The sequence below is a fragment of the Cladophialophora immunda genome (genome assembly GCF_000835495.1).
Source record: "Cladophialophora immunda strain CBS 83496 unplaced genomic scaffold supercont1.1, whole genome shotgun sequence".
In the NCBI taxonomy this organism is placed as follows: Eukaryota; Fungi; Ascomycota; class Eurotiomycetes; order Chaetothyriales; family Herpotrichiellaceae; genus Cladophialophora; species Cladophialophora immunda.
The window spans coordinates 5143792-5265687 of NW_015622541.1; the positions used below are offsets into that span (position 1 = coordinate 5143792).

The 121896-nt window shown below is 52.9% G+C and overlaps 38 protein-coding genes across 40 annotated transcripts in view; 18 read left to right on the top strand and 20 right to left on the bottom strand.

Annotated features, from left to right (window-relative positions):
- Positions 1-915, top strand: part of PV07_01499 (uncharacterized protein) — a gene marked incomplete at both ends in the record, with an annotated part of 1791 nt that extends 876 nt beyond the window's left edge. The window contains 2 exons of the mRNA XM_016388029.1: positions 1-626; positions 687-915. The exon at positions 1-626 is cut by the window's left edge and continues 780 nt beyond it. Of these exons, the coding sequence (XP_016254957.1) occupies positions 1-626; positions 687-915 (855 nt within the window). The remainder of the gene's footprint in view (positions 627-686) is intronic.
- Positions 916-11893: 10978 nt separating this feature from the next.
- Positions 11894-14846, bottom strand: PV07_01500 (uncharacterized protein; the record flags this gene model as incomplete). Its single annotated transcript, XM_016388030.1, has 2 exons — positions 11894-14266; positions 14316-14846. 2 exons carry the CDS (start codon positions 14844-14846, stop codon positions 11894-11896), a joined length of 2904 nt encoding a protein of 967 aa, XP_016254958.1.
- A 307-nt stretch (positions 14847-15153) lies between these two features.
- PV07_01501 (uncharacterized protein) lies at positions 15154-16994 on the top strand (the record flags this gene model as incomplete). The annotated part of the gene is made up of 8 exons (XM_016388031.1): positions 15154-15325; positions 15404-15450; positions 15497-15531; positions 15583-15806; positions 15861-16138; positions 16197-16502; positions 16552-16750; positions 16819-16994. 8 exons carry the CDS (start codon positions 15154-15156, stop codon positions 16992-16994), a joined length of 1437 nt encoding a protein of 478 aa, XP_016254959.1.
- Positions 16995-17027: 33 nt separating this feature from the next.
- Positions 17028-20051, bottom strand: PV07_01502 (uncharacterized protein; the record flags this gene model as incomplete). The annotated part of the gene is made up of 3 exons (XM_016388032.1): positions 17028-18761; positions 18815-19428; positions 19484-20051. The coding sequence occupies 3 exons, from the start codon at positions 20049-20051 to the stop codon at positions 17028-17030; spliced, it is 2916 nt and encodes a 971-aa protein (XP_016254960.1).
- Positions 20052-20837: 786 nt separating this feature from the next.
- On the bottom strand, positions 20838-22242 carry PV07_01503 (uncharacterized protein). Its single transcript, XM_016388033.1, has 2 exons — positions 22175-22242; positions 20838-22107 (listed from the first exon to the last, which is right to left on the bottom strand). Exon 2 carries the CDS (start codon positions 22100-22102, stop codon positions 20861-20863), a length of 1242 nt encoding a protein of 413 aa, XP_016254961.1. The 5' UTR covers positions 22103-22107; positions 22175-22242; the 3' UTR covers positions 20838-20860.
- A 590-nt stretch (positions 22243-22832) lies between these two features.
- PV07_01504 (uncharacterized protein) lies at positions 22833-24636 on the bottom strand (the record flags this gene model as incomplete). The annotated part of the gene is made up of 4 exons (XM_016388034.1): positions 22833-23142; positions 23202-23616; positions 23680-24322; positions 24412-24636. 4 exons carry the CDS (start codon positions 24634-24636, stop codon positions 22833-22835), a joined length of 1593 nt encoding a protein of 530 aa, XP_016254962.1.
- Positions 24637-28673: 4037 nt separating this feature from the next.
- PV07_01505 (uncharacterized protein) lies at positions 28674-29553 on the top strand (the record flags this gene model as incomplete). The annotated part of the gene is made up of 2 exons (XM_016388035.1): positions 28674-28879; positions 28972-29553. The coding sequence occupies exons 1-2, from the start codon at positions 28682-28684 to the stop codon at positions 29551-29553; spliced, it is 780 nt and encodes a 259-aa protein (XP_016254963.1). The 5' UTR covers positions 28674-28681.
- Positions 29554-37690: 8137 nt separating this feature from the next.
- On the bottom strand, positions 37691-39271 carry PV07_01506 (uncharacterized protein; the record flags this gene model as incomplete). Its single annotated transcript, XM_016388036.1, has 3 exons — positions 37691-38053; positions 38116-38868; positions 38918-39271. The coding sequence occupies 3 exons, from the start codon at positions 39269-39271 to the stop codon at positions 37691-37693; spliced, it is 1470 nt and encodes a 489-aa protein (XP_016254964.1).
- Positions 39272-39714: 443 nt separating this feature from the next.
- On the bottom strand, positions 39715-41798 carry PV07_01507 (uncharacterized protein; the record flags this gene model as incomplete). The annotated part of the gene is made up of 3 exons (XM_016388037.1): positions 39715-40783; positions 40832-41719; positions 41793-41798. 3 exons carry the CDS (start codon positions 41796-41798, stop codon positions 39842-39844), a joined length of 1836 nt encoding a protein of 611 aa, XP_016254965.1. The 3' UTR covers positions 39715-39841.
- A 543-nt stretch (positions 41799-42341) lies between these two features.
- PV07_01508 (uncharacterized protein) lies at positions 42342-43561 on the top strand. Its single transcript, XM_016388038.1, has 2 exons — positions 42342-42786; positions 42855-43561. The coding sequence occupies exons 1-2, from the start codon at positions 42391-42393 to the stop codon at positions 43512-43514; spliced, it is 1056 nt and encodes a 351-aa protein (XP_016254966.1). The 5' UTR covers positions 42342-42390; the 3' UTR covers positions 43515-43561.
- A 2370-nt stretch (positions 43562-45931) lies between these two features.
- On the top strand, positions 45932-47232 carry PV07_01509 (uncharacterized protein; the record flags this gene model as incomplete). Its single annotated transcript, XM_016388039.1, has 5 exons — positions 45932-46010; positions 46073-46122; positions 46187-46294; positions 46353-46462; positions 46557-47232. 5 exons carry the CDS (start codon positions 45932-45934, stop codon positions 47230-47232), a joined length of 1023 nt encoding a protein of 340 aa, XP_016254967.1.
- A 5254-nt stretch (positions 47233-52486) lies between these two features.
- Positions 52487-53591, top strand: PV07_01510 (uncharacterized protein). The gene is made up of 4 exons (XM_016388040.1): positions 52487-52544; positions 52606-52789; positions 52884-53136; positions 53216-53591. The coding sequence occupies exons 1-4, from the start codon at positions 52542-52544 to the stop codon at positions 53316-53318; spliced, it is 543 nt and encodes a 180-aa protein (XP_016254968.1). The 5' UTR covers positions 52487-52541; the 3' UTR covers positions 53319-53591.
- Positions 53582-58740, bottom strand: PV07_01511 (uncharacterized protein; the record flags this gene model as incomplete). The annotated part of the gene is made up of 2 exons (XM_016388041.1): positions 57427-58740; positions 53582-57375 (listed from the first exon to the last, which is right to left on the bottom strand). Exons 1-2 carry the CDS (start codon positions 58514-58516, stop codon positions 53582-53584), a joined length of 4884 nt encoding a protein of 1627 aa, XP_016254969.1. The 5' UTR covers positions 58517-58740.
- A 441-nt stretch (positions 58741-59181) lies between these two features.
- PV07_01512 (L-arabinitol 4-dehydrogenase) lies at positions 59182-60803 on the top strand. Its single transcript, XM_016388042.1, has one exon. The coding sequence runs from the start codon at positions 59421-59423 to the stop codon at positions 60591-60593; it is 1173 nt and encodes a 390-aa protein (XP_016254970.1). The 5' UTR covers positions 59182-59420; the 3' UTR covers positions 60594-60803.
- Positions 60726-62118, bottom strand: PV07_01513 (uncharacterized protein). Its single transcript, XM_016388043.1, has one exon. The coding sequence runs from the start codon at positions 62039-62041 to the stop codon at positions 60857-60859; it is 1185 nt and encodes a 394-aa protein (XP_016254971.1). The 5' UTR covers positions 62042-62118; the 3' UTR covers positions 60726-60856.
- Positions 62119-62408: 290 nt separating this feature from the next.
- PV07_01514 (uncharacterized protein) lies at positions 62409-63941 on the bottom strand. The gene has a single exon (XM_016388044.1). The coding sequence runs from the start codon at positions 63888-63890 to the stop codon at positions 62580-62582; it is 1311 nt and encodes a 436-aa protein (XP_016254972.1). The 5' UTR covers positions 63891-63941; the 3' UTR covers positions 62409-62579.
- A 26-nt stretch (positions 63942-63967) lies between these two features.
- On the bottom strand, positions 63968-66785 carry PV07_01515 (uncharacterized protein). The gene is made up of 2 exons (XM_016388045.1): positions 65077-66785; positions 63968-65028 (listed from the first exon to the last, which is right to left on the bottom strand). The coding sequence occupies exons 1-2, from the start codon at positions 66601-66603 to the stop codon at positions 64228-64230; spliced, it is 2328 nt and encodes a 775-aa protein (XP_016254973.1). The 5' UTR covers positions 66604-66785; the 3' UTR covers positions 63968-64227.
- A 216-nt stretch (positions 66786-67001) lies between these two features.
- PV07_01516 (uncharacterized protein) lies at positions 67002-69408 on the bottom strand. The gene is made up of 3 exons (XM_016388046.1): positions 68135-69408; positions 67976-68084; positions 67002-67922 (listed from the first exon to the last, which is right to left on the bottom strand). The coding sequence occupies exons 1-3, from the start codon at positions 69070-69072 to the stop codon at positions 67131-67133; spliced, it is 1839 nt and encodes a 612-aa protein (XP_016254974.1). The 5' UTR covers positions 69073-69408; the 3' UTR covers positions 67002-67130.
- Positions 69409-69651: 243 nt separating this feature from the next.
- PV07_01517 (uncharacterized protein) lies at positions 69652-70161 on the top strand (the record flags this gene model as incomplete). Its single annotated transcript, XM_016388047.1, has 3 exons — positions 69652-69756; positions 69814-70068; positions 70117-70161. 3 exons carry the CDS (start codon positions 69652-69654, stop codon positions 70159-70161), a joined length of 405 nt encoding a protein of 134 aa, XP_016254975.1.
- Positions 70162-71172: 1011 nt separating this feature from the next.
- Positions 71173-72768, top strand: PV07_01518 (uncharacterized protein; the record flags this gene model as incomplete). Its single annotated transcript, XM_016388048.1, has 1 exon — positions 71173-72768. One exon carries the CDS (start codon positions 71173-71175, stop codon positions 72766-72768), a length of 1596 nt encoding a protein of 531 aa, XP_016254976.1.
- A 789-nt stretch (positions 72769-73557) lies between these two features.
- Positions 73558-74781, bottom strand: PV07_01519 (uncharacterized protein). The gene has a single exon (XM_016388049.1). The coding sequence runs from the start codon at positions 74553-74555 to the stop codon at positions 73830-73832; it is 726 nt and encodes a 241-aa protein (XP_016254977.1). The 5' UTR covers positions 74556-74781; the 3' UTR covers positions 73558-73829.
- Positions 74782-74935: 154 nt separating this feature from the next.
- On the top strand, positions 74936-76067 carry PV07_01520 (ubiquinone biosynthesis protein coq4, mitochondrial). Its single transcript, XM_016388050.1, has one exon. It carries the CDS (start codon positions 75022-75024, stop codon positions 75979-75981), a length of 960 nt encoding a protein of 319 aa, XP_016254978.1. The 5' UTR covers positions 74936-75021; the 3' UTR covers positions 75982-76067.
- On the bottom strand, positions 75524-76629 carry PV07_01521. Of its 2 annotated transcripts, XM_016388051.1 has the most exons (3): positions 76549-76629; positions 76411-76496; positions 75524-76348 (listed from the first exon to the last, which is right to left on the bottom strand). In XM_016388051.1, the coding sequence occupies exons 1-3, from the start codon at positions 76570-76572 to the stop codon at positions 76045-76047; spliced, it is 414 nt and encodes a 137-aa protein (XP_016254979.1). In that variant the 5' UTR covers positions 76573-76629; the 3' UTR covers positions 75524-76044. The 2 variants fall into 2 exon arrangements, with proteins under 2 accessions (XP_016254979.1, XP_016254980.1); XM_016388052.1 differs by having other exon boundaries at positions 75524-76496.
- Positions 76630-76791: 162 nt separating this feature from the next.
- Positions 76792-79812, top strand: PV07_01522 (uncharacterized protein). Its single transcript, XM_016388053.1, has one exon. It carries the CDS (start codon positions 77102-77104, stop codon positions 79229-79231), a length of 2130 nt encoding a protein of 709 aa, XP_016254981.1. The 5' UTR covers positions 76792-77101; the 3' UTR covers positions 79232-79812.
- A 452-nt stretch (positions 79813-80264) lies between these two features.
- Positions 80265-81133, top strand: PV07_01523 (uncharacterized protein). Its single transcript, XM_016388054.1, has one exon. The coding sequence runs from the start codon at positions 80323-80325 to the stop codon at positions 81085-81087; it is 765 nt and encodes a 254-aa protein (XP_016254982.1). The 5' UTR covers positions 80265-80322; the 3' UTR covers positions 81088-81133.
- A 386-nt stretch (positions 81134-81519) lies between these two features.
- On the top strand, positions 81520-82815 carry PV07_01524 (uncharacterized protein; the record flags this gene model as incomplete). The annotated part of the gene is made up of 1 exon (XM_016388055.1): positions 81520-82815. One exon carries the CDS (start codon positions 81520-81522, stop codon positions 82813-82815), a length of 1296 nt encoding a protein of 431 aa, XP_016254983.1.
- A 2032-nt stretch (positions 82816-84847) lies between these two features.
- PV07_01525 (uncharacterized protein) lies at positions 84848-85603 on the bottom strand (the record flags this gene model as incomplete). The annotated part of the gene is made up of 1 exon (XM_016388056.1): positions 84848-85603. One exon carries the CDS (start codon positions 85601-85603, stop codon positions 84848-84850), a length of 756 nt encoding a protein of 251 aa, XP_016254984.1.
- Positions 85604-85999: 396 nt separating this feature from the next.
- On the bottom strand, positions 86000-88316 carry PV07_01526 (uncharacterized protein; the record flags this gene model as incomplete). The annotated part of the gene is made up of 4 exons (XM_016388057.1): positions 86000-86172; positions 86229-86532; positions 86609-87286; positions 87552-88316. The coding sequence occupies 4 exons, from the start codon at positions 88314-88316 to the stop codon at positions 86000-86002; spliced, it is 1920 nt and encodes a 639-aa protein (XP_016254985.1).
- A 273-nt stretch (positions 88317-88589) lies between these two features.
- Positions 88590-93561, bottom strand: PV07_01527 (the record flags this gene model as incomplete). Of its 2 annotated transcripts, XM_016388058.1 has the most annotated exons (6): positions 92853-93561; positions 92742-92781; positions 92300-92681; positions 92080-92249; positions 89429-92020; positions 88590-89345 (listed from the first exon to the last, which is right to left on the bottom strand). In XM_016388058.1, exons 1-6 carry the CDS (start codon positions 93251-93253, stop codon positions 88590-88592), a joined length of 4341 nt encoding a protein of 1446 aa, XP_016254986.1. In that variant the 5' UTR covers positions 93254-93561. The 2 variants fall into 2 exon arrangements, with proteins under 2 accessions (XP_016254986.1, XP_016254987.1); XM_016388059.1 differs by lacking the exon at positions 92853-93561 and having other exon boundaries at positions 92742-92818.
- Positions 93562-94287: 726 nt separating this feature from the next.
- On the bottom strand, positions 94288-94692 carry PV07_01528 (uncharacterized protein; the record flags this gene model as incomplete). Its single annotated transcript, XM_016388060.1, has 1 exon — positions 94288-94692. One exon carries the CDS (start codon positions 94690-94692, stop codon positions 94288-94290), a length of 405 nt encoding a protein of 134 aa, XP_016254988.1.
- Positions 94693-97037: 2345 nt separating this feature from the next.
- Positions 97038-97466, top strand: PV07_01529 (uncharacterized protein; the record flags this gene model as incomplete). The annotated part of the gene is made up of 2 exons (XM_016388061.1): positions 97038-97120; positions 97169-97466. 2 exons carry the CDS (start codon positions 97038-97040, stop codon positions 97464-97466), a joined length of 381 nt encoding a protein of 126 aa, XP_016254989.1.
- Positions 97467-99030: 1564 nt separating this feature from the next.
- On the bottom strand, positions 99031-99552 carry PV07_01530 (uncharacterized protein; the record flags this gene model as incomplete). Its single annotated transcript, XM_016388062.1, has 1 exon — positions 99031-99552. One exon carries the CDS (start codon positions 99550-99552, stop codon positions 99031-99033), a length of 522 nt encoding a protein of 173 aa, XP_016254990.1.
- A 1739-nt stretch (positions 99553-101291) lies between these two features.
- On the bottom strand, positions 101292-102531 carry PV07_01531 (uncharacterized protein). Its single transcript, XM_016388063.1, has one exon. It carries the CDS (start codon positions 102216-102218, stop codon positions 101403-101405), a length of 816 nt encoding a protein of 271 aa, XP_016254991.1. The 5' UTR covers positions 102219-102531; the 3' UTR covers positions 101292-101402.
- A 295-nt stretch (positions 102532-102826) lies between these two features.
- Positions 102827-104461, top strand: PV07_01532 (uncharacterized protein; the record flags this gene model as incomplete). Its single annotated transcript, XM_016388064.1, has 1 exon — positions 102827-104461. The coding sequence occupies one exon, from the start codon at positions 102827-102829 to the stop codon at positions 104459-104461; it is 1635 nt and encodes a 544-aa protein (XP_016254992.1).
- A 332-nt stretch (positions 104462-104793) lies between these two features.
- On the top strand, positions 104794-106098 carry PV07_01533 (uncharacterized protein; the record flags this gene model as incomplete). The annotated part of the gene is made up of 3 exons (XM_016388065.1): positions 104794-105135; positions 105216-105701; positions 105766-106098. The coding sequence occupies 3 exons, from the start codon at positions 104794-104796 to the stop codon at positions 106096-106098; spliced, it is 1161 nt and encodes a 386-aa protein (XP_016254993.1).
- A 408-nt stretch (positions 106099-106506) lies between these two features.
- Positions 106507-107352, bottom strand: PV07_01534 (uncharacterized protein; the record flags this gene model as incomplete). The annotated part of the gene is made up of 1 exon (XM_016388066.1): positions 106507-107352. One exon carries the CDS (start codon positions 107350-107352, stop codon positions 106507-106509), a length of 846 nt encoding a protein of 281 aa, XP_016254994.1.
- A 990-nt stretch (positions 107353-108342) lies between these two features.
- Positions 108343-109176, top strand: PV07_01535 (uncharacterized protein; the record flags this gene model as incomplete). The annotated part of the gene is made up of 1 exon (XM_016388067.1): positions 108343-109176. The coding sequence occupies one exon, from the start codon at positions 108343-108345 to the stop codon at positions 109174-109176; it is 834 nt and encodes a 277-aa protein (XP_016254995.1).
- A 4441-nt stretch (positions 109177-113617) lies between these two features.
- On the top strand, positions 113618-115440 carry PV07_01536 (uncharacterized protein; the record flags this gene model as incomplete). The annotated part of the gene is made up of 3 exons (XM_016388068.1): positions 113618-113831; positions 113961-115115; positions 115193-115440. The coding sequence occupies 3 exons, from the start codon at positions 113618-113620 to the stop codon at positions 115438-115440; spliced, it is 1617 nt and encodes a 538-aa protein (XP_016254996.1).
- Between the last annotated feature and the right edge of the window lie 6456 nt (positions 115441-121896).

The following is a 121896-nucleotide window of genomic DNA, read 5'->3' on the forward strand; positions in this document are numbered from 1 at the left end:
TTGGAACGGGACCGAGTCTTTTGGATAGCATACATCCTTGACAGAGATATTAGCTTGCGCACAGGTCAGCCGCCTGTACAACGCGAGGCCGATATCGACCTGGAGTGGCCATCAGCCGAGCCCGAAGACGGAGCTGGAACGGTGACCAACGCCGATGGTACTTTTCCATTTAACTTTCTTCGATGCCGCGTACGGCTTGCTCGGATCCAAGGTGAAGTATACGACTTCATCGTTGCAACTCGTGCTGGGACGATGGACAACTACCAGCGAGACGAGAACATAGCTCGTCTAAACCGTATGCTGGATGACTGGATCTCTAGTATTCCGCCGCCGTTCCGACCCAGCTCCGTGGTACATACCGGACAGCCAAAGCTGTGCAGAAGCTTTGCCGTTCTCTACTCCACTCATCTCGCCTGTCGGACCCAGGTTTACCGCGCTGATGCCATGGCGTTGCCCTGGATGCAGAGCCTGCGGACTTTTGGCAGAACAGTTACGCAACAGGGACACACTGTTCCAGTACCTCTGCCAACGCCATCGTTGCAGGATTGGGAGAAACTTGTGGACGAGACCCGTGGGTTCATGGATCTGTTTTGGGGTGTAGAAAGGAGAGACCAGGCATTTATCTGGTCAGCGAACTGCTTGTATCATTGATGCTTGGATGGCGGCTGACCTTCTCCGTTCTTTAGGATGACCGCCTGCACATATATCTCTGGGTCTGTCTGTTTGACAGCCAACATCATGTTTGAACCATGCCACGCGAGCGTGGAATACGACCTGGCACTGGTAAATTTATCCATTGCGCTCTTGGAGGATCTGATACAACAAACAGAACACCAGCCTCTGAAAGATCTACGAGATGCATGTGAAGAGCTCCTGCGTTATGCTTGTGCATTATCGCCTATGGTTGACGTTTAGGATGGCACCTTTCGTCCCCTTTTGTGACCAAGACGTCTAGCCGTGCGGCAAGCTCTTGCAAGAAGCCGAACTCATCGCTGGACTATTTTTTCAATGCTCGATGTAATTTCCATGATATTGTTGTTGTCAATCTGCCCTGGAGTAATGGCACGAGGCAGGGCAATAGTCCAATGGAAGTGTTTGTTGGAGGCCACGAGTCCACGACGAATAATTTGTCCTTCCTAGTTAGACATTCTGGTCTCTCCCATAGCAGAACCACTAGGGTGGAAAGCTATATGCAAAGCAAAATGCAGCCCAACCCACCCTCACGGCGATTCGCTATCTCAAGCTCTATCAGCGTATCGGGCAACGACGAGGTCCGAATTACATGTCGACGCCATTCAACGATACCCTCAGCAGCGACGATGTCTGGATCTCTTCCGCCCGCGCCTTGAGTTCCTCCACATCCCAATTCGCCCAGACGAACTTGTTCCTCAGAAATGCAGCCTCGTCCGACGCAATCCACACGAGAAAATGTGCCGGCAACTCGACTGTAAAGGTGTGTTAGTATCTGACGCAACGCATCCATCGATGTAATGGCACAAAATTGGAAGAGCATAGATTTACCTGTGTCTGGCCCCACGGGGATGTTCGGGTTAATCTCCGTGCTCACGATGCCTGGGTGGATGCTCACGACGTGAATGTTCGGGTTCTCGGATGCGTAATACTCGATCATCTTCAGCGCCGCCGCTTTGGCAGCCGCGTAGCTCCACACGCCCGGCACTTCTGGGAGGGGAGCCCAGTGGCTGATGGCGCTGCCTATGTTGAGGAGCTTCGCGCTGGGGGCCGCCAGAGGGGTAAACACCTGCAGGGCATTGAACGAGCCGATGAGGTTGATCTCGAAGGACCGCCGAACCTCTGACTCGGGGTAGTCGACGACCGCAGCCTCCTTAGGGAGCATACCGGCGTTGTTCAGGAAGATGTCGATCTGGCCGCCGATTTGGGCAACGATGGCACCCAGAGCGGCCGCGATGGACGTGCGGTCGGTGACGTCGCCCATCTGCAAGACCACATGGGTCGAAGGGTTGGCTTCCCTGATGGCCACCCCAGCCGTCTGGAGGCGGTCGACTCTCCGCCCTATGATGGAGATCGATTTGGCGCCGGCTTGGGCAAAGGCAATCGCGGCAGCCTTCCCGATACCCGTCCCTCCGCCCGTGATGACGACGTTCTTCCCAGCTGCTGAAATCTCTGGCCTCGTGGGCAGGATGGCCGGGTATGGTCTATTGTGCCATGTTTCGGTGAACGAGACGAAACTTTTCATAGGAGGGGACGCCATGGTGAGTGTTAGATGCGCGGCGGGAAAGGGACGAGAGTGTTCTGTCTGGAAGATGGTAACTCCCACCGTCCATCCGGGCTGTTAGCTCGTTATATGTGCCTGTTGAAAGTTTGTAGTCGCGAATCTATACTGATTTCTAAGCTGTTCCTTGCTCGTGCTTCCGCGGAAGGGAATTAAGGTTGGTGACGACGCAATAAGGGAGTGGCATTAAACTGGCTGCCCTCCGCGGAATGTTACGACCTAGGTCGAAGAGGATCGTTCAAAGAGGTATATCCCAATGCCGTGTGCTAGGAAAGAGAGAAATCAGCGTGCATTGTAGATAGTAGATACTAAGGGTCGTTGGTCTATACCGTGGCTCGCTTCGAGCTCACCAGGAAATCAAACCAAGCACATCTCCTGCGTTTCCGCAGTTCCGTGCGTCTACCAAAACCTTTCGTTCATTTGGCCGTCAATATAACAATAGTCGATGAGGGTGTACTCGCCCGGGCCTTCGAGGGATTCCCGGATAACAAAGGGGATGTCGATGCCTTAGAAGGAGCAGATCTGGTCTTTGATCTCCGCCTCGTGGGGCACACGGCCAATCTTACCCCCATTGGTTCTGCAAAACCCCCCGTAAATAGGTAGTAGATACAGCACGAGGCTGCGGTAGGGTCTACATCGTGGATGTCTCAAGCTTTCAGCCGCAGAGCGCTTCAACAGCCTGTCCGGCTTTGAATCCAAGCGCAGGCGGTCGCATTGGCAAGTCAAGTGTGACCTAATCCATAATTAGTTAGTGTAGATAGGTTAATAACCTATATGTCCGCATGTCGATTCACTCAGACATAGTCTGAGACTTTTGACGTGTACCCAGCTTCTCTTCAAGTATTTATGATGGTTGTTGAGTTGACCGGCTTTCTGGACTTCCCCCTCTTAAGGCGCCGGTCTTTCGCGGTCAGACGAATCAGCGGCTCATCCAACGGGCCTTCCGGCGTACTCAGTAGCCCGGTGGGGCGCCGTCCCACCGCGGACGGCTCCGCAGATATCACACTACTGAGTACTGCCAGCAAGGATTGACCGAAAATTAGCTGGCGCCGTCTTCAAGGGCGACGGAGTTGTGTGTGCTATGACCTCTTTCTCCAAGGCTGTCCGAATAATTATTGAGCGGACGGCACTCTAGAGAGGGGAGGAACTTCCTGGGTCGTAGCGCAAGTGCTCATCAAGCTTCTACTGGTAATCTCTCGAATGGGCGAGACCAAAGAATTGATACCTTTGATTTGGGTCGACGTAGTGTCGACATACAGTATATCGACACCCATCTCTCAATGCCACATTTGAAACACCCCAAAACACCAATTCACCTATTACAGACCAAAGCGTATTTCGTATTCAAAGTCCTGCGGGCGAGACGGTTAAAGCCAACGGGAGGTCCTTTCCATCACAGGGCCAAGCGGATGTCGTCTAAATCTACTACGTACAGGGTAGGGTCAGGGAAGGGGTTTGCTGAGATTCCCGTCGCCGCCTCCATTGAGTCCTATCCTCAAACCGGTAGCCGGGTAAGCACTATTGACTCCTCGAGCAGAAGGGGCCACTGATGTCGTCGTGCATGGACATTGAATGACAGTGTCCGTTGCGCTTTTTTCATGGATGCTGTTTGAACGCCGTTGTACACAATCCATGTATTGCCAAGGCGCGACATGGACCCTCATCAAAGGATGGCGGCGACTGGCCGTGGTTATATTGCTCTGGATTGCAATCCGTTCCATCACCATAAATACCCCGTCACGGGTGTCCCTGCCAGTGGAAGCAGTGCCCAAAACCATCTGCAAAATAATATTCCCTCTATCTCGGGCAGGCATTTTGCTTCCACCTCCTGAGGAGAAGAGCCATCACGAATGGACAATTTTCGAGAAACGTTTGTCGGTCTCCTGATCCGCCTGGCCACGGGAGGCAGGCTGCTCAAATACGAAGACGAGGTCAACCCCGAGAAGTACCGCCGCGCCATCACCAGTCAGCTCAGTCTCACAGAGTCCTTGCAGACATGGACTACCACTCGCAACGCCAACGTATTGGATATTGAGGGACCACGACCCAGCCCTCCTTCTCTCACGAACCGTCCAAATTCATCTGCAGACGCCCCGGCCCAGCAGGGAGGCAACACTCGCAAACTCTCAGACGCCTCGGCCCAGATGGGCCCTGATTCTGACCTCACCAAACTCGAGACCCAGGCGGACAACAACGACAACATCGTCACTTGGTTGGACGAACAAGACCCGGCCAACCCTCAGAATTGGTCCTTTTTCAAAAAGTGTTCCGTCAGTGCGCAGGTGTGCTTCCTCACCTTCACCATCTACATTGGTTCGGCCATTTATACACCGGGTATATTTGACCTTCAACGTCAGTTTGGTATCGCAGAGGTGCCTGCGGTGCTGGGCCTGACAGTTTTTGTCCTGGGGTATGGCATGGGACCTATGTTTCTCGCTCCCTTCACCGAAGCCCCTCCAATTGGGAGGTCGCCAGTCTATATCACATCGGTGCTTTGCTTCATCTTCCTCAATTTTGGCGTCGTGTATGCCAAAAATCTCGGCATGCTCCTAGCATTTCGATTCTTGACGGGCTTCGTTGGATCTCCTGTGTTGGCAACCGGCGGGGCCACCATGGCAGATATTTGGTCTGAGAAGAAGAGAATGTATCCTATTGGTAAGCATACTGACCCGCGGACTCTGGGGGTCCGGTGTAAGCACTTCACGAGGCTGAACAGTGTAGGTATCTGGGGTATTTTCGCAGTCTGCGGTCCCTGTCTGGGCCCCCTGGTCGGAGGCTTTGCAGCGGAATTCAAGGGCTGGAAGTGGCCGATCTGGGAGTTGATCTGGCTCAACGCCTTCTGCTTTGTGTTGCTCGCATTCTGTCTACCGGAGACCAACTCGGCAACCATCCTGTACCACCGCGCCCACCGCCTACGCAAGACCCTCGATGACCCAACACTCCGCACTGAGGCCGAGATAGAAGTGGCCAAAATGAGCAAAGTCACCCTCGCAAAGGCCGCCCTCTGGCTCCCCTTCAAGTTGACCTTCCGCGAGCCCATCCTCCTCTTGACCGACGTCTACATCGGCCTCGTTTATGCGGTGCTGTACTGCTGGTTCGAAGCCTTCCCCGGCGCATTCCTTGGTGTGTACCACATGAGCCTCGGAATCTCCGGTCTCACATACCTGGGTCTTCTCATCGGTTCCTTCGTCTGCATGGCTGGTTACTTTGTCTTCTTGTATGTTGTGCAGGAGAAACAGTATGATGCAGGTACTCTCACGCCTGAAGATCGCCTCCCACCCGCTATTGTCGGCTCCATTCTCCTACCCATCTGTCTGTTCTGGTTTGGATGGACCGTCCGGGAAAGCATACACTGGATCGTACCGATTATCGGATCCAGTTTCTTCTCACTCGGTGGCCTCTTGTTGTTCAATGCAATTCTGAACTACCAAGGAGATTCGTATCCAAAGTACGTTTTGTTTCCGGCCTTATTTTCTTCTCTGCGACAGACGGAAGAAAGAAAAGCTAATTCATCTCTTAGGTACATTGGATCTGTTTTCGCTGGCAACGACCTCGCCCGCTCCTCTATGGGTGCCGCATTCCCCGTCTTTGCAGGTGCCATGTTTACCAATCTCGGTCTGGACTGGGGATGTTCTCTCCTTGGGTTTCTTAGCATTGCCTTCATTCCCATTCCGATTGTGCTCTATGTTTATGGACGCAAAATTCGTAAGTCATACCCCATGAGAAGTCTCATGTCCATTTCCAAACCGATTTTCGCGGCTAACCACGTCCCAAGGCATGTCATCCAAATTTGCCCGACACGATATTTAGAGCCCATCTCTCGGCTCGAGGCCTCCACAACCTGATCATTAAAGAGAAAGAGAAAGAGAAAGAGAAGGAAAAGAGAGAAGAAGTGTCACGACCCAGGGGCGTGGCTGTAGGGCACGGGGCAGTACGGTAGGCACAAGGGATACTTGCTTCTGTTTGAGGTCGGGCCTGGTATGTATCGGAACGATGGGGTGAAAACTTGGTAATACTTAGAACGTAGTGCTCAGTATTATTTACTACGAAGGACTCCTAACAGTCCTTGGTTTAATGATCGACTCTATATAGCTGTCTACCTTTCCCAGCGCTCTGCTGTGCTCTGTTCTCCTTGGCGAGGGCACTGCAGAGCACTCTGCAACTGTGCGCTGATGCTCTGTGGAGGCTATGGAAGGTTATAGAGAGGAGTGCGAACGCGAGGCAGTGCAGGAGAGACTTGGGATATAGGACAGTCTATCCTGTAATAGGGAGTACGAGGGAAGAGACCGGCTGGTGAAGGCATGTTACGAGGAAACACTAGTCGGTCAAGAGTATATACTTTGTCGGCCGAAAGGTCCCAGTAGCTAAAGTTGTAACGGATCAAAGCCCTCTATTCTTTTGAATTGCGCCAGCCGTTGCTAGTTTATTATGCGACATGAGAGAAACGATTATGCTGTTGAATGGTACCAAATGAAGTAAAACCCACAGGACGAGGGCATCCCACCAAAGGCACCCAATTATAAAACAAGGAAAGTATGTCACCCTCGCCAACCCTTTCTTTATGTCCGGCGCGGATCCATTTACTGCTGGAGTCCTTCAGTGCCACTGTTGCGTCGTTGTGGACGGCGCCAACCTGAGCGCTATGGCTGTAAGTATGGTGTTTCGTTGAGGATCGGGGGCATTTAATCGATGTCCAACACCACGAGGAACTTGAACCTGACGTGCTTCTGAAGCCAGCGTCCGCAAGGTTAGTCCTTTGATCGTCGGGATCTCCCTGGCAAACACCAGGGATGTCCTGTGGAAGACGCGTAACGTCGGTCCCGTAAAGAGGGCACGTGTCGTGGCTTCGAGAGACGTACACAACATTCCTCTCTGCTATCGTGTCCCATTGCTCTAAATCAAACCTAACTGAATATGCCGCCTGTAAGTGGTTGCGTAGTTCAGCCTCAGTCATGCTGGTAGTCATGATCGCCGGTTTCGCAGAACCAGGTGGCTGGTCGGTGTATCTCCTCAATCCAGTCCAGCGTGTGTTGGCTGTTCATGTGATGCCGCCAGTCTCTCAGTGATACGAAGTACTGCAGGTTGGAGCTACACTCCTCTGAGATGCAAACATAGGGCTCTAGATCACGCTTGAAGTGATCTCTTGACACCCTCTGTCAGTAACGATCTCCCGGCAATCTTTTTGGGGCTTTGAAAACGGAATTGAACCTACTTCCAAGCCTGTTTCCAGCCATCGTCTTCGCCGGAGGTAGACTCCTGCAGGAATATCGCCCGTCCTAGATGAGCTGACCATCTTTCGACGGATTTCCAAACCTGCGCAAACACCGAAGGGTTTGGATTGTCTCGAACTGGAAACTCTGGGCTGGATGGTGAGCTTGAGCGCCGTGTTCCTCGTCAACATGTCCTGGTCCGTTCAATGATCGCAGTCGGGTCGAATCGAACATCCTCCAACGGTCGATTCTGCCTCTGCCTCAAGTCCTGGATCCTCTCCTCGTCACGGCTATCCTGCGCATCCTCTCGCGGGGCTGAAGAAAGCGCCCGCCGAATCAACACCGCCAGTTTAAGCAGCTCTTCCGCCTCCTCGAGCAGACCGCAGGTCTCTGCGGCCGTGGCGAGCGCGTAGATTATTTCCACAAGCATCTCCCGAGCCTTGTTGATTCGCAGGAACAAGTCAAAGAAGTCTCCGATATAGGGCTTAGCTGCTTCGGTTCGTGCAAGCTGTAGGTATCCCAGCGCAAGGAGCGCCGTAGCTTCGAGACCTTCGATACTTTCCATCTCAGACAATTGAATCCTCGTCTGGACTTCCTTCTCCAGCAGAGGAACCGCTCGCAGCCAATCGTTCAGGCGGAAGCAAGACCTTGCCGCCTTATATAGCGCAGTCAAAATGGCTTCACTCGGTTTGGACGAGACTGTCTCGCGCAGCCGACCTTCCTCGATACTAAGATCAGCAACTTCCTTCCATTTCTTGCGCGTATACAAGGTATCGCTCAGATTAGCCATCGCCATTAACGTTCGGCGATCGCTGAAACCGAACCGATGTTGGAAATCTGTCGCGACTTCTTGCTGCAGAGGCGCGGCGTCTTCCCACCGTCCTTGGTATTGATACGCGATTGCCAAGTTGGCCTTGGTGCTGACGACCTTCACATCTCCGGGCTCCAACAACTTCGACATGCCCGCAATCACCTGCTCCAGCAAAGTTGCCGCGGTGTCGGCATCCCCTGTCCGAGCAAGCGCTCCAGCGTAATTGCTCTGCGCCACCAAGACCTCGGTCGTTTCCTTCTCCGACAGTTCGGGAGGATCTGCTCGCTTGAGAGCGTCAACTAACTCTTTGAACCGGTCTCTGGCTTTGGTCCAATTGCCGAGATCGACGTAAAGCGGTCCTATGCGTTTTATGAAGTTAATCGTGTCGGGATGCTCTGGACCGAGAGACTCCTTCCGCTCAGCTATCACACTCTCCATGAGAACCACTGCCTTTTGCGTCTCACCTTTCCCGGAGTAGGCCAGAGCCAAGATGCCTCTAGCTCGGAGGGTAACTCGATGCGCCTGCCCCAGGTAATGTTGACCCTCTTGCACGGTTTTCTCGGCCCGTTCGATGGCTATATCGTGTCGCTCGGACTCCAAGGCGATAAACGCCAAATCACATAAAGCTGCCAGTCTCAGGGCGTGATCGTGCTCTGATTCGGGGTTATAGCTTTCGAAAGACTGTCTGGCCATGCTCTCTGCCTCGTCAAATTTCTTCATTTCCGCATATGTTCGTGCCAGCTTTGACTTCAGGATGCCGGCGTCTTGATCCGGTCCGTGCTCACGGGCAAGCACTGAGAGCTGCTGGAGATAGATCTCGGAAGCTTCTGTGAGATCATCGGCTCTTTGTAACAGATCCGCCAGCTGCGCCCACATGCGCCTCGTTGAGAAGTGCTCCGGACCGAACGCTTTCTCCCTGGACGTTGCCATGGCTCGGTACTCTGCGATTGCGGGTTCCAAGATTCCCAGCACCTCGTAATCATCTGCGAGTTGACTTTGATACCCAAGATTGATGATCTGACGTATGGCAGAGGTTGGGGCCGCCATGTGCCTCATGTCACTTATGACCGCGTCGAACTCCATTCGTTCCTTGCCGCTACGGGAGAGCCACTCATCCGACGTACCGGTGTGTGCCCGTACACCAAAGCCGAAGGAGTAACACAAAGCCAGCTGGAACGCCGCGTTGTTCTGGCAGGTCGGGCACTCCTGGGTTTGAGCCATTTCCTCCAGGTCTTTTGCTAGAGATCCTTGAATCCGATAATCGCAGCTGTCGAGATCGAAGAAAAAATTGCGGATCTGTCCCCAGTCAGCAATGGATGCAAAGGGCTTCCTTCGGACTCACCTGCACATTCCCGTGCCACGACAGATTTTGCTCAAAGGTGGAATGTGGAATGTCGGATTCCGTATCGAGTGGTCTGTGTTACTAGATTCAGCAATATACCGATGAAGGACCAGGATGAAATGTACTCTAGATTCTCGCTCTTGCATAGCAACTCCACAAATGGTTGCATGTCCGCAGCTCTCTTGTGTGGAGTACGCTCAAGTGACAAGGAGAACAAACGATCAATAACCAACCTCTGGCGATCGGTGAGGTCCGCTTTCTGCGCTGTCAGCTTGAGGGTCGCATCCAATAATGTCCCGTCGCGTTTGGAACGCTGAAGGCGTGCCATTGCAAAATCCTCGGTATCGGCAAATGCTTCGGAGACCTTGATTTCCATGCCGTTGTCGAGGATAAGCGTCTCGTCCCGGAACAGCAGCCACAGCGCCAAGAGCCCGAAAGAATAGACGTCCGATATTTTGGCTGCTTTCAGTTGAAACCATCGATCATGGTATTCGGGTGCCTCCCATGGCCTGCTGAGAGGTAACTTGACTTCGTCGCTCTCACTGCTTCCAAAGGACGAGTACCCGAAGTCTGTAATCTTGATGCCGTACACTCCCGAATCCACCGATTTGAAGACGAGAATATTCTCGGGTTTGATGTCTCCGTGGACGATATCTGCCTCAGCGCAATTAGCTCTCATATCATCCTATCGGGTTTAGGCATCTTACTGCACAGATGCATTATCCGAAGTCCCTTGGCGACTTCCCCACAGATATCGATGAGATCGTCAAAGTCCATGTCTTTCGCATCTGGTAAGGAGAGGAAGTTGTCCAAGCTCCCACACTCTGCCTTCCTGAAGGCCAGCACCGGCCATATTTCACCCGAGACCGTCTCAACTTCCCAGCATATCCCTTCGAGATTCGCTATATTCGGGTGATCGTAGATCTTGGGAGTACTCAGCGCCATCACCTCGGAGACGATTGCATCGTACTGGCGTGCTCGCCATTCGACTTCGGCCATATCCCCGATTTCATTCGCGGCACCGCCGAAACGTTTGAAAGCCAACGATATCTGTGCGTTCAGCGGTGATTGTCTGATTTGGCTGGTCGCACCCCGGCCGAGGCCTTCGAGCGCCGGACGCCAGGTCAGCGGAAGAACATTCACTTCCAAAGCTTCTGCGATGGAGAGGAGCCTCAATAGAGGTGGGTGAGTATGGTCGCCTTCGCGCCCGAGCTTCTTACTCACAGCAGACCTGCTGGGAAGATTGCCGAGGGAGAAGTGATAGTAGGGCTGAAAAAAATCCATGTCTTAATCGGGCTCCGGATGGCAACGGCGGTAGATCGAGGTCTTGAAAAGGATCAAAACGAAGCTCCAACTGATCCGAAGATAAGACAGTGTGTGGGCAAGCGAAGGAGGAGAATGACACAAGGCAACTGAAAAAGGCGGAACAGCCTAATCGAAGGCCTGTCAAATGCGTTCTAGAACCGCCAGCCGCATGCAGTTCGTGAACAATGCATGGCGAGCTCGGCGCCTGCCAATCACACCGCGGTCAATGCACAGTTCCCTGCTTCCACCATTTTGTTGGTTGCCGCAAAGGCAACTAGGCAACCATGCGAGCTGGGGACCTCGAGTTGAAAATGTAATGGTGCAACTTCACGTTCCACATTCACCGCCGGCGTCCTCTATCGCCTCCTTCTCTCAAGTCAACCAAAGCATTGGATCCCTAAATTGAACGTTCAGAATTTCGACAATGCCTCAAGTCCAAACTCTCGACGCTCGCTATATCGATGGCGCAGCTCTGGTAGCTCTACTGAATCGGCTGTTCGGACGAGGTAAATTCCAGATTAGTGTACGTTTGCGCTCTGTCCTTTTGAGAAGCGAACGGTGCAAACCACTTCGGCTTCCGCCACTCTCTCTTTCTGAATACTTGATAGTCGTTGGCCTCTTCGCGCCCCATAATTTGTGAACGGAATTGACTAACGATAGTGCTATCTCCCAGCATATTGATGACGAATACAGACTCGTCCTTCCAGAGAAGCTGACAAGGGTGAGTAATGCTGAGGCTCCATTGTGTCGGTCAACTACCTGTTCTCGGGGGACGTGCTCGCAGTTGCGTGCCACAAGGGCTGAGGATTGCAGGAGCAGCAGGCGTCGGTGCAGAAGAGGATGAGGTGAAAGTGACTTGAACCCGGCCCACGTTAAAATTGGCTAGGAGGTATACCTTGTGGATAGCGGATGATACCAATGAGTGTAGACCTTGCGGTCAGGCGGAAATTGTCTCGCCCGGAGCTTAGGCGGACTCAAATCTTGAGTCCGAGAGCCTCGCAACACTCAAAGCACTTGTTTAATGGGTCCGCAACGTCCTTTTGAAAGTCCAGCTGGTCGCGTTGGACTTGCTCGACTTCTACATCTCCCTCGCTGTCATCCGTCTCGGAAGACTCAAAATGTAGGCATTTCAAAACCGCTTGTTGGTAGTGTTTTCCCATCGCGTCTACAAGACTGCGATTGCACAGCCCAATATATTCTTTTCGCAGCTCGTCAGGCGAATGTTGGCTAAACTGCTTATTGTCATAGATGTTGCTGAGTGAATACCACAGGCCAATCTCCAGTAGCAGGAGACCCACAGAGTAGTAGTCGTGCGCTCGCTTTGCAATAGAGCGCTTGAGTCGATAGTCTGGGTGTAAGTATTCGAGAAATGAGTCGTTCAGGACAGGACCTTGGGTATACTCGCCCCCTCTGCTCTTGCGGCTGTAGTCGAACCCGACGAGATAAGGGGCGCTGAAATCGATAGTTTCCCAACGACCTTCAGCGGCTGGAAAGAGTAAAACATTCAGGGACGAGATGCTCTTATGCACCCAACCCATCGTGTGGATGTTCTGGACGCATGCCACCAGCGTTTTCGCTAGCGTCAACTTCGTTCCTAACCCTGCGGCCAAAAGACGCGAGCTGCCGTGCTGGAAGAGTTTATTTAGCCGGAGGGGCAGAGTCTCGCTCCCAGGGAATGCAAAAACCAGTTGGAAGCGCTTTTTGTTGGCATCGTGACAGGACCCTAGGCAATCGAGCACCCGAAGTCCGGATGGCCTCGGGTGTGTTCTCAGCACTGCCACGAGATCGGAAACGCGACGGAACATGGATTCGATGGCTTTGTGGAACTCTGGACTGCGGCTGTCTGGAATCTTCTTCACCCAGTAGGGAATGTTCTCGACGAGAGTTTTCCACTCTTCACCCTCTTGGTGCCCATAGGTGTAGTAGAAGATTTCGGGACGGAAGCTTAAGTCTGTGGGTTTGGGGTCTTTCCGCAATAAGGACGATTGCAAACGGGGACTGTCGAATGAAGTATTCTCCTGTCTTTGCAAGAGTAGAGACATGTATTTCATGGCGGCGACAGCACCAACATCGCTGACCTCTTGCGTAGCGAAATCAGAAGTTGCGATTTCTTGCAGAGATCTGGCTGTTCGGCTGTGCGCCGTGAGTACACAGAATGTCTGATCGATTGAGAGTCTCGTCTGCTCTGATAAAGGCCTCAAGAGATCGTCGATGGCTTGTCGTATCGTGTTCAGCCTGAAATCTTGGTTGTCTTCAGGCTTTTCGAACTGCGGCCCACCCGTGAATGCGTTGTAAGCAGATTGAAGGGTGGCATAAAAGTTCGATGTATGCGTGTGAACTTGGCTGTCGAGGTCCTTTTGTTTCAGCGCAATAGGGATAAGGCCCAGGCTCCCTCCCCATGCCAACAGACGGTTATATTCCAGGGAAATTCGAGTCAAAAAGACGCCACTGCCTACTAACCCTACAGATTTCAAATCATCTTCGATAGCTCTTTTCAGAGCTTCCAAAGCGGAGCGTATCGTGATGCGGGAGAGCTCCACCTCAATATCTTCTGCCTTGGGACGACTCTCAGGTTTGGGTTGGAAGGCATTCCTCAGTAGCTGAAGCAGTTCCCCCATGCAGGAAAAGTGGTCCGCATTCGCAATCGATTGAAGATAGCTGTCAGTGCCGGGGCTCAATGAACCTCCATCATGAAAGCACCGCTCGGGTCCATACTCGCCGTTGTGTACTCGAGCCTGTCGAAACTCCAAGACCCCATCCTTTCCTTTGACCATGTAAACTGCAACTTCCGCCGAGACGCAGCTGAAAGACCATATATCATTGGCTCGGCTCACGAGACCGTGAACCCACGACTTCGGATCCCTACATTCGGGACCACCATATTCATATGTAGTGTTCTTCCAACAAGTGCTGGTCTCTTCCAGCACGTCCTTTAGCTTCGCCGTGCCGAAATCAGCCAGTATAAAGTCAGGCCCACGAACCAGGACATTTCTTGGCTTTATGTCGTGATGATATCCGTGCATGGTAGCCTGATTCCAACCGCTGGATTGCTCTGGTCTTGGACGAAAGTTGTGGAGGAACGATAAGCCGCTCACCAGCCCTTTCATAGCATTGAAGAATGTGAAGTCAGATTGAAAGTGTTCAGGTCGACTTGGGCTCAGGAGCAGAACGTGGAGATCCGAATCAGCAGGGAAGAACAGAAGGTTGGTAACGCCATGGTGGGTGTAACAAGTCAATAACTCAACGATATTCGGGTGTCTCAGGCTTCTGAGAACGAAAAGCAACTCGGCCTCCGCGGACTTGTCTTGTGCATCAGGGTCCAGCTCCTTCCTAACGGCTCTTACCACCTGAGACGAGGGTTAGCTGACAAGCGATGTGCTATGAAGAGTTACAAACCCCTGAATTCTTCGATGGCCGAACAAGACGCTGGTGAGCAGGATGGATGTCAACTGCGTAGACTGTAGAAAAGCCACCCCCACCAATCCTTTCCTGCTTAACGTATGGGAGAACATGCATATCTTGGAGGTTCCTGTGAAAGGTGCTGCTTTGGAGGATATACGCTTTGTACTGGAATTGAAGTCGGTAGAAGTGTGCAGCCACCTCTGGGAATATGTCGGCCAGGACGGTTTCCGATATTGTCAGGCTGGAATCCAAGCAATTGTTTTCGATGCAATCGGAGAGATATCTCTCGCAATTCAGCTCCAACAATATTGAGAAGACTTTCATGCCTTGTTCGACGACAATATTTGCAGCATCGTCACGCTTGTGCGGTGGAATGTTGAATGTGGGATCAGCCAGGGCATCGGTCACGGTTTGAATGTCGAGGATTGCAGACAGAGAGCCTTCGGGCATGAAAGCGCTCCATGGCAGACCGACCGGGTGAATTTTCGCTTGGAGGATTTGCGCCTTGAGGCGTGCCACTGCCATCTTGAAACCCGGTTTGAGGATAGCCTATCGCCAAGCAGTACGGAAAGCGGCGAGGGTCTTTTGCCGAGAGACGTTGCCGTTGCGAGTGCTTCATGCAGTACTGAGTAGCACGGAAAGGATGGAAAATGGAGCGACACTGTGTGGGAGAAGAGTCGGGGAGTGATGAAGGCGGGGTGGGAACAGCCTGCAACCCGGAGAGGCTGCGCTAGGCTTTATTGGGTAAGGGTTTAGGCACTAATGCAAGAGGCTCGCGTGCCCGCTGGCCTGATGGAACCGGCTCCAGTCAACCCAACGATAAAAATCCCAGATGGCGAATACCACGGCTCAGTTCCCTTGCGAAGAGTATCCCTGTGGCCTTCCTGCTTCACTTTTCGAAGGAGACAGAGAGATCCTCTTGGCCACTTTACGGGCAGAATCTGCCCGCTTGTTTTCAGGCCAAGACAATATTGAAGTGTGGAAATCGACTGAAGTGATCACAGGTAAGAGATGAACGATCTCCTCTCCCTTCCTTCTACCACGACCGAACTTTCTTATTCATTTTACTGAAGTGCGGACAGAACCAGAACATGACCGCATCACACTCAGACGGGAAGCATTTTCCTGGGTTCGCATCTCCTGGGATCTTCACTACGGTCTGCTGACAGGCCCAGCCTAGTTTTGACTTGAATCCCAAATTCTGCACCTAGTATCTCTGAGATGACCAGCCTGATGTTCAATTTAACTCACCCATTGTCAGCTTCGTACACCAACCCTCGTCCTGGGGCTACCTGCAGATATCTCGAGCGACTCTTCAACGATTGCTCTACACTCACGAAATCTCACCTGTGGTCCTGGAAGGTGTCTTCGCGTTCGGCTCGAAAATCACGGGAGAAGATGATCCATACTTCAGCCTGTGCAGCTGGAAGACCAAAGAACAACCAGTCCAAAACGCTGCGGGGGTTGAGAAGAGATGGAGCTCGGGTAACGGACCAAGTCTCAGCCACCGCCTCTGAGTGAAACTGACGGCGAGCGTAGAAATTTGTTATCTCCTGCGTTACTACGACAAGCACGGCCGCTCAGATCTCAAAAATGCATGGTCTCTCAGGCAAACAATGGTCTATCAAAGGCAGTCACATCATGAAGGCCAGTCGATATGGCTGTTCATCCAGCCGTCTCAACGTTGTAAAGACATGTTGTGGAGAGCCTTCCCCAAACAGAACCATTTCCTCAGCGCCCACCTCCTGATCCTGAGAGCCAATTTATCGGGCTGGAGATCATATCTGAATGACACAAGGAGATCTCTCGCAGATTACGTGAGTCCGGCGACATTCCACGATCATCCCTCCGTCTGACCGAATAATTTGATTGTAGACCGAGAAAGCGACCAAATCATCCTTGGAGTTCAGAGACGTCGACTATGATACTGGTTTCAAGGACAGTCAGCGACTCCGAGAGCTGTGTCACAATCTCCGCGTGGCTCAGACTATACTCGACTCTGTCCTCGACATTGCGCGCACAATCCAAAAGATCTGTCACGAAGCACCATCCTCAGCCGCGAGCAAGCCCAACGCTACCAAAGAGTTACTAGCAGACGTGGAGGTCGAGATACAGCGAATCATGGGGTTCAAGCGGACGGCTTGTGCTCTGCACGAACAGGCGGAGGGTACTTCGCAGCTCGTAAGTCCGGAAAACCGATACGAAACACCTACTCACCAAACCACAACAGCTGCTCAAACTTCTCGAATATCGCAAAGCAGACTTGCAGACCGCCCACACCGTGGCACTGCGGAACATGGCTCAGGCAGCGAACGATCAGAGCAACAGCCTGCGCCAACTGACCGAGCAGACAAACAGAGATTCACGGTCCGTCAAGATCTTGACATTCGTGGCCATGATGTATCTGCCTGCCAGCTTGATCGCCGTAAGTATAGCGATTTTGATTTCGACCAATTTCAAACAAGTCATCTTCTGACTTCATATTACCCCGGCTCAGGCACTGTTCTCTACGGACCTAATTCACGTCCCGGCCACGAATGCGGGTCATTCACCGCAACATCTGGTGGTGAGCAGTTCAATATGGATCTACGTGTTGGCGAGCATTGCATTGACGATCTGCACACTGGGTCTGAGTGTGCTGTTCGACAACACGGAACTCTGGCGGAAGATTAGAAGAATTTGGCATTAAGGAAAACCATTCGGTCGTCAATATTCCAATCGTTGTCCCGTCCCGATGATGCTCACAGAAACAGCTCCGCCACCGGCCTTCTTGATTGCAACAATTTTATTCCTCAATTCGTCCGCCTCGTGGCTCTTCCCCTGTGATTCGAGGATGCCCGCAAGGGCAATCATGCGAATCTGCGTCGAAGGATGCGTTTCCCCGCGCACTCGAATCATACCATCCAATGCTTCCCTTGCGAGCTGCTCTGCATCCCGCAACTTGCCAAATTCTCTCAATGTCAAGGCGAGATTTCCCATCACAATGAGCGTGGTTGGGTGATTGTTGCCTAGAACTTCTCTCAAGGACGCAAGCGTGGCAACCTCAAGTGCCTCTGCTTCCGCCCACCGCTTCTGATCTTTGAAAGTCGAAGCGAGATTCGCGACTCGCTCCAGGGTATCGGGATGCATTTCGCCCAGCGAGCTCTTGCTCAGTTCCACGACACGGGACTCCAGCGCCTCAGCCTCGTCGAAGCGACCTTGAGCAGAGATATCCGCGGCCAGGGCGGACATCGTGTTGATGGTTTCGGGATTTGTCTCGCCCAGGTCATCTGTCTGCGTTGCCAGAAGTTCGGCATATGCCTTCTCCGCGTCTGCAAATCGCCCGAGGGTATGATCGATAGAGGCAAGCAATGATAAGCTTAGGAGCGACTGCGGGTGCCGGGGACCAAGTAGGGATTTTCTCATGTTGGAGACTCTGAGTCCCAGAGTTTGGGCCTCGGCCAGCTTTCCCTGCTCTTTGTATATGAGCGCAAGATTGTTCTTCGCGGTGAGGGTGTATGGATGCATCTCATCGAACAACTTTTCGAACAGGGTCGCTGCAGTTGTGGCTGCTTCTTCGGCAGCTTGCAGCCTTCCTTGCTTACGATATGTCATGGCGAGGTTCGCCAATGTGATGATGGCGTCAACGTGTTGTTCGCCGGATGCCTCCTTCTCTTTCTCAATGATCTCGAGGTATAGCTGTTCCGCCTCCTTCCAGTGTCCCAGGTCCAGCAATGTCGATGCAAGATTCCCCTTGGCCGCCAAAACATCGTAGTGTTCGGTACCTAGAGTCTGAGCCATTGCAGCTATCAGTGTTTGGGACATGATCTTGGCATCCTCCAGCCGGCCCAGGCCTCGGTATATCGAAACCATGTTCTTCATACTGGTCAGGGTTTCCGGATTGTCCTTTTCGAAGTGGAGGACCCTGCATTCCAAGATATGCCGTTCAATCTTCTCGGCTTCACGCCACCTTTGTTCCTCTCTCAAAATCGAGGACAGGGTTGATTTGAGTGCCAGTGAGACTGGATGCGCGTCGCCGAAAGTAGCCCCGACGTCGCCGACTTCTCGTGCGTGTGAATTTAATGCTTCCTCCAAAATGCCTCGCTGCCGATAAGCCTGAGCGAAACTCATAGTTCTGATATGTCCTATCCCCCACAGCTCCTTGAATCTGCCTTCCTGCCAGAAGCCTTCCGAGAGGTCTTGCTTTGCCATCTCAATTTCTTGGGCAAGGTCGACCTCACTTCTCAGGCTATGTTGTAACCATTCGGAAGCAGTCTTTTCGTCTCGACCAATGCCAAATCCGGTAGCATAGCAGAAAGCTAGTTGAAATGCCGCAGCAGGTGCACAGTCCGTGGCACATAACTCACAGGTGTTGTTCGTAGCCGCGCGCTCAAAGTTCTCAACGATCTGACATCGAATGCTGCGCTCTGAAAATGCAAGTTGCAGCATGGAACGACTCATCTGCCAACAAATCAGACATTTGCTGTATTCCAAGGCACGGAAACATTTCAGACCTTAAACGAGCGACTCAGTTTACCAGAGAGTATAGGGTCGAGATGGACATCAAATTCGACCTGAGTGGGGGAGACCTGAGTGTCACACTGCGACGTGAGTGAAAGCAGTTTCCGACTTTCAAGTCGCCGCGCATCTGTTTTGAAAGCCAAAACACCGGCAAAGAAGTCCTGCAGTAAAGCTCGCTTCGCCTGATCGAGAGATAGCAGACGCGAAACAGCGGCCTCCACTGCAGGAAGTATTCTTTCTTCCTTTTTCCACGGCCAAATTCGTGCCCTGGTAGAATCACTGGTACCAATTTGAAGAATTTCGAGGAGCTGGCCATCCGGATCGTCTACATCATTGTTTGCGGTCCCTACCGTTGATCCACAGAAAAGGATGAACACAAAGACCAGCCCCAAGGAGTATATGTCGGCCTTTATAGCGTGGGCAAGGCTCATAGGTCGATCGTGCCATTCTGGAGCTGCCCAGATACCCGGATCCGGTAGAATGACAAGGTCAGCCTTTGTTGCTCCGAGGCAGGAATACCCGAAATCTGCAACCTGTGCGACTGGTTGGCCATCGGAGTCAGAGAATACCAGTATATTCTCAGGCTTGATATCTCCGTGTATTATATCTGGCCATACAGGTCAGGCGGGACACTCCATCTTACCACTATACAATGAACGTACCTGAAGCATGAAGGGCCTGGATCCCCGACATGACACCGACGCACAACTGAATTCTATCCTCAACAGACAGCAAGATGCCCTGCTCGGAGTCCAGAAATTGCCGCAAATCGCCTAGCGGTGCTTTTTCCGAAACTAAGACTGGCCAGATGTTCCCCGACTGCTGATCCACCTCCCAGCAGACTCCCATGAGCTTGGCCACGTTCGGGTGCCTGCGGATTTGGGCATTCTGAAGAATGAGGAGCGCCGAGATCAGTGCCCTGAAGCCCTTCTCCGGCGCATCCTTGTCTTTGATCCTCTTGAAAGCGAAGTTCGTCTGCAAATCGACGAGTGACTGGTTGACCTCAGCCTCGCCACCTTCTCCCAGAGACTGTAAGGCTGAATGCCAGGTGATTGGTAGGAAATCTGTCCGTGTGGACTGAGCAATGGACAGAAATGAGATGAGATCGTAATGCTCCTTCGGCTGTGGCTGCTTGGGCGGTACGGTCGGCACCAAAGCAGCGCTTTCGAAGGAAATGTCATCCACAGAGAAGGCCGGAAGGAGATCTATCGCAAGATAGGAGGAGGTCATTTCAGTGATGGGGCCCTAAGGCAGGTACTTCGGGATAGCATCGCCCACGGGATTGAGCTGAACAAACAGTGTGAAGTGAAGAATGCCAGTCAGGCTCCAGCCTGATCAAGCTTGAAAAAGTGAGGGATGATTAAGCTGTTGATAAGGCTAGCCAACGACACTCAGCTTTGAGATGCGCCGCGACGCTACGCTCGTATTCTCACTCGCTTCGGCAGATTCACGGGCAATGTCTCTACTGCAGAAGATGTTAGTTGGCAGGCATTTCGGCGACTCACACAGCGATGCTAAACCGAGTTTTGGCGCTACTGAATACATCACAATTATTTGTCACAGCCCGTCTCGCCATCAAGGCGTAGAACACCCCAACCGAACCCATCGATTGTCGCAGCCTCACAACACGCACTGCCAACGGGTCTTGTATTGGTTCGTCCTGGTCAAAAGGACGCCGTTTTCTCCTAGGAGCCGTTCGTCCTTGTCTTGTAATCCCCCCCTCTTCTACTGTCTCAGCGCAGCCGAAGCCTTCAGCTCGCCCCCCGTTAATCGTCCTAAGATGTCTGTCCCAACGCAGATCTGAAAGGCAGTAGCAAAGAGGAATAAGTCACCAGTGCTGATCGAGAGAGACCCCAGTCGAATAGGATATCAGGCCATAGGACGCGGAGTGGAGGAGGACACTATTGCACTGTTCCAACAACATGTATGCTTATCGGAAATCGGGGAATTTTCGACTGTTCACAGGAAAGAAGGCAGCAAGCTCAGGTCTAACATTCATATCAAAATGGAAGCGAACACAAACAGTTTCATTCAATTCATCAAAGTTGCACAGTCTTGCCCCACATATCGTCGATCGTGCCAAAATCCAGAACACGCACCATGCCACCCAGTATGACGATTGGCTCCAAGAACAGCACCTTCTTGACCTGCGCGCCTAGATCGTGGAGCTCACGTTTCCAGTTATCGGCCGGGAGACCGCTGTAGCCGTCCAGCGTCCTTTGCACCAGGACCTGGGGACTGACCGGATACGACGGGTCGGTGAAGTCGCTCTCTCCAATTCCACACTGAAAGTCCTTCTCAAACATGAAATACCTGGTGATGCGCTCTTTCAAACCACGTTTGTGGATCCCGTCAAGCTCCGGGGCCGCTTCAACGGTGGCGATGATGTCGTTCAAGAACGATTTGTCCTCGTCGTTTCGGGAGAGGAACTTGCTCTTGAGGACGCTGGCTTTTTTGAGCCACCTGTACGTCAGCAGCAGCGGCTTCGTCGGGTTCTGTATCTTGATCATGTTTGAGACCAGGAGTTCCATCTGGTCGCGCTTGTCCTTCGATGTCCCCGGCTTCGGCCACGCAAGCTTCGTGTCCGATATGCCATGCTCTAGCACGTTGGAATAGGTTGCCCACACCGTGCCCTTGTCAAGATGCTGCCCGAGACTTCCAAACGGTACTCTCGGGCTCATTGTCTGCTTCTTTCCTTTGGCTGTGAACGTCGCTACCGTCTTGCCGTCGACTTCGGTCCAAGCCAGTTTTCCGAATGGGAGGACGCACTCTTTCGAGTCGGCGCACCGCTTTAGGACCTTGACGACATGCGTTGGCTCCTCTTGCTCTCGGTAGATGTTGATGATGTGGCAGATGACCTCGCCAGCGACTTCCATGGCCATTCCCCCATTTCGCAACGGGACTTGACCATCGGTGGCGGGTCTCCAGTCGAGGATGTCCAGTCCCGGCCGGATGCTCAGTGCGTGAAGCAAGTGTGGCCATCCGGCAGTTGCAGTACAGTCTCCAGTGGGTGTGAAGACACCGTCGTGTTGGACCAGATGGGCTTTGAAAGCCTCAGCCTCGAGAAACGGAATGCCGCAGCCTTTCACCTTGAAAGCCTCGCCAGTCCACTCGCCCAAGCTTTCCTTCAGCACTTTATTTTTTGCCGTATGCTCCAAAATAGCTGCAATTGGCTCTCTCACTAGAGTGATCAAGGCACCTGCAACCGTAATGGTCTGATTGACGTCCTCCAACCCGCGCCGGTACGTATAAGGCTCATCAGGCTGTGCAGAGGTGGTCATCTTCACTGGTGTGGTATCAGCGATGTCGGCACTCGACACTTTAGGTACACGTTTATGTAGTGTCAGACGAACCTCCTCGGCTTCATGCCAATTCAAAGAGACACTGGAAAGTGGTTTTCAGCCCTTCTATATTGCTCGACACTTCTCCTGACCTGATGCCTGAGGCGAAGTCCAGAGCGGACTAGCCTTCCAACTTTGCCTATGGTGAAGCAATACCTTCTGTGGCGCAGTCGGACATGTGGACAGATTCATCGCGAGGAGCAAATAGACCTAGGTAGCATCACGTGAAAACCTTATTCACTCATCTTCTCGGACTTGTTGAGCACGCTCCTTCAGATCATTCTGGTCAATGCAGTTCGATGGACGGTCTTTTCCCGCTGCTCTAGAGACAAGACACCTCTTGCTCTCCTGTCAGGCTATCGATCCGATACTTTGGGCCCCATTTAGAATTATGGAAGCTAGGCAGCGGCTTAAATTCATGCGAGAAGATTTTGAACAGGCTACAGCAGGGGCGGCCCCCTGCATTCATACGGCTGATACTTCGGCAGGAAGACCAATTTTGAGCGAAGATCTGTTCTGTCCTTTTTGCAAGCTCACAGAAAATATCGTCGATGATGGAGCCTTACTCTTTTTCCAGGCCCGCATGTCTCAAACGGCGTGCAGCACTTTCAATCGGATCACCAGCAGGAAAGGTATCTCCAAGTATTCCATAATGACAGTGTTCTGAGCGTCAAGCACTTTCCACGTGAGCCAATACCATGGGCGACTTGGTCTCCGCCTGTCTGTTAGCCTCTAGCAAGGTTTCTCCAACGTTACCCTTTTCAACCGCACCAGCGAGACTCTCAGATGGCTCATGTAAGTTGTGAGCAGTGGAGATCTCATCTTGATCACCGAAAATCTTAGCCACTTCCTCCAGGGGAAATCCTCGCGTATCCGGGAACCAGTAAAGCAGAAAGCAAACGAAGACCGTCCCGGGGATGATGAAGCAGAGGTAAAATTTCCATCCTATGTTCTGGAATGCAATCGGCGCAACTTGCAGCCTGTAGGAGACGGTAAGCATTCAGACACTGTCGGCTGCTGAAGGGTTTCAGAAACATACCACATAATGTTCATTGCGCAGAGACCTGCCATCCCGAGAGCTATGCCTTTGGCGCGAAGGTGATTGGGACAGATCTCGGAAATGTAAACGAACTGGGTTCCATCAAGACAGATCTCCCACATCACCACATATACGAATAGCATGGCCACGGATGCTCTTAACGCGTTGTCGTTGGGATGCTCAAGCGCCTCGGGGGTGGTGTATGTGGCGACCAAAGCTGCCTCGATGGCCAGACAGCAGAGACAGAATTGGATCCCGAAAGCGATCAATTTTGGACGTGCAACCCTCTCGACTACGAAGAGAGCAAGGATGCCTCCTCCAATGGCGACGGTATACCAGCCGATCTGGTACAGAAACTGCTGTTCAGTGTCATAACCCAGCGCACCGTACAACGTCGGCCCATAGTTGTTCAAAACTGTCGAAATTCGGTCAGGAAGACTGCAAAGTTTCCTTTTCGAGAGAACAAGGAGGTACGTACCCAATGGACCGCTTAGTTGAATTCCAGCCGGGATTAGAAAGCTCATGATTGCCCTCTTCCGATAGCTCGGTTTCTTGATCAAAGACCAGTATGATGACTCGAGCGTTCTGTCAATGCGGACTTGTCTTGCAATCTGAGCCAGTTCGACAGCAGCCTCTTCCTCGGTGTGTAGCTTCTTGAGAACTGCTTCCGCCTCTTCGTAACGATCATTCATGAGCAGCCATCTAGGTGACTCGGGGAGCCACGGCAAAAACCCGAGCAGGAGAATTCCAGGTGCGGCGTTGAGAGCTTGGAGACCTCTCCACCCGTTGTCGGTGCCCTGCTTCCAAAACGCATATCCGATCCATGAAGCAAGGGCGTAACCAAACAGCAGACTGATACCATGGATATCAACCAACACTCCTCGAACACTCGGCGGAGCCACCTCACTCATCCAAACTGGAACCGAGGACACAATGTTATACGCCGCCATTCCTGCGAAGAATCTGAATGCGATGAACATTTGAATGTTGACACTTCCTGCCAGCAGAGCGGCCGTCACACAGGCGCAAACCGCGGGAACGGCAATGCCTATTTTGCGACCCCATTTGTCTGCAATCGGGGACACGGTGAACGTGCCCAAAAAGCCGCCGACCTGGTACATCTGTTTCCCCATCAAGCAGATCAGTATTTGTTGCTTCCACCTCTCGAGGGTTCTCGACAGAAATGCTGAGGGAAGGGTAGGCTACGCACACTTCCAGTCAACCCTTTCAAGTCTTGCGCATCTGCTGCAGTATCCAATCCCATCACTTTGATAAATGCAGGCTGGATCAACGTGGTTGATATCACCGATGCGGAGTAGCCATACATGCAAGAGCCGAGACTTGCAGCGACAATGAAGAGTACATTCTGCCACTTGAACTGGCGGCGTGATGAATGGTGGTACTCGGCCTGTTGAACGGTCTGAGCGAAAGCCATGATGCCGCAATGCTTCTCAAATCCCGTCTTTGTATTACTGGAAAAGAGACGGTGGTGAGTTTGTCAAAAAGATATACCCCTTCAGAGAGGATGGATTGAGAGAATACTCCCCACAAACATCGTCCGTCTTATAAGCACCAGATGCTCCAGACAAGCACATTGTATCCATGTCGTTTGCCATGGCAAACGATCTGAAGACCGCAATTTGGTTGCCGGAATAGCCAGGAACCTGCGGATGGGTGAAATGGTGTGCCTCTGATTATGGTATACCCCAGACATGCTTGTTGCCGTCGTCGACTCCGCTCTGGGGGGCCCAGATCCCCAGAGCTGGGCAGTTCCTTTCGGCTTCTTCTTCAACCTCTAGCCGTTATCATGTGTCGAGGTGGATCCCAAGGTCCGCAGGCATTGCTGCTGGTTGTATGTCCACTGCCGAACGAATAACCGTGAGAATGTGAGCCGAAACTATGTACTAACTGACGATTTGATTGTAAGAAATGTGGCGCCAAATCCAAATCAATATTCGGAAACACCCAACTTCTCGCACTTGGAATCGTCTACTTGGTGCCTTTGCTGAGCTTTCAAACACCATTCTCGACCTAATCTTCACAGGATACGACCCTCCCAGCAGAGCACCACTATGGCTGCGGCTCACAACTTCCACGTTCCGGCTGGGAACACTGTGCGGGTGCGGATCATCGACACGACAACGCGAATTGAACAGGTCCCAAGCACATTTTTGATGGAGCCAATCGTACCGGGCTTTACTCACATGCCCAAATTGCCATCGTGGTCTTTCTTGGTAGAGCATGTATCGGGCAAGAAGGCACTTTTCGACTTGGGCGTACCCCCCGACTGGAAAAAGATGTCTCCTGTCACCACTGACCACACAATCGCCGCTGGCTGGACTGTGACCTCTGAAAAGAACACCGTCCAGATCCTGGAAGAGACGGGCATCAGAGGTGAGGAAATTGGTAGTATCATCTGGAGGTGTGTAATCCAAGTCCTCCATACAGTTATGGACTGACGTGACTCTAGCCACTGGCATTGGGATCACTTGGGAGACCCTTCTACGTTCCCTCCCAGCACGGAGCTGGTCGTGGGACCAGGATTCAAAGAGGCATTCTTGCCCGGCTACCCTGCTAAGATCGATTCGCCAGTCAGGGAGACCGATTTCGCGTAAGTCTTTGTCGAGACTGACACGACCGTGGTCCACCGACCTCACCAGGCAGTCTGCTGACAGATACAAAGGGGACGAGAAGTCCGCGAGATCGATTTTACAACCTCGACGCTGAAAATCCAAAGATTTGACGCTTTTGATTTCTTCGGAGACGGGTCGTTCTATCTGCTCGATACTCCCGGACATGCTATTGGGCACCTTTGCGGCCTTGCTAGAACGTCGTCGAACCCTGATACGTTCATCATGATGGGAGGTGACCTTTGTCACCACAGTGGCGAACTCCGTCCCTCGCCCTATCTGCCTCTTCCCCAGGAAAGTCAGCTGCGAAACGTGTTACAAGGACTTATCCCACACGTTCCCACTTGTCCTGGCGCGGTCTTGGAGCATGTGCAACATTCTCGCGGCCGAAATCTCAACGAACCATTCTTTAACCCGGCAATGGGGCTCGACATCCCCACGGCAATTGAGAGTATCAAGAAGGCTCAAGAGGCTGACGCCGATTCTAATGTGTGGTTCATATTCGCACATGATGACAGCCTATGGGGTTTGATAGACTTTTTTCCGGCAGATGTAAATGGTTGGAAGGAAAAGGGATGGGGCGCCAAAACCAAGTGGTCGTTCCTGAAGGACTTCCGTCCTGCATTGGAGGCTTCCCCCGAAACGGGGTCGTAACAGGCGAATAGCTGGAATACCGAAGAGCCACACTTAGTTCCAATATCCCTGTTATTCGGGAACGATTGATGGTACCAGACCATAAGCCGAGACTGTTACCGGCAACTCTCACACGTTAATATCATCAAACCAAATGCTATAGCGCAAGACCGGCCATCTCCAATCAGACCCATTGCCGGCAAAGAGCAGCAGAGGCTTGGTTACAACAACGTCCTCTGCATGTCCTCCGGAGGCTAACTCGATTTGCTTCCCTGTCTCTGAAAGACAGAAACACCTGCTTACAAATGGATGTCCGGGAATTATGTAGTTATATCTTGTCAAGAGTGGTTTATTGCCGAGACAGCCAATGATCGATTACGGTTCGTATTTGTTTGAAGACTTTAACAACTGCAAAAGGTCCTTTTTAGGTCGTGGGCATATTTATACTTCTCAATGACGAGAATAGGCCGACGAGTTCGACAGTCTCTTCTCAAGAATTAAACAACATGCCCGATCAAGCCAAATATATTAACAAGCTCAAAGGTGTGCGAGTCTTGATCATTGGAGGAACATCTGGCATCGGATTCGGCGTGGCTGAAGCAGCCATTGAGCATGGCGCAGGCAAAGTGATTGTCTCTTCCTCGCGGGAAGAGCGAGTCAAAGACGCCGTCGCCAGACTGAAGGCGTCCTATCCCTCGTCCACCGCGTCGGTCGAGGGGTACGTATGCGATGTTGGAAACTTGGCCACAATGGAGGAAAACATCAAAACACTTTTCAGTAAAGTCGGCACGCTTGACCACATTGTCTACTCTGCCGGGGACAGCCCGCCTTTGAGGCCCTTCAAAACGGTCGATTTCGCCTTCATCCAGCGAGCCGGCTACATCCGCTTCTACGGGCCTTTGCTGGTGGCCCTCCACGGCCACAAGAACCTTGTGCAAAGCCCGCAGAGTTCCATCATCATCACCACAGGTGCGACCAGCGAGAAGCCCTGGGCCGGATCGGCGGTGGTAGGCTCCTGGCTAAGCGGGCTTCAGGGTATGACGCGGGGACTGGCATTGGAGCTGAAACCTCTACGGGTCAATTTGATCAGCCCGGGAGGCATCGATACGGCGCTTTGGGATTACAAGGATCCGGAAGAGAGAAAGGCAGTCATCGACGAGCTGACACGGGACACCACGGTCGGGGTGATTGGAACTGTCAAGGACGTCGCCGAAGCGTACATCTATTGCATGAGGGATCATTTCGTGACCGGAACCATGATCAGCTCAAACGGCGGGCGCTTTCTCGTGTAGAAGGTAGAAAACTCCCTACGGGTATGCTTGCCTCGGTCCGGGTTTGATGTTTTCCTTGACGGCGATTTTGCTGCCTGGCCAGAGAAGACAAAGTAGAGTGGAAGAGTTTCAGCAGTCCTGGCTCAGGGGGGTGAGAACGAGACTCCCTGAAGACAGCGAACGGCAGAATATTGACAGTTGTAAACAAAAGATCTAGCGTGGGCGTGGAGGTTATTGAGAAGAGCATTTCATTGTAGACTGACGTGGCGTCTATAGATTTGCATATCTCCCGGACGACGTGGTGCGCTATTCTGAGTAGTCGTACACACCGGTCATGGTATTCGGACGCATTATGAGCACCATCCACACTGAATCAAGGGTCCCTTCCATGTTCACTCCAACTCGAGATGAAATGCGGCCGAGGTAGTGGTTGAGTTTGTGCGTGTAGGAATAACCTCCCCAGTACATTTAGATACATGGGGTCGCATGGCGTCAAGGGCTACATCGGCTCACCGGCTTCATTGCTTGGCGCATTCGGCTATTGAGGTGGGTCGGGAGGCGCCAAGTATCTCCGCCTTCCGACCCGCTCCCAGCGACCACGGAGCCCCGAACGGTGACGTGCTGCAGCCTTAAGAATGCCTTGTTGTAGAATGTGCGCACATTATCGGGGTAGTCCGTGATTCTCTTTCTTTTCCCCTGGGCCAGAAGCAGAATTCTGTGAGTGAAAGCGTTGAAAGATGGACACGAGTCATCTCCGTGGCAAAGGCGCCATAGTAACAGGTGCCGGCTCAGGTGAGACGAAGACTTCCTTCCCCAACACTTGCCTTTACGTTGGACGATTGGAGATCGAAGAACACGACCTTGTATAGAGACTGAATCGCGGGTCCCAGGCATCAACTTATCGTTTGGCCAAGCGCTGCATCGTGCTGGATGCCATGTCTTGATCATGGACGTTGCCCTGCACAAAGACGCCGTGGCCTGGATCGACTCTGTTTCCAAGGCTCAGCCGCCCGGGGCGAAGATCCTCTTCTACAAGTCCGACGTGTCCAAATGGGCCGAGCTCGAGAAAGTGTTCGAAGTATTTGCTGGCACGATTGGTGGTGTGCCTTACATTGTTTGCCCGGGCGCCGGAGTCTACGAGCCTGTAAGTTCCGCCAGGCTACAGACCCTGTCCTGTGCTGTGTTGCTGGACGAGGGGAAACCTCTTGAATTTTCTTTTCCTAATTCGGGGAACAGTCGCACAATAGCTTCTGGAAAGACAACGACACCGACGACCACTACAAAGTGCTCGACATCAACCTCCTGGCTCCGATCAAGATGTCGCGCATCGCGATCCGGCGCATGCTGGCTGCCGACGCTCCAGGCATCATTTGCTGTGTGTCCAGCATTGGCGCGCAAAAGGCCAGCATCGTCACGCCACTGTACCAGGCGTCCAAGCACGGCATCAGCAGCTTCGTGCGGTGCATGGCCGACTTGCACAAGCTGGCAGGAATCAGGGTCGTCGGCGTCGCTCCCGGGATCATCAGGACGCCTTTGTACTCTGACCACCCCGAGGCCGGCAAGTTTGTGGACCAGGATAAGGACTTTATGCTTCCACCCGAGGAAGTGGCTCGTGGTATGGTCGCAGTATGTTTGGACCCCAAGTACCCGCCCGGCACTATTCTAGAGGTCGCCGACGTGGACAACTGGAGGGAGGTGATGTTGCTGAATGACCCTGGGCCGCAAGGGCGGGCAATCCTCGCGAGCAAGAAGCAGGATGCCGTGGCGGACGTGATGGCTTGGATTGAGAAGGACAAGCAATCGAAAACCAAATCTTGAGGAAGCGTACACATTCGGCCGAGAAAATTAATGCAGTCGGCTTCTTGAATTTTCTATCTTATTCCCAAAATTTCCGGTCTTTCACAAGGTATAATAATTTCTGATTTAATCTAAGTCTAAGAACGACTCCGCCTGTTCACAAGGCACGAGCTGTATCGATGGAGGAATAACAATGCAGGTGGCCCTCAACGGCGCGCTCCCAGCCTCAATAGTAGAGCAACTTAGGCTCCACTTGGTCAAGGTACCAGGTCTGATCGGCCCCTTCTTCCTCTCGCGTCGAGAACCCGTTGCCCAGGAATTGAAACCGATTGCCCGTGTCGTACGTATAATTGAAGTCCTCAAATTTGGGTCTCTCCAGCGCATGGAACCAGTGCAACCGACTACCCGGGTGAATTGCAATGATGGGACCCGAAGATCGACCGTTTTTGAACCACGACCGACAGTTCCCCGCCCACGCGGTGCGAGGCATGAAATGGTGGATGTGGATGGCGAGATCGTCGACGGCCTCCTGTTTGACATCGATGGCCTTGATGAGTTCGACTTGCGCCTTGGTGACCAGCTGCAGGATGTATTTCGAGCATTGCTCGGTGATGGTGAAGACACTGCCGTGCGAGATGGGGGCGTTCGGCCCCAGGAAGACTGACACGCTTCCGCGTTAGACAGAGGACGGACCGCGTAAGGGAAAACAAAGAGACCTACCAAAGTAATTGGGGAATTTGGGGATGGCCATGGACAAGTATGCCTGCGGCACGTTGGGCTCACCCCAGACATCCTTGAGTTGGACTCCGTCACGGCCGGTGACGGGGAATCTGGGAGAAAAGGAAACGTCGAATCCGGTGGCACACACGATCGCATCGACGTCGATGTGTTCGCCGGTCGACATGACCAGACCTTTCTCGTCAACGCGGTCGATCCTCGCATCAGTGATGACTCGCACGTTGGGCTTCGCGAAACTCTCGAGGTACCCTACACCGGGCGTGATTCGGCGACACCCCACCGGAAAGTCCGGGATCAGCTTCTCGATCAAATCCGGGCTATCTTTGAGAAGCTCGATCATGCTGTTGGCCGCATCGCGCCGTGCTTTGGTGGCCTCTTGAGCTCCGTTGACGAGCATGCGGAATTTGGCATTGATCTCGACCTCGACGGCTTTCCGAAACGCCAGGTACTTTTCAGGGTTCTGACGGAACAGCTCCTTTTGCTCTTCGGAGAAATGCTCGGGCATGTTGCCTCCGCGTAATGATGGGTAGCGCGAAGCGGCGCCCGGAGTGACCCAGGTCGGCGATCGGATCAGATGTACCAATTCTTTGACGTGCGGCTGCAGAGCCGGCACGATCTGGATCCCTGTGGACCCGTTTCCAATGACGGCGATTTTCAGGCCCTTGTATTCGAAGGATTCGGGCCAGTTGGCGCTGTGGACCAACCGACCCTGGAAGTTATGCAGGCCGGGTATGCTGGGCCACTTCCACGCGTTCAGAATGCCCCCGGCATTGAGCAGATAATGGCACTCGTCTTCAAAGACCTCTCCTGTCTCAGTCTTCTTGATCTTGACGGACCAGCAGCCGTTCTTTTCCTGCCATCTGGCACCGATAACCTCATGTGAGAGCTTGAAGTAGCTCGATAGATCGTGTTTGGCCACGCACATCTCGAGATACTGACGGATCTCGTCGGCGGGCGAGAACATGGCCGCCCAGTCTGGATTGGGCTCCCAGGCGAATTGATAGTTGTGTGATGCTAGTAAAATGGGATCAGTCCGTTGTCACAAATGGTCAAGCCACGGATCTTGGCCAGCACAACTCACGAATGTCGCATTTACATCCAGGATATCGGTTCTCAAACCAGGTGCCCCCGAGTGCAGGGTTCTTATCGTAGACAACCAGTTCCGCTTCCCGGAGATAGTTTTTGACTTGATACGCCATGTTGATACCACTGGCACCTGCGCCAATTGTAATTATCCGCACTGGCTTGATGTACCCAAGCGGTCTATCTGTTACCGTATACTCGTCAGTATATTTGCGGAGTTGAGGTATGGTTGGGATTTCCGGGCGGTTGACGGGATCCTCGACGGGCTGAATGATAACATGGCCGTTCATCTTCGTTTCCTTGGGCGTGAGGGTGTCTTTGCCGAGGATTGGCTGCTCCATTATCTGAGCGTAGTGACCGGTTTCAAGCATTTTGAGTAGATGTTCGCGTGTCGAAGGGTTGGCACAACAATAAGGCCGGCGAGGAAAGGGCCAGTTTGCAATTCCTGGTGCTGTGAATTGGTGATAGGTCGCAGCCCAGTACAGTTATATGGAAGCGCTGCCGCACGTTCGCTCAAAGCATTGCTCACGCCACAAAGTGTGGACCTGGAAGGCTGACAGATCTTGAGACTAGCGATGTAGAGCGCCTAGTGTCATTCGCACGGGTTTCTGCCATTGCCGGATCTGCCGTGGTATGGTAGATATGAAAATAGCCGCCAATGCCGGGCGAGGAAGTGTACTGATCCCATTCGGACTAAGATTGCGGGTCGTCCGTTTTGGGACGCTCCCTGCACCCATACAAGCCACTGGCACATTCTCCCAGGATTACGAGGTGTGTTGCATTCCAGCATGAGTGGCCACTACCGGGCCAGCTCATGCCCGAGTATCTCAGATGATTGCTGGGACGGTTGGCGATAGGGTGACTTGAAAATTAATGCCGAACGACTCCTTGACTTTAACTGCGTTCTACCTTATGAGTACGAGGTAATGAATGATCCCAGTAGCCGAGTGGCTGAAGTAAAGATCAAACCAAGACCAAGGCCAATCACGTGACTACATTTAGGACCAATCACGCGAATGAATCAGTGTCTTCTTTTGGTTTGGACTAAGTCTTTCCGGCGAATGAATGGCTTGTCTCCGCTTAGTCAGATGGAGTTGACTCGATACATCTCGACATGTAGGCAGCGGGCTACGACTGGGCGTCGGACTCGAGAGAACCGGGATATCAGAATGCTGTGTTGGAGACGATACTGTCAAAGTCAACTGCTGCCGAACTTTCCAAGCCAAAGCACTGAAGTACTGCTTCTGTCCACATGTCAAAAGACGGAGGGCTGGTTTTCAAAATCTATCATATCAGAAGCCGTAAGCTATAAGTCTGAGCCTATAAATGTGGTTGGCCTGAATCTCTATCTGTCACATCTTCCTCAACGGCTGTCAACAAGTCCTTCCCAGGATTGACGTCTCCATTGGGCTGGTGAACTCGGGTATTGTATCCTGTATGTGTAAGGGTCTCTCTTCGTCTTCGTCGACTCGCGTAGAGACTATCATCGCGGGAGCTGATATAGTATCCCAGATCAGCAGAATCATCCAGTTCCGTCTGTGAAAATCCATTTCCCAACCAAGAGAACCGGTTTCCAGTGTACCTAATCTTTCAAAAATGTCAGCATGGTTCGAAGGGGGGACCATGGAGAACCATTTACCTCCCAGTCATCGCCCCGAGGTTCCTTAAGCGCCTCGAGGTAATGGAGGGTACTACCGGGCCAGAGGGCTGAAACCCGCCCAGTAGCGGAGCCTGATTTGTACCAGGACCGACATTCTTGGATCCAGACAGTGTCCTGCATGAACTCCTGACAATGCTCCAAGAAGTCTGTGACGGCTTCGTTCTTTGGTGACATGGAGTGAATGTTTTCCGTCTGCCACCGATCGCAAAGGGACAGCATGTAGTCTGCCTGAGCCTCAATCGCGATCAAGACCGGACCGCTGCCGATGGGACAATGCGGCCCCAGGAATTGGAAGTAGTTTGGCATGTAGGGTGCTGCAAGACCCAGGTAGGACCGGGGTTCGAGGGCCCACTCGTCCTGTAGATTCTTGCCATCGAGGCCATAGAGCGGGAACCGAGGCTTGAACGTTGTATCCTAGTCGTGGTTAGCCATCGGTTTGCCCCGGGAGAAGTGTCATACAAAGCCAGTAGCACATATGAGAACATCGACTGGATACTCGATACCATCGTCGCACTTGCATCCTTTCTCCGTGATAGCTTCAATCTCGCCGTAGACGACCTTGACGTTAGGCTTCGAAAGCGTCTCCAGGTAATTAATGCCTGGAGTCAGCCGACGGCAGCCAACCCCCCAAGAAGGAATCAGCTTCTCCTGCAGCCAAGGGACATCTTTAAGCTTTTTGCGCATCTGCCGAGTGAAGTCCTCTCGGGTCTTCTTCTGTAGTTCATGGTCTGGAAAGTAGATCCCCAGCATACTATTGTTGTTTGTCTCATTGGTCTTTCGTAACAGGGTCAACGCATCTGGGTCGTTCCGGAACTTTTCTTTTTCCTCCTGGCTATAGATACGTTGTTCGGTGCCAAAGGGAGGAGATATCCAGGTGGGCTCTCGAATAAAGGTCGTCAGTTGATCGACAATTGGCTGAATGGCGGGGAGAATTTGAATGCCAGAGGAGCTACGCCTGTTCAGTGAAATCGGTCCCTCGAGATGGGTAAAGTAGGTGCACATACCCGTTCCCGATGAGCCCAACATGCTTGCCGGTGAGGTCCAAGTTCTCATCCCAGTTAGCGCTATGCACCAGGGTTCCCTTGTATTTCTCCAGGCCCGGAATCGCGGGCCATCTCCAGTTGTTGAGGATTCCACTGGCATTGATCAGGATGTCGCATTCATGATACACGGTACGTTCGTGGGCAAGATCTTCGACTTGAACCTGCCAGATGCCCTTTTGATCGTCCCATGTCGCACCCACAACTTTATGCCTCGTCTTGCAGTACTTCCCAAGGTTGTGCTCGGACATGAAGTTGTTGAAGTAGGAGTAGATTTCCTGAGCAGGAGCATACACGCGCGACCAGTCGTGTTTGGGCGCAAAAGACCAAGTGTAATTATGTGCCTGAACATCGCAGGCCACTCTAGGCAATATCAGTTGCTGAATAAGCCGGAAGGGGTTGGTGGCAATGCCTAAATCATAGTCTGGAATGGAGAGCAGGCACGGAATACTACTCACCCAGGGTACCTATTTTCGTACCAAGTCCCTGATACCTCCGGATTCTTCTCGAAGACAGTTAATGAAAAGTTGGTAAAAGACCGTTGAAGTTTGTACGCAAAGCAAAGTCCAGAAGCGCCGAAACCAACGCAGACGATGCGCATATGCCGCTCGGAGTGGATGGGTGGCTTTTTCCCAGACATTCTTGGGGTAACTCAGCCGTGCAAGGGAGTGGTCGAAGCAAGTTCACTCGGTAGAATATTTTGCTGCTTCAAAATTCGTAGACTGAACGTAACATATGTATTGAAAGAACGTCGACAACTTTGCGAGGTGCCCCATCAGGCTGAACCTTGCGGGAGGCTGTCCGCCGGCAAACTTCATGAGGCGTGCGGGTAATGCAGAGTTGCTGAAGCACGCAAATCTGTTCATACACTGGAGAGTTCTGCTCCTCCAATTGTCATGTCCTTTGCCGGATGGACGAGGTTGTGTGTGCGCACACTGAGGGTGCCGGTCCATAGCCGACGGCAACCAATGCCTCAACTACGTTTACAGTGGCGGTTGGCCGATCTTTCAGGGTCTGGGTTTGCTTGTATGAATGACGACCTGGTACGTGTGTGACCACGCCACTGAATTGACTTGTCTATCCGATATGGGGGCTATCTGAGGCAAGTTGTCACGCTCCACCATTCATCTGGCGAGATATCCTCCATCGACGACAAGCGGGATCCCTGTCACCCATGCAGCATCGTCACTGGCAAGAAACACGGCTGCTTTTGCAATGTCTTCAGGCTTCCCAATCCCGCCTAAGGGGTGCTTAGCAGAGATCTCTTCCAGCTGACTTTTCCCAGCTTCCTCCAAGAGCGGGCCCAGAAGGGTGGTCATGGTGAATCCCGGACAGATGGCATTGCAATGCTGTTGGTCGCGTCCCATTAGTGGCAAGGTTCAATCAACAGAAAAATTAAGCGAGTAATCTGACTTACAATACCATTGGAAGCATATTCCAAAGCAATCTAGAGCTGGAGGTTAGAAGTGTACAAGCATAAACCCTTTGGACATCTGTGTACCGTCTTTGTCATTTGCATGACTGCTCCTTTGCTGGCGACGTAGCTGATCGACCCAGGCATTCCACCAAAGCTCAAAACACTGGCGATGTTGATGACTGTGATGGAGTTAGTGATGGATTCCTTTGGATGAGAGAGTTGGCGAGACTCACTCCATCCACGATCGGACCCGAATTTCGGCGTCTGCTTCAACATCTGCTCCACGGCATATTTACATCCCAGGAAAACACCTCTCACATTGACGCGAAGGGTCTCGTCAAACTCGTGCAGGTCGGTTTCGTGCATTTGGCGGAACCCTCGGCGAGCCTCAAAGGATATTGCTGCATTGTTGACCAAGCTGATGCAGTCTTGTCAGTGGACTCGAGCCCTGGCATTGCATGGAAATCGGTGTGGGCAATCTCTCTCACACATCAAGTCGGCCGAACTCCTTGACGGCTGTCGCCACTGCTGCCTTGACATCCTCAGGTTCCGAGATGTCACATTTGATAAATGTCGCGTTTCCGCCATGCGATGGGATAACTTCGTGCGTGGGACGAGCGTCCTCTCCAGGTAGAAGTGCTCTCGCGGTCGGAGATAGGTCAGCACAGATGATATTGGCGCCTTCACTTGCGAATCTCAGTGCAATCGCACGCCCGAGTCCTGACGAGGAGCCGGTGATGAGACATGTTCGTGCAGCGAGTCGGCCGGTCATGGTGTCGATAAATGCACAGGCACTAGGGTCTGCCTCGAAGCTGGAGTCTGTGATACGCTTTTCAGTCCTTAGAATCAAGACCTGTGTAAAGAACACCTCTAGCTCCCACTATGATCCACTATAGATGAAGAATGTTCAAAAGCTGCACGTCATCTACAAACGTTGTCGGCATCCGGCAATCGATGTTTTGCCGCCAGTGCCGCCGGTCTGGCTCCTTTTCAAGAGGCTGCAACACTTCCAAGTGAGATACATTTCCACCACTGGCCTTGTGAGGGAAAGCCTCAGAAGTCAGCACCTGGCTTAAAGTACAATAACTGTAATGTTGAAGGTGTACGAGGACTGCAAAGGCGGAATGACAACCTCTGTGGCAGGGAAGGCTGCTCTGGTCACGGGAGCCGGATCTGGTTGGTTTTGAGTCGCCCATGTTCTTGTCCTTGCAAGCCACTGAGACGAGTCATAGGGATTAATCTGGCGTTTGCTCGTCTTCTTCTCTCACGCGGCTGCAACGTTGTATTTGCAGACTTGTCTCTTCGCCCGGAGGCCCGCGAGCTCGTCAGCGCCCACCAAGGGCCCACCACGGCGCAAGCCATCTTCCAAAAGACAGACGTATCCTCGTGGAAAGATCTCTCCCACACGTACGAGTTGACCAAAGATCGATTCGGCCGTGTGGACATCGTCTGTCCTGGTGCCGGCGTCTTTGAACCTCCCTGGAGCAGTTTCTGGAGACCGCCAGGGACGGACCCGGGAGTCGTGGACAATGTGACTACAAATGGCTACAAATCGCTCGACATCAACTTGACCCACCCCATCCGGTTGACCCAGCTGGCCATTATGGACCAGTTACGAGAGCTTAAGGCGACGAAAGGAGGAGGCTCCCGTCCGCCCCGGAGAACAGTTATTCACGTATCGAGTGTGAACGGTCAGGTCGCTCCATTGTGGACGCCCCTGTATAACACGGCGAAACATGCACTCAATGGCTTTGTTCGCACTATGACCCCTCTGGAGACGCGCTTGGGTATCAGAGTCGCTGCAGTGGCTCCAGGACTGGTCAAAACACCGCTTTGGTCGACCGACGCGGATAAGAGCGGCCCGCTTTCGCAAGAACCAGCTTGGGTCACCGCCGAAGAGGTGGCTCAAGTGATGCTCAACATGATTGAAAAAAATGAAGTGAGCGCTTTGATTCGCGACGATGCCGGAACGGACGAAGCTCAGGGAAGTCTGGTGCGCGTGGCTGGAGGATCCATTCTTGAAGTGTCAGGATATCAAGTCCGAGATGTGGCAGCGTTCTTTGACCCTGGACCGCAAGGTATTTCATCTAAAGACTTTGACATGGAGAAGATGGAAGACGGAGTTTTTCGAAATCTAGAGAAGAATGTCTGGATCGAATGAGAGTGAGAGAGAGTGTGTGTGTTGCTTGCCATTTCTCAACCTCGACGGTGGTCTGCTATTCAGTAAGACATGTTGACAATGATGGTCTTGGGCTCTGTGAACGCCCTCAATCCTGCCAGTCCCAGTTCCCTGCCAATTCCGCTTTGCTTAGAGCCCCCGAACGGCGCGGTCAGGGCGAACAGGCTCACACAATTGATTCCGACCGTACCAGCATCAAATTCTGCAGCCACTCTCAATGCCTTGTTGATATCCTGTGTGAAGACCCCCGCCATCAGCCCGAACTCGGAGTCGTTGGACAATTCAATGATCTCCTCCTCCGTCTTGAAGCTGCTGATCACGGCGACCGGGCCAAAAATCTCCTCCCTGTAGATTTCGGCATCAGTCTTGACGTCGGTGAAGACAGTGGGTTCAAGGAAGTATCCCTGTTACATCAGTCTGCGTCAGCCAAGCCGGATGGGGAGGTCATATTGTTACGCAGCCTTACCTTGTCCCCGACTCTCTTGCCGCCAGTCAGTATCTTCCCTTGGTCCTTTTGTCCGCGTTCTATGAAGCCAGACACACGCTGGAACTGTGCTTGATCGATAAGTGGGCCCAGCTCGGTATGGGGATCATCTGGATCGCCCATGACTTTGGCTCGGCCTTCGATCGCCTCCTTGTACTGCTGGAGGAAGCTTTCGTAAATGCCTTCCTGAACGTATACTCTTGAACCTGCAAAACAGACCTGGCCGGTATTTGCCGTGATGGATCTGACGGCCCAGTCCAAGGCATTCTTCATGTCGCAGTCACTGAAGATGACCACTGGTGATTTCCCGCCCAATTCAAGGGTGACTCTTTTCAAGTTGCTCTTGGCGGCAAGCTCCTGGATCTTCTTCCCTGTAGATACCGAGCCAGTGAAGCTGACTTTGCGTATCCGCATGTGACTCGCGAGCAGGGCCCCCGTCGAGCCATCTCCAGACAGGATTTGGAACACCCCAGGAGGAAATCCCGCCTGCTTGATGAGGGCACCTATAGCAAGTGATCCCAGCGGCGTCTTCTCCGAGGGTTTCAGAATGAAACAGTTGCCGGCCGCCAGAGCAGGGGCTGCCTTCATGCCGATAGACCCAATGGGCCCGTTCCAGGGGACGATTCCGGCAACGACACCCAGGGGCTCATTTCGTACAATCTTGAGAAATCCGTCTTCTTGCGGGAAGGTCTCCCCGGCAAACTTGTCGATCCAGCCCGCATAATAGCGGAAAGTCTGGCTTGTCAGCACGGGTAGCGGACATTCGGGGCCAAGGGCGATATACCTCGATTGCTATCACAATCTCGTGTTTCCCCCATGTCTCAAACGGTGCTCCCAGGGTGATTCGTGTCAATTCCCCTAAGACCTCGATATTTTCTTCAATAAGGTCTGCCAATTTCAGCATCAGGTCTCTTCTCTGGACCGCCTTCAATCGCTTCCAAGCAGGGAGTGCATTTTCCGCCGCTCGCACCGCTATTTCGACGTCCTCCTCAGCTGCGACAGATATTTTGTCCGACACGAGCGATCCGTCTTTCGGGTTGAAAATAGAAAGTGTCTTGCCAGCCCTGGAAGGGACAAAGTCATTCTCAATGAACAGTTCTGTCGGAAGCCGGTCTTTGCTGAACTCAAGAGGAGCCATACTGGAGCAACGATGGCTCTAGATCAGGAGCCTGAGTAATAGTTTTTTGGTAGAGGAGAAAGGCCAATTCGAGAAAAGAGACGTAGTCAATGTCCTGGTAGAACAATGAAACGACTCCCCCCTGCATCTTACCACCGGAAAGCACACAAAAAGGCGCAAGGCTGTGTAGCTGGCAATACACGGCATTACCGGTCCATCCGTCCAACTCAATAGCCGGAAGCATGGCAAGACATGATCACTGCCAGTTCCCGGGGCCTCTGTGTGGATTTACTAGTCTGCTGCCCGAACCATTTGTCTGGCAGACGTGAATAATTGTCTTGTTGTCCGTGGTCATGGAATGCTTTCGCCCGGGCTTTCCTTAGAAGCCCTTGTTGTTACATCCAGCGTCAAAAGTCCCGAACACTACCATTCGGGTTGTTCACGCGTTATTTGCATTAGTTATACCTGGTTTCACAAAGTCCACAAAGGCAAGAGCTGCTTGATATGTTCCATTTGGGAACCACTCTTGTCATTTTTTTTTTCACACATCACGACGATCAAGATATCGAGAGAGGGATTGGCCCTGAGTATTCAGAGATTCAAGTCCATTTGGAGGATATCAGGATCGAGATCATCCAAGAAGTCGAACAGGTAGTTGACTTGCGACGACTCCAAACCCATAAACGGGATGTTGACGGTGTCTTCCAACAAAGCAGCAATCAAGGGACTGGTGTTCATCGTCACATAAGGAAATCGTTGCCGCCAGCTTGTGTCATCGGTTGCAGTGATGTCGTTGAGCGTGGGCGACGCCTGTGTCTGTTCCACAACTTCAGGTTGTCTGGCAGCATTACTGAGTCTGAAAGGCTGGATATGGATCCGGTCCGTTTCTAACATTCTTTGAAAGCCAGTGAAGAACATTTTGGAGGAATGCCACAGCAGAGCCATCTGTTTGAGGGCCGCAAGAAGAATGGAGATCTCGGCGTCCGCATGGGTCGTCAGCGCCTCGATATTCCGAGCATACAGCAGCGCTATTATTGAGATTGATATGTACCAGCCGGTTTGGCCCGGGAGGTACCGCAGCGTCCCACGGGCAAGAATGTCTTGGAGCGCTCTGGATACGCACGAGGCGGCGATGATGGCCGTCATCGACGCCCTCGGTAGTTTCTCCGTGGTCTTCTGCAGGTGGAGCAGAATGGTCGTGGCCAGATATGGGAGATGCAGCATGTGCACATCCCGATTGAAGTTGACCGTCCTGTCCTCGGAAAGTGGCAGCTGGAGATGCTCTGGGAGATCTCGTGGCCAATTCATCAGATCATTTGCTGGCGTCGACCCAGGTTCGTGAATCTTCCCTTGCGCAATCGCTTTGCCTACTCGACCGATGATCTCGCAGAGCCTGACCCAATGAACCCAGATCTCGGCTTTAGGGTCGTTCGGGTCGGGGAAATCCTCTACCGAAGCGCTCCTCAGATCTGAAAAATCAGGATCTATCGCGCAAGGCCGACCCTGCATGAGCGAAGTGAGACGCTCTCGGGCCTGGAAAGGGGGGTTAGCAGCGCGGCAACATGTGGAACGCTTGCTTACAAACAATGTCCACCATATCCGTCTTCTCAATCCGCTGGTCTCTCCGGGCCTCAAGACATGTTCTGTGTTCTGTTCTCGATGCAGACCGATTTCCTGGGCGAGTCTGATGGACGCTCCCATCCACCACCAATTGGTGTCGATACTCACCACGTTCGGAGGTCCTGAACTCCACCAATACAACAACATTACAGCGATTATCCTGACCAGAGGTTGATTCTCGTGGTTGTCATAAAAGAGCTTCCGAAACCGCTGGAAGTACTGCGTGGGTTTGAGGTGCCGGATTAACGGAGGATTGAGTTGACTGCCGAGAACAGCCAATGCCTCTCGCAACAGCTGCGAGCTGGAGAACTCGGGCCACGTTTGCATGGTATCACGGTCCAAGGTCGGACACCAGGTGTAGCAGTACTCGAAATACGTGTCGAGATAGCTCTCTTGTAACGCGGGGATCAGGTGAGTTGACTGTAGGTCTGTTGCATGCTCCTGAGGGTCTGTGGTGTCATCTTCTGCCAAATCCTGACTGAAGATTGACATGTATCCGCTTTCTCCAAGGTACGCCGCACGGTGGCTGTTGCCTTGAGACGACAGACTCAACTGTCCTGGTGTCACATTTGCCTGGCTGGTATTGCGGCCATCCACAATGGGCTCGGGAACAGGTGCACGCGAGGGGCCTGTAGGACTTTGCTGATCATGGATGGCGCTCGGCCATACATCGATATCGGTCTGGCCATCATTGATTCGCCCTCCAACCCCACTACCCAAGGGCGCGTGAGGACCAGATGTGCTTGGCGGCACAATGTTCGGCCTGGTTTCTGGGGGCAAGGCTGGGTCGACAGGGTCTGCTAAGCGTGTCGGGGTTGCTTTGCGATCGCGTCTTCGGACAGTGCCTCGCTGCGAGGGCCGGTAGCCGTGGGTTGGTCAGTCAGGCCGGTCGCAAGCATGCGGATAGCAGACAGCTGCTTACCGGCATTCCGCAAATGCTTCAACACAACCTGAACATCGTTCTTGGAGTTGCCCGGGAACTATCTGCAGGTCACACTTGATCTGAATATCACTATTAACCAACGCGGCAAATTGCGGGTTGCGGCATTTGACGCACTTTCTTATCGTGGCAGCGAGTACACACAACTGTGGCGCGCTTATTCCGTCTCCTGTTCTCGATGCCCGGGGCATGGCTGTGAAGCGACATGTTGCATTGACCCCAGTTTTTCGCGTGGCACTGGATGCATTGCCGCAGGGGCTGGATGATGACCCGAATAGCCAAAGCTGAACAGGGTGAGAAGAAAGGAAGGGTCTTTAAACGAAGCACTGCCGTTCATTGCCGAGGTTGCCGGAATCCCCTCATTCGCACCACCAGAAGCGGATACGAGACCCCAGAGATCGAGGGGCAATTGATATTACTCGGTGGAATGGATTCCTCACGGCATGGCATGCAGAAAGCGACCCTGATTTCTAAGCCTCTTCAGGACGGGATTGGCTATAAACTTGACCTGGGCGATTGCCTGGGCCGTTGAGTTGGCCAGCCTCGCCAGAATAGTACACGTAGCTTGCCCACTGCCACCATGCCCTCGGCCTGGCAAATTGCTCCGTCGGAGCCCAAAGACTGGCGAACCACCGATGGCATTGAGAATCTACGTCTGGTCCAGGATCTTCCCAAGCCGCGACCAGAGCCAGGCACAGCTCTAGTCCGGATCAAAGCAGCGGCGCTCAATGCGCGAGATATGATGGTGATTGCACATGATCCCATCTACCCCATTAAAACGCAACCGTACCTGGTTCCTTGTGCGGACGGTGCCGGAGTCGTGGAGGAGGTTGGACTTGGGAGCACTTGGAAGCCTGGAGATCGCGTTCTGCTCACTGCCATGCGCTGGATCGATGGGGATGTTCCCACGTTGGTCGAGTCCCAGGGCCTCGGGGCAGGGGCCATTCAGGGCACACTGCAAGAGTACTTGGTCGTGGTAGGTACAACTCGGTTCCGACCTTGTGCTGGTGGATGCCATGAAGTCGATGCTGATCTCTTCACCAGGCTGACAATCGACTGATTCGGGCTCCGGCACATCTCACATTTGCAGAAATGGCGGCCTTGCCTGCAGCAGCCGGCACAGCAACCAACGCCCTTTTCTACGGACCCCAGCCCTTTCGTCCGGGCATGACGGTCCTGACTCAAGGGACAGGTGGAGTCAGCGCATGTGCCATCCAGATTGCTGCTGCCGCCGGCGCCACGGTGGTCGCCACGTCTTCATCGGATGAGAAACTGAAGACCGCAAAGGCCCTGGGCGCCACACATCTGATCAACTACACCAAACACTCCGTGTGGTCAGAGGAGGTTCTCCGTGTGACTGGTGGCAAGGGCGTCGACCATGTTCTAGACGTGGCCGGCGCCGGGACCATCGAACAGTCCCTCCTGGCGGCTAAACACGGCGGACTCGTGTCCGTGATTGGGTTCTTATCCGACAGTCAGCCTACCGATATCATCCCTCCGTTGCTCTTTGGTGCAAAGACCATGCGTGCCATCTTCCAGGTTCGGAATGATATGGCTCAAAAGATGGCTCGGCTTTACGAAGAGCACCAGCTCCGGCCACCCATAGCCGCGGTGTACAAGTGGGAGGAGGCCAAGGAAGCATTCAAGGCCCTCAATGCCCATTCGGCAATTGGGAAGATTGTGGTAGAGGTTGGCCCGTCATAGACTACAGGACCATGGATATGCCAGAGAATGCAATCATTGAAGCCCCCTTAGTCCGGATCGTTCTCTTCTCCAACGTCCTCCGCAATTTCCCCCAGGCGTTCAAGATTTGGCGTTTGACTTTTCTGTCCTCCCGCGCTGGCAATTCCGGCAATGACCCCAGGCTTTTCCAGTCTGGCAGTGATGGAAGCTCCACAACTCCCGCGAGAGCTTAAAAGAAGGGTTGACACACCACGGTGACAATATGGTTGGGCTTAATCCACCTCTGCTCACTCTTGCCTTGTGTCTTCCTGTTCGATTTCCCACGGCGTATTGAACACCGGTCACAGACTCACGGTCTCAGGGCAAAACGATGGCGGTCACGACAGACGCAACTTCAGTTGCCCACCATGTGGGTGGTCGGCAGTTTCAGTTCTACAACATCATTATGATCCTCGCCATGGGCTTCGGCTCCATCAGTTATGGCTACTCTGCCGGCGTCATATCGCAGACTCTGGGTCAGCCGTCTTTCCTGAAATACTTCGACCTCGACACTCGGTCTGACGCCTCAGATATTATCGGCCTCATGAATTCTCTGTACCAGTGTGGAGGATTCGTGGGGACATTCTGTGTATCTGCGGTGGCCGATAGATGGGGACGACGAACCGGCATTGCACTCCCCTCGATCATCAATGTGGTTTCGGGCGCGCTTCTAGCCGGCAGTGTTCATGTCGGCATGTTCATATTCTTCCGGTTCCTGGCTGGACTCGCAGCGTATTGGCTTGTGTCGGCCGTTCCGGTCCTCATGACTGAGGTGGCACCACCCAATGTGCGAGGCGTCCTCGTCAACATCCACGGAGCGATGATTATCTTTGGCTTTGCTCTGTCCAACTGGGTGGGCTTTGGGTTCTACCACATCGACCAATGGCGGGCACCGTTCGCCTTCCAGTGCCTGCCTTCCATTCTCCTGCTGTTGGTCATCATCAAGGTCCCGGAGTCGCCGCGCTGGCTGATCATGCAGGACCGATCCGAGGAAGCCTTGGGGATCTTGGAGAAACTTCACACCCCAGCTGAGGCGCAAGTCGAGTTTGCGCAGATCCAGAAGCAAGTGCGCACGGATCGCGGGCTGGCATGCTCGTACTGGGCCATGTTCACCACACCAAGTTACCGTAAAAGGGCGTTCATGGCGCTGTTTGTGACGGTGGGCATCCAAATGACTGGTCCGTTCGTGATCAACAACTACGGTCCAACTCTCTATCGAGGCCTCGGCTACGACACCGACAAGCAACTAGTCTATCAGCTCGGGTGGATCACGGTGGCTTTCGGAGGTGCGTTGGCGTCCCTGTTCGCTATCGAACTGGTCCCACGCCCGGCCATTATCGCGGGCGGGATTCTTGGATGTGTGGCTTGTCTCACGGTCGAATGCGCCCTGGTCGCACAATACGCCACCAGTGCCAGCGACTTGGCGAATCCGAACTCGAGTGCGCTCAAGGCGGCCGTTTCCATGCTCTTCCTCTACATCTTCTGGTTCGAGATGACGGTCGACGGAGGACAATTCGTGTACTTGGGAGAAATCTTCCCCACCCATCTCCGGGCAAAGGGCATCGCATTGGGCATGGCGGGCCTCTGTGCCACCAACATTGTCTGGCTCCAGGTTGCGCCGCTGGCATTCTCCCACATTGGTTGGAAGTTCTACCTCTGCTTTGTCATCCCTGGCACGATATGCGGAGTTATCATCTGGCTCTTCTTTCCCGAGACTCGAGGTGTGCCTCTCGAGAGCATTGCGGCCATCTTCGGGGACAGCGCCGAGTTGTACGACTTTACCCTGCAGGAAACCCAAGATGTTGAACAGACAGAGATCGCGGTCACTGGCAAGGCTGAGGAAGCGAGAACATCTCATCATTTCGAAAATGCTTGAAGGAAGATTAGTCAGACGGCCTACTGCAGATGTCTCGTGCCCTTCGTTCTCCCGCTTGGATGGAATGTCGTTAGAATGATGGAATTTTGCAGTTGCTCCAACCGCATAGTTGGTCGTCTCAATACAGTAGATGTGTACAGCGCGTCTTGATTTTGACCCGGCAAAATCAATGATCAGCGTTGTTAGTACATACAATCACGGATTTCGCAATCCGCAAACTCTCAAACTTCCGCTCGTTGCAGGACAGTAGTCCTGCCTCTTATTCACATCCATTTCATAATATTCAGGTAGATAAGATCAAAAAGGCATCGCAAGTTAGCCGGGTTGGGTCCCGCCTTTGCAGGGTTCTGCTTCCGGCTACTACAGGGTGTATTACCTGTGCATTGGCGTCCCGGCTATTCGGCGATCCAGGCGCCAAGCGAAAGAGAGTGACAACATATTTAGTATTGACGTTTAGACCACCAGGGTTGGATTCCATGTCTCGTAGGCAATGTGCACAACCGCAAGTTTGGGTCGGTCCAAGATGTCTGAGGACAGCATTGATGTGTGGAATGATCCGAGAGTCCGGAAACTGAGTGCAACGCTCAGCGGGGTTAACTACGGTAGGTTAACGACCAGCTCCTTTTACTCTCCCACATGTCGATGACCGGGGCGAATCCATCAGGATACTGGCTTGCGGAGCCGCAATCGAGTCCTCGCGGTACCATTTTCCTGGTACGTGTGGCCAACACCTTCGTCTATTGTGCCAGGAGCTGAAAATGCACCGACCCTTATCTAGGTCCACGGCTACCCCGACTTATCTGCCGGATGGAAAAATCAGATCCCTATGTTGCTGGAGATGGGGCTTCGTGTGGTTGCCATCGACTGCATAGGATATGGTCGGACCGTGAGCACACCGAGCAGACCACCGCGTGGAGGAAGGCTGCTGACAAGGTGTCGATCAGGATTCCCCGTCTCCGATCAGGATGTACACGTTCAAACGCGCTTCAGATGACCTTGCCGAGCTGGCCCGTCAACTTGGGGCTCAGAGCATCATTCTCGGCGGACATGACTGGTAGGAGAGCTCGGCTGCGGACTGCTGGACTGCGATGCGCGGGTTCGTGCAGCTAGTTCTGATGCGAGACGTTCTGACACTCGAGCATGTTTAGGGGCGGCATGGTGGTTCAAAGATGCGCACAGTACCATCCTCAACTCGTCACGCATGTGTTCTCGATCTCGACTCCATATTTCCCCGTGGAGTCAACGTACACCCCGATTCGAATCGTGGCCAAAACTCTGCCGACTTATGCATACATGGAGCATCTGGCCTCGGGCGAATTGGAAGACCATTTCCAGTCCAAGGCGGAGCTTCGAGCATTTTTGAACGGGTGTTTGGGATTTCCCAAGGGACCTAACGGGGAGGTAGGCTTTACACCGGAGCACGGCATGCACTTTGAGAATTTTCCCAAGTTGGCCCCGACGCCTCTGTTCGTCGCGAGGGATTTGGACTACTACGCGGCCGAGTATTCGCGGAACGGCATCCGCGGGCCCAACAACTGGTACCGAACAAGAGAGCTGAACTTCTCCGACGAGTATGAATACTTCTTGGAGCGCCCGGACGGCACCCTAAACCCAGACCCCGGCATTGACCAGGACATCTTGTACATAGCGACGAAGAACGATCGAATCTTGACCCCAGCCATGTGTGCGGCATCAAAGCAGTTCTGCAGAAGGCATCGGATGACGGTGGTGGACGCCGACCATTGGGCCTTGTGGGAAAATCCCAAAGCCGTCAACGCGGCCATCCGGGAGTGGCTCAACGATGTATGGCTCACTAAAAGCTGAAACGGGATTGGGAAATGTCGGTCTTGTCCTGGCCAGAAGACGCGACCTTGAGAGCCCATAACAATCGATGTAGAAGGTTGCAATGCCCCAGCCTCGCTCAAAGCCCGCTCACTTCAGCACTCACAGAGACATGTCTGCCCAAATGCAATTGAAGAGCATGAATAATCGGCTCAGATTATACTCTTAGTTTCCAGTCTTAGCTACCTCGTCCCACTACTATATTACTAAGTAAACTACCTCGGGTTTGCCCTGTATACCTCACGTATTGTATAGTAGCTCGTAATACGCATGTCTTATTCGTAACATAGTATTTTATCGCGACGGATATTAATCTTAGTTATTCTCTTACATATTAGATTTGACTCTTTTAAGATCCTATCTATAGTAGTAGGATAGACGTCAATATTATATTTCTCTTTGAGGAGATTATAGATCTTGTCCCTATGCGTAGTTAGGAAGTCCTTAATAAATAGGTCATAGTAGCTCGTAACAGCTATAGGCGGAACTACCTACTATTGCGCTGATGCGCCCTCGGTAAAATTGCTAATGTTTTGGATTTTTGCTCGCCACTGTATTAGGCAGAAACACGAATTTGTTCATCGCTGGTGCCTGCCTCCTTGATTAATCACCGATCAGGGCTGCGTTGGTGGCATGGAAATTCTTGAGTAATCATCGACGTTGTTTGGGCTGGCATGTACCAAGGACGCAGCAAACCACATCACAAGGCAGATTTTACTTTTCTGGCCTTCTTGTGTCTGGTATTATTGCAGCGGCGAGGAGGAATTGATTATCGAACTGCCGCCGAAGGAACAAGTAGACGCTTTATACCTCGTACAGGGGTAACCAGAAGAAACTAAGCGCACAAGTGTGGCAAGTCGCTGGCGCAGCGCTGGGCAGGGCAGGGCTCACCGTGTGTGTGACTTCTCGGTATTCGGGCTCGAGCAGGGTGTGTCATGCGTTGTAAATACAAGGCAGTTGCTAACAACGACTGCGAAAACCTGCCAATACCACAATTTGCCACCTCACCTATCGAGAGGGTGATCCAATTCAAACTATTTGCGTGGTCTCACAGGTTGCGACAGTCTTCCACGTATCCCACCCACACTTGTCACTTTCTAACAGACCTATCCTTCTCCAGTTGTCATTTCCAGCATAAGCAGCAATCAATCCTCGTACATACTTCTGTCCTCTATACCCGTATCCCAAATCCTGTGCGTAACCTAACAAAACCAGTCTAAAGAGCTGGCTCATGTCGATATGTCTCTCGGTCTTGATATCCGAGTTCAAATAGCCAAATGCCCGCTCTGGTGAATAGACTTCATCCTCCTCGAATTTGTCAATCGAGCCAAAGATTTGACTAGATATAGCCTGTATCTCATCAAAGTTGGGAATGCTTTGCCCTACTTCGCCTGTCGACGTGTTTTTTCTCTCGCTAATCACAAGAATGGTTTTTTTGCCCCCCGGTCGAGCACAGAGACAAACCGGAACGATGTAGCTCTGAAGACGAGCCATGCCGCTCATCCAACCACCGTACCTATTTCGACTTCCCAGTTTGAAGAGAATTTCGGGGCTTCTTGGAAGCATGTTCACAAAAGACTTTTCGCGAGCTCTTGGTCCAGGCCTTGACCATGTGACGGCTCCAGTAATAGATGCCCAAGACCATGACGGCGCATGATATTCGGTTTGTCTGCCAATTTTTGGCATCTGAGATTGGCGGACGTAAGGAAAAATGGTTGCGTTCAAAGACACTGTCTCCCATAACATACCATAGGCTAAATCTTCAGCCCACAGTCCAGCTGCATACGTCCGTTTGGTGGCATCTGCATGAACTGCAGCTAGACCAGACAGAGCTGGAAGTCGGTCTGTGGAATCCGTCAAGTGTCGTAAAGTATAGGACTGGACCATCTCATACCAATCAAACTCCAGTACTCTTTTCCCCTTGATGAACGAGTCATGTATATCGTGATAATAAGCCCGAGGTGCTGGTATAACCTGGCATTCACAGCTTATCGTACTGCTGCACTCGAAAACCACTTCACTCTGCGTGAAATGGAGAATACGAGGCGCAAGTACGTGTTCCTGCAGCGTCCAGCCCCTCGAATGTAGTTGACAGCGAAAGATACTATCCGCGTTGTGTGCGTAATCGCGATATCCTGCTGTCTCGCGAACGTAAATGGGATATTGGTGTGCCATGGAAAATTCAACCATCTCAGTTCTCCGGTAGCGACCAGGACTATCGATGAAACAGCCTCCGTCACGGCTATCTGCCCCTGCTGCAGCTATGGTGAGTGTTGCATTCGCAAATACGTCGCCCATCTTTTCAGATTCGACTGCCCAATCGTCCGGCGAACCTTGCAAGATGCATAGACAATCAATCCAAAGATATTCAATTCCAAGTCGTCGGCATATAAATATCGCGTCACGGTAAGTTTTTGGCAGTGAGGTGAGTGGAAATCCCTGTTTCAGTCGAGGCAATGTGGTTATAGTTGTTTCAATACCTTGCCCACTAGATGCTACTCCCCAACAATAACTCAAAGCTGCAAAACGTCCAGTCTGACCTTTACTTTCGTATATCGAAGGAAGGCAAGACTCGCTACCCACTTTAACTAAGCGCGTTGGTAAGATAGTCAACTCTGCTTTACAGCAATGTTCGTGAGAGGTTGTGCAAGTCTGGAGAAGCTTCTCGCAGAGTTCAAGCGATTTTTCGATCGAAGGGTCATCTGCTAAGGATCTACCCTTTATGATGGCCGGCCATGGGGATTCTGCTGTCAAGTCAGATAGCGTGGGAGTGAAGGTTCCTTCAACCCAATTTCCCATAAAACATGCTCGTGCAGCTCAGATTATTGGGGCCAATGCAAGATTGAACACACCTTGAGTGGTGAATAATTCAACAGAACAAATTCCATAGTAAGTACTTTCACCCTGTTGAGCGGAGATCTTGATTTCAAGAGGCTGATAGGGACCAGAAGGCCAAACTTCCAATCTCAGCACTTCCCAGAGCTCATCGAAGTCTTGCGGAAGATCCGGAGAGATATCAACATCGCCATCCCTAAGCCATTGTCGAGTAGCATTCCGCAACATCTCACATCCCGTGCACCCAGTAACGGCTGAGCTTGCCAATAGGAGACACGAAATATAGCGCTGGCCCGTACAATAATAACAACATCCCGCTGTGTCGATTGAGTGCGATGTTAGGCACTGACATATTTTGCAGCTTATTGGGAGCCTTAGCAACGCACTCGAGTCCTCCATTTCATTACCTCGGGCTCTACCAGACTGTGAGTGTATTAAGCTCTTATCTTTAGTGATGACATCTGCAAGTTCATGCCCTCTGCGATAATAGGATGCATCGGAGCTCTCTTAGGCAACAGGCGCTGTGACGGCCATCGGAAAAAGCGTGCTCTTGGCTTATTTGCCAGGTTTGTCGCACAGTCCTACCAGCCTGCCTTGCCCTACTCCTTTCCCCCGCCCCGGGGGGGGGGGGGGATCCGGACTACTTGGGAGTCAGGATCGAGGGAGTGTGAAAGCACGGAGTATGACCTTGTTCCGCCCCCACACAAAATCAAACCCCTTGGAAACTTGAGGCATATGCCTCAAGTTTCCAAGGGGTTTGATTGTAGTTCGATTGGAATAGATACATACAGCATCTATCCAGATCGTGTTCTCTACGTCGTCAGATTCCAGCAGATGTGTGAATAGGGCATGAACACCAGCAGTGACTGGGACCAGTTTGCGATCGCATCTAGCCTCGTGCGTCCGCTCTGAATTGCCCCAACTATATGAGATTGCCGCAAAGTTGGGTGAAGCATCGATTTCCTCAGGCTGCAATGAGAACACGATCGAACCGCCATCGTCGTGGCCAAGTAGTTGGAGCAGGCGGAAGGATCGCGGGCCGGGGAGCTTGTTCCAGCGATACTTAATCTTAGACGCCATGATACCCCCAGAGGCTCGCAGATCAGCAACACCACTGAATTAGATAGGCCCTCGAGGCACCGGTGCCCGAATGAGCTCGACAGTTGCCGGCGGCACTCTGAGTCTACCTGATGTTTCACAGCGACTGCGTCGTGAGCGATGGCGCACCTGACTGTGGTGCGGGGCGCGGAGTAAAGACTGAGGTGAGTGCCAAGGTGAAACGCAGCCTCAGCCTCAGCCTCACGCGGGGTGAACCTTTTGGTGGCTAGAGTGTCCCAGCCTATCTTCCTGTCAGATTCGAGGTGGGTGAACAAGTTCGTTGATCGTTTGAGGGGACCCTAGTAGAGGTTCACGAATCTATGTGCTCCTATGGAGGTTGAGACTGTACCTGGAGTCATATAGTGGCATCAGGAACGTTAGGAAGTCGATACTTTGATAAGGGCCTATGAAACCAGGGAGATTGTTATTGCCCAGGTCAGAAGTACTAAACAAACGAGCAGCTCCATGCCGTTCGCCATTATTGTGACATGCTCTGCTGACTTGCTAAGCTAAGGAAAACGACAGTCACTCCCGCAGCGTACTTGTCCCTTGCTGACGAAGAGAGAAAGGGGCAATAGCTTGCTGGCCGAATCAAATGCTCATGACGGGCAAAAACCGGTCACTTTCCTGTCCTTTCAAGAAGGTTGAATGCTTGAATAACTCGACGAGATATTGTACGCGGGAACCGTGTCTGTTGTATAAATTTATCACTCGAGGTGGAAGCCTGAGAAATGCTATTCCATGGTGGACAGCCACCGGTGTAGTCGCGAAGGCCAGCTTTGCGCGCCCGCATCGAATCGTGCCACAGATATGCTGCACGAGGCCGCGTCGCCATGTATTTGGAGTGAAAGGCTTCCCAAGGTATGCGAATCACCCATTGGTGTACCTCGCACCATGTGAAAGGATTCAGAGTCCAGACCAGAAAGATCGATTCCAGTTGGTCAGCCGCGTCGCCCAGACCCTCAATTTCGAACGTGCGGCTGAGTTGGCAGACCAAGTGCCGCTTCGGAGCAGACCATAACTTTACAAGCTTTGACCTGACAGGACCAATCATATAGGAGGGCAAAAAGTAATACGAGCGAGGCACATGCTGTGTTGCAGCTGAAAATGCGTGTTTCTACAAGTAGGGTGGTGGTGGTGCTGCTGCACCGACAAGTCAGCATCAGCTCGCGTAGTGCGCCAGCCACGCCCGCAGCGTGTGACCAGGGCCCGATGCTGACGCTATCCCCAAAGTCAGGTGCCGGTCGAGCACAGTACCTATAAAGTGAGCGGTCGCGTGCTCTTGTTCCCCAAAGAGAGTCTCGGAAGTTCTCAACGGCCCTTTTTTGCTATATCCAAGATTCACCCTTCGGAACGAAATGGTAACCAACCTCCCCTGCCGTCGTGCGTCGGAGCAAACTGCCATACTCACATCGTTGCCAGCCTCACGACTCTCCGATCTTGTACCTCATCCGCCACGGCGAAAAGCCTCCAAAGGAGGCAGACGGAGACGACAGCCCCGGCCTCGCCACCCAAGGAATCGAACGCGCCCAGGGGCTTGTTCAGGTCTTCGGTCGCAGCAGCCCGTACGACATCGGGTACATTATCGCGCAGAAACCCAAGTCAGGTAGGTGGAATTAGCGGTTGCCGAGTCGATCTCCTGCAGACAGGGGAGCCGAAGGGGTTTGGTCTCTGACAATAACTCTCCCACATTCCGACAGATAACCGGCAAACCCGCCCGTTTTTGACCGTTCAACCCCTGGCGGAGTCTCTGCAGCCGTATAACGTGCCCTTCAATTACCTCATCGACAGGGATCACGTCGACAAGGTCGCGGACGCGGTGCATGACTACATCAAAGGCAAGGGGGAATTTGTGGGGGAGGGGAATGTACTGATTTGCTGGGAACACGAGACGCTGGAGAAGATTGCGAAGGCGCTTGGTGTGGAGGATGTGCCGGACTACCCTGGCAAAAGGTAAAACTCCCAGCAAACCCTCTTTGTCCTCTGCAAGTCTCCCAACAAGGTCTCTCTCTCTGACGGATACGAATCCAAGATTCGATATCATCTGGACAATTAAGGCGCCATATAAGAAGATTGACAGCATCACGTCAGAAAACGTTCCAGGGCTGGACGATCACTCAGAGAACCCATCATGAGTCCCCGATGACTATTTGCGGGGGGTGATGCTGTGGGCAAAGTGCTCGAGGCAGTGGAGATATATGCGCAAAAGTATTCTTTTCAATTTCGAGTCTATGCAAAGATCATTTTGACTTCTCCAGACACGGCTGAGAAGAAAGGTCCACCAGAGGATATACGTGTTTGGTCTAGTCACGTGAACTGCTCAGCCTTGTCAAGGGAATCTAGTTTCGCTGGTGAACAGGACTGGCAAAGAGGTCAAATATAACCAATCATATATATCTCATCGTTTCGGAATTTTCATCAAGAACTCTACCACTCTCTTGTGGCCCCGTTCAAAGGCGACGTCAAGGGCGGTAAGTCCCTGCTGATCGCAAGGGGCCTCAAGGTCGATCCCGCGACGGTCCAAAGTCTTCAGGACGTCAAGGCAACCGTTCCTCGCTGCCCACGACAAAATCGTTCGCCCAGAAGGAAGGGGTTGACTGCAGTCTATCCCTTCTTCAATCAGCAATGACACCATGGCTGAGTCACAATTGTCTGTCGCCAATCCTAGGAGCCTGGAGCTGCATTCCGGATCTGAATGAGCAGCCGGCAAGTGTCGCAAAAGCAGCTGTGCTGGCTCGACATGCCCGTTGTCAACAGCTTTCAACAACGCAGTCTCGCCCGATTTGGACGGCAATTCCGGATCGGCGCCTTTCTCAAGCAAGAGTTTCAGAATGGCGGTTCTGCCGTAAGAAGCCGCCCACCAAACCGCAGTGCGTCCATTCTGATCCTGAGCGTCCGGGTTGATCCGGTGTTCTAGCAAGACCTTCACAAGGCTTTCATACCCGTACTCGCAAGCGAAGGACAGCGGAGTCCTCCCTCGACGATCTTGGCAATTGGCATCGACTCCATGTTCCAACAGACACTTCGCCACTATTTCGTTGCCATTCATTGCGGCTGATAGAAGTGGCGTGCGCCCACTGCGGTCTGCACGATTCAATTCGGCAACTTTGCAAAGAACCGCAACGGTATCTACCGAGCCCTTTTTGACTGCAAGAAGCAACGGAGTATAGCCGTGTGAATCTTCCTCCTCGGGATTCGCTTGATGCCGAAGTAGTAGTCTTACCAACTCATTGCTGCCATTCGCCGTGGCCACAAGAAGTGCCGCTTGCTGTTTGCGGTCCTTTGCGTTAGCATCCGCCCCGTTTTCGAGGAGAAGCTGGACGCCGTCCAAATAAGAGGCGGATACTGTCCATGAGAGGAGGCTCTTGCCATCAATATCGGTTGAGTTGGGGTTTGCGCCAGAGGCTAGTAGATAAATTGCAGCACCTGTCTGGCGATGCATTAGGGCCCACCAGAGGGCAGTCTGGCCCAGGGAATTCTGGTGCTCCTTGTCCAAACAACTCAACAGCTTCATCACAGTATTATTCCCACCTTTCGCCGCCCAAAATAATACCGAACATTTTGAAGAATCCTGGGCTTTCAGGTTTGCGCCCTTTTCAATTAGTATTTCGACCACATGATCATGGCCATGTTCAGCTGCCCACATCAGAGGTGTCTTTCCCCTTTTGTCGCTCAAATTTAGGTCGGCATGCCTTTCAATGAGAAGGCTAACAGCATCTAAGTATCCGCCCTCTGCTGCAAATGATAAAGCGGTTCGGTTTTCAAAGTCGGCAAGGTTTGGTTCGGCACCTAGATCGAACAGAGACTTCATCATAACAGCAAGTCCCCGCTGTGCAGTAGCCATAAGGGGAGTTGTCCCTCTGAACCCACGACCGTTTGGGTCACAATTTTTCCGCTCAAGCAATGTTTCGGCAATCACTTGGTAATTCCTCGACAGGACGTAGGCAATGGGGGTTTCGCCAGCGAAGTCTGTGAACTTCTGCGCACTGACCCCAGCATTGGCAAACTTCAGGGCAATGGAGGGATTCCTCATGTGTAAGGCCTGATATAAAGCCAATGCTCGTCGGCTGTCGTCGTGGGCAAATGGGTCAAATTTCAATATGAGATCGATGATTTCAGGCAGGTCGCCATATATCGCCCATTGCAGCAGCAACTCATCTTCCGATAACTTCTTGCTTGGCTCTACGCCCTTTTCTAACAGTCGTCGGATGATTCTGAATCCCCTCTCCCGGGTGTCATAACCGATAAGAAAATAGAGCAGTGACCTACCCTGGTGGTCTCGTAAATTCGGATTTGCGCCTTGAGAGAGAAGGAAATCGACCATTGCTTCGTCAAAGTTTTCCGCAGGGCAAAATAATGCCGTACGGCCCGTTTCATCCTGTAAATCAGCATCCGCTCCATGTTGCATTAAGATCTGTGCCACGCCCAAGTGGCCGTAATTTGAGGCCCACCACAAGGACGAATGTCGTTCCAAATCAAATGAATTGACGTCTGCCCCGTGACTGATGAGGCATCTCGCCGCATCGGCATGTCCATTTTTTGCTGCCCAAATGAGAGGGGTGCATCCTTGGGTATCTCTAGCATCAATGGTCTCGAATGCGTGGTTTTCAAAGACGGCATCAATGACATGACAAAGATCAAAATAACCAGCAACGTGCAGTATATGTGCACCCGCTTGAAGAGCGCAAGCACGAGAATCCACCGAGCATAGTGAAAGCCAGTGCTCCAGACGAGTCCGGTCAGGCCACCGGATGTATGTCAGAAGCTCCCGCTGTAGTCTACCATCCTGGCCGGCTTTTTTCAGATGCGAGGGCCACCTGGACACAGCATACTGAATGAAGGAATATTGGCTTGCCAGAAAAGGCGCTTCTTTGACACCAAGCGAAAGAACTTCGTCCGTGAGGATGTAATGCATGCAGCATTTGAATATTAGCTCATGAGCTTGTGATAGAGTAGAGCCAAGCACAGCACTCAATCCTTCTTGGCTGATGGATTGCTCCAGATCCTGCAGGCCTTGCTGTAGTATGTAGTCCTTGACCGACTGATGAATGCACTGAATGATGTAATCTCCCTTTGCAATCTCGACAAGGCCACCGGATAGAGCGTTTATCAACAGTTCCATTCGCTCGTCCGTCTCAACAAATGTTTCTGATTTCTCCCATGCGGCAAGAGTCCTCGCTGGAGCCTGCGGGTCAAAGGCCAGTGCATAGCGCATCTGGACTGGGGAAAGCGGCTCCTCGATTAGGCAGACCCACTCGAAGAGGCGTATTGCATCCATCCTGTCCTCGAGTGGTATCTTCGTCAACGCCTCCTTGTATATTTGGCCAAGCTCCGGCGAGCTATTCTGAATTTCTTTGCGAATCCTTTCCAAGCCATAGCCATGACGTCCTTTTCGCTTTGTTTGGTCGAGGATGAGGGCCGTCCACAGAAAGTTGCCGGCTGCTTTGCGCAAAATTTCGTGCTCGACATATCCCCTCGAGTGGTTGTTTTTGAAGACTTTTGCAAGCTCGCCCTGCACAAATCTAGAAATGTCGCTAGAATTCTGATCCTCGACACAGATCTCGGGGGCATCAAAGAGATCCATAACAGGATAGTGACGGCAGGTTATACACACACTTATTGCTGATCGAACCTCGGGAGTTGGGGTTGTCAGTGTCCAGAGCTCTGACGAGAGCTTTCTTGCCGTCTCTTCGCCACATTCGTCCAAGGCATCTATGAAGATTTTGATAGAATGGCGAGAATATTGCTTTGCTCGTGTATTGAGGAAGTCGAACACACCCTTTTCATGCCATGTCCAAGAGTGCCCATATTCACCTTGGTTGAGTTGCTTCACCACGAAAGTTTCTGTGAATTCGGTGAGTAGTATCTTGGCTTTCGTCAGTATTTGATGCAGAATGGACCGATATAACCCAACGGGAGATTTCTGCATCTGTGTGCCACGGCCATGAACGAAAAATGAAGCCACAATAACGTTCTCCTCTCTCTGGCTCTCAACCTTGCTCACTAGAGTGTCGAGGAGAACGCTTTTGCCGGCCCCCGGGAAGCCAGTTATCCAAAGCAGACCATGCTTCTGTGTTGCCCACTGCTGATAGTCTGGGTGTTCTGTCAGCCAGGAACATGTTCCTTCGGCTGCACGAACAATGTTGTCTCGGCGGCCGCCCATTTCTTTAAACCATAGCGACTTGAGACATGCTTGTGCCGGAATTCTTAGCAATGGTACAACCTTAGAGGCAGGACGCTTACCTGATTCGGCGGCAGCTGAATGGTATCTACCCGCCGCCGGAGATGTGGCGTCGAAACCAGATACTGGACCTGATTGGAGCGAGTGCCGCTGGCTATGTTGAGCCCTGACATCCCCACTATCGCCATGAGTCCTGTCTGCCATGATTGCTCGGAAGGTGGGCTGTGGATGGATAATCCACAAAAGCTCTTTCGCATAAGCTGCGGCGGTAGCAGCAGCATACTCCTGCCATCGCTTGTTTTTGTGTGAATCCGAGTAGTCGCAAATGCCTCGAATAACCAAGCAGTCGAAATAGTTCATCAAGCCAGCAGCTTCCATCTCAAAGCAAAGAACATCCAACTCTGCACTGAGACGCTCCCTCATTATCGAATCCCGGATAACCTGGCTACCGGACGCGATTAGCCCATAGTGTATTGTTGGATGAGTCTCGGAGCGAGCTGGGCGGCTAACAAGTCTACCACGGTCACAAGCATCGCAGAGTGCACCATCCGAGGTTCGGTGTGCGTAAGAAGACTCAAACAATTCATCTTTGTCAGTAGCTGGATAACTGCAAGCCTTCCTTCGGCGTGGGTTCCTCCGGATGGCATCCTCTAAAATGACACTGATTTGAGACCCTCCTTGGCTGAGATGCCGGGCTTCCAGGCTTGAAACAGCATTCAACAATACGTCGGGTGGGCGATTGAGTGAGCCAGTTCGAACAAAACGACCTTGATGGAGGGTTTTCCCGAAGTCATATTGGACCACGCCACCAAACTGCCCTGACGGACGGCTCACGACAACATCTCCCAGTCGAATGTCATGCTGCGTTGTGGGGACGCCACCACCAACTCCCACGAGCAGGATGAATTGAAGGGAGGGGAAGGTGGCGCGCATCGGGATGGCTACAGAGGCTGCTGATACAGAACCAATAACCCCTTGAGGTAGACATGCGATGACTACATTGTGCGGCCCGATTCGGCCCAAAATGTAGTTATTGGTGTCGTAGCTTGCTAGCTGGATATTGTCATGCTCCTCGTCGAGCATGTCCAGAGCTGCAGCCTCTTCCAATGGCAGTGCAGATATCCACCCTACATGATAGTCGGTGACTAACATGTTGCGTATTGGGAAGAATTAGTCGTAATGATCATCCGGTGCAAGGTGCTGATGCATGGGGAGCGGTTCTCCTCAGCCTGACATAGTGTTGCTCTTCTGTCTGATGCAGGGGCGCTGAAAATGAAACATGACCCAAGTCGGCGCAGCTGACTGTCTAGTGCCTAACGCACAAGAAGCATGTGGAATCAAGGAGATCGCAAACAGACCGCATATTGACATTGCGGTGTAATCGAGATGGTATATGGTGAAAGTGGTGAGGCTGGCGGTTTGCAGTTGACGATGCGTCTTGAGTGAGGCTGTGCAAACGCTGCAAAGATACCAAGCCTCGTCGTGTGATTTCACGTGGACTCACGTGGCTAGAATTTCCATTGGAACCTGAGACGACAAGTTTGAAATGGCTTAGTTACGCTCCTTGACGGTGTTTCGTGTCTTCGACAGCTAGTAATAGCCCACCTATTCCCGCATTTGTGCTATCCTTCCTATGAACAGACTGATCAAGGATCGCCCTCTCGGACAGACATGGCCCGAAAGCCGCCGCCCGCTTCAACGATAGTGGGGGGAGAACCCCAAAGAGGAAATCTCGCGGCGGTCATCCCCCAGCATACGGGACGTCAGTGGGGTTGAGACAGGCCTGTGGCAACCGGGAAAGTAACCAAATGGTCGGCGGGCGGTACTTGGTAAGTGACTGCGTATCAATTCATTGTGCATTGTGCGACCGGATGCAACGAGCGTGTTCGACAGAAAATTCCGAGTATTTAACTTGTGAAAACCTGCATCGCCCGTGTTTCTTTGGAGAATCCTACGCCTCGAAGCGCTCGAACTTTTCATTTCCAGCATCTCTCTCACGCGTACCCCGCATTGACATTTTTCCTTACACTCGAGAGACAAGATCGTCCTGCCTGCGATGTCGACCTCTAACGGTCATGTTGATGCGACCGCCACAGTGACGAATGGCACCTCCGGCTCAAGCACAAACTCTTCGGAGCTCCAGCCCGCAAAGTCCAACATTGGCGTCTTCACAAATCCGAAACATGACCTTTGGGTGGCGGAAGCGTCACCGACCCTCGCAGAAGTCAAAGATGGAAAAGACCTAAGAGAAGGGGAAGTCTACATCGGCATCAAGAGCACAGGGATATGCGGTTCAGACGTGCACTTCTGGCACGCAGGGTGTATAGGTCCTATGATTGTCACGGACGACCATATCCTGGGCCACGAGTCCGCAGGCGTAATATTATCCGTCCACCCCAGCGTGACGACTTTGAAGCCCGGCGATAGAGTGGCCATAGAGCCAAATATCCCGTGTTTCAAGTGCGAGCCGTGCTTGGCCGGAAGATACAATGGATGTGAGAACGTGGAGTTTCTTTCCACACCGCCTGTGGATGGCTTGTTGAGGAGATACGTCAAGCACCCTGCTGTGTGGTGTCACAAGATCGGGGACATGAGTTACGAGAATGGAAGTCTACTGGAGCCACTCTCCGTCGCTTTAGCAGGGATGGATCGCGCCGGCGTTAGGCTTGGAGACCCCGTGCTGGTCTGTGGTGCAGGACCCATTGGCTTGGTTACACTGTTGTGCTGCGCGGCTGCCGGTGCATGTCCCCTCCTGATCACCGATATCGATGAGGGGCGGTTAAAATTTGCAAAATCCCTCGTGCCACGAGTCACCACATTCCAGGTCCCCAGAGTGTCTGCAGAGGAATGCGCCGAGCAGATCGTTTCCGCAATGGGCGGCATCCGGCCTCGCGTCGCCATGGAGTGCACCGGCGTCGAATCGAGCGTCAATGCGGCGATCTGGTCAGTCAAATTCGGCGGCAAAGTCTTCGTGATCGGCGTCGGCAAGAACGAGATGACGATCCCCTTCATGAGGCTGTCTACGCAAGAGATCGACCTCCAGTATCAGTACCGGTACAGCAATACGTGGCCGAAGGCGATCCGGCTGGTGGAGAGCGGTGTGATTTCGCTAGAGAAATTGGTCACACATCGGTTCAACATGAGCGATGCGGTCGCTGCTTTCCAGACGGCGAGTGATCCCAAGAGCGGCGCCATCAAGGTCCAGATCAAGAACGACGACAGTTTATAATCAGGGCAGGCTAGTTAGTACCGAGGGCCGTTTAGGAGTTGCAGGGGGGCATAGGTCACAAACGGCACACCGACCACATTGAAATACAGGTAGATGGTCGGGAAAGCTGTGATAGAGCACATTGTCCACCATAAACTGTAGCACTCGAGCTTTGTTCCTATCTCACAGGACGCCATGGGTACTTCTATATACGATACCTGCCCAATTCCCTAAAACTTCCCCTCCACCACTCCCATCACCCGCTCACTCGCACATCGACCCGACTATTGCATGATGCCCTTGACCTCCTCCCCCTTGATCCAGCTCGCCACGGCGCGACCCTGCTGCTCGTACCAGCTGTTCATGGTCTCCTCCTCGACGTAGCCCATGTGCGGACTGACCAGGATGCGACTCCTGCCGTCCTGGCCCCAGTAGCCGCTGCGCCGCCAGGGCGTGTCCTTGGGGAGTGGCTCGGTGTCGAAGACGTCGAGGGCGACGCCGCGGATGGTGCCGGCCTCGAGGGCGGCGACGAGGGCGGGCTCGTCGACGAGCGGGCCGCGCGACGTGTTGACCAGGAAGGCGGACTTCTTCATGGCGGCGAGCTCGGCGGCGCCCACGATGCCCCGGCTGCGGTCCGAGAGCACGTAGTGCACGCTCAGCACGTCGGCGCGCTCGAACAGCTCCTTCTTTGATCCGGCCACCTGGAAGCTGCCCTTGGGCAGGCCGCGCGACTGCGCCGCCTCGTCGGCCTTTTCCTGCGTCAGCGAGCTCGACCACGCCAGCACCTTCATCCCGAACCCCAGCACGCCCGTCACGGCGCACTGCGTGCCCAGCTTGCCCAGTCCCAGCAGGCCGAGCGTCTTGCCCGCCAGCCCGAACGTGAGGTGCGTCTGCCAGCCTGCGGAGGCCGACTTGATCACCGTGTCGCCGTGGACGACGTCCTTTGCGAAGCCCAGAATCAGGGCCCAGGTGATTTCATTAGTCGCGTCGTAGCCCTTGACGGCGTTGGGCTTCGGCGTCGTCCCGACAACCGTGATGCCTAGGTCCTTGCACGCGGCCAGGTCGATCGCCGCGTTCTTCATGGCCGTGGTCAACAGGAGCTTCAGGTTCGGGAGCTGCTCGAGCACCGAGCGCGGGAAGAGCGTGCGCTCGCGCATCGACGAAATGACCGTGTACGGCTTCAGCCGCTCGACGAGTTGGGTGTGCTCGGCTGGGATGCGCGCGTTGAGTGTGGTCGGGAACGTGTCGATCTGGACCTGGCCCTGCACGGCCTGGAAGTGCGGGAGCGCGATCGAGGCATAGTCGTCCAGTATGGCGAGCTTGACCGGGGTCGAGGAAGACATGGTCGATGCGGATACTCGCTGTGGCTTTATTCCAGGCACGAATCGAATAGTAGTATTCGGGCGGGATGGTGCGAGGATGTTGGCTGTGGATGTCAATCTGTGCACCGCTCTGCTCATGAATCTCATATAGCTCCCAGGCGATATCACAGACTCCACATGTATCTTTCTTCCCGACGACGAAGCGAGGGGATCGTAAATTCAGGGAAATTCGCGGTCTGGTTATATGATGCGATCCCACGCGAACGTGGTTCAATGGCCGTCGGCATTGATGGTCGGCCATTCTCCGCTGAGGAGACCAAAGCATATGCCGATGTCGCTCGCGGGCGGGATGTTGGGGAAAAAGGCTCGTGTCCATTGCCTCGAAGAGCCTTGCGTGATTACAAATGCAGTGACTGGTCAGTGGTGGACAGATTGGAGAAATCTCATCGTCTACTTCATTGGTTAGGGAGAAGGGGAAAGAAGTTGAAGGGGATGGGAAACGAGGCATACAGGCGTAGAGATCCTAGAAGCATACGATCGATGACTAGCAGAGGAAGCCTCGCTGTACATTTTGAAGTCCCATCCCTCAAGTGCTCTCGCCTGGAACATGAGCTTTTCTTTGTGCAGGGTGAGACTCGATATCATCCTCCCATATGCATACTCAGCTATTTTCAAGCCATCAAAATTATCCATCGCTACCCTTGCCCACGTAGGTCAGCGCTGCCACAACCAAGGCATCAACCCCGATGGTCAAGGTCGGCTGCAAAACCGGCGCGAAGAAGGGACTGTGATTGACCGGGATCTTCTGCTCCTCCCCCTTCTTGACCATCTCCTCATACATGCCCGCGTCGTGGCCGCCAAAGAACCAGAAGCAGTACGGCTTCCCGATGCTGGATCCCAGGATACCGAAATCTTCGCTCCCCAGCACGTTCTTGAGGCTCGGGTCGTGGTTCTTCTCGCCAAAGTATGCGGTGAAAGACTTGTTGATTTCGCCCGCAACTTCGGCGTCGTTGATGGTGAGCGGGAACGAAGAGGTGGGCTCGATCAGGGGCTCCTTGGGGCAGTCCCCTGCCAAACACTCTGCCTTGATGATTCTCTTGACGGAGGCGAGGATCTTCTCGCGCCACTCCACGCTCACGCTGCGGATGTTGATCTTCAGCACGGCTTCATCTGAGATGACGTTCTCCGTGCTGCCGGCCTGCAATGCGCCCACCGTGACCACGGCCGTCTCGTCGGGCGGGACTTCCCGAGATCGTATCGTCTGCAAGCGCACGACAATGTGCGAAGCAATGACCACAGGATCAATCGTGCGATGGGGCATACTGCCGTGCCCGCCGCTGCCGTAGATTGTCACCTTGAAGCTGTCCGCCGCAGACATGACCGGTCCCGCTCGTGTGGCTGTCTTTCCCGCCTGGAGAGGAAACACGTGTTGGCCCAGCACAACATCAGGAATGGGACAGGCGTGTTTGTCGGCAGAGTAGAGTCCGTCATCCACCATGGCACGAGCGCCACTCCCCCTCTCTTCGGCAGGTTGGAAGAGGAAGACGATGGTGCCCGACCAGGTCGAGCGGGCGGCGATGAGTGTTTCTGCAGCTGCGAGCAGCGAGGTGATGTGGAAATCGTGTCCGCAGGCGTGCATTACAGGCTTTACGAGGCCGTCTGTATCGCGCATGGTTTTTGTGCTAGCATAGGGCAGACCCGTCTTCTCCTGGACCGGAAGGGCGTCGATGTCGGCCCGTAGAAGTATCGTCTTCCCAGGTCCATTCTTCAAGATGGCGATCTGGCCATGTCCTCCAATCCCGGTGCGTATGTCAAGGTCGTTTGAGAGCTTCTTCAGGTGCTCCGTGATCAATGAGGCTGTTTCTTTCTCTTGCGTAGAGAGTTCTCCGTTGGCATGGCAGTGCTTGTAGATGTCTTCATACGGGGCGAGGTCAGGACGGTATTTCGCGATGACGGAACCGAAAGAGGAAGATTTCGCAGCAACTGATTCACCCATGGTCGAGAAGCTTTGGTGATGGCCGTGGTGGATGGTGAAGCAAAGAAATTCACTATTGGAGCACACAAGAATACATCATCTCCAGCCTCCAGGCACGCGCTTCGTGGTGGTTCATGGCATCAAGTCTCCGCACTATCGTCGATCAAAGGAGAAGTCCGCAGTCCACAACACAGACCAGCCTCGGTATCCGCAGCAATTGGTGAGGCCTTAGTCTATACAAGAGCCAACTACTGCTTGGAATTGAACAACATGACCTTGCCATAGCCCTTCCACCTTCCCGTGGATCTCTCATACAACATAGGGGCATCAAATCTTCCCTCCTCACTAGGCGTCGTCCTCATGAAGCCCCTTCTTCAGCCTCAATCGCTCGAACAGTCTTAGTCCTCACTCTCTGAGTGGTGCGAACGCTTCTCACGACTCGGCTCTTGACACTAGATGCCTTCTCCCGCAGGCTTGACGAACGGCTGACAGTCGCTGGAGCAGCTCTTTTTGGGCTTTTCTTCGCAATCAAAGCGGTCGACGACGAAGTGGACACAACTCTGCGCTTGACTGCCTTGCTCTTAGCACTCGCGACGAGAGTCTTGAGTTTCGAGGGACGTCTGGAAAGACCGCCCACCACCGTCGCACTGGTCTTTCGCGTCACAGCTTTCTTGATGAGCTTCATCTTTCGCACCTTGACCGGGCTGCTGGACTGTGAGCGACTTGAGCCCTTCCCTTTCGGTGCAGCAGCAATTTTGGTCTTCTTCGTGATTCGGCTGGTGCCCTCCTCTATAACCTCCGCGATCTTTCGTTTCGCACCCGCCAGTTTGCTGCGGCTCTTGCTTGTCTCCTTCTCAGGACTCTTTGGCTTTCGCTCCTCCTTGGATCTTGGTCCTAACACTCCACGGCACTTTTGGGATCCGCAGCGACATTCTTGGACATTCTTCTGTGAATAAGGATCGAAGTTGTAGTCATAAGTGAGTTCTTCTCCGGTCATGATACCTCGGTCGCCTGCGAACAGTGCCATTCGGGGTTTGCCATTGACCGTCCACTTTTCCATCCTGCAATTGGGTTCGCAAGAATGGTTGACGAACCGTGCAATGGATCCTCGGGTGGCATCAATGATCATGTTCTGATCAAAGAGCATCAGATAATAGCACTGCTCCACGTTAGTATAGAATGCATGCCCGCCCAGTGATCGACTGACCTCATTATGTTTGTACATCGTCTTCATACGACGCTCGCACTCCTCCTGAGTGATAATCTCTCCCGTATACTCCACGATGATCTGATTTGGCTCAAACGTCCGATTGCTTCGCACGCCATATCCCCTGTCCTCCGTCTTAATCACCTCCACGCCAATGTTGTACTTGCCACCTTTCTTGACCCGTCGCTGGAGGTTTTCAAACGCCCGGTTCCCACAATCTTCTGTTTTCAGGTTACAGTTCCGGCTGTCACATTCATAGTACATGTATCGATTAATGCAATTCTGGTCGCAACCCGTCTCAGGCTTGCACAAACAGCTTGAATGCTCCTCGTACTTTGACACTCGCCATGCTTGGGCCGCATCACCAACAAAGACGTTTTTGTTAACCTTTCTCCACTCGTCGGGCTTCGGCTGACCAGCGGGAACGGGAGAAAAGATGTCGAAAGGTAGCTTGAAGTCTCGACCGTAACTCATCAGGCGCTCGCCGGCGAACATTGGCAGAGGCAGCACGGAGTTTTCCTTGACAGGTTCCGAAAGAGCCACGCTCTTGCGTCTGCTTTTGCTGTTGGTAGGACGTATATCGGTCCCCCTGGACTGGCCAGCGTAGAGCCCTGATGTAAGCCATTTCTTTTCCCGCCGTCGGATGGATGCTTTTGGTTGGGCAACCTCCTCACGGGCGATATCACCCTCGCTGACGCGTCTCTTCTTCGCAACGGGTTCTTGAGCAGCTTGCTCTATGCCTCCCAAGCTTTTTGATCGTGCTCCGTTGCGCGATTCCGATGCTCTGGCCTTCCTTTTCCCAAGCACGCTATTAGCAATGCTCGACACGACCTCTCCCGCCTTATCCAGGACGGGCATCCTAGACGATCTTCTTGTAGCTCGCTTCTCTGCAGCCTTGCGCCGTTGCTCCCATATTTTATTGTTCTCGGCCATTTTGGCCTTCTTCGCAGCAGACTTTTCTGCTCGGAGACGCTGTTCCTCTGCATCTTCCGCAGTCACTGTCGATGCTCTTCTGGACCCATGCACAGCGCTATTCTTCCCACCCAGCATATCTGCCTTGCCTTGCTTTGTAAACACCTCGCTCACGTTCCACGGCAAGTCCAATGCGGCGATACCTTCCTTGACCAGTGTTGACTGGCTTGTGTTGTCCATGTTAACCAAGGTTTCACCGCTGACAGTCCTTCCTTTGAGGTCCTCATCTTCTACATCTCCCACAATAGCATTGTGGCTTTGTGTCTTGGTCAGCCTCGAACTAACGCGTCGGGCTCGGCCTTTCGGCACTTGTTTCATAGTTGCGACTTGGGCATCTTGAACAGACACGTCGAGGGAGCTCTCGGAGGGCGTAGGGAGTTGTTGTGGTCTGGCGGGTCTTGGAATGACGACGATGGTGTCTAGGTCATCCTCTGAAAACGTAGAGCTTGTAGAACGAGCGAGCACAGGGCGAGAATCTGAAGACTCGACAGTTTTGGAGTTTCCACTTTCAACTCGTGACCGGTAGAAGTTGAGGAGGGTCTGACGCAAATGCATCTTGTAATCGCGGGCTGAGCCCGGCGGCGGAACGTAGACGAATAGACGCGTCAGTTCTGTCCAATTGAGCCGTGGAGATGTTGGTGGGAAGATATGGTCTGGTGAGGAAAAGGAATGCAAGCTGAAATACACGCGCACAGGGTGAGATGTAGGAGGGGGTGTAACAAACAACGAGGCTGGAGGCTGGACGAGCGAAGGGATGCAAGATTGGGGAGGTCAATCTGCCGTATCAAATCAACCAGGGGAACCGGCCTCAACCCTCGGGCCAATTGCAGACCCCTGACCAGTAAAGCGACCCGAAGCACAACAACAACATTCCGCAACCTACGCAACTATTAGTATGCCACTTATCACTAGGCGACTACTCGTAGGAGACGCATTGGGCCGTGGAGCTGATCCGAGATCCTGATTGCCATGTTCAGCATTGTGTTGGGGCTCAGTTGCCAAAACATGTTGTGATTCCGTTTTCCCACCCTGATATACATTCTCCGCCCAGCAAGAGGCCAGTTACACTATTATATACACCTTCATTTGGTCTCTTTCTTCGGCAAATTCCTCCCTGCAGGTCCCTCAAAGGTCTTTTGTGATCCCTGTACGGGTTTCATCTCCATTTCGCCGTTCTGCACCTGATTACCCAGCTTTCCTTGCCGGTCTCCCCTCCGGATCCCAAACCGCTGATCGCCTTCCTCATATCGCTTCTTGAAATGGAGATAAGTAGGAGGCTTGGGTCGTGCGAGCACCGAGATCCAATTTTTGATGAAATTCCCTTGTGTGAAAGGTCGGTGCCTCTCAGCCTTGGGAAACCGTCGAGACGCAAGATACTCTCGAGTCGTCTCGCCTTTGCCCACAAGTAGCAAGTGGTACATCCACAATGCGAACGGATATGCAAATCCCAACAACCCATATATAAACATGGCAAAAGGTACACGATTTCGGTCTATGGCGGTCCCAAAAGAGACGTGTCTTTGATCTCGATAGGCAATCACATGTCCCAAGGATGCAAATGCCAAATACAGACCCAAGAAGGTCGCTGTGCTGACGAAGGTGAAAAAGTACCGGTAGTTGCGGCGGCCCACGCAATTATTGAGCCAGACACAGTGGTGGTCCAGGGTTTCGACACAATTATCGCAGACTCGGCAATGATAACACCGCGGCGGTCGCCAAATGTTGCATGTTTTGCAATACTTGACTGGCACATCCATTGCTGCTGTTTGCGAGGTGGCCAGTCGTACCATGACCCAGTCATTAGTGGGAGGCCCAAGAGCCAAAGGGTCTTGATTATCCTCCGGCGGAAATGGATGGATATTTCGAGGAAAAACCTGATTGTTGTAAGTTGGTAAGTCTATACGAGAAGTTTTGGTTGTAGCCTTACCCCAGGATCAACAAGAGAAGCATGAAGAAAAGAGGATAAACAAATGAAAAACAGATAAGCAAATATTATCGGAACGGCGGGCGAGACATGATGCCACAACCACGAAGCCCTGCACCTGTCAGTTCTGTTGCAATCACCGCTGAGAGAAAGTCCACTCACGAATAAACAAAAAACAGGATCGCCGGTAGAACTAAGAATATGCCAGTGGCGATGTTTATGGGGCGATCTCGAGCGTTTTGGACACGGCCTCCCAGCCAAAAGATCGTGTTGCCCTCAAAATACTCATAATTCTTGCCTAGAGCACTTTTTACCGCAACTTCGGTATTAGAATCGGGTGGATACGCGGGAGAAGTGGCATTCGAAGATAAAGGGAGATGTCCAGATTCCAAGCGATGCTTGCTAGCTAGGCTCAAGCCAGATCGAAAAGAGAGCGGCGACTTCAGGGGCGCTTCGCCGGCCTTGAGAGTGGTAGCGATATTAAGCCGAGATGGCCGACGCGGTTTCTGGGAGTTGGCCCCATTGACAAGGTGTGTGTCGCCATCGTGTTGAGAGGCGAAATCGGGAGATGCGGCATCAGCGGTGTCTGGCGCCTCCGACTGAGTATATTCCGTCGTAATCGATGGAGCAGGACGATGGCTCCTAGGCATCGCATGGAACGGGCCCTGTCTGCTAGACGCAACACTCCGAGCATCTTCATCCACATCCCCGTCTGGAATCGGCGCCGGAGGCTGCATTGTTCTGGCCCCGAGAGGTCTCCTCAATCTCTGTGCTTGTAACCTCTGGGAGCTCATTGGCTTGAAGAAGCCTTGCGCCGTCAATGAGGGAACATGAGTGCGACTACCCTGAGAAACAGGGCTTTGTGGCCGACTCGAGCCAGCCGTGCTGGACGGTGCGGCAGGAGCACCTGGCGAAGGATTGCTCCTTATCGAGCGGTTTGTAGGCTGTGTGATGCCTCTAAGATGTGCGTAACCATGTTGTGAAGGTGGAGGGTTGGGCAGCGCAGGAAGAGGGACACCCGACTGGGGTCTGGATCCGTACCCATCTTCAGAGATGGCAGAGGAGATTTCGCTTCGAGCGGTCGAGGGTCTGACAGCCATGGTTTCCTAGAGAAACAAAAGAGTCGCGTCAGGAGCGCAATGCCGGGCGCATATCGAGAGTGTATGACAGGTACAGGGAGAGGCACAGGGGTGACGTTGTTGAGTCGTTGGGGAGACGGGGATTCGTGTTCACAGCGTCCAGGTCGCAGAAAGTCGCACAGGAGAAGAGCCTGCTTTGAACTATCGTCGCCTATGTGCGGAGTGTCAGGGTCCTTGAAATGAGCGGATCGGCCATGGCGGTGCTGATGGAAGTGAAGGTGAAGCGATAAAGGCCGGGCGATTGAAAGTGAGGCTGACTGCTATGTGCCAGGCACGCGAAGAACGAGAGCAAGAAATCGGATGCGCGTTTCCGAAATTCGAATTTCAGGGCTCAGGGGCGGAGGACGAGATGATGACACAATCTCCAGGCACAGTCACGTGGAATGTCACATGAGACACTAGTCCCAATGAAGCCCAGTCGACCAGACTGCGGAAGTTCAAGTTGAACCTCGTGCATCATCTGCAACTCACACCACCGACCAGCTCCGGCTTCTCAACAGCAAGCTACATCCACCATTTCTCTGTCAACTACCTTTCAAAATGGCTTTCGCGGCAACATTGGCTCGTCGAGCAGCTGCAAAAGCTGGTGAGGCTGGGAAAGACACTGTGCTGAAGAGGGGCGCCCGCCGAGATCCTGAGCTCTATGTATGCTCTCCGCCCGCTCCGTCTGTCCTGCTTCGAGCTGCTCTTAACAATGATTAGATCCTCCTAGGTGTCATGTCCGGTGCCTTTGGTCTCGCAGGATTCTACTTCGGTCGCAAGCCTACCTCCGCCACCTCAGAAGCCGAAGTTTCGGTCGCTCAGAGCTCCATGCCGTGGCAGGTCGATCATGACCACGAGGACCACTCCAAGCACTTCAAATATCAATACCATCCAAAAGGCGACAAGAACCAGACCCCCAGGAACGCTCCGAGTGCCTTGAACACGGTTATCGTGCCCAACGTGACCCTACCAAAGGTGCGCCGAACCCTTGCCCCATTGCGAGCCAGTCTAACATTGCTTCAGGCGGTCCACGATGCATTCAACAAATGGGGAAAAGAAAATTATTGAGGAGCAGTCCGTGATTTATCGCCTCATAAGGCGCCTTTAAGGTTGCGAAATAGAAAAACAGCAGGCGGCAGGTCATGGTCTGGATGTCCCCAGAGTGTACATACTTTCACACGGAATGAAGCAGATCATCCATCATTATTGTTCGGGAAATTCGAACCTTTTGCACAATCGCCAAAGCCCTATGCCATTGGACACCCAAGAGTATACGACAATCCCACGCGGCTTTCCGGAGAGGCCAGTTGTACACCCTGCTTAGCTAGGTCTGTTCTCGAGTGCGGTTGTCTTCCAAATTCCAGTGAGGTACATAATGATCTCTTCTTAGCAAGCGATATGCAAACAGCTTTGATCAAAAGCCTTCCTATATTTCGGCCAAGAAAGCTTGAGGCGTCTTGCATCGTCCATCCATGGATCTCGTCGAGTGGCACCCTACGCCAGCTCATTCCCGGACTTTGCCCCCTGAGAGAATCACTCCGCGGAGCTGCTGTCTAACACTTAGAAAAGCATAATGATGTCGAAGTGCCATATCAAGCCCGCCGAATATCGACGTGTTAACATCTCAACCCCACTCTAGCGACTTGACATTGGAAGGAATCAACAGTATGGCAGCAGCGGGGAGCCAAACTAGCAGAGCTCGATAAACGATGGACTTCAAGTGTAAGCTTAACCCGTCCATGTCTGACTCCTTGTTGCCGTTGACTTCATCGATTTCGTGAGATTCTTGCCCCCGTTGGCAGGCTTTGATGTACCGCACCCCATATCTGCCCAGTCACCATTCACCACGCGATTGACGGTTTGATGTTGGTGGCTTCACGCTGGAAGGCAGGTCGTCCGCCAAGCAGACATTAGACTGTCTTCACTCTTGTGTTTCTTCTGCCTTCCCAGTGTTTATCTCAGGGCGTCAAATGTTATTGACTTCATCTTTACGCGACAAGGTCTTCCCCTTTTTCATCTTACAATCGCGAAATCTTCTTGTTTGTACAAACTCGAATTGATACGCCTCGGGTCCACGCTATGAAGCGCACCATTAACGACTTCCCCACAGAGCTGGTCAGGCTCGTCCTGACAAGAATCAAGCTGGATTCGATGGCTGATCTCGATGGATCCTTATTCAACACGCTCACCGTCTGTCGTCTGTGGCACGAGATTGGAGAAGAACTACTCTGGACCGACATCTGTCTCAACAATTCCCGGTTGGCAAAGTTCTGCAAGTCGTCATGCAAGGCATCACGGGCGACGAAATCACTTTCAGTCCAATTGTTCATAAATGAAGACATGTTCGCCTTGACCACCAATAGCATCTACTCCGTCAGTTCCTTTTCCAGCGAGGGTTTCAAACTGATGGGCCAACTCGAGCAACTATCACTCAAAATCCGAGAAATGCGACATCTTGAGAGCTTCAGCATGCTCTTCTCTAAATACTCCTATCTCGGCAGAGCACGCGTTCCACTCGGTGGACTTCGATCCATCTTGGATGCATTACCAAACTCAGTCCGTAATCTGGAGATTGACGACGAAGCGAATGGTTTTCATGCAGGTCTACTTGATCACCCGCAGGATCATTTGTGTATATCTCTACAGAAGATCATGCCTCAGCTTCGGAATCTTCGCCTCAAACTTGCAGAAGTCTGCGGGGATGTCTTCCCAGATTCGCCCTGCAAAGGCACTAAGAGTGAGGACAGTACGTCGAATCCTAGCCGCGGATCCTCCTTCATACTGCAGCTGGCCGGGAACGAACCGGTGCTCAACACCATGCACTGCCGTTTCCATATGCATTCTCGCGATTACTATTTTGCACCCGGAAGCTCGACACAACCCCCAGCTTACGTCTGTCTAGTTGACGCAGCCAGGTCGGCGATAGCAAGCCACGCCCTGGATAATTTCCATCGCATTTCGATTTTCGATATGAAGTATACTCCAGTGCATGGCAAGGGCTTCCCATGCCTACGCGAACGAGCCTTGCGGCCAGAAGACAAACTTCGCCTATCTCCATGTTTCCAGGTACCAACCGCTATTGGCCCTAGCTACTACCGAGTCTTCCGCACTCCTGGTGGCGATGGAAAGACAACAGAAGTCATCGGATGGATGAGATATATCATCCCATATGCCGAAAACGGTGTGTGGGTCGAGACAGAGGATTATTGTCGCCTGCCTGCTACCTACATCAACGAGAATTCGCGATTTGAAGGCACCAGAGTGAATAGTGAAGAGCTTAACACTCGAAGAACATTCACAGAACCTCTTCGCGGGTCAGTGAAACTATGGGATTTGGAGGATCAAGAAGGCTGTATACTTTTGGACCCGTTGATCCTTGATGGGCAGGACGATACTCGCTGGCCTACCAGAAAGCCTACTCTGAAGGAAATGCAACGCGAGGAGAGGAGGAAAGCCATTGAGCGAGGGGAAGAGGTTGAACCTGGTTCGGATGATGATGATGAAGATGAAGAAGATGATGTACACGCAGACTATCATGCCTATGAATACGACCATCCGGACGAATATGACGATGACGATGGCGACGACGACGAAATCGAGTTTGAGGATTATGACTCACTCGAAGACGACTATCGATTCGAGGACGACGAGGACTTGTTGGTATATTGGCTGTGAGGCTTTCCAAAAGCAAAGGCAAACAGCAGCAATCCCAAAGAAAACACGTCCAACTCACATCTCGAATCTCCGGCACCGGCAAACCCGCGCGTCCCCTCGCCAACCGCGCACATGTTCAAACAAAACCACTCTATCAGACCAAAAGTTTCCCTCGGGTTTCAACCACAAAATGTACGAATACACTGCGTAACAACAAAGCAAGCTCCAAAGCTCACGCATCCACTCCAAAAAGATTTGTCAATGCAAAGCTGCCTTGGTCCCGAGACGGCATCAGACCTCAACGCAGCCATGCGCCTCGACCACACAATGTACGACCACTCAAAAAGATTGCAATGTTCCATCCATAGCAGAAAAGCCGCTTAGAGCTTTACGGGCTGCTCGCATTTCCATGTTTTGAGTTTGAGTACCAAGCGCTCCAGAGCTTCGATGTTGCATGCGAGGCACAGCTTTAATATCCACACTTGACCAGAAAAGAGACAAGGCACCTACCTAGGGGCCACCAAAAAAAAATAGGAAAGGAAAATGAAATATCAATGAGAAAAAAAAAGGGAATAGGCACGGTCACACTCTAGAGCCCGAAAACAGTGTGTACCTGAAAGATAAAAGTATTCATGCGGGAGTCTGAAATGGATCCTTTGCTTCAACCCCTGTTCCAGGGGGCTGAAATTGGATGCTCGAGCTGCTCCGGCGCCTGGATATGTAACAGGATTAATGAAGAGGTCCTTTGACGAGAGGAAAATTCAAGCAGAAAAGCAAAGCATTGAAAGAGTCCTTGGGCATGAGGTGTCTTGTGGCATGTGTACTTCTTCCACAACGATGCCACTCAATAAAATTCTCTTTTCAACACTATGATACGATATTATGCAATGCTCATGTAACACATTGCATGCTGATGGCAGGACTTTTGTCTCAAGACCTCATTTTCGAGGAGGTTTGACCATGATCTTCGTTGTAATCGTATACTCTCTACCACTGCTCAATGATCCATCTGTGCCCCTTCTGATGCCTTTTATCCCTCTGACGAGGTAGTGACAGATCCATTGGCTTTAAGATCCGGGCACTCACGACCGGCTATTCGCCAACTCGCTCTGAGCGGTAGCAGTAGGTCCACCAGCAACTGGGCGTTGTTCCCCGGTGACCTTCTTCTCTCCCTCTGTGATGTCGTGGAGGGTGTCGTGATTGATAGGCTCATTGGCGCGCTTCTGAGCTTGAGCAGTGGGACCGCCTCGTACCGGGTTGGCGGAACCAGTGATGTCTCTCTCAGCCGCAGTAATCTTGGAGATGGTATTGCTGTCGAGCGCCCCCGTTGGGCTTTGCTCGTTGGCGGAGGCCGGAGAGGTTCCATTGCGTTCCCGGGCGAGGATGCTTTGAGCCGTAGCGGTGGGGCCACCTTTAATCCGTTCGCCGCTCGTAACTCTCTTCTCGCCCTCGGTGATGTCGTGCAGAGTCTGGGAGTTGATGGTCTCGCCAGCATGGGATTGAGCTTGAGCTGTAGGACCACCCTTGGCGACGTTGTCCGAGCCAGTGATCTCTTTCTCAGCGGCTGTGATGCGGGAGATATTGTCTGAATTGAGGACTGGATTGGACATCTTAGACCGGGAATGCAGAGGCTGTCTTGTTAAGGTGTGTTTCAATGCGACCGAGGGAGATGTGATGAGTAGCACCGAAGACGAACACTGTACAATGGCTCTGTTGGTGAGTATTGGAAGCGGAGAGGAAATGCGGCCGGAGAAGTATTTATGAGGAATTGCATTGAGTGGCAATTCAGTGACGAAGCAGGCAAACATTTTCTATAAGCGCAAGGAGAAATAGCATCCCAGCATTGAGCGCAAACATGCATTCACACTCAACTTCAGTTCCCTGAGATTTATGTACCTGAACTCCGTCTCAGCGTCTGAGAGGCTGCTTGCCACCATGGCTGGATCTTCGAGTGCGTCATTCGCCGGCACAGCTGAACAGACAGCGCAAAGGATATGCATAGAGGGAGTAAGGGCTGAACGATTGACTTCTCTGGGCTGTAATGATGATGGCGAGAATGTTGAAGTCGATGACACGGACAACACCATAAAGTTCCAGCCAATGAAGAATCATGTTTGATCTCAGCCACGACTTTGAGCTCGAGTGGCTGTGAGTGGTACCACCCAGTGCCACCGACGATCAACCGAGTACAAATTGTCCGCGCATCCAGCGAGACTCCAATGCTCAAAGGTTCTACAGAAAACCCTAGAGCTCTCCGCCTGTCAAGAGGCCAAGATGAAGCTATTCAGATCAACTAGACACCGTGATATCGCCCTACTGTCTTCCATACTCCGTGTCTCACAGCCCATCTGCGCCAGTTGTGCTCGTCTGCAAGGCCTATACGACAGCCATGCTCCCTCCAGCGTATCCTCACGACGCCCGTTCTCAGTGCTCAACCGACCTCCGCCGAATTATCCCGGTCACGTCCCTCTCACGACCGTGGAGCGCGTTGGCCTAGCTCTTGGCAGCGCAGTCACTTCGCTCATTGATCCCTACAGACATGACATGGTCGCCGCACTGGGGGAAGCGACGGCCCAACCTTTCTTCATCTCATGGCTGCGGAATCGCATGTTGTCGGATCCAACGGGGAGAAGAATACTAAGGGACCGTCCTCGCATCACTTCTAAGACTATGCCTCTCGAGAAATTAAGACAGCTGCCCGAGAACAGCGTGGGAAGAACATACGCTGCATGGCTCGACAGGGAAGGCGTCACCCCAGACACGAGAGACGCGGTACGGTACATTGATGACGAAGAGGAGGCCTATGTCATGCAGCGATATCGGGAGTGTCATGATTTCTACCATGCCGTGACCGGATTACCGGTATGGGTAGAGGGGGAGCTTGGCTTGAAGGCGTTCGAGTTTGCAAACACCGGATTGCCCATGACAGGACTCAGTCTAGCTGCAATTGTCCGGCTGAAACCAATAGAGAGGCAAAGGATGTTCCAGATCTTCTTGCCATGGGCGTTCTCGAATGGATGGAAGAGCAAGGACCTCATCAACGTGTACTGGGAGGAGGAACTCGAGACGGATGTTGCAGAACTGCGCCAAAGACTAGGAATTGAGCAGCCGCCGGATCTGCGTGCGATTCGGAAGAAACTGAGAGAGGAGCGCAAAGCTGCTAAGGCTGCCAGAACAGCCACGGAGGTAGCAGCGACGCCTGCTCCCCCTCCTCGGCCAGAGGCGCCGTCGTGAATGTAAAGCAATGTTCATCGCGGGGTATCATGCAAATGCGTCAGGGTTTTTCTCTTCTCCCAATCATACCTCCTTCAAGAGGTCGTCCAAGTCGTCGTCGTCCCATCCACCTCTCCGGACGACTTTCACGCTCTCCATGGTATGGCCCGTCTGCTTCTCATGCTCTGACAGACTTGCCAGCATATCTTTCAGCTGATCTTCAGTGACTTTCTGCCGTAGTTGACCTGATCGTGCGAGCATGATCAGCCTGTTCTCGACATCCGTAGCGCGTGACTCTTTGACCATGCGTATTCTCCCCAGTCGGTCCGCGGCTTCTGGTTCGAGGATTTGAGACAGCATGAGGGACCGGGCTTCCGACTCTTGTTTTCTGAAGTATTTCATCAGTATTTTGTTGTCGTGTTATTGAGGCAGGTGACAGTTCTCCCAAACCTTCTCTTCTCCTCATCGTCCCCGTTGTCGCCTGACCCTGCTCTACCTTGCTGTTGCTTGAGTTGCGCAAGACGCGCTGCCCTGATCTGTGCTTGTGAGTGAGTCAATTGAACTGGAGAGCCTCCTCGAATAGCATACCTGTGCTAAATCATCGTCCGCCATCGTTGCACAACATGTAGTACTGTTGCGAGAAGGAAGAGACTTTCAGCAGAAATCCACAGAATGGCAAGCGGGGCAGTATCTCCAGACGGGCTGCTTGTTAGCTAACGAGCCCATGTGGCGCGTGGGTGCCACAAACAACCTAACCGCCCAAATCCCTCCGCTTATGACGCGGCACATCTAACTGTGCCATCCCGTTCCTTCACCGGGCATTAACCGAGAGGAAGAGCCAGACTCGCCCATCTCATCGCCGTCCGGCTGTGAAATAATTCGCTCCGACGTCGTCCACGGGGCATCCCCAGATCCCGTCAAGATCACCTCATTCTAATCCGATCTCGCCTTTGGGTTGATACACCTATTTCTCTGGTGCTGTGACCTTCCCCCCCGGCTGTATCACCAGTCAGTCATCGCGTTGTCTGGCCTGCGCTGTACTTTGTCTGCAGCTTGCTCCAAGCAACAAGCGGCAACCAGCATGCCTTGCACAACAGTTGCATGAAACACGTCGCTCTCATTTCCTCTCCATTAAAGGAACATGAATGCTTGGGTTCATCATGGCGCCTTCTTAGGAGCTGGCGCACCCACCCATTCTCGCTCAATATCTTTGGGGCCACCCATGAGCACGCCGCGAAACCACCTTTCCAAAGCACAGTCCGCTTCCAATCTGCGAACGATGGCGACCGTAGACTCTTCTCCTCCTGAACCACCGAAACCGCAGGGGGCCTCTCCAGACAACTCCTTCCGGACCATCGCAGATCCGAGGAATGCAAATGCGTCCAACCTCTCCAGATCCAACTCGACGCCCTCAAAACATCCCGATGTCAATGCCGAAGTTGCCGCTCTAAGCAACAAACTCATCAGTGCAATCAACCATCAAACTACCCTGGACGATACTCTTGCACAGACAAGACAAGAGTTGGAAGCCTCGAAAGCACGTATCGCACGACTGGAGGCAGAAGCTAAAGCATATGAAGAAAAGATCTCGCGAGGGGACCTGCTTCCAAAGGGAAAGGTCGATGAACAAAAGGATAAGCTTACAGCGGAGCTGGTCGAGGAGAAGAAACAAAGGGCACAAGTCCTCCAAGAAAAGCGTGGAATAGAGTCGGAGCTAGAAACACTGACAGCATCATTGTTCGATGAAGCAAATAAAATGGTGGCCTCGGCCAACCGAGACCGGGACGCCACCGAGAAGAAGAATCAGCAGCTCCGTGACCAGATCAAGGACGGCGAGGCTTTGATAGCCTCTCAGACCGAGCAACTGGCGGAGTTGAAAACCTTGATGCAGCAAATTGGCCCAGCTTCAGACTACCGAAGGGAACTTGACTCCCCGCGAGTGTCACTAGCACCCTCAAGCCCTGGTGTGGCAAGAGAAGGCAGCGATCTCGCTCGCCTCCTTGAAGCGATGAACCTATCCCCCGTTACACTCGAGCATGGAGAACTCGCCCCGAGCCCTTCTACCACTCTAACACACCTCGTCAAACCACTCTGCCGAACAGATATCCCGGCGTATGAGGATTTCAGGAATCTTGTACAAACGTCCCATTTTCGGTCGCATAATCCTTCTCATGCCCCGTCCAGAGCAGGCTCTGGCTCCTACGGCGGGTTAAATGTGATGGGTCTAGGCTCGCTGAGTAATCACTCGCAACCAAACCTGTCACAGATCCCTCAACCAGCAACGTCGAAGCTCGCCAATTCTCCAAACATTCCTGGCTCATTTAGTCCCAACCCCGATGCCAAGGGACCTGTTCCACTCAGAGAAACCCGCTTTTTCAAGCGCATTCTGGTCGAAGATATTGAGCCCACCCTCCGCCTTGACCTCTCACCATCCCTCTCCTGGTTGAATCGGCGCAGCATTCTTGCAGCCATGGGCGATTCTACTCTTATCGTCGAACCAATTCCCGAGGCATCCATCAAGCTGTACGGAAAATATACCCCTTGCGCCCTATGCGGAGAAAACAGGAAACAAGGGGAAAACCCTCGAACCCATGCCATGCGTGTTCGTGAAGGGGAAAGTGCTACTCGATGGTGCATCTGCACTCTATGCTTAGAGAAGGTGCGTGGTGTGGGTGATCTGGTCGCCTATATACGCATGGTTCGTGAGGGAGTGGTCAAGGTCGGTGACAAAAAGGATGAGGAGGACGCATGGGAAGAACTGGTACGGTTGAGGGAGCGCTTATTCTGGGCTAGAATGGCCGGTGGCGTGGTGCCTGCGTTCATTCCTACCCCGAAACAAACTCCCGTCGATGATGCCAAAATGGGCGCGGAGTTGGATGAACAAAGGCACGATGAAAAAGACAACGATACATCTGGTGAAGGAGCCGGTACCCCACCGCAACACCCGACGAGCACAGCGGTGGAGATGTCTCAGCGCTTAACGCCCGGCACCGATGATGCCGAACCCGAATCTGCAGACGAAACCGCCGCGCGCCTGCAACTCCAGCAGGGACTCGACGAGAGTCTAACTACGTTCGACAATATTCGGGAAAACAAGAGGATAAGTATGGGCAGTCGACAGAACTCGACAACGCCGCCGTCAACGCCGTCGCCGCCCAAAGGTCTTCCAAAGAGGGAGTCTAGTACTGGCGGGGGCATCTCATTCCCAAAGATTAATATTCCCAGACTGCCGCAGGGCTTCTGGGAAGCCCAAGTAAACACCCTTCGTTAGGGGCTCGGTGAGACAAACCAAATCGGCTAGAGGGGGTTCAATTGGGATGCAAGGACTATGTACATTATAATCTGATACACAGCAGCAGCACTAGCGAGACGTTCATTTCTTGGGAAGGCCGGTAAGAAGAAGCTCACGACCACAGCAACATGAAGATGCAGGGATCTTGTCGAGCCAACGCCTTTAACAAGCGAGGATTCGAGGCCCTGGGACACGGAGCCTAGCCAAAATGCCTCTTTGTATATTAGCCATATATCTTCGGAGCGGGACAGGTTCATACGGCGGAATCCTTGAAGACTTACAGCAATGAACGAGGAGGACAGGGCGCGGAAAGGCCTCAGGTAGCGGCCTGGTCTGGAGTTTGACCGTTGAAAATAATAATCATTCGAACCAGAGCGATGAAGGAGAGAGGTGCCTCTTGTTCCCGGGCTTGTCTAGTGACTTTGAAGGATGGATTAGTCTTTATTCAACAGGTTGGCCGGCGATTGAATTACACTGATTGTAAAGTTTTCTGGTGGCCCACTTTGCGAATGGCAAGAAGAGCATTGCCAGCAGTTGCAGGAATGACAAGATGTCGCCTCTAGTCCATTCGGTGGGTGGAATGGTCGTGGAGGTATTGTTCGGGATTTGTGTACCGGTGTGATTGTCAGAGCCGTTCTGAGGAAAACGTTGACGATGCATTGCAAAAACGTTCTCGCTTTTTTATAAGGTGTTATTTTCCTTTCCCGCTTAGAATTGTCACCCTCGGGAATGTCAAACTACCTCATATACAATTCTGCGCATGGCTCCGAAGCCCCAATCGGGGAGTCGGCACTTGAGATGAACTATTCTGCATCGGGGTCTCGGACCAGATGCGCTAACTGCTTTGGGCCCCGGGACTAGCCTGTTCGAGACCTCGGACCATGTGCCTGCACCTCTGTCCAATCAACTGCCACCTGACACTTGGCGGTTGAAACACATCACAGCTACCCTTTATATCAGGCGGCTCCCAGCTCAACATTCCTACCTCTCCTTCGACTCCACCGACGGCCGCCCAAAAAATATATCTGTGCTCTTTCGCATCCATACCCGTCTGGAGATCACCCTGCACAATGGAGCACGGTTCTAACCACAACGACTTTGACTTGCCAGCCTTACCCCCCAACGACGAGTTCGATCCGTTCCTTGGAGACGATCCGTTTTCGGCGCTGCCTGTCTTCAACTATTCCTCTCAATCAGCGATCGGCACTCAAAATCCAGGTCCCAGCTCCCTCTCGAACGATGCACTCGCGGTAGTCTCGCCTCCTGATCTGTCAATGCAACTCACAGTCCCTGAGACATACTCAGGTTTTCAGACCAATGTATCGAACAATACCTTATGGCGTCCTCCGCCAATATCAACGGCAAATGGATCTCGAACGCCCCCGAGCTCATTCCCGCCTCCAGTTCCCACGTATTCTTGGCTGGAACTCACCGACGCAGCTCAAATTCCTTCCAACCAACCCTTGACCCGTCTTCCACCTCAGAGCCAATTTTTAGCCGTCAATGAGCAGCCAATGACAATACCTTCGAATGAAAACCCTCAAGGCTCTGAACTGACTATATGGGCAAGCTCACGGAGTGAAGCAAGTTCTCTCAACAATACGGCCCGCGTTCCCAATGCCACTTTTCAGTATCCAGGCACCAGTGGTGAAGTAGGCCATACGCTGGAACCATTCAAGGCCATCACTAATTTGTCGGGGACCCGGAAGCGAACGTTCACACAGCTAGTAGAAGGGGGGTTCCACCTGTCCGGATATGCACTTGCTGGAGTACGGGAAACCAACAAAGAGATGAAATGGACTGAAGCTAGGAAGGAAAAAAACAAAAAATCTTAAGGCTGCTGGTGGCGCATGCGTAGGGTGTCGATGGAGAAAGCTGAGTGTAAGTTGGCCCTAGTATACTAAATATATAAGATCCGGGGTTGACGAAGAATTCAGTGTTCAGGCACTCGCCCATGCAACAATTGTCTGAAGGTCCTAGAGAGATCCAAAGTCCCGACGTTTGGCTTCGACTATATCTGCACTGTTCGGTTCAGGTTATCTGAGGTCCTCGAGCCTCTTACATGGCGGTCACATATGCCTCTATGCAGCCACAAGCACGGGAATTCAATTGACCTCTTTCTGTGTCTCGAACCTGTTCTACGGCCACCCTTAGATGAATTATATCAGATCGCCAAGCCGTCTGATCTCTGCTATGGGTCTGCTGACAGAGTCTCAGTAGCAGGTGAGGCGGATTCTATGTTCAGACGAATGATCAGCTTGATACATATGTCTGGCATAGTAGGTTTCCGATATCTCTTGGCGACTGGTTTAGAACATGGCGCGTTATCCAAGAATGTCATTCCAAGCCTGCTTTGCGGAATTGTGACGCTGTTTGAAGTGTATGACGGAGGGCTCGACCGAATCTTGGATCGCAAAGAGACGAAATCAAACGACTCACGGCGCGACTACCTTACGCTGATGAAAATACTTCTATCCGAACTAGAATTCGCCATCGTCATCTTACGGAGAAGTGGTGGGTGGTGTGATGTACTGACAAAGATGGAGCGCGCCAGCTATGCAATTGCAGCACATTTGAAGCTCATTCACAACTCGGCTTCCCACAAAGCTGTATTTCCAGATTGGGAAGATGAACTTCTCGGCAAGATTGAGTCTGGGGGGCTTTGTAGCATTCCGCACGGAAGAGCTCGCTCTTTGACAGAAGGGGTTGATGCGAGGGTCGCCGAGGCTGACATCGAATTTTTCTTTTCAGGGTTGCAGTGCGACTCAGAAGGAGTCTACGAATTGCCCAGCTCATCCGGACCTCACAGAATGAAGAAGGCTGTTGTTGAGTCTATCTTATCGACTCATTATCTCTCGCTTGCGTTTAACATTGAAGAAATTCTCCTTGAGGCCTTTGGTGTCACCGGACGATTACATCTCTTTGAGCTTCAGCCTCAGGGCCAGGTCAACCTCGGTCATGTTGACATATTCATGACATGCAACTATTCTTTGCTCCATGCTGAGTACCTCCTCGACCCCAGTTATGTGCGGATCGTCTCAGACAATATGGCACGTACATTCAATACAGCAGCTCACTACTTATTCACATGGTACGAAAAGTACGAAAAGGAAAGAATGGTTTCTCTGGAAGTGGATCGCCAAATTATTTTCAACTTGTCGTACACTCTAGCTCTTGAGTTAGCCCTTCATCTAAATCGTCGATCACAACCGGAAATGGAATACAGATTTGAGCAGGATCTCATCATTTCTGCAATGCACGAACTGGACGTTGTGCGTGACGTTTGGGCTAGGTTATGCAAATTGGCGCAATCTCTCAACAGTACCGACCCGAGCGGGAGATGCTCTTTGCACTACAGATTTGGACCGCAGCACGAAGACGACAGCATTACCGAACTGGTATTCGACTTCAGGGACAACGACGGATTTGAGCGGAGGGAGACACTATACCGTGGTCCTCGCCATCCCCATCCAGATAATCGACCATGTGACATTCCCGACGACTGCGTTTTGTGCCACATCAGAAGCAAACGGCATCGGGAGTCATTCACACAAGAGTCCTAGAGTGACAACGACCCTAGCGAGCAGAATTAGCACGGTTGATGGGATCTGGCCAAGCATGAGCCTCAAGGTTGGACCTTAGCGTTGGATCTTACAAAGCCTGAATTGGCATCTTACACCTTCAGGAGTCAGGAATTGGGCGCAGAGGTGTGCGAATGAGTTCAATAGAGGGCGGATTCGAGAGTGACTAACGAAATGAGTTGACGAGGCGGCCATAGTTATGGCTAGGCGCTTTCCCTGGTGTCCATGCGTAGGGAGTTCGTGAACCAACATATATCAAGACTGTGTTTCTTCATATCCCAGACTTGTCTGCACTGGTCAACGACAAAAAACACTTCTCAGGTATCAATTTTGTTGGAGTTACCCTTCCTGAATCCGTAGTCCCTCCATGCCTCTTCGAATCCCACGCTTCTCGCCCACCTCTCGCCGTTTTCGGGCTGCACGCTGTCCAGCACCATCATTGCCAGCCGCCGCCACATGTCTCCCTTTATCTTCCATCTGTCGTCGTCCTTGTTTTCTCCGTTAGCTCTGTCACCGTTTACTTGACCGTTGACATGTCCATTGGTCTCCCGGGGCGATGACGTGTTGATATTGTTCTCAAATGGAGCGCACACATTCTCCCCGTTCGCCAGAGCGCGGACAAATTTCGCCGTGTGCCCATCATCCATAAACCGACTCGACGTGGTGTACATCTCATCCCAGCAAAGTACCTCCCCGCCGTTGGGCGGATAGTCCGCGATCTCCTCGAGCAGGAGCTCCGGAGACCTCCGTGACGCGTACAGCGCCAGATCCAGCCGTCCCTTCCACTCGACCAGCTTCGCTTTCATGGGCGGGGTGATCCAGTCCTGCGCAAGGAACACGCTGAGGAAGATGCTGGAATTCACGGCGTGCATGTAGAAGAAGTCCATCTTGACCACCCTGGGCGGGTTCTGCGCGGCGCCCGTGAAGTACGCGTCCGCGTTGATGACTTCCGCCGCGGCTTCCTCCAGCCGCCCCTCGGTGTAAGGGGGGGATAGCTTCCACTGCGCCGCATAGGCGACCATCTCGGCTTTGGCGCGGGCCAGCACGCCGTCGCGGACCTTTTGCGAGTCGTCCCACTGCGCCGCCGTGAAGACCTTGGCGTCCGCGCGGATCTTGTCCAGCAGGCTCAACATCATGTCTGGGGCCGCAGTCCGGGCGGCCTCGGCGGTGAGCTCGAAGAAGGCGTCCATGTAGGTGGAATGCACGCACGCCTGGGCCAGCGCTTCCGCGGTGGTGGCTTCATCAACAATATCACCTACCGCAACTTCAGGATCGAGAATATTAGCCAGCCCGTTAGTATCACATAGTGCGTGTACGGGCATAATCTGAGCGTTTGTGACACAAGCAGAGTACGTCTCCTCGTCTAGCAATGATCTACCCAGCCCTTAACTGATTACTTTTCTTACTTTAGCTCCAAATATCCAACGTCACATGGGAGAACATAGGAACATCGCACTTCGATGTCGCCTCGATCATATACTGCTCGCCGCTCATCCCGTGTCCCGGACTCAAATTCATCGACGTCAATATCACGACCGTTTATGCTTCGATTGGGAGGCCAAGTTTGCTACAAATCAACCTCTGCGCTAATATGGTCAACTAGAACGCCACCCGGGAGGATATAACTGGGATTCCTTGTCTCGGGTTTGCGCCAAATGATATGCCGAACGTACTATATAGGAATTGGCCGGAGCTGTCGAGCGAGGTCATCCTCAGTGTGACGGTACCCGAGGCGTAGAGGGATAATTATCTGTATCCTGCTCCGAATCCTGCGGCGGTAGGATGTGCTCCACCCCCTTATTGAGCCTTTCTAGGTGAGTACTAGGGATCGGCACAGAGAAGTGACGGTTACATTTGTACTTGTTTAGATCCCGCCAATCGTGGTGGCAATTTCATGTTGCCGGGGTCGATGAGACAATGTAGATAGGGATTTGATCTCTTGCCTGTCATGAATAAAAGATTTGCGAGGTTCAGACCCAACGACGTGGTTATTTCCCTGCCGCTTCAGCATCGCCTATTCGGCTGGCGGCTTGCGTACTGCAATGAACAGGAAGTACGGTCTATGAGCCTCGCCAGTGTCTTCCAATCTAGGCTTCAGGTCCAATCCGTCCCAGGACTCCTTATACGCGGTCAATTCGAATCCGGTGCTCAACAGCAGCGACAAGTACGTTTCCACCGTGCGGTGGTACTTTCGCACCCCCGGAGCCAGCCAGTCCGTGACTCGCAACCCTTCGTCCCAATACTGATTCAGTGGCCAGTACACCGTCCCATTTTCATCACGCTTCCATGATGCGTCCGCCGGAGCTGTGAGGACAGGATGTTCGATGGAGAACACGAACCGTCCACCGTGGATTAGGCACGTGAAGACCTCTGCCAGGAGGTTCCGCAGCGACGGCGTTGGAAGGTAATGGAGCACCAGCGAAGAGTAGACGAGATCGTACGCTCTCGTCGGCAATCGGAGCCCCTCGAGATCTGCGCGTTGGTAACTTATCCCTGGAAACTCCGCATCCGGGGTCATCGCTTGAGCGCGCGCCAACATGTTCTCCGAGAGATCAATGCCATGAGCTGCCCGGGCAGAACCGTGCTTGATTGCCCACCGGCAGAACCATCCGAAGCCGCAGCCCAGGTCCAACACTCGCGCATCGCGAACATCCCCTACTAGGTTGCGTAGGGTCGGCCACTCCGGGGCGCCGTCAAGGCCGTGTTGTGAGCGTGCGAGCTTTTGATATTCGACAAAAAAGGACGGGGTGTCGTAGACGTTTTGTGCCATCGGTGTCCGTCCCGCTATGTGAGAATGGGATCAACAGTCTCTTTGGCAGTGGTCCACGAAAGTATGACTCAGAGATGCCGTTTCATTGATAGGTGATTGGTGGTCGAACTACGGCGTGCGATATAAGCCAGAGCAGTCGGGCCACCAGATCTCGAGGTTTCTATGGGTGACACCTCCTATTCCAATACTTGAGGAGTCTCCACTGAGTAGACCAAAAGCTTTGTAAGATACTAAGAGATGGAAGACATGGAAACCCTCTGAAAGTAGCCATGGTTTGTCGTCAATTTAGCTTATCCAGTGGTATGAAGAAGGGCAACAATGGCGAGATCTTGTGAGAGGAGTCCTGCGTGGGAGACGGGAACAAAGCGATAATATGCTGAACATCGCGGAGACTCATCAAACCCGGATGACCAGCTTCCCGACAAAGTCCTGGCCCCTCAACCGCTCAAACGCCTTGGGTGCATCTTCCCAAGCATACACCTCCTGGATACGAGGATGCAGATCGTACTTTTCGGCCAGAGCGTCCGCCTTCTCGAGCATGGTCCTGCTGTAGATAAGAATTCCTTTCACTGTACCGAATCGATCAGCAGGCCCGGGCGATATGACGATTATTCAATCAACTCACAGGTCTTACCACCCAGCATGAGTGGCATGACGAGGTCCACTGCTTTCGGCGGAGTCAACTGTCCAGCCAAACAGGCCGTGCCGCCTTGTCTCAGAGCTTTGACCGAGGCTTCCACCGTGCCTGGGCCCGCCATGTCGCATACCAGATCGGCTCCCCTTCCATCTGTGAGGCAGAGGACTTCGTCGGCCCAGTCCGGGGTGGTCCGATAGTTGATCAAGTCCGAAGCACCGAGCTTCTTTGCAGTCTGAAGCTTTTCGGCGTTCGAGGACGTGGCGATGACCCTGGCACCGAGCGCGGAAGCGTACTAAGCCACGAGAATTAGCATGGCCGTGCCGAAATGAGTGGAAAGGTCAACTTGCCTGGATGATAGAAGAGCTCACCCCACCCGTCCCCTGTGTCACGACAGTGGCTCCCTTCTTCAGCTCAATGCTGTCCAAGACGTTGATGGCCGTGCCGGCTGCAGTCACCATCGCTGCCGATTCCTCCCAAGAGAGGTTCTTGGGCGCCAAAAGGACACAGTCATCCCCAACCACGATGTATTGAGAAAGGGTGCCATCGACGTCACCTGCACCCAAGACGTTATGAATGCGAATGGCATCCACATCGCTATCGATCCAATCCCTTCCGGGTACCATAATCACCCTCTCCCCGATACGGTCGTGCCACCTGCTGCCGGGGCCGGCCTGGACGATCTCACCGGCGCCGTCGCAGCAAGGCACAAGGCCTGGTAATGTGCGTACGGCATATAAAGGCGAGTCAGCAGCAACGAGAAGATCACGGAAGTTGAGGGCAGCGGCGCGCACCCGAACCAAGACCGAATTTGGCCCAAGGATGGGGATGGGGACATCCTTCAATGAAAGGTTTCCAAGCAGATGCGGCGGCAGATGCGAGCGCGACTCGTCGATAACGTGGATCTGATATGCTGAAGCTATGTCACGTAAGCCGGATGAAATGTCGAATGTGAAGGCGTGACAGTAAGCGATTGCTGGGTCGATACTCCTTTCGAAAGCGAGAACCGAGGATTTATACGTCTTTGCTCTGCCAGCCTCGGACGACCTCTTTTAGTCTATCAACGCGTTCTTGTCCCCTGTAGGTAGCGATGGCCATCTCGCATTTCAAATCAAGGAACTTGTCCCACTAGGGAAGGACCAACGTCGAATGTAGAATCTCCAGACTTCTGTTGAACTATCCAGCGGAACTCCGCCCTGGTGACCGGCCCCATCGAAATGCATGTGCAGAGTGGATCGTTGCCGTGTCCCGTCGTAAGAAATTGCTTCACAGAGCTGCAGCTGCTATGCGTCCGGCATTGTGTTTGCAAGCTACCAAGAGAATGGTCTCATAAGCACCGTAGTCCTGGAGCAGCTTTCCATGACTCCATTTCGTCACATACTCGTGATATGTCATCAGCTTGTCTTCCACGCCAGAGGTGGCTTCGCACCACTCTTGTTCGGACATGTGCCACAGGTTCGCGTCAAGGGACACTGGCATTCTCGCCATAAGAGGTACGGTGTTGCAGACTCCATCCTTGACCAGGGAGTACACACTGTGGACCATGATAGAAATCAGGACCGTGCGCCTGGCGCTCTCCAGTGTTACCCAGCGCAGATATGGAGACTTCCTGTGGAGAATGCCCTCCTGACAAGCCGTGGTTGCCTCCTGCAGTCGTTTCGTCCACGCGGACAGGATGGCGAGCTGTCTTTCGCCTGCATCTCGCTGGCCGACCTCTGCGTCAAAGAGTCGGATAATCTCGTAGAAGATGAGTGCCTGCGTAGCAAGTAAAAGCTCGTCGACACTCCATGACGAAGCCTGGGATGCCAGTCTCGAGACACTGTTGTCCAGCATGGAGAATACCGCTCGCTGATTTCGGGGCGTTCTTTGGCAGTACATGGCGGCGACCCCAAGTAGGTCCTGGTATTCGTGGGGGATGTCGTCGTGATGGGAGCTGTCGTGTACAAAGGGCAATTTACTGCCCTGAACTAGCTGACTTATACAAGCCTGGAGCTGTTGGGTCAAGAATTCAACCTTCTCCTGGCTGATCGGGGACAGTTCTGGAAATTTGAACGAATACCAGGGGCTTGCTCTAGGCATCAGCTGGTGGCGCTTGTTCGGATCAGCGTCGATCCAGGGTGTTTTGGAGACCTTTCTGAGACCTTTGTGAGGAATTAGAGTGGGTATAGCTTAGGGGAATTGGTCATCTACGTGTGTCGTGGTCCAACACCTCGTAAGAGGGTCTCAATAGGTGCGTGGTGTGTTTAACCACTCAGACCTTAATGAGGGATGGGCAATCCCAAAGCGAGTTACCAAGATCTTATTGCAGGGATCGCGACCTCTCGGATAGCAGATTGTTCCTCCATAGGCTTCTCAGACTTCCCCATCATGCTCTGAGTGTCTGTAGTGATTCATCATTTGATGTCTCGAGTTCAGGTGTTGCGCCACATTGGTAGACTTTCTGCCCCATCGCGACAATTTTTGCCGCGAGAGTGCTTCGTAGTCACTTTCGTGGACTGCTTCGTTCATGGCTTTTTGCTGCTCTCGCAGATATCCAGATAGACCTTGACGAGCAAATAATCTTTTCCTGATGTGCCACAATTGGAGGCTGAGTGATTCACTCCGGTACCCGACCCAGACGGAGATGGCAACCACAAGCACGGTAAGAGGCATTGCCGCGGCCCAGAAAATCCACTGACCCTCGTCAAGACTGCGAATGTCCTTTGTGTTCATGCCGAGGAGACTCGCAACAAAGGACATGGGCAGGAAGATGATGGTCACGATCGTGAAGACCAGAATGGCCTTTCCGTGGTCTTCCTGCTGAATCTCGACACTCTGGACCAAGAGCGACCGGATCCGTGGGATGGCATCTAGGATTCGGCTGTACGATTCGAGGTCCTCCCTGCTGTCACGCAATAATTTGCCGTAGAGGGGGAGTTCGAAGTCGTAAAAGAGGGCGTCGCGCGTTGTCGTCGTAGTTTTGAACCCCCGCGGATTTAACTTGTCGTAGTAGTCCGACAAAGTTAACCAGCCTTGTTCCGTGAGATCTGTGACAGCTAGGGCCTCCTCTTCAAGGCTCTGTATCTCTTGCAGAAGGCGGCGTCGGGGTCGATTGTTGATCTCATAAGTCTTCAGAAATCACGTCAGACCCGCACTCAAATCCGAATGTGTCCTAGGGAAAGGCGAGGAGTGGGAAATTTGAGGATACGTACCAGACGGTCAAGCTGTTTCTGATAAATTCCGATCAAGTCCAGTGGATGTCTCTTCGACACTCGGTCCTTCAGATCCCCAAGCAACATCATCAAAAAGTACTCGGGACCCACGGTATCGTAGTGAATGCTACTAGAGAACTCATTGACGCGACTCATCAGCATCAGATTGTTCTTGGCTTCTTCAAATGCTCCTTCAGCCGCGTACCCAAGCTCCACAATATGGTTGATATGTTCAATCTCCATGAAAGAACGAAACTCACGGGGTGACTTTCGATAGGCCTGGTGGGTCGACGAGACGGCGTAGCCAGAGTATGCCATCATGATCAAGATTCGTTCAAAGCCTTTGACCAACCCGTTGGGCAGTCGGTACGTGGACGACTCGAATTTCCGATCACGGCAGGTGCCCGCGATGATGTCGTTTTTCATGGTGCGAAGACTGGTACAATGACTGAGAACTTCGTCTACGAGCCGTTTGGCATCGCATTCCAGCTGGAACGCGGCCACTTCGTCACTCGTCCTGATCCATTCCTTCAAATCCATCTCTGAGACTTCTGTTGCAATGAAATGGGACGCTCGCAAGTGCTGGATAACATCCGCAAGCTGCGAATATGATTGTTGATCCAAACAATCATGGCAACGATTGATGTCGAGTTCAGGAAGTTTCAACTCGGGCTCACCAGACCTTCGAGGGGCGGAGTCCGCTCTCACAACGTAGTAAGTTTCGGTTACCTTAGTGGTGCTTGGTGACTTCGGCGTTGCCTTGTTGGCAGACATCAACTGCTGCAGTCCTTTGATGAAAACCTCGACGGCGTACCAGAACTTTTTGATTACCACCGACGGGTAGTCTTGAGGAAGGAAGAACTCCAACAGCTCCACCAAAATGTCGAAACACAACTGGATTTTGGGGAATATGTCACGGTGCGATTTCATCTCCCCTTCCGCCCTGACCGGCAAAGATTCTTTGCAAAGCGTATTGACTCTCTCTGCAACCGCTTGCTTTGAAGACTCGAGCAGGCCTTTATAGATCGGCCCTTCTTTCTCACTTAGGCCACCGAGCCTGTGGGCCATGACCCGGTTTCCTTGAGTGAGGTTTGAGTCCACCTGGGCGAGGATAAAGTTGAGAACCTGTAAATCAGAAGTATCTTGTAGAATGGCGCTGAGACTCGTCGTCGGATAGCCTCCGGGCAGGAATCGGTCACTTGATTCTCGCCCGACAGTCCCATTAGTTGAAGGCGCAAGGTTTCCAGGTTGTTTTGGCTTCAGATTGCCGGTTGGCCAGAGGAATACCGGTAGCGGCGGGGCTGGCTGTTGGTCGCCTTCATTTTGATTTACCTTCCAAGTAGGTTCTGGTGGCTTGCTCGGTTGTTTCTCTTCTTCCCCTGAGACCCGAGTATCACCGAGCTGTTCCCGCGCCTTGATATCTTCTGTTGCATTGCCTGCCATTTCAGGATTTTTGGACAAGCCTGTAACATTGTGCATCTCTTTCGGGGGATTCTTCAGAGACTCATAAATATCTCTAGGCACATAAAAGATATGATCATATCCACCTGCCCCACGAACCGTATTCGTGATGGTTGTAGGAATGTTCCGGACCTCGTATTTTGGTTGTTTGGGCCTGTGCATTACCCCATAGTGGAAATCTATTTCTGAAGTGGTGTCCTCTCGACGTACCAGAGCTTTCTCCTCTCTGTCTGTGACGCGTCTGCGCGATGAGGATTGCAGCCCAGGTCTTTCAACGTCCGCCAGCTGTCGTGTGTGGCGTTCTGGTCTGCGAGAAGGAATGCCCGATCGGACAGTCGCTTCTGGTGGCGGTTTATAGGGAATTAACGCCCAAGACTCGCCGCGGTGAGTCGATCTCCGTGTGCTCCTCAGGGTACTTGTTCTGATAGGGTCGATCGCAGGATAGGAAATCTGAATATTGCCCTTGGCGCCTCTCTTGTCGGAAACTTTCTTGTGCTTCAATTGCTGTGGCACCTGAAGCTTTGCCTTTTCCTCAGCTGAGGCCTCTGACAGCTCCGACGGAGAGTCGACCAAGTCTTGTGCAGCAGGATCTCGACTGGGAAGAGACCCTGATATCGCGGCGGCGCCAACGTGTTCGCGGTCGACCACACTCGCAGGGCTTATAGTCGCTTCAGAAGATTTGGGTTGATCAAACTGCATCACCTCCGCCACCTCGCGTTCAAGCCGCTGATTACGTTTCTTTTCACGCGGTGATGTGTTTCGTCTTCTTGGTCGCTCTTCAGCTCCTTCCAGAGGCTGTCTTCGGCGGTTTGTTTCTCTGACGATACTTCTCGACGGTCGCTCGTAACGATCGTCTTCACGAGCACGTATGACGAGCTCCTTCCGGTTAGAAAGCCAATCGCCGTCGGGCGGGGTGTATAGCTCACCCCCAGGAGCTAGTGGAGCTTCAGGAGGCGGAGCAGTAGAGCATAGAGAGACCCGAATAGTGACACTAAACTCGGTCTGGCTGCTGATAAACGGTTGCCAGTCCGGGGCGGTGATCTCGATGCCATCCTTGTCTTTCAAATGATACAACTCAGGTAAGTCTCCAAATCTTCGACCGCAAAGCCCCACCACTTTATCCATTACAGCCTATGCAGTGATTAGTTGGGGCATCTGAGCGAGGCAGTATCATTCTAAGGAGCGCTTACAAACCAGGTCCGACATTGTTCCACCGGGAGGAAAAATGTTCTGTCACTCGGGTCTAGGAGTCGGATGATCTGAAGTTCGTTGTTTTGAGCCGTTCTGGTGATGTCCGTCACCTGCACCGAAGGTCCGAGCATGTCGTTAATAGAGTCTGGAGAGCTTGTAACCATGGTCCCTAACCCGTTGTCAGACAGTGCTCCCTTTCCAGATCAAAAGAGTAGGTACCAGAGCTGAACAATAGCGCCCACAGACTATGCACGTGGAGAATTCCTAATGGATCCAGCAACGTCTGGAGTATTTGCCGTTTATCTTGCGACGAAGTATCCTGGTCTTTGTAGACAAATTCAAAGAGGGTCCGAGGACGATGAAAATCCGGATCGGTCCTGGCATCCTCGGCGACCTCTCCACGGATCAGGTACGGTGTTGATATGAAAATCGCCCATTTACTGGGGTTGCCGTTGCCATGCCCATCGCATCGATAGACTCTTTCTTGGAGAAACTTGCCTGTGGCATGAGCTTCCTCCAGCTCGGAACTAGCCTTGGTCAGTAGGATGGATGCGAGGCTGCGTTCGTCTAGATCGATAGAATCAATGGTTGGTACGAAGTTCTATCTAAAGTATAAGCTCAAAATTCTCTGGACCTTGAGAGTATCCATTGCATTGCTTACCTGAAAATCCTGCAACTTTCGAAGCCGCGCTTGCGAGTGGCTGCGCGAGTGGGCGTAGGGTCAGATCTCCCGGCGTCTTTTTCCAGGGGGCAACAGCAGAGTCCAACTCACATCCACTGAAACTGATAACTGTTCTTTTGACCACTATCTCCGGGCTGCGATTGCACGACGGCAATTTCCCGCGCGTCTTGATCAACGTATCTGCGAACACTCAGAATGTTTTGTTTCTCGATCTTCTCAATGTGATGCCGGTGGCGTGCGACTTCCAACCACTGGATCTTGTTGAGCGTGGACTGTTTGGCGAGGCCCTGCGAAATGAAGTTTGAGCCGCCAGCGATGTCTTGAAGCTCGACATCAAGGACATTGTCAGGTTTTCGATAATAATCAGTGGAGCTCGGTGATCTGGACGGTCTTCTGTCCTCGTAATACCGCGTGTCAGATCCGTCGCTATCCCGCCTGCGAATGACAATGGATTGCCTGCTAGAGCTGGACGGAGAGCGCGTATACGGCATTGCAATTTATCCGCTTGAGAGGATATTACTACCTGGAAGATTTGCAACTCGAAGGCGCACTTGCTCGAACGTGGACGTGCGTTGGCGGTGATGTTTGCTTGCCCTTCAGACTGTCGACAAGTCGATAGCGAGAGAAGTGGCTCTGAGCGACCGGCTATTGTGTACAGCCTTATGCTGGCCTTAAAGTCGGAACGGCAACCAAAGAGAGAAAAGTATCACTTCGACGCTTGACGTGTTCGAGATTTCAGAGATAAGCCAATCTCGTTCCATTTGAGGTGTCCGTAGCCGTGGAAAGGATAAGGAACAAAGTAGACAGGCTACAGGATATTGGCGACCAAGGTGAACCGCACGCATATCAACTGACATCGTGGAAGCTCTCGACTCTCGCTTAAGCATCACCACCTACCAATGACTGCTTCTGGCAGCTCAAAATTAGAACGCAAAGTGTACAGGCCTGGTGATGTGTGACTGGGGTCAACGCAGACCGGTGAGAAACTCGCCCCGCCACCATAAAGCTAGGCCGCCAAGGGGCATTTTTGGCGAGAAGTGACAGCGACGGACGTGGGGGCCAGTGATATACCCCAGTATATCGAAGTGCGCCGCAGCTGGGGGGCTTGGTAGGCAGCCATGATCCACCTAAGCACGTATTTGCAACCCTTGCGAATTCCGCTCTGAAAATCGAGAGTGTACGAGTGTTTGAATACTACAGCTAGATGCAACACCAGAGATGGTCCGTAGGAAAGAGAGGCTGAAGGACGGCACTTCAAATTTGCTGGGTAACCACACCTTCCGCCCTTTATGGGGAGGCTCCCTGGGGCTCCGAGGTTAGGCTTAAGAATGCCCTGGGGCTGCTCCCAGGGACTCATCCGCTAGTTATGGGAGGCTGACTTCCACGCCGCCCGGCCCGTCCCCAAACACCCTTTCCGTGGACCACCTATTGCGATGTTCATGCTGGCATACCCTCTTGCATTACCAACATCATACCACTGTGCCTTCGGAGCTCTTTCTCCAGCTTAGATACATCGTCATAATGTCTAAGTACACAATGCTACGTTGGATGTTCCCATGTCTCTTCCAGCACCAGATCCTTCCAATTTCTTCCCGTGCGCCTCGTAGGTGGCGACCACGAAACCCAGGGCGAGGACGGTCCAGAGAAGTAGCTGCCACCATCGTCGGTCCTTGATCTTCGCGATATAGGCAGTAGTAAGGCTAAAGACTGCGCCTGGGGACCCTTTCGCGTTCCAGATGCCCGTGCAAATCACCCCGCTGTTATGGCTATGCTTGTCTTTGCCGAGGAATAGGACCACGCCGGCGAGAATCAGGATGATCCAGAAGCTGATAATGATCATCTGGACCATGAAGGTATACGCGGAATTGAGCTGATCAGCCACGTCCGCAGGAACCGCAATGGCGTCTCGAGACCCACTTGCCGTGGGCATTGAGAAGCGGCGCCAGAGGTGATAGCTCTAGCGCGGCGGATCGAGTGACGAAAGAACCATGGTGTCGAGTGTGATGAGTGTGCGACTGAGACTCGAATTTCAGATCGCAAAATATCAGCCACAGGCAGAGCACTCTACGCTGCCAGCACACGAGGAATCCGGTATATACGCCATTGCGGTGGTAGACGAAGGCGCCGACCACTGAAGCACATTGATCTCGTCCATTTTCAGCCGCGATTTGCCGATATTTGGGCTCTGTGGTATCACCACCATTCTTACGCCAGAAGCCTTTACTCAATAAGGAGTAGGATGTGCCCCTCAGAGAGGAAGTGGTCTTCTCAGCCTACCACAGAAGAGTGACGAGTTGTCCAGGCTCTTCGTGGGCATCACGACTGGGTCTGCCATGTAGCCCCGATGCCCAGGGTCTTCCTGGTCGCGGTCTCCTGTAACAGCGATAATACCGTACTGCAGAAAGACGGATCCGCGAGCATGGGTTTTGGACATGGTTCGTCGCAAGGAGTGCTCGGGCAAGGCAAGCTCGTTCTTGGTCGATTGGCGAAAGCGGTGTTCCTTGCCACTGCTCATCCAATGGTGATGGTTAAGGCCGTTGAAAGAGCCCGTCCTGTCGCCTCATCGTCGATATCTGGAGCATGTCCATTGGACAGGAAAATTCCGAGGGGTCGTCGCCTGCGGCAGCTGGAAACGAGAGAAGGAAGCTGCTGCAGCACGCACACCTCAAGTAGGTGATGGGCAGCTCCAGGTTCGGGGACAGGCGTTGGCGACTCGGGGGCTGCGCTCTAGCCTCTCATGCCCTAGCCTTGCGCCGGTCGGCGTCCTTATTTACGTCAATTAACCGCCGAAGTCCCAGGGCTTGCCTCTAATAGGCACGCTGACTACGAGTTTTGGCAGCGGGGCGGACCGCCCACCAGAAGAACCTCTTTGAAAGTTTCTGCATGCGACTGCTTTCAGCAAGCTGAGAGCCTCACGCCGACCTCAATTCTCAACTCTTGCCGAGGACTCGGTCCGCTGCCTCGCTGAAAAGGGCCAGTATAGTACTGTACCAGGCTAATGATGCAAGCCACGCGCCTCGAGGTGACAGCGCACCACACCGCACCGCAGTCGTCCTGTCATTGCAACAATCCACCATCGCCCTTGAAGGCAGAAGGGAGAAGACAGCGTGGCGATGACGAAGCAGGTCGGTTGTTTAGAGCCCAATTCACTTCCCAGCCACGTCCACAGAGATGCAGAGTCTCCTCCGGATCTTGCCTGGCCCGGCACAGAGGTACATAAGAGTCTCCTCACGGGTCCGCAACATGACCTGATGGCAGATGCTGGATCAGACACACTTTCGTTGAATCCTCGTCGTTCGCAGGAAGTTCAGTAGGTCTCGCTTTGCGCACTCGTTTGACGCCGGAGCCCGGGCCTCGTCTCCCTCAGCCTGATCATGGCGTTCAGCCTCTTCGTCGCTCTATCTGCTTGTTGCGGGCACCCGGTCATTGCTCAGATTCTGTCCAAGAGCACCCCTTCTGCTCCAGACCATCCCTCTGAAGTCTTGTCGGGCGATGTCTGGTCCACGACTCATTCTACTCACCCCCTCCCAATTGGCCAGACTCCTACATGGCTGCCCGCCACTTATGCTCCGGACCGCTGGTCCTCTCTCTCTCTCTCTCTCTCTCTCTCTCTCTCTCTCTCTCTGAAGAGCCGTCTTCTCAAGAGCCTACTTGGCCATATAGCCATACATGGTCGACAACATATCAGCCAGGCCTTTCTAGCCCCTCAATTTCCATCAACGAACCCGGGTGGACCTGGTCTTCGGCCGTGAAGACGGAGTATTCGTGGGCCCCATCAAGCATCCATACTTCGAAAGCTTGGTCCTCTGTACCCGGTTGGCCCTCATCTTCACCTCCACCTGCTCCAACTCTGCCCTCGCTCAATGACGCCCTGATCGCCGCCGGAGCAGCTAAGTTTGCCGCCCTGATTCAGTCGGACCCTATCGTGTCCGCCGTTTACACAGCTGGGTTCCGACAGTGTTAGCACCACTCGATGGCTATCTTGACGACGCGTCTAATACAACCAGCATCAGCAAATGCGCCAGTCTAACCCCCCAACAGCAGCAGCAACTGCTGCTTCACGCCGCTCAGAACCAGAGCGAAATCAACGGCTTGCGCACACCTCCAGGTAGCGTAGTGGCAACGAAAGATCCTGCTGCGAATCTCAGAGGAGCTACTCAGAAGGTTGTTTCTAATCCGCCCAAAAATAAGACCACATCTACTAGTAGCAAGCGATGGGATCTACGTCTTGCCGCCAGGCAGGTTACCATCAGCAACTCGACGACGCTGGACAATATGTTCTCAGGATTGGGCAATTCGGTGGGCATTTTGACTGGGGACATTCCCTATGCTGGTGGTTTGATTCATACCACCGACGGGTAAGTGGCAAATCCCTCGTCACGGACAGAGCTGACATGGTCAGCCAGTCTTTTCACTGTGCCTATCAGCTTATCCTCGACCTCTCAATACATTGGCCAGACGACATTCACCTCCCTGACCAACGCAACAAACCAGACTTCGATCTTGGATTCAATGCCGCTCGTTACAGTCTTTATTCCAAGCAACGAAGCTTTCGCTGCAGTGAACGTATCACCCACATCGCCCAATATTGCTTCGGTCTTATCGGGACACGTTTTGCAGAATTTTGCAGGCTACCTTCCGGCACTGAGTAACGGCACCAGCTACATCACGCAGGCTGGCACAACCGTCACAGTAGCCATCTGAACCGACGACTACTTCATCAACAATGCAAAGGCTATCTCGTCAAACCTGATTCTGGGGAACGAAGTTGCTCACATAATCGATTCGGTGGGCGATTCATCTTTCCCTTTTCCCTGTTTTGGCGCGCTGGAATGCGCTCACCATGATCCGTCGATGAATAGCTGGCTGACGAACCTATAGGTCCTAGCGCCTCCCATTGCGCCTTACACGGGCTCTGCCTCGTCTCTTATTTGTGGGGGACTCGCACGACTCCTGATCCCGTCCCTCGCTTTAATCGCGTCCCGTTTTTGAATTGCATGAGTTATGACTCCGGAATATAATTGCCAAGGGAGAAGATAATGTCGAGGTAAAAGAGTGAGGAACCTCCGATCTAGTGCCTGTCAGCCTTCTGATGACGGACCGCGATTGTTAGGCCGGGTCGTCGGACGATCATACTCGACTTTCAGTAAACTTTCATAGTAAATAGGAATAATCAATCACATGTTGTCATGTCACAGCAGGTAGCCACACCTAAAAGCAGTTGTTTGCCAGCACCCCGGGAGGGGGGGGGACCTTGCCGGCATTGACGACATCTCGAAGCTACTCAATACCCTTAATAAATCGTCCACCTGATCGAACCCGGCACGCTAGCAGGAAGCACTGCAGAAATACGTCAAGCAGCCATTGCACCGTCAGTCTGCGCGCAGTCTACATCTCTGAAGTTCTTGACATATCATTGCCCTGAGAAGATGCGTCGCTAAAGCCTAGTGACGTTATGAGCAAACCGTCTAATTCAACTTTTTTCCAACCAAGAAATGCCACTCTCACCGGCGGACGCGACACCAGATAGAATTTGCGCACGTCGGCATAAACCATACTACATCTGAGAGGTCCCTTCGTGACGTTGCCCGGGTTGTCCAGGGGCGTCCTAGCTTAGAAATTGGGCGCCAATTGAGACAGCTCCTCGCCGCCGGGTGCCCACTACTACTTGCTCCAAGCCCTTTGACAGCCTGAGCCCGTGGTAACGTTTGCCAATTACAGTGAAGAGCAAAAAATCCAAAAAATCAGCAAGTGTGCCGAGCGCGCAACGACAGAACAACAGCGAAAAACGTTTATGCTAATTACTCAACAGCAACGCTCTCAGGTAGTAATTTTTATACGTTCCCTAGGATTAGTTTGAATTTTCTATCAATTGATACTCGTCTCGTAGCGTAATTCGTGTTTCTCGTGGAGATCTTAATGCCCATACATTTGACCTTTTCGCTATATATCGAGAGATTCCCGGCTATCTAGGGCCTCTACGACCTATCCTATGCTATTTCCTAGTAGATTTGATAGTTCTCTATCTAGTCATAGACGTTGATAGGTCGCTAGGGCTCTATTTATAGTGTAATCTTCGATATAAGAGCGATTTTGGGGTATTTTAGGCACCTTTTAATTACGCTATAAATAGAGCTCTAGGAGACTATCTACGAGTTAATCTAGCTAATATTAGGTGTATATATATAGAAAGAAGTAGGGCGTAGCCTCCGAGCAGGTCTTTGTGCCCCTCCCCCTTCGTTTGCAGACTCAAATGGGCCCTTGCAATTTAACCCAACATTTGCTTGACAATTTGCGTGAACGTACTGTTGACGCCATTGACGACCGTCGCAATAACTTCCTGATACGCGCCGTCCCAAAACATGGAGCCAGCCAGGTTGGGCAGATTCATACCCTTGACCCTCTGGAGAATCGTCTGATACATTGGTACATCGACATAACCAGTTCCTGCTCTTGAGAACGCGGGAGTTCCGATCAGAAGTCTTGGTGAAGCTATACCATTATTGATGTCGACGAAAGAACCCGTTGTGCGTCTGATCCATGAGCTAGAACCGGAACCCGCGGGTTGGACGGCGAGAATGTCATTTGACCACTCCTGTAGACTGGTAAAGAAGCCCTCATTGATCGCGGTGGACTGGCTTGATAGGCCAAGTTGACAGGATGGATTGTTGTAGAATTGCACGGAGAAGAAGTCGATGTAGGGAAGGAGGGAGGGCACAGGTGTCGAGGCTTCGGGACGGGGGCATTGAGGGGCTGCGGAAAGGTAGGATGCGCGATTCGAGGCGGACATGAGCTGGGGAAGAGTGTTGACGAGGCTAAGGAGGTAGGTGGATGCGGAGGGGACTTCATTATCTGCGACGTCGGATAACATTAGCCTCCGCACTCTCGATGAGAGCACCCGGCTATACGATGAAGGTGGCGGGCAGCAGAAAACTCACCGATATCAATCCCATCAAACACAACGCTCCCATACGGCCTCAAGGGGGCAATGGTATCGTTTTGCCCACCGAGGAATAGATCTTAGAGCGTATTCGCGACCTGAACAGCTTGCTCATCATTTCCCACTGTCAAATTGCCTACCGGCCCTCCCAACTTAAGCATAACCTTTTTCCCCATTTGCTGACATTGCGCAATTTTACCCGCAAAGCCATCGCCGACGCAGTCTAGAAGGCCGGTTGCGCCGGCGGCTTGTTGGGCGGCGGAGGTGGCCCAGCAGTTTGAAGCCATCTCTCTTCGCGTTAGCATTAGAAAGCGGTCTCAGGAAGGGTAACGGTTTGAAGTCCCGGCAAGACCGATACATCCTTCCGGAGATGCTTACGTTCATAGATGGATATGCTCCATTGGCGCCGGAGACCAAGCTTGTCACGAATGCGATGATGATTATGTCGATGGAGGGATCAGAGCAGACCTGAGTCAGGGATATCACCGGGGTGAGATCCGTTTGGGAATAATAAACCGCGTTGAGGTCTGTGGCCGCTGGGTCGAACATGTACGTTGTCGAAGTAGAGGTGTATACCGGATGATCTGGAACAAGGCTTCGCGAGGTAGTGTACGAGGTTGGAGACGCTGGAAGTGTGTTGAGATTCGTGACGGGTAAGATCGACTGTTGACTTGCCGCGGAGATAGGGGCTGGTGTCGCCGAGGGAGTAGCGGTTGAGAGCAGTGCATTGACATTGAATTGCGTGGCCAACAATTGGATCAGTTGTTCGACTGCCCTCCCGATCTCACTGATCAGCTCATTGATCTGCTCTGAGAAGTCTTCGGAGGGAGCTGGGCGTTGGCTGGGGACTAGTGGCTGGCAGTAGCCTGCGGGACCGGTTCGAAACGTCGAATCCCTTTTGGCATGCAGATACTACTCTTGAAGGCTGTCCAGCGTGCTGCGTAATGAAAGGACGACGTTGATATACACGAAGAAAGTGAGTAAGCGGGCAAGTCTAGAGCGTGTGGCCCTTGCGATGGTACTTGACGGGAGAACAAAAATAAACGCCTTCTTCAAACCTGCCAACATTGACTTATACCCTCAAGATGGACATGGTTGGTGACTTCCGAGACACCTCCATACCAGAAGGAAACTGTCGGCGTGAAGTCTTAGATTCAAGTATGAGGTTCCAGGAATGTGCACGCCCAGTCTCCCATGGATCGACCTCACGGTCAGTGCATGGTTGCATTCCAATGCGGAGGAAGATGGATGCTTTATGACCAAACGACGGACACGAAAGGGTTGTTATATAAGCCTGCCACACTGGCCAACCACCTCTCAGGCGGCATCTGGGATGGATGGCTGTTCGCGATGTTGTGAACATGTGATGTTGGGCTGCCTCTACTACCCCGTAGCAGCGGCGATGGCGACATTTTGCTTGATGTGAGCGGGGACGAGACGAGCTTCTCCTCACTCTGAGGCCTGACTTCTGACGTGAGCCAATGTGGTCAGATATTTGCCGATGCTGGCAAGGATCCCCCGTTTACTGGGGTTCTGGGGATACAGGGATAAAAAGGGCGTTCCACGTCAGTCACAGTCCCATGTCCTCACGAAGAAATATAGATCCCTTACATAGAAGGGAGACAGGACTGACATTGCCCGCTCAGGGCACACTACCTCGTTTTGCATTGCATCTTCGAGCTTGGGCGTTTTCCACTTTGCTATGTCTTACGACACAAGATCTGCCCGCTAGGAATGGCAAGGAATGCATCCTGATCCGTGCCCCATCTCTTCCAGCCTTCGGAGATGTTCTTGATCTCATCTTCCGTCGCGAATCCCTCCCGGACCGCCGTCCCCGTGAACCCGGGCTGCAAGATTCTCCCGGCCCAGCTCTGAGAGAACTGCGCCACTCGCTGCCCGGCATATCTCCAGCAGTCCCACGTGGCGGTGATTTCATCTGGCGAGAAACCAGCTTGTCTGGCCCACACGTGACAGTATCGACCTGCGTTGGGTTCTCCTCCATTCGTCTTCGCGACTCTCTGGTAGAGATCTGCCCACCTGGCGATCTCGGGCGTCTCTGGATACCAGGCGAACGACTTGTAGTCTGCTTCTCGAGCAGCTACGATGCCGCCTGGCTTGGCGACTCTTCGCATCTCCTTCAATATGCCCACCGGGTCTTTGACGTGTTGCAGGACTTGATGACAAAAGACAATGTCAAAAGAGTTGTCCGCAAACGGTAAGCCATTGGCATCGATCTTTTGGAATGTGATGTTCGTCAACCCTCTCGAGGAGGCGTACTGGGAAGCTTGCTCGAGGACAGACTCGACAGCGTCACCACCGATGACCTTGCCCTCTGGTACGAAGGTTGCTAGGTCTGCAGTGATGGTACCCGGACCGCACCCGACATCGAGAATGATGTGATTGGGTTTAATATGTGGGAGCAGAAATGCTGCTGAGTCTTGCGCTGTTCGACGTGCATGGTCCTCGACCACTGATTTGTGATGGCCATGGGAATAGACCGCTTGCTCTTTCGCCATGTCGTACCAGATAGTCTCGAAGGACACTTCACCAAGATTATATAAGCTCTTAGAAGCACTGTATTTTGCAACTGCCACTGGATTTATGGGGGACACCGGTTGGATGACAGCAGGATACGAGAGTGAGCCCTGTTATATCTTCATGGCAATATTGGAGGAATCGATCAGCGATGCCGATATCGGCAGCATCCAATTGCACTGAATGGCTGTCGTCTGGGAGCTTAGTTAATCCTCATTTCTGTTATTCGCAGATGCGATTGGAGACGGGCCCGGCTGGATCGTCGAAGAGTGTGCCGGTTTGACTCTTCTGAGGGTATGGATGTTGGTTCTTGTGGATTGAATGGTGAGGACGCGACCAACTCAGGGGAGTGATACCCATGCCGCTTTAAATAGATACTGCCAAGGCGCTAGCACCAAGGGTACTGAAAATGCCGGGTCAAAAGCAGCGTGACCGAGACTGTCTCGGTGTCGGTTCCAACTCATCAACTCCTGTCGTCTGACCTTTTCCCCTTCGTCGATAACTTCATATTGTCTGCACCATTATTGACATGCCAGTGTAGGGGAAGTCGGAGCTCCATGGCACTCCATCTCTGCCATGAATTGCAAGAATGGACGGCCCTTCTAGCATCTTCAGCACCCTCTGGAGCATCCTTCGGTACTTGTTTCTCTTAGTCTGGGTCGAGCCCTGGCCCAAGCCTCACACCAACGGCGACACCACCCCCGCCAACTACGAAGCGTGGTACACCGGAGAGTTCGAGTACGATGCCATCCATGGAGTCGATGAATGGGTCAAAGTGGACCGTCACCCGAGCTACGACTGGCACATCCTCCGAACTCTGAAGCGAGACCTTGAACGATGCCGACGGCTGGGGGACGAGAGAGGGTTGTGCAGTCAACTGAGAGCTCAAAGCTCCCGTAATATGTGTCGCATTCTATCCCCCGCCTTGTACCGAAAATCAAAGATACAGACCAAACGACTTATCCATGATTACGTGATGGAAGTGCGCCACTGTATCACTTATATTGCGGATCGGAACGCGGTCAGCAATGGAGCAGCTCCTATCGTTCCAGCTCAGGAGAAGCGACAAGTCATCATCGACATGCGGACTGCCCTTGGCCGTACAAGTCTGGTGCTTCAAGGGGGTGCTATGATCAGTATGTGTCATCTTGGAGTGGTCAAAGCACTGTATCTGCAGCGCCTGCTTCCTCGCATAATCACAGGGACGTCATCAGGCGCTCTGATTGCCGCGCATATATGCGTGACAAAAGACGAAGATCTGATCGGGGTATTGGAGGCCACCAGCATCAACCTCGATGCCTTCCTTCGCGTTCAAGAACGACGTGCCGCAGGTGGGCTCAAGTCTTGGTTCAACTCCTCCTTCTTTGCAACTATCAAACGCCGGTACCAACGTTATCGTACCTCCCACCACGTGTTCGACATCGACGTGCTCCACGAATGCACCCGAGACAATCTGGGCGACATCACTTTTGAAGAGGCGTATGCAAAGACCGGAAGAATCCTCAACATAACCATCGCCATGTCCGAGGTGGCCGGCACCCCACAACTTCTCAATTACCTGACAGCGCCTCACGTACTTGTCCGATCCGCGGTGGTGGCATCCATAGCGACATCCAAAGCCATGTACGCCCCTGTGCAGTTACTGTGCAAGAGTGCTACTGGCGATATTACCTTGTATTTTGCCGCTGATTTCTCGGAGAAAGGCTGTAATCTGCACCGACAGGCTTCCGTCCACCCGGAAGCGCCATTGACACGCATAGGCGAACTATTCAACGTCAATCACTTTATCGTGTCCCAATCCAGACCATATATAGCCCCCTTCATCCAACTGCAGAATTATGCCGACCGTCACCAACCTCTCGGTATCCTGGTTCGCTTCGTCCTGGACGAAATGCTGCATTGGCTGCAGGTTATGAATCACTTTGGTGTGCTTCCAACATTCCTCCAGCGGGTGTTGATGGATGAAGTTGTACCAACGCTCGCCTCTTGGTCCAAATTATCGATCACCCCGCAACTCGGACTCTGGGATCTCCTCAGCACGTTTGACACCCCAACACCAGCTAAATTGCAGAAATGGAGTGCTCGCGGGGAGAAGTGTACGTGGCCGTACATCTGTGAGCTGAAAGTCAGATGTGACATCGAGCTGGAACTGGATGTCGCTTATACGAATCTCCGCCGACGAGGAGGGATGGGATCGGTTATCAGACATAGAGCAGACCCATAGCATTTGCGTCAACGGCGGCCGATTTCCGAAGGCGACTGATTGGTTGCCCGTGTCTAGCGAAGCCGTTTCTTCTCCTCTCGTCTGTCCCGCAACTTGTGGCTGTGTAGGAATCGTGGCGTTTCTCGATCAACACGCCGATCATGGCTTGCCAAATGACATCATTGTGCACGATCAGATGGGCTGGCGTGCCCATACCAAGGAGGGACCAGAACCCTGAAATACTGCCTCGATGAGCTGTTGAAACTGCTCCTCCTCCTCCTACGTCGTCTTCCACCGCAGCTTTTACAGTCATCAATATTTCATGCACTCACGACCCTTTCCTTTTCACGAGAATGTCGCAATCAGCCTTTGCCAACTCCACCTCGCCTGCCTATGAAAAGGAGAAGAAACATCGAAAGTTGGGCCGTCTGCTCGGGAAGCGAGAGAAGACCCCAGAACCGCAGCCAGACGTCGGACCCGATTCAGCGTATGCGTCAAGCGGAGCCAACAGCGCGGATGGCGTCCAAGGAGGAATTACTCCTGAAGCAGAAAGATACCAGAATGAGATAATATCCGCGGAGAAGGATAGTGAGATAGCCAACATCGACCAGGACAGGAATCTCGCCTTGAAACCTTCGACTGGAGAGGTGTTCGATGAAGACACAGGGGAAGTGGTGACCGTGGTGACAACGACTGTAAGTCCCAGCATGGGTCTGTACCGTATTGACCCTTCTAATACATGGTCTACATTTACGTCCGAATGCTAACATGCCAGACGACTACCACGACCACCACAACTACAAGAGGCGGGAAGAAACAGCAAGATGTCCAAAAGGATGTCAAACGTGAAGTACAATCCGGTCCGGGTCAACAACCTCAACTTCTGGAGATGCCTGCTGGATCCACAACGCCGGAGTATCCTAATCAACCGACTACAGCATCCACCAACATGGCCCAGAGAGAAAGGCCACCTGTGGTGACTAGCGGAGGATTGCTTGCCGCTGACTCTCCCCCAATACCGGCTAAAAGCGCCATGAGGAGATCCGGTGACTACTCGCGGGATGCGTATCCCCTGGATAATGGTCCTGTGAGCCCAGTCGATCCTCCTTACGCAGGACGTGACAGTGGGGAACCACCTGCTAGTCCCTCGAGACACAACTTCAGCTATCCCACTCGTTCATCCCTCAAAACGGCTGACCAGCCAATGCGACACAATCAAAGCACGATCAACGATCTGCGAGCTGCAGCTAAGGGACTTCACGTGAGTCTTCGCCCTCTGCTATTCAAGATACTTTGAACCGTTGTACTGACTATTATATTCATAGGGTGTGGGAGAAACCCTTCGAGGCACGTTTAGCTCGACAATCGACCGCCGCTTCCCATCCAAAAATCCCGAGAAGGCAGCTCGCATCAACGCCCAGAACGAAGAAATTCTAGAGAAGGGTCGAGCCGAAATGGAGGGCGTCCCTGGAGGCTGGCCGGCACATGAAGCTAACGACCTTCAACCCGGATATGCACACCATGAGCCCATCCCGGCAACCGAGCCAGAGGTAGCACCGCCAGTGACAGGACGAGAGCGTTCTCCAGATGAGAAACCCGGAAGCCTGAAGAAGCTGTTCAAGCGGAAACCGGTCGCCGAACAAGGTATGGCAAGATGATAAAGAGCCAAATGGTGAATGAAGTGTGTTTTTGACCTTTTCTTCTCCTTCCGGCGAATCGGTCTCTTTACTTCTCCCCTTCCTCCACTTGTGCCCAACCGGCCTCCAAATTGCTTGGGATTGGACCTTCTGACATGTCAGTCTCTTCCTTGCAGAAGCAACCATAAATGATACGCCACCCAACGGGCGCGCTCACCGGTTTTTCTAATTCGACTGGGTCCAAAAAAACGAGAATGACCGGCAAAATTGTCAGCAACGGGTTTGACGCACTGTACGATGGGATGTGGACATGCGGCGCGAATTTGGGTAGATATCATGATTCCTGCCTAGCGAGTTTTCTGCCCTTGCACAGGTGATCTAGTTAGTTACCAACTTGTACACGGTCAATCAAGCATGTCGCTTTGCTCATCATCCCGGCTTAGTGGCCACGATGACCCAGTATCTTGTCTCCTCCTCAATTATGCCCTTTGGCCCAGCCACCTCTGCGAACTTCCGGACAAACAGTTCTTTGGCTCTCTCACGAATCTCGGCGCGGCCAAAGTCCTTGAACATGGCCTTGCTGACAGCCTTGTCGAACAGCTGCGCGGCTGCGTCAAGATGATATTGCGCCCTCGCGTAGGCCTCGGTCTCAAAGACCCTCTCGACGCGGAACCCCGCGTCAGCCATCAAGGCCGCCAGAGCTTGCTGTGACTGCCACAGGTGCGAGTGCCAGGGGACGGTCTCGCCGACCTGCGGGGCGACGGCCGAGAAGATGTTCATGACCACGTTTGCGTCCTTGGTCTGCACGTCGGTGATCAGACGGCCGCGGCCGGGTCTGAGCACGGCCTTCCAGTTCTTGACCGCCTGGAGGGGATCCGGGAGGAGGATCAGCGCCGACGCGCAGGTAATCACGTCGAACAACAACCCACCGTCCTCCGAGGCTTGCGGCACAAATTCAAGGCCCGTGAGGTCGGAGACGTCGTGGTTGAAGAAGGCAATGTCGAGCCCGGCGGCCTGGGCTTTGCGGCGCGCCACGTTCAGCATCCCCTCGCTGATGTCGACGCCGACGACGCACCCTGAGCTCCCGGTCACCTGCTTGGCCCCAATGGCCACGAGACCCGTCCCGCAGGCCAGGTCGAGCACGTTTTCCCCGTTCTTCAAGTCGGCCCAGGCGATGTAGTCCCGCGCCTGTCTCACGTGGACGTCGTTCTCGTCGTACTGTTCGCTCCGCTCGTCGTACATGGATTTCACCACGTCGAGCTGTGACTGAGTCATGGTTGGCCCAGCAATGCCACTCCAAGGAGGCGGTCCGAATTGGTCTGGTCGTGTGGTAAGAGGATAGATGTCCAGGTGTAGAATATGCACGAGAGCGTGTACCGCGAGGAGATTGAGGCAATGAATAAATGACGTATGCGTCCTGCAGACCGGCCCTGGACCGGCCCGCAAGATGACAACTCCTTGTTACTACAATTGTATATCCTCACTTCGAGATCTGCTTCGCGATATGGTTAGCAAGGCGTTTACACAGCAAGTCAAGACACGGCCTCAAGAAACCCACCCTGCTATGACAGTTAGCCAGGTCATTACAGCCAGGACTAGACCAAATCCCATCGTCCTCTTTTGCCAGTATTTATCTACCGCCTTTGCCATGACGTGTCGAAACGCGAGGATAAACATCAACTTCTATCGATGTCACTATGATACAGAATATTGCCACCAATGGTCCCAGGACATAATACAGAATCCACCGTGTCCCGCTCTGGAATGTGGAAAGCCCTTTGTCTATTGTGCTCCAACCCCTGAAAGGTTCAGTACCGTAGCTGTGCCAGAGTCCCTGGGCGTGGTCCCAAAGTTATAAGGGAGGTCGCAGTATAAGAGTATATGTTATCGCAGAACTAAACAAGAGTCCAGACAACAATGGCGCCAGGGCCCCAAGAAGACAAAGGTTACGGGATCGCACAAAGGCCATTAGGCTCACCAGGCTAGGGCCTCGCCTAAGCCAGAGCCCTAAGCCAAAACACAAACCACCTAGGTTTTGCCAGCAGATGGCCAAGGCCGTGCTAGGTAAAGCAACTTCCGAGGGACGAGCTTCGAGCCGGAACTCTGATCCCCGTCGGTGTCTTCGAGGCTGCGGGGTGCCAAAAGTACCAACAAAGTTACCTAGGTAATTGTTGCAAGGCGTAGTTGGCCGTTTCTCTAACACACGAAACCTCTTCGTGACCAGCGACCACAAGACATCATTCACGCATTCATGCACACAGCAAAATGTTCCGTTTCGATAACAAGGTCATCTTCATCACCGGTATCGGCTCAACCGGCAGTGGCATTGGCAATGGCAGAGCCAGCGCCATTTTGTTCGCGCGACAAGGGGGCACGATCTACGGCGTGGATTTGAATCTCTCCGCTGCGGAGGAGACGCGCTCCTACATCCTGTCCGAAAATCCTCAGATCGCAGACCGCATCACCATCTCGCAATGCGACGTCACCTCGGCAGCGGCTGTGGACAGGGAGGTGGGGAAGTGCGTGGAGAAGTATGGGCGGATTGATGTGCTGGTCAACAACGTTGGCCTCTCCGCACCGGGGTCGGCGGAGAGCATGCCGGAGGACGTCTGGGGCAAGCAGATGGACGTCAACATTAAGAGCGTGTTCTTGTGCTGCAAGGCGGTGATCAGGACTATGTTGACACAACAGCCCCCAGGCGGCGCGATTGTGAATCTCTCGTCCATCGCGGGGATGAGACATTTGGGCACCGAGCACATTGCCTATGCCTCGTCAAAGGCAGCCATCATCCAGTTCAGCAAGTCCACGGCTATCGCGTACGCACCCAACAATATCCGAGTTAATACAGTGGTGCCGGGGTTGATGAACACGCCGCTCGTGCAGAGCAGATTGTTGAAGCACCTTCCTGAGGGCGTGACTGGGGAGCAATTGGCACGAAGCCGGGCGGCGAAGGTGCCACTGGGGAGAATGGGGGACGCGTGGGATGTGGCGCATGCGGTCATCTACCTGGCAAGTTCGGAAGCGAAGTACGTGACGGGAAGCGAGGTGGTGGTGGACGGAGGGATCTCGTGTTGGACCGGCCCACCGGCGAGGCTGTAGACCTAAAGGAGATGGGATTGCAGGAAGAGGCAGTAAAGACAAGCTCGCCAAGGGTCTTGGACGAAATCCGGTGTTTCCAATAGCATATTGCGGATTCACAAGGCCAGAAAGTAAGACGGAGTACGAGCATGAGCCTTGGTAGATCCTCTAGCGTAGAGAGCTTCCCATCTTTCGCCAAATGCTTCCAAGGTGCCGCCCATCTCCACACCCCGTCTTTCTGTCAGGCTCTGAAGCTCCTGATACGGCAAAAGCGAGAGGAAGTTCCGCAATTTCCTCACCAGCGGTCGACGGGGGTGCACTCCGGTTCTTAATCCCTCGGAAGTGGGTGGATCGCTTCCTTTTCGAGCTTGAGCTATGTAAAGGCTTCAAGCTCCCTCATACCAAGGCAGGGGCCGCATTGCTTTCTCCGCTTTCCCACTTCCGCGTCTTCGGCGTTCTTCCGATATCCACGAAATACAACTGCATCAATACACCAACGCCCAAACCAAGAATCGCAAACAAGCAGAGCACCAATGGGCAACTGGACAACAGCATGAGGGCCCCAGAAATGTCCCCAACACCTGCAACGGCGCCTCGAAGAGCTGTCCGGAAGGCGTGTCAGGCGTGTCGGATGCGTAAGGTCCGTTCAAACTTCTGTTTTCGCAAGTTTGATTTCCGTATGAATGGTTTGATTTTAACAGCCACATCATCGATTTCCTGAGTGATCTTACATCTTGATCTCAGGTGGTTGATCCATGGCCGTTCAAGTTGATACTCCAACATCCCCTCCAGAATAAATGTGACTCTGCATTGGCGTGAATCCTGGATCGATTCAGCTGATATGTTCTCAAGGCAAAATGCAATGGCAAGCGACCTCAATGCGGCTTCTGTGCACAGTACAACCAGCCCTGTCACTACTTGGAAGACAGGCGGCAGTTCAGCCGGCCGACAAAGGCCGAGATTAAAGGGAAAGATGAGGAAATCAACTCACTGAGGCTGCTGGTTAAGAGACTGAAGGAGACCGAAAGTCTTGAGGAGGTTAGGAGTCTTCTAGGCCACCACCAGCGGGTGCTACAGAGTGACCGCAGGAGTGATGTTAGCATTATAAACACCAACGGGATTGGCGAAGGCTTGGGTGGTGAATCCATCTCAAGCAATGAGTGCCGGGCGACGATGGGAAATCATCATGCAGAAAACGCGAGGACGATGACCGAGAGTGAGCCATCACCTCTCCGATCAACAGAAAGGGGCATGTCATTCCATCTACAGCCTACATTATCGCAATCAGACAGAGTGATAACCGCTCTATCGGCTACCAATGCTCCTCTTCCTAGCTCACGTCACCAGGACGACGGCCACCCATCCACACTCCGCTACAGATCTGTTGAAGTTGAGTGGAATCACCACACCACGCCGACCATTTCGGAAGCCCAAAATCAAGACCACCACCAAGAAGAAGATCAAGAGGGGGAAGACAGCCCTATATTCCATGGACCCTCCTCAGCTATGCACGAACTCTCCAACCGCGGCGATGGCACACTTCCTGAGCATTCAAGCTTCATCGGTTTCGGTCCGTATCATCGGCACTCCGTCCTTTCCCAAGACAGCATCTCCAGCTCTCACCTAGCCAGTGCCACCAACGACACTGGCCTTCCATTTCGAGACTTTGATGACGAGGCCTTGGCCCCTGAACTCCAGTCCGTCGTTTCCCAGCTCGTCGCTCATGCTGCCCTTCAACGACATCGCGAGGTAGCGCATCTATACGAACGGCGCTTCGACTTCGACGGCCTCGACCCCGAGATGGCAATGCACTTCTTCGACCTGCACTGGAACCGCCCTCACCTCTCCTACCTTATCACTTACCGGCCGGCGGTTATGGACAGCCTCGCCAACAACGGGCCGTACATCAATAAGCTGCTGCTCAACGCCATATATTTTGCCTCAGCTACCTACAGCGAACGCAGCGTCGCACTGCGGAGGGATAAAGACGATCCACAGACTGTTGCCGCCCAATTCCTCGACAGATTTAGAGAGTGTCTGCAAGAGGAAGGAATCGAGACACCCAGTGTACCCTCCATATGTGGCCTGATCCTCATGGGCACCGCTCTGGTATCGATTGGCAAGACTTCACCTGGATGGGTATACTGCGGCATTGCGTATCGGATGGTCATCGACCTCGGTTGCCACTTGGTGAAGTCGTCGCGCAGCAGCAACAGCACCAATGGTCAGTTAACAGCGCTCGATATCGAAATCCGCAAACGTGTCTTCTGGACCGCCTACGTCAATGATAAAGTGCAGAGCCTCTATTTGGGACGGCCGTGCTGTCTGCAAGTCTCCGAGAGCGAGGTCAGCAAGAGACTGCTCGACACATACGAAGAAACAGAGCCATGGAAACCGTATATCGATCCACTCTATCCCTCGAGTGCAACCTCAAAGCTCCTCGCAGAGTACGTTCCGCGGCCCACATTTGCGGTCAGCACGTTCAGGGCACTAATAGATCTGGCTGAAATAGCGGAAATGCTCATCAGTTCGATATATGCAGTCTCTTCTCTGAAGATGTCTGAAGGTGACAGGGTGAGGGCATTTAAACACATTGGCGAAGCGTTAGAGAGATGGGAAAGGAAGCTGCCAGCACACCTCAAGGTGGAAGACGATCACCCTGCGCCGCCACATCTGCTCACTTTGCATACTACCTATTTCGCCCTGAGGATTCTGCTCTTGAGGCCGTTCTTTCCTGGTGGGCACCTGTACCCTACTACAATCACCACGGTCCCATCCTCCGACGGTACGTCCATCTTTTTCAGGCACAATTCAACAAGAACGTCGCACCAGCCTCTTCAGTCCCCATCAGACTTTCTCACAGCTGCTCGCCTCGATTGCTACTCAGCAGCCCTATCCATTCGCGCCCTTGTCACCTCCTACCGTCGCTCCTTTACTCTAGGTCGGGCTCCCATCCGCCTGTCATATTGCATACTTAACGCGGTTATGGTTTTTATGCAGGACGCCCGAAGGAGTAAGGATCCGAGCAGAAATATGGAGGAGATTAGGGATTGCTATGAGGCGCTCAAGGAAACCACTCCAGCCAATTTGGGTCTCAGGAAACCCTTGAGGATTATGAAGGGTTTGGTACAATACTTGGGGCTCGAACAAGATACGGCTCGGGATCAAGTCCGAGAATCGAGGGGTGGATTAGAGCATAGGCGCTCAGGCAGAGATACAGGGAATAGGCAGTCAAGCACGAGTGGAAATATTAACCCGTGCATGACAGGCATGCTCTCTGCCTCCCCTCTGGCACATGGCAACAACCCCAGCTGCCATCATTCGGTCCCCCTGAACGCTCACCCGCTAGTCAGTCCAAGTCTCAACGGAACAGATGGAGCAAATAGACATCCGCTGAGCAATTCTCTGCCGGTTCCCCCGTCTATTGACTTCCTCAAAGGAGTACACGGGAACGACGGCGTGGGAGTTCATGGACTAGAGGACAATAACGACTGGAACATGGACTGGAGTTGGAATACGGGCGTTGATGGGTTTGGGCTGTACGACGACGACGATTTATTTGGGATTTTTCAGCCAGGTGCGAGTCAGGGGACGGACGGCGCTGTGGGATGGGGTTCGTCTGGGACCCGTGCGTAGAAGCTGGAACTCTTCGGATTGCGGCTTGAGCAAAGTGATACATAGCTATATACCCTTGAGTGCGCAAGTTTTGCGGATTGTATTTCATTGGCCTCAGGGCACATCTCCTAGATGAACCTGAAGCCAACGGGGCTAGGTGAAGGATATCTATTCGGAAGCGGATCTATTCGATCCAGGAGTGGTTAGGCCACGGAGCTGGATCATCTGTTGATCCGTCAACCATCTGACCTCCAATATCCGTCTCGCCTCTTCGCTATAGCTATCCTCAAATAATCAACAGCCACTCCAGAGCTCTTGATTGTCACCCTTTCGACATTCGGGATATGCTTTTGAGCCCATTCATCTTCGTCCACCTGCTCCGGCTGCCTACCGCCGGTTAACAACCCGGCTAAATCCGGCTCCATCGGCTGAGAGCCCGGGACCATGGATCTTTCTCCATCGTTCAATTCCGTGCTCTCACCGTTTCTCCTTTGTCGATCATATATCGGACTTGTGACCTCCGCCTAAGCGAGCCACTGAGCAATGCAAGAACCTCTATACCTTCACCTTCTCCAGCTTCTCCACACGTAAACCCGGAGAAACAAGATGTGGGGGAAAAGGAAGAGGCTATGGCCAAGTTGCAGAAGATATAACAACCGCAGTGACTGTCTCGATCTCATGACTGATATCTCAAGCTCACATCTCAGACTGCGCAGTTCTCCACACTTCTACAGACTCGTGTCCCTTTCGCAGTATTCAAGCCTCTCCTAAACAGCCCAACGCAGTCCCTTTGTTCGAGCCCTTCGACTCATACCACTGCGTCTCTGGCACGAGTTGTACCGAGAGCATGGCGGTCAGGGCACCTTACCTTGGCCTGCGAGGCAAGCGCCTGACAACAGCGCTGATTGCAATGGTTGTCTGTCCCGCCTACATTTTAATCGGCTATAACAACGCCGCCGCTGGTGGTTTGTTGACACTTCCATCCTTCGTTGAGACCTTCCCGAGGATTGATACTGTCAATACGACGGGCAAACAGCAGGCGGACAATGCAAGGATTCAGGGTAAGCTCCTACTATCTCTGTTCTCTGTCGACTTTGCGTCGCCGTTGTGTTCCGACAGCACTGCCAGCTCCGCGAGCTCTTTTATTACCGGGTACCATGACGGATACTAAAGTGCTATAATGCTACTAGGTACCGTTGTGGCACTGTACACCGTTGGTTGCATGTTCGGCTCTCTTCTGTGTCTGAAGCTCGGCGATAAGCTCGGTCGTCTGCGCACCATCATGATAGGCTCCGTCATCGAGATCGTCGGCGCGATCATTATGTGCACCTCTTTCTCTCTGGGACAGCTCATTGTCAGCCGTGTCATTCTCGGCTTCGGTTTCGGTGCCATCAGTGCCACAGTTCCCGTCTGGCAGTCTGAGTGCTCTCCCGCCGAACACCGTGGAGCGCTGGTTGTGCTTGAGGGGATGTTTGCAAGCTGTGGCCTGGCGCTCAGCCAGTGGGTCGAGTTGGGCTTCTTTTTTGCACCGGGCAGCGTGAGCTGGCGGTTCCCCTGGGCGTTTCCGATTGTGCTCGCCATCTGGATTCTGACAGCTTGCATGTTCCTGCCTGATTCGCCAAGGTGGTTGGTCAAGAAGGGACGCATTGCCGAAGCGACCACCATCCTTGCCATTCTTGAAGACCTTCCTGAGGATTCGCCTGAGATCCAGACCTCCATTCACGAGATGCAGAAGTCACTCGCGGAGATGGGCAAAGGCAGCCTCCTAGGCCTTTTCCGCAACAAGGGTGACCGACTGCTAAATCGCACCTTTTTGGCATGTTTCAGCACCTTTTCGCAGCAGATGAACGGCGCGGGCGTCATTGGGTTTTATACGACCACCATCTTTGAGCAATATGTTGGTCTTTCAGCACTCACCTCCCGTATTCTATCGGGATCAGTGTACACCTGGCAGATCGCCTGCTCATTCTTGACCATCTACACTGTCGATCGCTTCGGCCGCCGCCCGTTGATGCTTCTCGGTGCCGCAGGCATGGGCGCAGTCTTCATCGTCCTTGTCGGTACTGTCGGACACGCCGCAGATTCTCGCGCATGCTCGATCGTGTCAGCTCTATGTGTCTTTTTGTACGGCTTCTTCTTTACCGTAGGCGCGCTGGGTGTCAATTATCTCTACGGAACAGAAGTCGCTCCCTTGGCATACCGCGTGCCGATTTACAGCCTGACCTCGACGACCCTGTGGAGCATCAACTTCCTCGTGGTGGAGATTACGCCAATTGGGTTTACGAACCTGGGAAACAAGTTCTTCATTATCTTTGCCGTTACCAACCTGTGTCTAATTCTCCCCGGTAGGTCTACCCTTCCTTTCCAAACTCCAGTCCACGGAGGCCAAGGTGTCTTATGACTGACCCATTCATGTGTGTAGTGGTATACTTCTTCTTCCCTGAGACGCGCAAGCATTCACTCGAAGCCATCGACGCCGTTTTCAAGGGCGCCACCAGCCCTTTCGACGTCGTCCGCCGTGCTAAGAAGCTCCCCTCCGATGTCGTGCGACGGGATGATGCAATCCATATGGTTGAAGCTGGAAAGTCGGATGAGGTGAACACGTCGCAGGAGGGGGAGGAGTCCCAAAATGAGAAGGCCGTTTATCAAATGGTGGAGAAAGTTGCATAAGCCCCTGTCAATGCAATGAGTGAGGGAGTCTCAAGTAGGGCAAGGGAAATGAGCAGGCCATGTGAGAACACTTCATGCCAGCTAGAATCCTTGTAAGAGGTGACTGTTGAGACCCTGATATCCCGAGCTTGGTGAATGGGCACTGGTGGTTCCAGTACATTCATTAGGTCTCGCCGTGGATGTCTTGAACTTGGGCGCGGGACTCTTTCCAATGCCAAATGGTCTGATCTCTTCTTGCCTTGACCGAAGCCGGCGACCAAACTGGAGCTACAAGAGTAGGACTGGGTCTATGGGCTCAGAACCCAGTCGATCCGTTCAGAACATAACTTTTCGATTACAGATGACTATATGTCTCTAATTCTTCCGGCGCTGCAATCGTATTGTACTGCATGTTGGTCTCCTTACAAAATCATTCATCGTGAGCATATGCACAGCTGATCTTCTACAAATTTGGAATTCTTGATAGGATATAGGCGGCGGTACAGACTTCTTGAGCCGACCTGAGCACTCCGCAGTGATGCATATCTATCCCCAAAAGCCAGGCGACAGAAAGCACCTACAAGGATGTCCGAGACCAAGCCCGAGGGATGCTTGACTGGTCTATCCATGTGAAACATTGTCCACACAAGAACGACCGCAGGTTGAGCAGCGGCGAGTGGCCGTGGGCGACGTACTAACGAAGCACAAGGCTAGCGTGTTGGAGAAGTGGCCGGCAATGCGACTTGTCCTCAGGCAAATCGCAACTCAGACCTCCGCGCCTTAAAGGAGGCATCGTATAGCACCAATAAGACATGGCGCGTCTCGGTTCGGAGGTGTACAACTCCGCCCTCGCAACAATTCCCCCTCCCTCGGCGCTCCCATCCTGTATACAGTTTTCTTGGGAATATTTGGACCGAGAGTGCTACCGGATGTTTAAGATGCGGATAAAACGGAAGAAATGTCGAGACCGAGGGGGCTCCGGGCATTGTCCCTCTTCCGACTGACGACGGAGTGGAGTAAAGTCATGGTATACCTCCTGGAGACAGGACGACTGAATGTGGAAAGAGTCTGCGCGCATTTGACCTGTTATATTTGCATCTATCGGCAAGAGGGGATATTGGGGGTACTTCAAATTCAGAACATCTCTCCCTGAGTGTCCTCGTGCGCACCCACCGCTTGGTATTGTCAGGTTTGCAAAAGTCGAAAAGCACAACTATGGCTCCCCTGCTAGATATTGAATCCGACACGCCTTTCTCGAGCGGGTTTCTAGACATGAAGCAAACGGCGGTGGCTGTTAACGAAGTGCAAATACCCAACGGGTTTCCCGACAAGATCGATGGCTGCCAAAACGGAAATGCTGAACAATTACCACCGCTCTCTTCCGAGATGGAAGTACCCTATGTCGTGAGGGAGGTTCCCATGGGCACGAGGAAGCCACTCCGAGTTGTGTGCCTCGGGGCAGGCTACTCGGGAGTCATGATGAGCATCGTATATGCGCAGCGAATGACGGATATGAACGTGGAGTTCTGCATATACGAAAAGAATGCCGACATGGGCGGGACGTGGTTGGAGAATAGGTATGTCCTTTTCTCACCTTGCATATCGCATTGCAGCACCTTTCTCGTCTTCTGAATTGGCGTGTATGCACAATACAGATCCCTAACGTGGTCCATCTAGGTATCCGGGCTGCCAGTGCGACATTCCCGCACATAACTACTCCTATTCTTTCGAGCCCAACCCCAACTGGCCAGGCTACTACGCAACCTCGCGGCAGATTCACGACTATATGAAGCAGGTGATTGAGAAGTACGATGTCGGCAAATACATCCACACCTCGCACGAGATCCTCGAGGCCGTCTGGAACTCGGATCGAGGACGCTGGGATCTCAAGGTGAGAAGGCCTGACGGAGAGGAATTTGACGACCACTGCGAGATCTTCATCAATGCCGGGGGTTTGCTCAAGTAAGTCGCCTGAGCTCTGAACACTCCCCATAACGGACAAGATGTACTCGTCACAATGCTCCAAGTTATAGCTGACAAGGCAACACAGCAACTGGAAGTGGCCCAACATCCCCGGTATTGCCGATTTCGAAGGGAAGCTGATGCATTCAGCCGGTTGGGACGAGTCGTACGATCTCACGGGCAAGCGGGTTGCTGTCATTGGGATCGGCTCATCGGGGATACAAATCGTCCCCAAAATCGTAAAAGGTAATCCCTTTCTATCGCCCTAATATGCGACCAGAACATGGGTTGCTGATGACACACACGTATAGTTGTCGACAAGTTAACCAGCTTCATCCGCTCCAAGACCTGGATCTCCCCGGGTCCCGGCATCAACGAGCCCGTCGACGACGACCCCAAGATGGACGAGCAGTACCATTACACGGCCGACGAGATCGCGCGCTTCAACAGCGACCCGGAGTACCTCCAGCAGCACCGACGCAACCTGGCCGACCGGCGCGCCAAGCTCTTCGACCGCGCGATCAAGACCAGCGACCTGCAAGCCAAGGCGCAGGTGGTCTTCGCGGCCGCTATGAAGGAGCGGCTGGGCGAGACAGAGAAGGGGCGCAGGATCGCGGAGATGCTGATCCCAGACTTCCCGATCGGCTGCCGGCGGCAGACGCCGGGGATCGGGTTTCTGGAGAGCCTCGTGAGGCCCAACGTCGAGGTGATCCAGGACGGGATCGTGCAGGTCACCAAGGAGGGCATCCTGTGCACGGACGGGGAGGAGCGGAAGTTCGACGCCATCATCTGCGCCACGGGGTTCGACACCACCTTCAAGCCTCGCATCCCGATCATCGGCCACGACGGGCTGGATTTGCGGCGGAAATGGGACGAGGAGGAGCCCGAGGCGTACTTTGGGATCGCGGTGCCTGGGTTCCCGAACTACTTTTGTAAGACACCCCTCCCTTTACATCCTTCCCTCATCCTCCTTTTGTCCGACCGACCAGACGAAAAGCAGAAGAAGCCTCTACTAACAACATTCCCCCGACGAAAAAAAGCATTCCTCGGCCCCAACAGCCCCATCTCCAACGGCACGCTGGTGGGCGGCCTGCAAATGACGGCCGTGTACATCTACAAGGCCATCACGAAGCTGCAGACGCAGGCCATCAAGGCGCTGAGCGTCAGGCCGGACGCGGTGCGCGAGTTCAACGTGCACTCGCAGACCTGGCTGCGGCGCAGCGTGTGGACCGCGCCCTGCGCCAGCTGGTACAAGCGCGGGACCCGGGACGGGCGCGTGGTCGCCATCTACGCCGGCACCAGCCACCACTTCATGGAGGCCCTCCGGGACCCGCGCTGGGAGGACTACGAGTACGAGCACGACCTCGACGCCGGCGGGGCCGGGCGGAACCGCTTCGCGTACCTGGGCGACGGGCACACCGTGGGCGAGGGCCACGGGGAGAACATGGCCAAGATCCAGACGTTGGATTTCGACGAGTTCTGGGACCTGGTGGCGTAGCGGAAAGATGGGGGAGAAGGATCCAAGGACAGGGTCCGCAAAAGGACTATCTATATCCGCATCTGTGTCTTTTGGGGGGTCTTTCTCTAGTTTCAAATTTCGTGCTTAAATCACGTTGGCATTCCTACAGTTTACAGGACCATGGATTTAGTATCGAAGGGTGGAGGGTGCAGGGTCAGAAGTCTTACGAGACGACAAGCACGCTACCAGTCTTCAAGCTGAAGAGCCCCGAACAAGCCCGTCAATCGATTCGCCCGCGCCGTGTCCAGTACGGGGTTCGACTCGGGATGTATGTATGTATGCCTGTAACCGACACATGCGTGATGCAAGTTAGAACGCCTCACTCTCGCGCGCGGCCTCGCCACTAATCTGTATAAACATGATCGAGCACCGCTCTGCCCGTCATTCTTCGGCGATGATCGCCGCCCACCGGCCCTCGTCCTCGCCTTCGAACTTGATCGTCGGGCCCTGGTAGTGCTTCCTCGCGTGGGCAAACCAGTTCACGATGCCCAGCAGCAGGGCAATCCCCAAGATGACGCAGGTGTAGTCTGTTTTGTCCCAAGAATGTACCTGTCAGCAATTTTGTAATTCAACCGGTCAAATAGAAGAAGGGTTGAGAAATTGGGCCAAAGGGAGGACGGGGGGGTTGGATCTACTGCTGGTGATGTGGTTAAGAAACAAGAAAGGGGGACTTGAGCAATATTCCACTTACTCATACTCGTGGCTGAAGTTGGCAGGAAGGCGGGGAAATTGAAGAAGATGGTCGTGATGACGACGAACCCGACTACGATGACATTCGCGATCCACCCGACTGCCGACGGCGGCGCGAAGTAGCGAGTCGGAGGCAGATATTTGGGCCCTCGTCGTCGGTAGAGGAGTAGCGCGACAGGGATGAGGAAGGAGATCTCTTGGAGCACGATTGAGGAACCGACCAGTGCGTTGAAGGCTGTGACAGGTACGATTTCCCTCTGTCAGCGATAGGAACCATAACCCCCCGCTAAGGAAAAAGACATGCATTCTGTTTGGGAGAAAAAATGGTAATACGCACCGGTAGTAGATGCGACGAAGACGCAGCCACACACAACCACTATCCCATATGTCAGGAAGAGAGCATACACGGGAACCTGCAGCGTCGGATGGATCCGGGCCAGCCTCGAGGAAAAGACGAGGCCGTTGTCGCGGGCGAAGGACCAGGCGAGGCGGGACGACGTCTCCTGGATGGCGTTGAGGATGAAGATCGCCATGACAATGGCCACGATGATGAATGTCATGGCGAGGGCCGTGGATCGGAGTCCTTGTCTTATCACCACCCAAGGGACGTATCTGTTTTTGTGTGATAGAGAGAGTCAGCAATACATTTTTGCACACACATTGATGGGGAGGATGATCCAGGAGCATGGTCTCACTCAGTCGTGGTCATAATCGCCTCAATATCGGTCAAAGCGTAGAGTTGGACAACCGTGTACGCAAAAGCCGTCGTGCAGCCGATGAGTACTGCACTTATCATGGCCATTGGGACCGTTCGACTCGGATCCTTACACTCTTCGGCAATGTGCATCGAGGCATCGAGGCCGATGTACATGAAACAGGAGGTTGACAGGCCGATGATGAAGCACACCCCGTCTGACCAGCCCGTATAGTTGATGAAGGTGGCCCAGACAAAGCTCGACGGAGCCTTGGGCGAGGCACGCACCAGCAGAGCGACGAAGCTGGCCAAAAATAGGCACAGTGTGAGAGCGACTGTATGAAAGTTAGATCCGGCCGCATGGGCTGCAACCATGACGGGGAGCCACGTACATCCAATGTTGTGAGTCCACGGAGCCTTCTTCAGCATGAACAGGTTATTGACGAGGACAAAAAGAGCCATGGCCTGGTAGATGAGAAAGACGTGCCACTCCTTTGTCTCGAAACCGGGGTTCAGAGCAGCCACCAACGCCATGATCTGCTGGGCAGGGATGATGGTCACCGCCGCACCGATGGCGATCCATGAGAAGATGGACAGCAAACCGCAGGCGTAGGAGATGCCTTGTTTGATCTTCTTCGGGGCCAGGATCGACGCGAAATGGTATTGTCCGCCTGCGGTGGGATAGACGCTCGCCAGTTCTGCCATCGAAAGAGCAATGCTCATGTAGGCGATCGAAGAGATGATGATGCTGTAGATGAGCGTGGCAGGCCCGCCCTGCAGGAGTGCCAACTGGATGCTGCCGGCAACACCAGCCCAACTATTACAGATAACAAAGGCAAAGGCGACAATGTTCCATTTTGTGAACTGTGTTTTGGCCGGGGCGTTTCCGATTGTTACGCTTTCGACTGTTCCATCTCCCACGCTAACGAATCGCTGCAGTTGCTGCTCTATTGTTGACGGTCATTAGCCTGTAAGGGTGAAAGGAGTATGGCATGGATAACTCACCACTTGCTAGTGCCTTGGGGGTTTTGCTGTCCATGATGCGAGGCGAAGAAAATCGTGCCACAGTCCAAGCAGAAGGTGATGTCGTCTGACATTAGAAGACCACGTCTGGGAGAGGGTGGTCACGATATAAGAATGATGCATGATAGGGACGCGACCCAGGCAGGATCCTAGGGCCAACTGAGGCCACATAGTGTTGCATTTGATAATAGTGAGCGTTTAACCGCGCTTGGATGCATGTTCGTTCCTCGGATTTGACCGGCACCTGTGATAGCTGCGTGACGCTCGCAGGGACTCGTTGAATTAGATATCAGTCCGTCTGTATCAGGGATTTCCCCATTTGTGCAAGTTTTCAACCCCGCCAAAAGATTTGATTCGGCGTGTCCATTCTCTGGCGCTATCGGTGTCTGTACTCGGTACACCCTCTTATCAGCCCATGTCCAAGTCCGGAACCCTTGGTAGCTGTTGGACTAGCGTCGATTTGGCAATGACCTGGTTTCGGCTTCGTTTTTCTTATATCGCCAGCATGCTTGTCTTCCTACTTGGGATTCACTAGTCAAAGACGGGTATTTGCAAAAACAAGAACCACAAAACTCCATGTACATTGCTC

Coding starts and splice junctions, on each gene's coding strand:
- PV07_01503 (XM_016388033.1), bottom strand. CDS start 22,102: ATGACCACCTCTGCACAGCCTGATGAGCCTTATACGTACCGGCGCGGG.
- PV07_01508 (XM_016388038.1), top strand. CDS start 42,391: ATGCCCTCGGCCTGGCAAATTGCTCCGTCGGAGCCCAAAGACTGGCGA. Junction 42,787..42,854: donor TGCAAGAGTACTTGGTCGTG/GTAGGTACAACT, acceptor TCTCTTCACCAG/GCTGACAATCGACTGATTCG.
- PV07_01510 (XM_016388040.1), top strand. Junction 52,790..52,883: donor CGCGCAGAAACCCAAGTCAG/GTAGGTGGAATT, acceptor ACATTCCGACAG/ATAACCGGCAAACCCGCCCG. Junction 53,137..53,215: donor CCGGACTACCCTGGCAAAAG/GTAAAACTCCCA, acceptor TACGAATCCAAG/ATTCGATATCATCTGGACAA.
- PV07_01512 (XM_016388042.1), top strand. CDS start 59,421: ATGTCGACCTCTAACGGTCATGTTGATGCGACCGCCACAGTGACGAAT.
- PV07_01513 (XM_016388043.1), bottom strand. CDS start 62,041: ATGAGATTCATGAGCAGAGCGGTGCACAGATTGACATCCACAGCCAAC.
- PV07_01514 (XM_016388044.1), bottom strand. CDS start 63,890: ATGGGTGAATCAGTTGCTGCGAAATCTTCCTCTTTCGGTTCCGTCATC.
- PV07_01515 (XM_016388045.1), bottom strand. CDS start 66,603: ATGCATTTGCGTCAGACCCTCCTCAACTTCTACCGGTCACGAGTTGAA. Junction 65,029..65,076: donor CGATGTACAAACATAATGAG/GTCAGTCGATCA, acceptor AACGTGGAGCAG/TGCTATTATCTGATGCTCTT.
- PV07_01516 (XM_016388046.1), bottom strand. CDS start 69,072: ATGGCTGTCAGACCCTCGACCGCTCGAAGCGAAATCTCCTCTGCCATC. Junction 68,085..68,134: donor ATCCTGTTTTTTGTTTATTC/GTGAGTGGACTT, acceptor TGACAGGTGCAG/GGCTTCGTGGTTGTGGCATC. Junction 67,923..67,975: donor CTTCTCTTGTTGATCCTGGG/GTAAGGCTACAA, acceptor TACAACAATCAG/GTTTTTCCTCGAAATATCCA.
- PV07_01519 (XM_016388049.1), bottom strand. CDS start 74,555: ATGTTTGCCTGCTTCGTCACTGAATTGCCACTCAATGCAATTCCTCAT.
- PV07_01520 (XM_016388050.1), top strand. CDS start 75,022: ATGAAGCTATTCAGATCAACTAGACACCGTGATATCGCCCTACTGTCT.
- PV07_01521 (XM_016388051.1), bottom strand. CDS start 76,572: ATGGCGGACGATGATTTAGCACAG. Junction 76,497..76,548: donor CGGACGATGATTTAGCACAG/GTATGCTATTCG, acceptor TCACAAGCACAG/ATCAGGGCAGCGCGTCTTGC. Junction 76,349..76,410: donor GACGATGAGGAGAAGAGAAG/GTTTGGGAGAAC, acceptor GAAATACTTCAG/AAAACAAGAGTCGGAAGCCC.
- PV07_01522 (XM_016388053.1), top strand. CDS start 77,102: ATGAATGCTTGGGTTCATCATGGCGCCTTCTTAGGAGCTGGCGCACCC.
- PV07_01523 (XM_016388054.1), top strand. CDS start 80,323: ATGGAGCACGGTTCTAACCACAACGACTTTGACTTGCCAGCCTTACCC.
- PV07_01531 (XM_016388063.1), bottom strand. CDS start 102,218: ATGGCGAAAGAGCAAGCGGTCTATTCCCATGGCCATCACAAATCAGTG.